The sequence below is a fragment of the Ornithorhynchus anatinus genome, chromosome 16 (genome assembly GCF_004115215.2).
Source record: "Ornithorhynchus anatinus isolate Pmale09 chromosome 16, mOrnAna1.pri.v4, whole genome shotgun sequence".
NCBI classification, from domain to species: Eukaryota; Metazoa; Chordata; class Mammalia; order Monotremata; family Ornithorhynchidae; genus Ornithorhynchus; species Ornithorhynchus anatinus.
In genome coordinates, this window is record NC_041743.1 from 16,652,937 (window position 1) to 16,797,115 (window position 144,179).

Here is a 144,179-nt window from a genome sequence, read left to right on the forward strand (position 1 = left end):
ATTAATGTCTGTACCCCCTTTAGACTGTAAGCTCAGTGTGGACAGGGACTGTGTCTGTTATATTTTAATATCGTGCTCTCCCAAGTGCTTAATATAGCGCTCTGCACACAGTAAGCACCCAACAAATACGACTGACTGACTGAAAGACTGAATACAGGGCAGGTGTGGCTTTCTGAAACCCTGATGATGAAGGTTGATTTTCCTCTAATCATTTGTCTCTTTACTGCCAAGAAAATAAAAAAGAATAAAAAATGGTGGTATTTGTTAAGCACTTACTAGGTGCAAAGCACTGCTCTAAGCGCTGGGGGATACAAGGTGATCAGGTTGTCCCACTTGGGGCTCACAGTTTTAATCCCCATTTTACAGATGAGGGAACTGAGGCACAAAGAAGTGAAGTGACTTGCCCACAGTCATACAGCTGACAAGTGGCAGAGTCAGGATTCAAACTCATGACCTCAAGAACTCATGAACTCAAGAACCCAAGGACCTACATTCAACTCAGAAGTTAATCAGCGGACCCAATAGATGAAGCAGCTGACAACCTCACCTATAATAGTTAACTTCTTTAACCTCACCACGTCCCCTCAAAACCCTTCCCATAATCAACCCTTCTCTGATCCCCTTCCACCCAACTCACTAACCCTTCATGCCATTCCCTTCCTCTAGCCCCACTCCATCCCATCTTTCTTTCTCAGTGCCGCCCCTCATCCTTATCCAACCTCTACCCCAAGGCTCCTCACTCCCCTCAACAGCCTTAGCCAAGTGAGGCCTGTGGAATGCCCATTCCATCATGGGAAAGCTTCTCTTCACCCTTGACCTGTTTCTGACCCAACCACTGTTCTTCCTCAGTGTCACTGAAACCTCTCTCTCCCCAGACAGTGATTTCACTTTCAAAACCTTCTTGAAGGCCCATCTCCTCCAAGAGACCTTCCCTGACTAAGCCCTCCTTTCCCCTTCTCCCACTCTCTTCTGCATCACCCTGACTTGCTCCCTTTATTTAACCCCCCTCCCAGCCCTTCTGCATTTACGTAGGTATCTGCGATTTATTTATTTATATTAATGTCTGCCTCCACCTCTAAACTATAGGCTAGTTGAGAGCAGGGAATGTGTCTGATATATTGTTATATTATACTCTCTCAAGTGCTTAATACAGTGCTCTGCACACAGTAATTGCTCAATAAATAAATTGACCAAATTACTAGATGTCATCCTTAATTCCAATCAGAGAGATGTTGAAAATCAGCCTGTGTTTCTTTGTTGTCATATCAGTCATATTAATTGATTTCCAGATGAAAGTTTTGGAAAAGTTCCCAACCATTATGAGCCATTACACATTCCTCAGATAGGTTTTATTTAAAATAAAATTGTTGCCAATTATATCCTACATATGTACATCAAGCAAGTGGAAAAAAAAGTGTTGTTTCTGATGTCAGGCTGAACTTTGAAAGTGCACAAACAAATTGTTGGAATGATTTCCAGATGACAAAGAGTTGGACGTGGTTCAGAAAGTGTCCACATTTTTAAAAAAGGGTATCTGAACTTCTCATATGTTTGATAACCAGAAGTCCAAGCTTCTCTCCTCCATCTTTAGTCTTAGCTTTGTATAACTGTAGTCCAAAAGTCACCATCCAATCCACCCCTCTTGACACTGCCATGGAAAATCCCATCCTGATGTGGGGGTGAGGGGGTGGGGAGGGGCAATTGAGGGTCCCCCAGTTTGCTTCCTACACCAGAATCAGAAGGTGTTTAAAATAAGTTTTTCCCGGTGTATTTTCCTTTCACCCTTCTAGACTGAAAACACCAGAACCTTGTCAGGATCAATATCACCATCAATATTCCTGTTTCTTATTCCCACTTCCCCAACTCTCCACTTTCCCCACAGTGCTGTAGGCAAAGTAAGTGCTGTTCTATGTCAAAATGAGGCCAGAAGACCATAGGACATAACTTATACCATCTAAAATTAGAAATCCTGCAAAATTTCCCAAATCCAAAAAAACCTTGGAAAATATATCTGAATGTCTTATTTACCTTATTTTATTTAATTTTGCAGCTATACAGTTGGATTTTGTTTAATGTTTTCATTTTAATTGAGTCAGGAAGCAGTATGGCTTAGTCGAAAGAGCCCAGGCCTGGTAGTCAGAGGGTCTGGGTTTTCATTCTGGCTCTGCCAATTGCTAGTTGTGTGACTCTCGTTCACCCCACACATCCTATCCGTTACCAAGAACTGCCGGTTTCACCTACACAATATCGCCAAGATCCGCCCTCTCCTCTCCACCCAAACGGCTACCTTACTGTTACGGGCTCTCGTTATATCCCGGCTAGACTACTGTGTCAGCCTTCTCTCTGACCTCCCTTCCTCCTCTCTCGCCCCGCTCCAGTCTATTCTTCACTCCGCTGCCCCGCTCATCTTCCTGCAGAAACGATCTGGGCATGTCACTCCCCTTCTTAAACAACTCCAGTGGTTGCCTATCAACCTCTGCTCCAAACAAAAACTCCTCACTCTAGGCTTCAAGGCTCTCCATCACCTTGCCCCTTCCTACCTCTCCTCCCTTCTCTCTTTCCACTGGCCACCCCGCACGCTCCGCTCCTCCGCCGCCCCCCTCCTCACTGTCCCTCGGTCTCGCCTATCCCGCCGTCGACCCCTGGGTCACGTCCTCCCGCGGTCCTGGAACGCCCTCCCTCCTCACCTCCGCCAAACTGATTCTCTTTCCCTCTTCAAAACCTTACTTAAAAATCACCTCCTCCAAGAGGCGTTCCCAGACTGAGCTCCCTTCTCCCTCTACTCCCTCTACCACCCCCCTTTCACCTCTCTGCAGCTAAACCCTCTTTTCCCCCTTTCCCTCTGCTCCTCCACCTCTCCCTTCCCATCCCCACAGCACTGTACTCGTCCGCTCAACTGTATATATTTCCATTACCCTATTTATTTTGTTAATGAATTGTACATCGTCTTGATTCTATTTAGTTGCCATTGTTTTCACGAGATGTTCTTCCCCTTGACTCTATTTATTGCCATTGTTCTTGTCTGTCTATCTCTCCCGATTAGACTGTAAGCCCCTCAAACGGCAGGGACTGTCTCTATCTGTTGCCGACTTGTTCATCCCAAGCGCTTAGTACAGTGCTCTGCACATAGTAAGCGCTCAATAAATACTATTGAATGAATGAATGAATGACTTTGAGCAAGTCACTTAAAACTTAACTTCCCTGTGCCTCAGTTTTCTAAACTGTAAAATGGGGATTTAAAACCTGTTTTCCCTTCCACTTAAGACTGTGAGCCACATGAGGGACAGCGAAATTATCTCACCTAATTGACATGTACTTATCTCAGCACTTAGAACAGTGTTTGACACAAAGTAACAGTCTAATAAGTACTATAAAACATTCATCTATTTGCATAATCCTGCCCCATGCTGACAGATTTACCTCCCCTCGACTTCTCTGTGCCTCAAGTTCCTCATCTGCAAAATGGGGATTCAATACTTGTCTTCTCCTACTTAGAATGTAAGTCCTATGTGGTCTCTGATGATCTTGCATATATCCCAGTGCTTACTACAGTGCTCAGCATATAGTAATAAACAAACACCATGGTTATTATTTTTATTATTATTCACTTGGATTTCTAACCTTTAGTCACCCTTCCCTCAGCCCCACGGCACTTATGTATATATCCATAATTTAGAAAAACAGCGTGGCTTAGTAGAAAGAGCCCGGGCTTGGGAGTCAGAGGATATGAGTTCTAATCCTGGCTCCGCCACTTTGCTGTGTGACTTTGGGCAAGCCACTTGAATTCTCTGTGCTTGTAACCTCATCTATAAAATGGGGATTAAGACTGTGAGCCCCACGTGGAACAATCTGATTACCATCTGTCAATCCCAGTGCTTAGAACTGTGCTTGGCACATAGTAAATGCTTAGCAATACCATCATTATTATTATTGTTATTTATATTAATGTCTGTATCCCCCTCTAGACTGTAAGCTCACTGTGGGCAGGGAATGCGTCTGCTGATTCTATGACACTGTACTCACCCGAGCACTTAGTACAGTGCATTGCACACAGTAAGTACTCAATAATACTACTGATTGATTATCATTGAATTAGCATTTCAAATCAATACAAGATTGGAAGACCCCACGGTTTCTTGTGCAAAATTCTCAGCTGCATATTGCAATCTTTATGAAGTTCTGTTGTTACACCTCCACTGTAATACTATTACTCCATTATTCTAGCTGGATAAACAAATATTACTTACTAAAAAATTAACCCGGCTCTTTATACCCTTAAACTACCCATGCTAGTTTATACCCTTTTGAATCTGTTCTCACTCTTTCAGTGTGTTGTTGAACTGCATTTCTCAAAATACAAATGCACCTAGATGGGTCTTTGATCTTTATCTTCATCTTGGGCCACCCTGAAATGATAGAAGCAAAGAGGTATATTCCTGGATTTAGGAAATATATTGAAAGAATACAAATATAGCTGGAGAATGCTGAAATCTACAAGAGAGCCTGGAATATTTTAAAACAGCCTCTTCTTTCTTTCTTTTTGGTTTTTTTTTTGGTTTAAAAAGGGGCTTTGAAGGAATGATCCCTGTGACCCTTAGCTCCTCAACATATAAAAGCTGTGGAAGTAGCTTAGAGTCTGTTGTACTGGCAGTTTTTCTGGAATCTCTTTTCTCTAAGGTATCCCAGACCCAAGCTGAGTAAGGTTATTGCAGAAAGTAAAATATCCAAGATTGGAAAAAATCTCCCCAGATGCTGTATAAAACTGAAATTAGCTATAGAACAGCAAGGACCCAGAAGATGAAAAAGGATCAGTCAGTCATTCAATCGATTTGAGTGCTTACTCTATGCAGAGCACTGTACTAAACACTTGGGAGAGTACAATGTAGCAACACAGCAGACACCTTGTTCACGACAAGCCTACAGTCTAGAAGGTGAGACAGACATTAATATAAATAAATGAAATCACAGATATCTAGACTAAGTACTATGAGACAGGGAGAAATGAATAAAGGGACTAAGTCACGGTGATGCAGAAAGAAGAGGGAGAAGAGGAAATCAACTATCAACTCAAATGATTTTCCAAAATCCCCTTTGAAAGTATCTCCAGAATCCCTTTTATCTTCCACTCTCCTCTTTACCAGATGATTTCTAGACTCTGTTTCTTTTCCCAATTTTATCCTTGAATTTTTTTGTCTTTCTTCCAATTCATTTTTCTCCTTCAACTCTGCCTCTTTGTCCTCCTCCCCCTCCTCTTTCTTTTTTCCTTCCTTCTCCTCTTCCTTCTTTCTCTGGTTCTCAATATAGGATCCCCTGTGTTTTCTGAATATTTTCAAATTAGTGAATTTAATTTGAAAGAAGGGATTAACTGCATATATTTTCTTTAAGAGTTCTGGTACATATGTACCTTTGCACTTCTGAAATTTTGTTGTAGTTAGTTGACATTTTGAGAAGGGTATTAATGTCCAGAGTGAGCTATAAATAACATTTTGGTTGCATTAATGCATATTATTAGACTTTTGCTTGTCAAGCAATCTAGTACTCAGGAAAAAGGGTATTTAATAGTCTTTAGAAAAGACAGGGGACTCCCGTGCCCTTGAATCTCTTTTGCTTACTTGTATACCATTCCCCAGATAGCACTGATGTACATCTCTTTAAATTCTGTTTTTCCTCTACCTGAAAATTAATTTAGCGTCTACCTCCCCTGCTAGGTGGCAAGCTCTTTGAGAGCAAGAATCGACTGCAGGAACTGACTCTATTTTACTCTTCCAAGTATTTACTTCAGTGCTCTGCACACAGTAAGCATTCAATAAATATCCTTGAGAGATTGATTGATTCTAGGCCTGAGGGAGAACCTGAGCAGGGGGTGAGTGGTGGGAGAGATGAGATACGAGAAGCAGCGTGGCCTAGTTGAAAGAGCACAGCCTGGGAGTCAGGGGACTAGGGTTCTAATTCCTGCTCCACCACTTACATTGGGCAAGTCATTCAAATGAACCTTGGCAAGTCAACTAACTTCTCTGTTCTTCAGTTCCCTCACCTTCAAAATGGGTATTCAATATCTGTTCTCCCTCCTACTTCTATTGTGAATCCCATGTGGGACCTGATTAGCTTGTATCTACTCAGCTCTTAGTACAGTGCCTGGTACATAATAAGCATTTAACAAATACCATAAAAAAAATAGAAAATCAAGTAAAGACTTCCATTCTGTGTTGGCAGCCTGATGCTGCTGCTCTAGCTGTTGCTTCTGCTTCTCTCCCTCATGTTGAGGCTTTGTGTTTCAGTGACTCTAGGTTCATCTACATAAATTACTGTGACATAGGTCACTATGGAAATCGTGCTGTTTTGCAAGATAAATCAAATGAAATCCATTCGCAACTGAAAATGTGGTTTTATGACTGCACATCCTTGGGTTATGTCCCTTTCATAATATCTCATCTAGTCCTCCGTGGTGAAAATTTGACACTAAATTAAACGAAAGAATAAAAAATGGTCTTTGTTTAAATCACTTGATGAAATCTATGTTTCAGCATAGGACAGGAAAAAAACTCCAGTATTTTCATTTATTGATTTGTTTGCTTAATTCAGTGGCATGAATGTGGTGGAAGAGAGCGCTAAAGGATGTCGGTCAGTTAACCCACCTCTCTTCAGGAGCTCCGAAGTGCAAACCTATTTGTTAGCGGTTCTTGTCTGTCAAGGTGATGAGAATAAGCATTTCCAGGATCTGAATAATGATAATCAGAGCAAGTTAAGTCAAGAGACTGTTCCCTGCCTTGAAACAGGTTTGAAATATAATGAGCAGATTTATGTCTGCTATATTTAGCCTTTAATGGAGGAGTATCATTCAGGTAGAGGTGCTAGAATATTTGCATATTCAAAAGACATGATGTGACTAGAGAGAGAAAATAGGAAAATAGGAAAGACAAGATAAAAGTGCCTTGATTCAACAACAGTGTTCTGATTATTTTCTTAATTCTACTATTAAGAGAGGGATGAAAATAGAGTCATCATTTCTCATTTTCACAGGCTTTTAGAGGAAGAAAGGGTGCTTAATGATACATACCTGAGTGGTATTAATAGCAGTAATAGCGTTTGGTATGTGATAGATCTGCGTCATATGGTTGGATTGGGTTCATAGTACCATGGTATTTATTGAATGCCCTCTGAGTGTTAATGCACTGTACTAAACACATGAGAAAGTACAGCAGTCAGAATTGACATATTTCCTGTCCCAATGGAGCTTGTATTCTATCAGAAAAGAGAAGCATTAAATATTTACCAATAGAATAATCAAAATTAATAATAAAATGTGCAAGTGAATACACATACGACTGAGGATAGACATAAATGAATACATAAATATTAGTGATGGATGGTTGGTCGAGCAACGTGAGCCATTGGGAGTTAATTGTGAATGCCTTGATGGAAGAGACGGGTTTGAAAGAGTGCCTGGAATTTGGGGATTGCCATGATTGATCAGGTCTGTGGAGGGAGGGTCTTCTAAGCTAGGAGAGGAGCAAGAGTAAGGATAGGAAGATAGGAGAGTGGATATTGAGGTACACTTAGAAGGTTTGCTTAGAAGGAATGAAGAGAGTGATGTGGACAGTAGTAGATAAAGAGAACGGACATGGTACATTTGATATGGAGAGTTGGTGGATAACTTTAAAGTTGATGGTGAGGAATTTTTGTTTGAGGTGTACGGTAATAAGGAGCTAATGGATGATTTTGAGGAATAGAGAGCAGAGACTGAACAATGCTTGAGGAGAACATGAATGCAGCAGTACATAATATAGATAGGAGATGGAAGAGGCAGAAGGCAGGGAGGTTAGTGAGACGGATGAAAATGTAGTCTAGGGTAAAATGGATCGGAACTTGAATCCAAGTGGTAGCTGTTTGGATGGAAAGGAAGGTGAGGATCTGGGAAATATGGTATAGGAAGAACTGGGTTGAAAGTGGAAGTTGATTGACAACAAACAATCAGGGATCCTGACAAGGTTGCCATCTGGGAAAGGGAGGATGGTGGTTGTGCAACTGATGGAGATGGGAAAATTATGAAGAGGAGTGGGTTTAGGAGAGAAGTTAGCTAACAGTTTGATTTCAGAAGTGTTGAGTTTGAGATATTAATGATGATGATGATTATGATTATGGTATTTATTAAGAGTTTATTATGTGCCAGGCACTGTTCTAAGTGCTGGGTTAGATACAAGATAATCAGATTAGATACAGACTTTGAGCCCATCTTCTAGACTGTGAGCCTGTTGTTGGGTAGGGATTGTTTCTATCTGTTGCCAAACTGTACTTTCCAAGTGCTTAGTACAGTGCTCTGCACACAGTAAGCACTCAGTAGATACGATTGAATGAATGAATGTCCGACAAAGGGCTCACAGTCTTAATCCCCATTTCACAGATGAGGGAAGTGAGGCACAGAGAAGTGAAGTGATTTGCCCAAGGTGACACAGCAGACACGTGGCAGAGCCAGGATTAGAACCCATGACATTCTGACTCCGGGGCCCATGCTCTATCCAATTGGCCATACTTCTCAGCATGGCCTATTAGTATTATTAGTAGTATTAGTGGGACATCCATTTTTTATTCTTTATGGTATTTGCTAAGCGCTTCCTATGTGCCAGGCACTCTACTAAACACTGGGGTAGATGCAAGTTAACCAGGTTGGACACAGTCCCAGTCCCACAGGAGGCTCAGTCTTAATCCCCATGTTACAGATGAGGAAACTGAGTTGCAGATAAGTGAATTGACTTGCCCAGAGGTCATGCAGCAGATAGGTGGAGGAGCCAGGATTAGAAACCAGGTCTTTGTGACCCCCCCAGACCCATGCTCTGTACACTAGGACACTGCTTCTCTCCATGTGGAAGTGTCCTGAAAAGAAGAGGAGTTGCAAACTGTAGTTTAGCTGCAAGGTCAGAGATTAGAGAGGGAAATTTGGGAGTCATCTGCAAAGAGAAGATAGATGAAACCATGTGAGAGAATGATCTCCTTGGAGAGTGAGATAGGCAGAGAATAACAGAGGTCTTCCTGCAGTCATGAGAGAGAAAGAAAGAGAATGTGTGGAAGGCTGAGGTGTTTGTAATTAAGGATTGTGGAATACAGGCACCAGAGGAGCTTAGCACTATGACGCTGTTTTCCTAGATGCTGTATTTATCTCTTCAGTATGGCTTAGTAGAAAGAGCATGGGCTCGGGAGTTAGAGGTCGTGGGTCCTAATCCCGACTCCGCCACTTGTCACCTTTGTGACTTTGAGCAAATCACTTAACTTCTCTGGGCCTCAGCCATCTCATTTGTAAAATGGGGATTAAGACTGTGAGCCTCAGGTGGAACAACCTGATTACCTTGTATCTACCCCAGTGCTTAGAACAGTGCTTGACACACATAGTAAGCGCTTAACAAATACCATCATTATTATTATTATCATTATTATTATTATTCATAGTTTACAACTTATCCCTGTTCTACTCTTCATCTCTCTTTCTGACTCAGCTTCTGAAAAGCTTATTGGGTGACTATTTACTCTCACCGATGTAGCAAGCATTTAATAAATATCATAATCGAAAGATGCTGGGCTGCTCGTGATCCAAAAGTAAGTTTCCTTCTTCCCTCCAGCTCCAATGGGAGTTGAAACATTGTCAAAATCAGAATAATGCCATGGTGGAAATGGTTCAATTTAACTGTACCTTAGTGGATTGCTGCAGAGGCTAGAAAATATCATGGTTAGCATTTTTTTATAAGGGTGCCTTCTGATAGGGCCAGGAGTCCACATGATTGAAAGCCAAAGCTTTAGTTCTTGCCAATGTGCCCTCCCCACCAACCTCAGGGCTAGCTGGATAATCCTTCATACTGAATAGGGGGACACCAGAATGGAGAAATGGATGGAGAAGAAGAATAGCCTGTGACAATCAAACATGCCTATTCATCTTACCCCAACAGGTATTTGCTTATCTTCTATCCAATTACAGGAATTAGGAATTATAAAGATGCCCTCAGCCTAACCCTGTGTATGATAATAGCTTGAACACAAGTTTCTTAGAAATTCAATTGGAAACTCTTTGGCAGAAAGACATTTGGCATTCTAAATAGATTAATCTTTTATGATGGACTAATTTAAAGTATGTGGCTACATTATTGAAAATACCCAAATGCATTTGGGGTTTAAAAGGAAGAATTTGACCAATTTGACAGTTGTCATAAATTTTGAATACATTTGCCAGTTATATCAGGTGAAATTTCCTATCCAGAAACATGGACAATTATTATTTCCTGACACGAATAGCTCTTTTGAACAAAATTTTGCTCATTACTAGCAAAACAATATCAATATTAAAAGAAAGTCAAAGACAAGTTACCTTTTTAAAAATTTGAAATTTGTCTTTTGAGATTATGAACTGCAAAACAATAATTTTTTTAGAAACATAATTGAAAACGTTAAAAGAGGTATTACTTTAGATGAGTGAAATGAACTATGTAAAGTAATAACATAATTGTTTGGTTATCACAGTAGTAGATCCTATTAAAAGACTATGATAAAAGGCATATTTTTTGAATGAAGATTTCTTTGATTCTGACATGAGGTAGCACTGACCTTGATTACATTTTTTTTCAAAATATGACTATAGCATTCTGCAAAGTTGAAATAAATTCATAAACAGATGGTCTCAAAAGAGATGTTAATGAAACTTCTAGATGTCATTTGGTGACACTATTGAAGAACTATGTGGCTGGTTGGACCACTATTCCTATCCTTATTTCTGGTATGGGGCTGTGGGGGGAAGGAGAGAGAGAGAGAAAGGGAGAGAGAGAAATAGGGAAAGAGAAAGTGAGAAAAAGATAAAAAGGAAGAAGGAAAGAGAAAGAAAGGTAGGAAGGAAGGTAGCAAGGAAGGAACAAAGAAGGTAGGAAGGAAGAAAGGTAAGAAAGAAGGAAGAAAGGAAGAAAGAAAAAATGCAGGCAGGAAGGAAGAAGGAAAGAAAGGTAGGAAGAAAAGTAGGAAAAAAGGTAGGTAGGAAGGAAGAAAGATAGGAGTGAAGGAGGAAGGAAGAAAAAAGGTAGGAAGAAAGGTAGGAAAGAAGGAAGAAAGAAAAAAAGACGGTAGGTTAGGAAGGAAGAAAGGAAGGAAGAAAGAAAGAAAAAAGCAAGAAAAACTGAAAGAGAAAGAGAAAGTAAGGGAGTATGACACTTCGGTGAGCACTATGCCTCCTCCAAGCTAACTGCACTAGGCAGGGTGGCAGGCGGGCTAAGGATGATGAGGAGCCCTTTGAATTTCTGTGCGCAACATTTATGAGAGTGGCAAAACGGATTGAGTCTTTAATGAAAAACGTGAACAGTTTATTTCTTCCTTGTCCAAGCTCAGTTATACGTGTATCATTACTATACCGGAACCACCAGCAGGCAACCTTGATTTCAAGCTCCAGTTTGCAAGGGCAGAAATGAGCAGTTCCCAGCCCTTTACTTGATATCTCCCTTTCCCCAGAGCAGTTTCCCAATACTCACCAAGTCTGCCCTTCGATGTTCTGGCTCTGGTTTTGATGGTCACAGAATCCCAGCCCACTTCAGGTGCAAAGATTCTTCAGTTTTGGACTGTCTTTAAGACCCTGGTTTAAGCGCTATCAGACAGGTTGGTTCTGCCTTCCTACTGACCTCAGTGATCTGACAAATTCCCCCTTAGGAGGTTGTCACCTAGCCATGAGGCAAAATCTGCCTAGTTTTTTGCAAATCGGGCCTTTTTAGGCTTTGAAGTGGTCAAAAAGGGCTTAGAAGAAGCTTAAGCCAAACTTTGCATCTGGATGTTGGTGACCTTGAACAGGAAGAAACTGAGAAAGGGAGAGGGAGAAGGGGAGAGGAGAGGGACAGAGAGGAAAAAAACAGTGAGAGAGAAAATGAGAGAGAAAGAGAAAGTGAAAGAAGAAAGGGGAAGAAAAATAAGGGAGAGAGTTGGGAAGAGGAAGAAGAGAGGGGAAAAAGAGAGAATGACAATGGGAGATGTGCTGGGTTTAGTTTTCAAAGGTGATATTATTGATCATGAAAGCCTTTATACATTTATACATTCTGTGCATTTAAGTTAATAATTTCCTGTGTTAATTCTTGGGCCACTTGCAGGGCCTCTCCATGTCTTTCAGATTTTTCTCTTGGGTTTCCAATTATCCTCATGCCATAGCCACACAGAATGCACATTCATAAAGATATTCAGGAATGAATGGGTGCATATCATTAAAAGTAATGCTCTCTGACTCTGCTTCTTAATCCATAGATGGTAGGACGTATTATAAAAAAAAAGTGCAGTGATTACATTTTAACTTCTGGGGTTGGTGAAAAAAAAGCTAATTTTAAAATGCCAACACTACAGGAAAGCTAAAGTAAATTGGAAATCACATAATCTGTCAACAGGCTAATTTAGATGCCACCATATCAAACAAATTGTAAGCAATTCGCGCTCTGCATGCTTGAAGTGCTGATGTACCTTACAATTTCCCCAGAACAGAAGATTAGCTATGAAAATTAAGAAATGATAAATCCTGATCGTAGCAGTCCTGATAGGGATGAGAAAAGAATTTGTCAGATTCAGCTCGCTTCTCTATAAAATATTAAAGGATAATCTGTTGCAGAGCCTGTCAGAGGAGAAAGTTAAAATGGCCATAGGCAAAATCTCACTCTACATGAATTGTCCCCTGGCATCTGGCAGGACAAGGACTTCTAAGATTCTGATCGGGTTACTAGACTTCCCAAATGAAGAAGCAGCATGACTTGAGGATAGAACAAGGACCTGAGTCCTAAGGACCTGGGTTCTATTCCTGGCTCTGCCACCTGTCAGCTGGGTGACCTGGAGCGAGTTACTTCACTTCTCTGTGCCTCAGTTACCTCATCTGTAAAATGAGGATTAAGACTGTGAGTCCCATATGGGATAGGGACTGTGTCCAACCTGATTTGCTTTTATCTATCCTAGTACTTAGTAGAGTGCCTGGCACATACTAAGCACTTAACAAATACCACAATTAGTAATTATTATTAGGACTAGACTCAAAGAAACCATCAAGACTCAGAGAAGCCGCCAAACTAATCGTTGGGAGACTATCACTAGATCAATAAATGGTATTCATTTGAGTGCCCACCTTATAGAAGCAGCGTGGCTCAGTGGAGAGAGCGCGGGCTTGGGAGTCAGAGGACACGGGTTCTAATCCCGGCTCTGCCACTTGGCTGCTGTTTGACCTCGGACAGGGAACTTAACTTCTCTGTGTCTCATTTACCTCATCTGTAAAATGGGAATTAAGACTGTGAGCCTCACGTGAGACAATCTGATTACCTTACATCTCCCCCAGAGCTTAGAACAGTGGTTGGCACATAGTACGTGCTTAACGAATACCATTATTATTATTATGCAGAGGACTAGACTAAGTGCTTGGGAGAGTGCAATACAATGGAGTTGTTAGATGCCATCCCTGCTCTCAAAGTGTTTTCAGTCTTTGCCAGTTGGGGCCATAGCTTATTGATGTGCTTCAGTAGCAGCAGGGAGTTTTGCAAGGAGCATCAATAACAATGCCATCCAGAGAAGCAGCATGGCTTAGTAGAGAGAGTTCGAGCCTGGGAGCCAGAGGTTCAGGGGTGTTAATCCCAGTTGCACCACTTGTCTGCTGTGTGACCTAGGGCAAGTCATTTCTCTGAGCTTCAGTTACCTCATCTGTAAAATGGAGATAGAGACCGTGAGCCCCACATGGGACAGGGACTCTGTCCAACTCATTCATTCATCCAATTATATTTATTGAGAGCTTTCTGTGGGCAGAACACTGTACTAAGCACTCAATTTGTCTGTATCCTCACTAGCAATTAGTACAGTGCCTGCCACATAGTACGTGTTTATCAAATATCATCATCATCATTATTATTATTACAGCCCACAGTCTACGTACCTACTCATTCTCTCAGCCCAAAGCTGGCATCTTTACTTTTCCTGGCTGATCCCGGCCATGGAAGTCCAGACGTTACCCATGTCTTGTCAGTTCAACCAGACATCCCTTTAAACAACCTTCCCCTCTCCCACAACACACACAGGGACACAACCATGTGCATATATTTGCGACCTCTGTCCTAAACCCTCGCCCTACCTTCAGCCCAACCTCTCATTGGTTTCCAACAGGCCCAAGCTAGCTGTTGTCTTTGGAGCCAACTCTCCAGAAACCCAAACGTAACTCGCTACTGCTTGCTGCACCCTGTCACAGTTTCTCCCACCTAGATGTCTCCCCAAGATGAAATTAGCTCATGATACTGACCCTTTGGTCTCTGAGCACCTGATCATCTCTTTGCAGGAAATTTCTTATGGACTAGTTTAAAGAACATAGGCCTCGAAGTTAGAGTACCCATTTTTTTGTTCAGTTGTTTTTTTTGGTAATGGTATTTGTTAAGTACTTACTCCGTGTCAAGCTGTGTATTAAGCCCTGCGGGTAAATACAAGATTATTCATTCATTCATTCATTCATTCAAATTTATGGAGCTCCTATTGTGTGCAAAGCACTATACTAAGCACTTGGGAGAGTACAATACAACAGAGGGACACATTTCCAGCCCACAACGAGGATCATGTTGGACACAGTCCTTGTTCCCCATAGGGTTCACAGCCTTAATCATCATTTTACAGCTGAAGTAACTGAAGCACAGAGGAATTAAGTTACCTACCCAAAGTCACACAGCAGACAATGGTGGAGTAGAGATTAGAACCCAGGTCCTCTGACTTCCAGGCCTGTGCTCTTCCCACTAGATCACACTGCTTTTCATCCCAATTTTTCATCCCGGCTCCACCATTTGACTGCTGTGTGATCTCGGGCAAGTGACTTCTCTGTGCCTCAGTTTCTTCAACTGCAAAATAGGGATTCAATATATATTCTCCCTCTAACTTCAGCTGCGCTACGCATGAGGGACAGGGACTGGGTTCAACCTGTTTAACTTTTATCTTCCTTAGTGCTTAGAACATTGCTTGACACATAGTAAGTGTTTAACAAATACTATTAAAAAAAACAGACCATGAGGACAGTCCAGAGAAGAGTAGCAGATCCATTGTAAGAAATTTCCAAGAAACTTTTACTCCTGCAAATGTCTTGGGCCACTTCTTGCTCCTCATTTTCATTCCTGGCACACGTCCTTTCCACACACTCTTTTATATCAGGATGCTTTCAACACATACACCTACACACAGTTTTAAATTGACACCCACTTTAAAGGTGAAGATCAAAGTTGAAAGTAAAATACTCAGCATGTCTGTTCTTTTTTTTCAGCAGAAAGGTTAAAATATTCTGTCTATTTTTATTTCCCTTTATGTAGCAAGTCTGTTTCACTGCTACCGTGTTTCTTATACAAAGCAAAAAAGGGCAAACTTCATCAGTGATTCACTATCTTCCAATTTCAGAAAGAAGCTTGGCAATTACAAAGGGATTGATCCTTTAATAACTATGGACCCCAGTATGAACATATTTGCTCTCCTTTTGTGACCACAAAAGGATAGTTCTTCATCCCAGAGGTGATTCTGATGGGAGTCTCTTCTTGTTCAATCATTTCACCCATGTGGTGCTGAGGAATTACCAAGAGTGTGACAATATGCCTGAATATGGCATCCTTCTCATCTTCCAGGAGAAAGCCAAGATGAATGGCAGGCTCAACTCAATCAGTGAATCAATCATATTTATTGAGTTCTCAGTGTGTGCAGAGCACTGTACTTAGCAACTAGACGAATACTATATAAGAGTGTTGGTAGACACATCCCTTGCCCACAGTGAGTTTACAGGGGAATGTGTTTTGTTGCTGGTCTCCTGGTCAGGGAATCAATTCATCCAGCAGTCAATTTTTTTTATGGTATTGGTTAAGTACCACTATGTGCCAGGCACTGAACTAAGTGCTAGGATGGATAGAAGCTAATCAGACTGGACACAGTCCGTGTCCCGCACGGAACTCACAGTATTGATCTCAATTTACAGACGAGGTAAGTGATTCTCAATTTACAGATGAGGCCCAGAGAAGTTGAGTGACTTTCCCAAAGTCACACAGATCACCTCTTGCAGAGCCGGTATTAGAAACCAGGTCTTTCTGACTCCAAGGTCCGTTCTCTATCCACTATCCCTAAGTGTTTACCCTGTGTAGAGAACTGTACTAAACTCTTAGGAAAGTATAATATGATAGAGGTGGAAAGCACCATCCCTACCCGCAAGGAGCTTACAATCTAGAAGTCCTGTAGTCTGTAACCTCTTTTGGGGCAGGGACTTTCGAATCACAGACTGCAGTCGTAATGACTGCATGCTCCTAATAGACGTAAGAAACCGCAGGTTCTCTTCCTTGCCCTCAAGGAGGAAGAAAAGATTTCCTGTTAGGCTCAAGAAAGACTACCCCACCCATAACTAAACTCTCTTTTCCCTCCTTTCCCTTTGGTCCTCTCCCTCTCCCCCTCCTCTCAGCACTGTGCTAGTCTGCTCAATTGTATATATTTTTATTACCCTATTCATTTTGTTAATGAGATGTACATCACCTTGATTCTATTTATTGCTATTGTTTTAATGAGATGTATATCCCCTTGATTCCATTTATTGCTATTGTTTTTGTCTGTCTGCTCCGATTAGACTGTAAGCCCATCAATAGGCAGGGACTGTCTCTATCTGTTGCTGATTTGTACATTCCAAACGCTTAGTACAGTGCTCTGCACATGTAAGCGCTCAATAAATACTATTGAATGAATGAATTTATTTATTTATTTTGGATATTGTGTTGGGAATCTCTTAGAAGGGATCCACAGTCTATTCCATTATTTAAGCCCTAGAAAAGGTATTTACTGAGAGCCTTTTGAGTGTGATGCACTGTCCTAAGTGCTTGGGAAGTTACAGTTTCAAAAAGCACTGAATCTCCTAAAACCTTATTTGTCCCCAAAAGAATAGTTGATCATGCTTATGATTGTGAATCCCTGAAATTACTCTTCCTGATGCTATGAAGGTTAAAAAACAGTAGCAGGTCTATGCATTGTGAACAGGTTTATTTTTGTTTATATCTATCTAGCTGCCTTTTGCTACCTCTCAGGGTCGCACCTGAAGAGTTTTCAGTACTCTACCAGTCTTCACTATGGGAGGGAGAGTCAGGCAGAAGCACAGCCATTCCATTCCTAGTTTGGGAAATGGCTAGCGATTGGAAGGCAATCTGCTATGGGTCAAAACTCCCCCGTGCTGGGCAACAGTGGCACCGGAGAGAGTCGAGGGCAGAGACTCAGATTTACTGTGTGAAGGAGGCAGTAGTAAACAATTTCCATCTTTTTACCAAGAAAACTCAATGGATGCACTGCCAGAACAATTGAAGATGCAGATGGGTGTTCTGGGAGAGATCTCTATGGGTCGGACACGACTCAACAGCCTGAGACAACAAACACTGCCTTTTGAGCTTGGGGATGAGACTTCTGTCAGTAAAACTTCATCAGTGTGTCCAGAATAGCCTGATACTAGCAATGTGAGAATAACAAGTCTGTCCACAATATTCCCGGGAAAGAGCTCTCTCCTCCAAGAAATCTTCCCTTACTAGTTTCTCATTTCCCCATCCAATTGATCCTCCCTTCTATGTCACCTTTGCCCTTTGGTGTGTATCCCCTCAACACTTTGATTCTCACCCCACCCCAGCCCCACAGCACTTCTCTGGGACTCATTCTCCTCATCTGTAAAATGGAGATTAAATCCTACTCCGTCATACTTAGACTATGACCATGATAAGGAATGACGAGCCTGATCTTCTTGTATCTACCCCAGTGCTCGGGATGGTGCTTGGGATGGTGCTTGGGATGTAGTAAGTGCTTAACAATTATTATTATTATATGGAGACTGCAAGCCCCATGTGGAAAAGGGATTGTGTCCAACCCGACTTTGCTTTTATCTATTCTAGTGCTTAGAATAGGGCCTGGCACATGGTAAAGGTTAAAAAATACAATACCAACAATATTGATAATAATAATCAATAGCAGTAATATATCCATGTATGTTGCTGCTTCCCCTAGCTATAGTTAATTTTAATGGCTGTCTCCCCTACTAGTTATTCCTTCGAGGTGAGGGATGGTGTCTAGCCATTCCACTGTCGTGCCATTCCCAAGCCGTTAGTAGAGAAAGTTGCACACAGTAAGTGCTCAATAAATTGTATTTACTCTTTCATTGATTAACCTTGCTACGCTTCAGCGTTTGTTACCTGCCATGTTCGGCCCTGTTACTGTTTCTCCTTCTTGGTGTCACCATCTTTCCAAAGCTTCTACTCCAGGACAGTTACCCCATTTCTTCTTCTTCTTATTATTAATAATACTGTACTAAGCTCTGGGGTGGATAGCAGCAAATCGGGTTAGACACAGTCCCTATACCACATGGGGCTCACAGTCTCAATCCCCATTTTACAGATGAGGTAATTTAGACCCAAAGAAGTGAAATGACTTGCCCAAGGTCACATAGCAGATAAGTGGCAGAGCTGGAATTAGACCCAGATCGCCTATGCATTCCTGAAGAATATATATTAACCCACTCACAATGCCAGTGAACCATCCGGGAGCCTCATCACAAAGAAGGAATCTTAAAGAGGTGAAAAAAACACTTAACCAATCTGATTTACTCCATTTTGACTGCTGAAGATAGTGCATTACAAAGAATAGCTAACATGTCACATGTATGTTCCAGCAAATAATGAAATCTCCACTGGAATCAGAGCCATGAAGAATGGCAAAGCTCCCAGATCTAATGATATTTTTAAGTAGGAAGGCGATGCCAAGATATTTTTTAAGCAGGGAGGCTTAGTTGCATGCACGGTCTCTTCCTCAACATATGGAACAAGAAATGTCACCAGATTTCTAAGATACCACCATTATCAACCATCTTCAAGAAGAAAGGAGAGAAAGTTGACTGACTCCCCAAATCACAGTTCAGACAATTCCCAAATCAAAATCACAGTGTGCAGGAGAAATGCACATCAATCTTTAGTTTTGTCTGCATGTTGCCAGTGTTTTATTTCAACCGTCTTTATGGCTCAGTCACCGATACCCTTTCCCCATTTTTATTTTTAGATCCTGAGTCCCCCTAGAAACAGGGACCATGTCTAATTCCCACCTGGGTATTCTTTCACAGCATTTAGTACAGTGCTCTGAACAGAGTAAAGTGCTTAATAGATGTGATTATTACTGTTACTAAGGGGCCCAGAAGTGAGCTCCGAGAGATTCCCACTTTTAGAGGGTGGGAGACAGAGGAGGAGCCTGAAAACAGAGCCTAAGAAAGAGCAATCAGAAAGATAGGAGGAGAACTGGAAGTTAAGGTGGGATGTTTTGGGAAGGAGGTGGACCCCTGGGCCCATGTCAGCTGAGAGATCTATTGGGCTTAGGATGGAATAGAGGATAAGGGTGGTTGTATGGAGAAGCAGAGTATATTGAATGGCACCCAGGATTGCTACTTTAATCTCCTTAGTGACTCTCTGATTCCCTCTAGGCTCTGGGTTAATTAATCTATCTGAGATTATTTCAATGTTGATTGTCTCATATTGCAAACCCAGTGACTCATCTTTGCTTTCTTACCAGTTCTTACAGCACTACCATCACGGAGTAGCGACTTCTCAAAGCTAGAAATTGCACAATTCATCTTTTATCATGCCTTCAGCATGGTAAACAATGAAAGGTAAATGAATGAAAATAAATGGAATATTTTCTATATAGCACTTCTAATCAACAACTTAGAGATAACACTGCAAGTCAATTTTCAGGTGGATAACTTGAATTAACATTTCAGATATAACAAGTCTAGAGCTAATAGAAACTCACTTTACTCTTGGAATTAAAAATAGTTCTCAAGTGAGTATTGCAAATTAACAAGATTAAAAAAATCATTAGTGTCTGATATTGAAATTTCCTGCACTCTGTGGGTCTGTTTTCTAGAAGAATCTTTATATGCAACTTGAAAACTTAATCAACCGTAAATGCCTGTAGGATAATTTTAAGAGGATAAAGTAATTCCAAAAACTTATACACAAAATGGGAGCATAGATTCAGTCCACACAAATTTTAAGGCATTCCATAGGAATTGGGAAGATTGGTTAGGAAGAAAATGAAGTAAATTATTTCCTAAAACTTGTAATGCTATTTGGTTGACAAACCAACTGTATCATTCTTTTTTCAGACTGCTGAGTTTCTCTTGGCTTAAACTAAGGATCGTGATACAAGGCATTCATTTGTTCTTCTAGATTTCAATTTCCATTGTCTTTTCTTCGGGTGTTGCGTGAGCTTCGTTAGGCATTACTTGGGGACTGAGGCAAAGAAAGAACTGGGATTCTAGGGAATGGATCTGGAATACAGAGGCAGTGTGGCTCAGTGGAAAGAGCCCGGGCTTGGGAGTCAGAGGTCATGGGTTCGAATTCCGGCTCTGCCACTTGTCAGCTGGGTGACTGTGGGCAAGTCACTTCACTTCTTTGTGCCTCACTTCCCTCATCTGTAAAATGGGGATGAAGACTGTGAGCCTCACATGGGACAACCTCATTGCCCTGTATCTACCCCAGCGCTTAGAACAGTGCTCTGCATGTAGTAAGCGCTTAAAAAATACCATCATTATTATTATTACAGTGGTTATGGGTCATGGAATAGAACCATTGAAAAGTATTTCTGTTTAGGTGTCCAAAAAGTGCACAGGACTGGTGTTTCATGTGCATCAATCCCAGCCATATAATAATGATAATGGTATTTCTTAACGCTTACTATGTGTCAGGCACTCTTCTAAGTGCTGGGGAGGATACAAGCAAATTGAGTTGGACGCAGTCCTACTCACATGTGGGGCTCACAGTCTCAATCCCCATTTTACAGATGAGCACAGAGAAGTGAAGTGATTTGTCCAAGGTCACACAGCAGACAAGTGGCAGAGCCAGGTTTAGAACTCATGATCTTCTGACTCCCAGGCTTGTGCTCTATCCCCTACATCATGCTGGGCTTCAGTCAATCAATCCATCGATGGTATTTGATTGCCTACTTTGTGCAGAGCACTGCACTAAATGCTTGAGAAAATACGATGGAGTTGGTAGACACGATTCCTGCCCTCAAGGAACTTACAGTATGGCAAGGCAGGCAGACATTAAAACATTACAAATATGGGAGGCAATTGAGAAGATGTGCAAAAGTGCTGGGGTGGGGGTGGGGGGTGAGGCGAATACTTAAGTTCTTAGGGCAAAGGACTAAGTACATGGGTGAGGCAGTAGGGAGTGAAAATAGGGAAAAAATAGTTTAGTAGGATTTTTGAAGGTGGAAAGAGTGTTTGTCTGTCAAATATGTAAGGAGAAGAGAGTTCCAGGCAGGAGAGAGGGTGTGAACAAAGGGTCGAAGGCTGGTGAGGTGGGAATGAGGGTCTGTGAGTAGGTAAGCAGAAAGTGAAAAATGCAGGTTGGGCTGTAATAATAATGATAATATTAATAATAATACTATTTGTTTAACACTTACTATGTGCCAGGCACTGTTCTAAGCACTGGGGTGGATACAAATCGAGTTGGACACACAGTACCTGTCCTACATGGGGCTCACAGTCTCAATCCCCATTTCACAGATGAGGGAACTAAGGCCCAGAGAAGGGAAGTGACTTGGCCAAGGTCACACAACAGACAAGTGGTAGATCCGGAATTAGAACCCATGACCATCTGACTCCCAGGCCCATGTTCTATCCTTTAAACCATGCTGATTCCCACTATGCCCTACCGCTTCCCGTGTATAATCCTGTACATGGAGCGCTATAATTGGGGAGGAGCAAAGATAGAGTGCAACCTCAAACCCCTAGAGAAGTTTCTCTCTTAAAGCTGGATGATTCCAACTGTTCTAATAGTTTTGATATTAGTTTCAGGAAGGAAGGTGAATGATGACTGTAAGATGTGGTTTGTTCGTTTTAAGGATCCATTTTACTGTGCGTGAATGGAGCTGGTGATACATTGAAAAATTCTATTTTATTTTAAAAACATCCAAGATCAAGTGTACCACGAGTGGAGATGCATTTTAATTCTTCTGCCAGCAAACAGCTATGTAGGCATCTGCCATATGGATAAAGTGTGATCAGCATCGGGTATATCTATAATTGTTTCCTAGTCTGTAGAGAAGAAGATGTGTTGATTGCACAAAACAGACTTGCCTTCGTTATTTATTATTGAAAAGATAGGGTGGAATGAATACAGGTCCTTGCCTATAAGCCTAAACAACCTCATGCTTCTTGAATGAAATATGGTGTATTGAGAAGAAATGACATCATCCAGAAATCAACAGGTATTTTTCTAAAATGCAAAACTTGAATAGGAAATAGACACAGATTTTTTTCCCCCAGCTGTAGCCATGTCATTCAAACTACTGGTGAGATCGTCAACGTAGTGTAGGATAGAGCCCAGGCCTGGGAATCCGAAGGACCTGGGTTCTAATCCCCATTTGGCTAAATGTCTGCTGCGTGACCTTGGGCAGGTCACTTAACTTCTCTGGGCCTCACTTACCTCATCTGTAAAAGGGGGATTAAGCGGGACTGTGTCTACTGTGATCAAGTTGTATCTACCCCAGTGGTAAGCACAGTAAGGCTTAACGAGTACTATCATCATCATCATCATCATCATCATTATAATAATAATAAGTTTGTATTTGTTAAGCGCTTACTATGTGCAGAGCACTGTTCTAAGCGCTGAGGGAAATACAGGGTGATCAGTTTGTCCCACGTGGGGCTCACAGTTTTAATCCCCATTTTACAGATGAGGTAACTGAGGCACAGGGAAGTTAAGTGACTTGCCCACAGTCACACAACTGACAAGTGGCATAGCCGGGATTCAAACCCATGACCTCTGGCTCCCAAGCCCGTGCTCTTTCCACTGAGCCACATTGCTTCTCTAGAGACATTATAGATATTAGAAATATTATTCTAGATATTATAATATTATAATTATAGATATTATAGAGACAGAGAGAGAGAGGGAGCAAGATGAAATAACATTATCAATTTTCTTGAATCAGGCAAACAGTAAGTGCTTAAGAAGTACTATTATTATCATCATCATCATCATCATCATCACTGTAGAGACATATTAGAGACAGAGCAAGATGAATAATATTATAATAATGGATAATAATATAATATAATAATAATAATATTATCCACTTTCTTGAGTCAGGCAATTGGGGGTATATCTATCTCTGGACTTCCCCCTCCTGCTACCCACATACACCCAGCCCTACACACAAACACGTTCTTTTGTTGTAGGGCTGGAAATAACCTGGAGAGTCCATGCAAACAGGTCTTCCCCTGCCTTCAGGCAACTCCATTCTTAAACACTAGATTATCAACGATTTTATCTGAGAAAGGCCTGAGGAGGCCAATGGTGGATGCGTTTGTACTGGTGAAAAGTGTATGGGCTGTGGGGAAGTCACTTACCCATCAAGGAGAGACTGCTGCCAGTGCTGAATTTTTGGCACTTTCCCTATTTCATGTTCCAATAGATTCATATGCAAGGATTTTTGCCTGCTGTGTGACCATGGGCTAGTCACTTCACTTCTCTGGGCCTCAGTTACTTCTTCTGTAAAATCGAGATTGAGATTGCAAGCCCTACATGGGGAAGGGACTGTGGCCAACACAATTTGCTTGTATCCATCCCAGCGCTTAGTACGGAGCCTGGCTCTTCAGTAAGCACTTAAAAAATACCATTATTATTATTATTATCATCTGGGTTCTAGTCCTGACTCTGCCCCTTATCTGCTGTATGATCTTGGGCAAGTCATTTCACTGCTCGGTGCCTCAGTTCCCTCATCTGCAAAATGGGAATTAAGAGCGTGAGCCCCATGTGGGACAGGGACCGTCTCCAACCTGATTAGCTTGTATCTGTTCCAGAGCTTAGAACAGTGTTTGGCACATAGTCGGCGCTTAACAAATGCCACAATCATTATTATTATTATACACTTTCAAATTAGAAGTTACTCCAGATGACAGATGGTGAAATTCAACTATGAGTGAAGCAGCATGGCTCAGTGGCAAGAGCCTGGGCTTGGGAGTCAGAGGTCATGGGTTCTAATCTTGGCTCCACCGCTTGCCAGATGTGTGACTTTGGGCAAGTCACTTCACTTCTCAGTGCCTCAGTTCCCTCATCTGTCAAATGGGGATGAAAACTGTGAATCCCACGGGGGGACAACCTGATCTCCTGGTATCCCTCCAGCACTTAGAACAGTGCTTGGCACATAGTTAGCGCTTAACAAATACAATCATTATAAAAAGCCAGTACAGTACCCACAGTCCTGGCGACACTGGGCACACACAAAGGTTATCCCTTGTTGTTTTGCCATATTTGAAATTTGCAGAACCTGGAGATATTTGCTCTTTTACTTCCTTCTGTCTTGTCCTTATGAAGCTTTTGGAGTCAAAGAGAGGTTTTCCTTTGTTGAGAGCTATCCACCGTTCTGGTCTATCCCTGTCATCTCACACCCAGCTTTTAGCTGGGATGGAGCATTGAAGAGACTTTGTTGGCATGTTTAAAACATTTCCTTCCTCTTCCTGGCTGAGGTTTCCCAATTGCTTACAGTAGATATTTGGGTATTCTGCTGTTGTCTACATTCCTCACATGTTCCCCTAGAATGTTGCTGAGGTGGGCCTAGCTTTGTTTAGAATACAGTAATTTCATTTCAGAGTTTTATTGGCCCTGTGTGGGATAGGATTCTTCTCTGATCTGATTATTATGTAGACACTTGAGCACTTCAACAGTGCCCATAATAAACACTTAACAAATATTATTGTTATTACAATTCCCAAATCAGAGCTCCCATTATCAAAGGATAATCCAGTGCTTCTGCTTGTGCTCCTCCTCTGTCCACACCAGTGACTGTTACCGATCCCGGGAACCCTCAGCTTTATTCCATATGTCCTGCTCAGCCTACTCTCGGGGAAACTCCCTAGCCCCCAGGAAGAAACTAGAAATTGGCTGAACTTCAGAAAAGAGAGTTCCATTAAATACAACGGAAAACTTACTGTCTGAACCAAAGACAGGTACCTGACAGCTACTTGCATTTCAAATGAAATGACTCTCTTTGAAATGAAAGAGTTGCTTCGAAAACCTAAATGCATTTTTCAACAAGCCAAATTGTGTGTTTTTTTTGGGAGGGGGGCTTGGGGGGGCTTCCCCCTTCTACCCCAGGGCTGAAGTCAATCTCAAATCCCACCCTGAACCTCACCTGCTGAAGAACTCGTCAAGAAATGGACAAATCCTCTTTATATGATAAATTGTAGATGCATTTTCAGTGTTAGAATACATACATCCACTTCTAATATTTGATTTTAGTACGATTATGAAATTCATTTTTCATTTGAATAGGTATAGTTAATAAACCACACCTACAACATTTGCTGAAATTTTAAGGATATTGAAGGCAGGCTTATTTGAGGACACCTGAGAAATTCATGATGCAATAACCTATTCTTTTAGTAGAAATTGTATAACGACAGATTCTCCTTAAAGAAAATACCATATTTTTTTCCTTAATTTTTATTATTTATTCTTCTCTCATTATGGCATTTCCTTTTCTTTGTTGACATTTTGCAAAGAGTTTCTAAGCATCCCTGTATGGCTGATAAATCCACAGTTTCCAGTCTAATTAAAACTAAAACCTGTTTAAGCAATCTGTAGTATACAATGAACATTATATTTGCTCCAGTTACCATTAAAGGTTTCTCAGAGTTTCTCGTGCCCTTGTCATTAAACATGTGGATGACATCAAACATGACAAGAGAAACCCCTGTTAAAGTGGTAATCGCTTAGATAAAATGACTGGGAGAAGGTTTGTCATGAGCTAATTAGTCTTTTTCACAGATTAATTAAACAAAAGGCAGCCCCCCAACCCCCACCTGTGACATCCAGAAGACCGGGGTCACATCCCAGCAGTGTGGCTCAGTAGAAAGAGCCCGGGCTTGGAAGTCAGAGGTCATGGGTTCGAATCCAGACTCTGCCACTTGTCAACTCTGTGACAGTGGGCAAGTCACTTAACTTCTATGTGCCTCAGTTACCTCATCTGTAAAATGGGGATTAAGATTGTGAGCCTCACGTGGGACAACCTGATGACCCTATATCTATCCCAGTGCTTAGAACAGTGCTCTGCACTTAGTAAGCGCTTAACAAATACCAACATTATTATTATTATTATTATTACATCATAAATAGGATAAATACTGGAACAAACTACCACCAAAAAAGGATAAAAAAGGATAGAGTTGGTTTCTAGAAAGGCCATACATTTTTCACTATCGCAAGTTATTCAGGCAAAACCTTTCAAGATGATATATCAGGCAGTTTATTCAAACATATTTGGGGCAATCTCCCTCAGTTTGAATTAGTAGGTCACCAGATCTGGCAGACGGGAGGAGGAGGAGGGGAAGAGGCAGCCGAGAGAGTCTGTGAAGCTAAGGAGGAAAGAACCCAGGAAGACTGAGAGTTTTCCTCCGAGACTGAAAAAGAGATGTTGCTCTTGTCCCCATCGCCACTGCCGGTCTCGAGGCTGGGGGAAGGGAGGGAGAGGAGTCAGAGATTACTGCTGCCCTAAATGAAAAATAAATCCCCTGGCACTGGGGCTCCCCCATCTCTGGATATAACTGGCGAGGGGAGGTAGCAGCAGGCATTCTATTTATTTATAAATAAATTTAAAATAAATCTCCCAACACTGGCGAACCTGGGTCCACTGATTCACGGCTCTGTCGCCGAGGAGCCAGAGTGACTGAAGGTGGTCCCAGCTCCGGTGGGAGATTGGGTGTGCTCAGGTTTAACCCCTCCCAGCAGTCCCCTTTGTTCCCCTCCATGGGTCTGTCCCTCATGGAACCGGGGTGGCCACAAGCATGCTTACGCCTTCCCCTGACTTTCCCATCCCTGTAGGCGGCACCGCCCATTTTTCGTGTCTCTCAAGCCTCACCTTCCTACTTTACTACCACAGTCCAACCCTCACACTTCACTCCACCAATGTTAACTTTCTCGATGTGCCTCAATCTCACGTATCTAGCCACTGCTCCCTCGCCCACATCCCGCCTCTGGCCCAGAAGGCCCTCCCTCCTCAAATCCAACAGACAACTACTCACCTCCCCTTCAAAGTCTTATTGAAGGCACATCTCTTCCAAGAGTCCTTCCCTGACTAAAGCCCCTTTCCTCTTCTCCAGCTTCCTTCTGCATTGCCCTGACTTGCTCCCTTCATTCATCACGCCCCTCCCAGCCCTACAGTACTTATGTACTTATCTGTAATTTATTCATTTATATTAATAACAGCCATATACTGTAAGCTCACTGTGAACACAGAATGTATCTGTTTATTCTTGTATTGAACTTTCCTAAGCATTTAGTACAGAGCTCTGCACACAGCACTCGATAAATACAACTGAATGGATGAATCTATTGACTAAGCACAATACCCTTTTGATTCTCGCCTCAGGCACAATACCAGCTGAGACCAGGCCTAGGGCGAGTGGGGGAATGTAGTGGTTCAGGAGCAAGGCAGGTTCCCGCCTCAAAGGAATACTTTAAGTTGAGGGGTCCATATAGACCTCCACAAGACATCGCTAGGCTACAGATGCACTCGGTGTAAGATGACATCACAAAAGACTCCACATTTACCTCCAGATTAATATAATGGCACCTTCAATAACAGTAGAGGGTGACAAATCTCAGAACAAAGGATGAATGTTTGAGCCCAGCCTGTTTGTGGGTGACAAATTCAACAGCACTGCACCGGGTAATGGGAAGCAGCATGGTTTAGCAGATAGAGCCCGGGCCTCGGAGTCAAAAGGACCTGGGTTCTATTCCCAGCTCTGCCACTTGTCTACTATGTGACCTTGAGTAGGTCACTTAACTTCTCTGGGCCTCGATTACCTCATCTGGAAAATGGGGATTAAGATTGTTAGCCCCAAGTGGGACAGGGACTATGTTCAACCTGATTAGCTTCTATCTACCCCAGTGCTTAGAACAGTGCTTGATAGATAGCAAGCACTTAACAAAGACCATCATCATTATTATTATTAGCAGAATGTGAAACACTAATTCCACTGAATGCTTTCTATGATCCAGCATTCAATGCTGTCATTACTAAGAAAATCTCTGTTTGGACAGGGATCGAACAGGTGCTTTCTGGTCAGTCGCCTTGGCCTGTCCCGATAAGAATTACCACACGTACAGAGGGACGACTCGCCTGTCATCTGAGATGTGCCTAACCATGAATTCGCAAAAGAGATTTGATGCAGTCTTTTCTCCCTCCTGACCCTCTTTCTGCACCCCCAACACTGAATTATTATATTCTTCCTCTCCATCCATAAATGGCACTTCATTGAACAATTGGGATTAAAACACTGGAGCGGCAAACCAATCCGTTCTGGTTTATCTGCTGCTCACGGATGATACGGATTGTACTGTCCATTAGAAAATATAGAGAAGCAAATATCTTCTACTAACAGTTAATTATATCAAGATAAAATCAGAGGAGTGAGTGACCCTTCACTACTTTAGTCCTCATTATTGGACTATGTCAAATTGATGATCCATGATGAGATCTGATCCACACTTATTAAAGTGCTAATCAGACAACAATCCCATGGCATTCCTGGGCTATTAGTGTCACAAGAAGAAGTTGGAATAGGAAGTCATTATCAGAGTTCTGATCCATGGCTACTGCAGTGTCTAAGAACTCGAAATAAGTTTATCCTATAAGAAGCAGCGTGACCTAGTAGAGCACAGGACTGGGAATCAAGAGACCTGGGTTCTAATCCCAGACCCATCACTCACCTGCTGTGTGACCTTGGGCAAGACCATTATTTTTATGGTGCCTCAGTTTCTTCATCTTTAAAATGGGGGATTAATCCCTGTTCTCCACCCACATTTAGACTTTGTGACCCCCATGTGGGACCAGGACCGTGTCCGATCTGCTTATATTGTACCTACCCCAGTGCTTGTCACATAGTAAGCGCTGAACAAATCATACAGTGATTACTGAACCAGGTTTTGATCGCTTTTTTTTAACTCTATTTGGCTAAAATAGATTTACGATTAAGCACGTGAAGATTACAAATACCCATTTCCACATGCGCGTGAGTACGTGCTTAATGCAAAGACATGGAACATGAATTTGGAAAATGGATTCATGGGAGTATTAGATTGACACTGCTCTCTGATAGATGATAGTTGCTGTTTCCATAGTGATTCCACATTCTGCCAAGTTCCTCCTTCAACCTGGAGCAATTGAATGACATTCTCAGATATCATTACTCCCTCACACCTGCCCTTATTAAGCCATTCATTTTCTCCACCAGCATGCTCGAGTGCAGAGCAATGAGAAACTAGAATAGAGAGTAGACAGTCCTCCACCAAGGATAGAATTGTAAACAAGGGAGTTGCCCTCAACCCAAACTGATGTTATTTTTTTCTACAGTTGAACTGAATAAGAATTAATGTTATGTTATTATTGTACCCATACCAGTCCAGAATGAATATATTTTATAATATATATACATATATGAATATTTTATATATAAATATATATAAATAGTATAAAAATATTCATATTTGTATATATATTATATATGTGTGTGTATATATATATGTATATATATATTATATACTGATTCAAATCCAGTTTGCTTACTTAACAATAGGTTTTGCCCAAGAAAAAGCTTTAAACATATTTATACCGTGGGAAATTTAATCAATGAAAGCATAATACATAATTTAGTGAATATTTTTTAATAAGAATGTATTACAATTAATGACCACACCCATTCTGTATCCCAGATCTATGCTGTGGAAATACTGTGCTTTTTGTTCCCATTTCTTTTTCGGTCAATCAATAAATTAGTGGTATTTATTGAGTGCTCACAGAGCACTGTACTAACCACTTGAGAGACCACAGAACAACAGTTGATACCCACGATCAACCTAGGCAGCAGAGTTAAATATGGACTGGAGTTGGGAGAGGTAGGAGTCAGGGATATCAGTGAGGAGGTTGATGCAGTAGTCAAAGTGGGAATGATAAGTACTTGGATCAGAGCTTGACACATAATAAGAGCTTAACAAATGGCATCATTATTATCATTATTAGTATTATTATCATCATAGTTGCAGTTCGGATTTTGTGAAGATAAAACCAACAGGACTTGGTGACAGAGTGAGTAATAATAATAATAATGTTGGTATTTGTTAAGTGCTTACTATGTGCCAAGCACTTTTTTAAGCACTGGGGTAGATTCAGGGTAATCAGATTGTCCCACATGGGGCTCACAGCCTTAATCCCCATTTTACAGATGGGGTAATTGAGGCACAGAGAAGTGACCTGCCCAAGGTCACATAGCTGGCAAGTGGCTTAATAATAATATTGGTATTTGTTGAGCGCTTACTATGTGCAGAGCACTGTTCTAAGCACTGGCGTAGATACAGGGTAATCAGGTTGTCTCATGTGAGGCTCACAATCTTCATCCTCATTTTACAGATGAGGTAACTGAGGGACAGAGAAGTGAAGTGACTTGCCCACTGTCACACAGCTGACAAGTGCCAGAACTGGGATTCGAACCCATGACCTCTGACTCCCGAGCCCATGCTCTTTCCACTGAGCCACACTGCTTCCCATAATGAAAGAGATGAGTTGAGAACCATGTCAAGGTTATGGGCTTGTCTGACAGGAAGGATGGAGATGCTGTCTACAGTTACGGAAAAGGCTGTGAAGTGAATTGTATTTGGGTGGGAAGATGAGGAGTTCTTTTGGACATGTTAAATTTAAGGTGTCAGTGGGACATTCAAGTAGAGATGTTCTGAAGGCAGGAGAAAATGTCAGGCTGAAAGGAAGCAGAGAGATTAGTACTCGATTAGACTGTAAGCCCATCAATGGGCAGGGACTGTCTCTATCTGTTGCTGATTTGTACATCCCAAGCGCTTAGTGCAGTGCTCTGCACATAGTAAGCGCTCAATAAATACTAATGAATGAATGAATGAATGGAGTGATAAATTTGGGAATCATCCATTTAGAGATGGTAGTTGAAAGGAGTGAATAAGTTCTCTAAGGGAGTGGGTACAGATGGAAAATAAAAAGGGACCCAAAACAGAGACTTGAATGAGTCCCACTGTTAGAAGGTGAGAAGCAGAGGAGGATGCTGCAAAAGAGATAGAGAAGGAAAGCCAGGAGGAGATAGAGGAGTGGCCAGTGTCAGAGAAGTCATGGTCAGATAATGTTACAAGGGGAAGGGGGTGGTCCATAGTGTGGAAGGCAGCTGAGCGGTCAAGGGTGATTATGATGGAATAGAGGCCTCGGCTTTAATGAGTAGCAAGTCTTTGGCGATCTGAGAGGACAGTTTCCCATTAAAAGGGCTTATTGTGTAACTGCTTTGAGCAGAGAAAAGTACAGCAGAGACCATCAACTCTCTGCCAAACATTGTTCTGAAAGCCTACTGGTTACAGAGCACTGCTTGGGAACACTGGAACAAAGTAAAAGACTAGAGAGATTTCCATCTAACGGAAAGTAAGAAGAGGCATAAATTGTTAGATATCTAAAGATCAAAATTTTTAGCAATGAAACAAATGATAAAATAAGAGAAGTGATAGTTCAGAAACTGTTTCGTGGGCACCGTCCCCTAGGGGAAGGCAGAGAGTTCAACTCCTCGACTGTTTAGATGTAGTACTGACCCTGATTGTGAGTCATCATTGCAGTGGATTCGCCTGAGGAGAAGATCTGCTTTAGCCCATGAGAGCTGTAGAGTTTTCCACTGACTTCACCCTCTGCACACGGCTCAGGACACGACTTTCAGCATTTGAGATTTATAATGTAGGCAGCTGACCCGAGGAGCAAGCATTACAGACACAAGATACTAAAGTACTAAGAATCTATTCAATAATAATGATAACAATGATGAGCTCCTTAAGAAAATGATTATTAAATGGTAAAAGAAAGGGACCCAGAAGAGAACCTTGAGGAACATCGACCGTTATGAATTGGGAGGCAGAGAAAAAGCTGGACAAAGAGAATGAGAAGGGTAAACCTGAGAGATAACAGGAGAACTGAGAGACAAATAGAAGAGAGCAGCCTCAGTGGAGTAAAGCTGTCTAAAACCAGACTGTAATGGGTCAAGAAAGGAATTGGAGAGGAGGAAATAGAGTCAGTGGGTGTATTCAAACCATTCTAGAAGTTTGGACAGGAATGAGACAGGGGAAATGGTGCCATTGATAAATGGTGCAGTGGGGATAATAATAATAATAACAATAATAACAAGAATTGTGGTATTTGTTAAGTACTTACTATGTGCCAAACACTGTTCTAGAGCTGGGGCAGATAAAAGGTAGTAAAGTGCCAAACAGTCCCTGTCCCACATGGGCTTCACAGTCGTAATCCCTATAGATGAGGCAAGTGAGGCACAGAGAAGTTAAGAGACTTGCCCAAAGTCACACAGCAGACATGTTGTGAAACCAGGATTAGAACCCATTTCCTTCTGACTCCCAGGCCTGAGCTCTATCCAGACCTGCCTAGTCCTCTTCTATAATAATAACAATAATGCTTATAATTATGGTATTTGTTAAGCACTTACTATGTGCCAGGCACTGTACTAAGCACTGGGGTGGTTATAAGTAAATCGTGTTAGACACAACATGGGGGTCGCAGTCTCAATCCCCATTTTACAGATGAGGGAACTGAGGCAGAGAGAAATGAAGTGATTTGCCCGAGGTCACACAGCAGGCAAGTGGTAGAGCCGAGCTTAGAACCTCTTTTGCTGTCATCCCAGCTTCTCCATTTCCAGAGTTATATGTTGAGCTGGGTGCTGTGTCTGGGTGAAGTCATCTTTGGTGAGTGGAGCTCTCGGTGGTGCCATGGACAACTTGTGTTCTTAATGGGTTTATGCAAGTTCTCGTAACTATCCCCTAGCACGCGTGTACTGGCTCCAGTAAGAATAATGGCATTTGTTCAGTGCTTAACTATGTGCCAAGCACTGGATTAAGCCCTGATATAAATAGAAGATAACCAGGTCAGACACAGTCCCGGTACCACAGTCAAAGTTGGAAACAGAACAGATATTGAATCCTCATTTTGCAGGAGAGGATATTGAGGTACAGAGAAGTTAATTGACTTGCCCGAGGTCACACAGCCGGAAAGTGGCAGGGCTGGGATTAGACAAGCAGTGTGGACTAATGGAAAGAACACGGGCCACGGAGTCAAAAGGCCCTGGTTCTAATCCCGATTCTGCCACCTGTCTACTGGCAGACTTTGGACAAGTCACTTATCTTTTCTGCCCCTCACTCACCTCATCTGTAAAATGGGGATTAATACCATGAGCCCCACATGGGACATGGACTGGGTTCAATCTGATTCGCGAGCATTTACCCCAGTGCTTGGTATGGTGCCTGGCACATGGTAAGTGCTTAGCAAATACCATTAAAAATAAAAACAAAAAAACCCTACAAAACAAGAAAAACCCTTCAGATCCTCTGACTCCCTGGCCTGGGTTTTGGTTTTTTCACTAGACCACAGTGCATCTGTGTTCTACTTAATCACATAGCCTTACCTCTACTTCTGTGATTTTATCATTTATTCAATCACATTTACTGAGCACTTGTACTAAGTGCTTATACTATGAGCTAAACACTTCACTTCCCTTCCTATCTAATCTTATTTTGCCATAGCTGTTTTCATCAACCATCACCTTCCCTTCCCCACAGTCTCCGCTGCTTTCACCTCACTACAGCAAACAATGAAATAGACTAATGATGAATGAGCAACTATATCCTTATCAATTAAAAAATAAATCCTTTCCACCAAGTGCAGAAATCATGATGAACACTGAGTTTCCTGCTGGTTCCCTGCATCTGACATTTTGCTCCCTCTGATGTTTTCTGAAAGAGAAAATAATATATAAGGAGCGAGCATTAAACGGGAGAACAAAAGGAATCAGTGATGTGAGCCTAAATCAGCATTAACATCAATGAATGACTGCTTTGATAACATGTTATACGTGTGCTTTATTTTGGAATAAAATGCATTTTGATGAGCTAGCAAGACATTCATTTTGCCTGCTCATTGGTGCCTTCTTTCATGCGACTTTTGAAATTTAAAGCTATGCATAATTTCTTCACCATGAAAGTATGGATCGTTAATCAAAATTGAGTGTATCTTTAATACATCTGCACAACTCTGTGCGTATAATACATACGTATATGGATGCTGTTCACTTTAGAAAACCTCCTATCTATATTTTGGGAAAAAAAATGAAAGTGGACAATATTTCTGAATGACCACATCCAGTCATTTGAATTTTCATATTTAGTAGATCATACATGTTATAAAGCAAAAAACAAGAAAAAAATAAGCTTTGCGTGCATTTCCCACTGTGTGGCACCTTTACCTGTCTACTTGCTCTTCTTGCTCACCGTAGTCCTTGCTCCAGCAAGGGCGAGACCAAGCAGGGAAGAGAGAGGGCAAATCTTCCTGTTTCAAGCCACTACCACTATAATCGAATCCTCTGTGCATCCTCTTGGTCTTGAAATCTCCACGCTGAGCCTCAGATGTGTGTTTCAGTGGGAAATGTATTTTAGGTTAACATATCTTCCCATTGGATTGGAACATTCTTTCATTCATCAGTATTCACTGCATGTCGAATGTCTTCAGTGTATTACACTAAGCATTTACCATGTACAGAGGACTGCATGGGATGCTTCAGGCTGGGAGCAGAACACTAATCAGGGCTTTTATGAAGGGAGATTGGACCACTGGTGCCGGGCACTGAACTAGGTGTTGAAGCAAAAACTATAAAAGAAAGTGAAACAGTTCCTGACCTTTCATTCATTCAATAGTATTTATTGAGTGCTTACTATGTGCAGAGCACTGTACTAAGCGCTTGGAATGTACAAATGGGCAACAGATAGAGACAGTCCCTGCCCTATGACGGGCTTACAGTCTAATCAGTGGAGACAGGCAGATGAGAACAATGGCAATAAATAGAGTCAAGGGGAAGAACATATCATTAAAACAACAGCAAATAAATAGAATCAGGGTGATGTACATCTTATTAAACAAAATAAATAGGGTGATGAAGCTATATAAAGTTGAGCGGATGAGTACAGTGCTGAGGGGATGGGACGGGAGAGGGGGAGGAGCAGAGGGAAAGGGGGAAGAAGAGGGTTTAGCTGCGGAGAGGTGAAGGGGGGGTAGAGGGAGCAGAGGGAAAAACGGGGAGAGCTCAGTCTGGGAAGGCCTCTTGGAGGAGGTGAGCTTTAAGGAGCTTACAATGTAATAGGGGAACCAAGAAGAAATAAACTCTCTCCCTCTCTCTCTTTCTCTCTCCCTCTCTTTCTTTATCTATACATAGATAAAGCGAGAGAGAGAGAGAGAAAGGGAGATCATTTATTTCTTCCTGGTTTATCTCTATATAGAGAGAAAGGGAGAGAATGTATATATGTACAAAAGCAGATAACAGAGAAGACAATCTTCAGAATCAAGAAGGGTGAGAAAATGGATGTGGAGTGAGAAACCATTGGGGAGATGAGTTAGAACAGTGCTTGGCACATAGTAAGCACTTCAATGCCATTATTATTATTATTATTATTGTTAGAATTATGAGTGGGAGACTTTGGGGATGATATACTTGAGAGTTTTAATTCTGTCAATAAAGTAGTTGGTAGAACATGAGAGCTCATAGAGATGGGGCAAGGTGACAGAGGAAGGTTTAGGAGGGAGTCCTAGACCTGGGGATGATGATCTTGGGAGTCAGGAAGGGAGAAGACCCCCCTCAGGGTCACACCTGGAGTGTTTCCAGTACCCTACAGTCTCGGCTGTGGGAGGGAGAGTAAAATGGCATCAAAATCACTCAATAAATTGAAAGTGGGAATAGGCAGGACCATCGATAACTGTAACTAGCAATTGTAGTGGGCAGTAGAGGTGGGCGCCGTGGGTTTCAAAAGAGAAAAAGGTGAGGGATGCAGGGAACACCCCAGTGTTACAGGCTGAGGGGAGAAAGCGGAACCAGAAAAGTCAAAAGAAAAAGTATGGCCTGATAGGTAGGAAGAGAACTAGAAGACTTTCCAAACTAGGTAATGCACCTCAGAGGAAATAACAAGGGCACTGAAATAATGCACCATTAAGAGACTCTATTATATTTTTCAGAATGCAGAAGTGACTATATTGATTTTAATATATTTTTTAATTTTTCGGGAAGGTACAGTTAACAGTTAACCAATTAATGTGAGGCTTGTGCATCTAGATTCATTCTTCATGGCCATGTGCAATTCTTGGATTCAATTCTTATGTCTTTTATTCTGGGCAAATTCAATGAAAAATGTCACCAGTTATCTTCATGTTATTAATAATAAAATAATGATATTATTACTAATGATAACAACTATAATATGCATTGGATTAAAGTTTATCTTGGTACTTAAAAAAAGATGATCTAGGGAAAATGACTTTTAATGAAGATATTATGGAATATAGGTACATCCCACAATTCTTGGAATTATCCTGCACTGTTGTGGCTATACCCAGCATCAACTGCTCCATCTCTGACACTATATCTTGTCACCCAGGTAAGTCACCTTGAAAGTGAACCTTAGCGGTCATAAACGAGACCCTACCACCAAGACCTTTCCCATCTTCCCCGCCCCGCTTCAGATTCATCGGCTTGCAGCAGTATTCCTCAGTCCGGTCAAAGCCGTGGGGTGGGGAATAGTACCAGGTCAGGACAGGGTGAGAGAGAAAGAGGATTAGTGGCATCTGGAGGAGGGAATGGTTGTCTCTCCATCTATCCCAGCTGCTGTGTGTCACTGTCCCTGTGGCTTTGCTGGCGTTGGAGGTAAAGGTGAAGGATGGAACCAGGATACTGATTCTGTGGGTCAAATGCAGTTTAGGGAAGAGGGGTGGTGAGTGGTGTGAAGAAGAGTTTCTGGGAAGAGGAGAGGATTGAGAGGCAGAGGGATGGTGGTGAGTTTAGCGTATAAGGAGAGGGACAGAAGAGCTGCTGGAAACAGGGGAGGGGAGGAGAAGGAAGGGAGGAAACTTACACTCAAGGAACAGCTTCCTCCTTCAATATGATTTGGTCCATTTTGGTCCCTGACATATAGATAAGGGATTGAGGGAATGAAGGTGAGAGATTTCAGAGACACGGGCTGCAGCTGCAAATCATCCCAGGGAACTGGGCAAAATCTGTAAAATAATCTAAATCACCTTACAGTTGCAAATTTACCAATGCAACTCCTTGATAGTGCATTCATGTCCAACATCCTAATTTGAGGATATTGTTACTGCATCCTGCTTTACAGCAATCCATTAAACTTGGTGTGAATACTCAACATAAATCAAGAGCAAACAAAGACCTGCTTGATTTACTGAACTGGTAGCTTCTTCACATATCTCTTCCTTTACTGCCTGAACAGGTTCAGCCAGAAATTGATTACTTGCTATTTGAACTCTAGGAACTCACAGGTTCTTGAGGTTCCTTTTTATGGCCAAATGGAAATTTCAAAATCTAGGCAGAACATCGTTCCTAATTCGTTCCTGGTGGGTGGGGATTATTTTAGAGTCCTAGCCGGGTGGACTGGTATCTGTAAGGTTCCTAGTCAGTATGACAGGGATAATTGGGCACCTTCTCATGGACGGAAGGAAGAAGAGAAAAAGCATCTCGCAGACAAGGGTTGAATTAGTAATTTACCTCTGAGCCTGTTCATTAAGGTTGACAGCTGAAAAACACCCAAATGGTCTTAACACTCTCCCCTCATTCTGCCTCCACCTTAGGATGATTCAAAAGGATTTGGAAAGGAGAAAAGAGATGAGAAGGAAAGGTGAGATGATTCAAAATGATGAAAGGGAAGAAGGGCAAGATTGGAGCTAACAAAATCAGGAGGGATACATATGAGTTAAACACAGATTTGTTCTTCACCAGATCCCACACCTAAGAAAAAGGGGGCCCAAAACAGTCATTCTATGACATTTATTCAGTGCTTAGTTTGTGCAGACCACCTTACTATGTGCTTGAGAGAGTACAAAACATTAGAATTGGTAGACACGTTCCCTGCCCATGGGGAGACTACGGTCTAGAGGGGAAGACAGTCATTAAAATCAAATATAAATATGGATGCAAGTGCTGTGGGGCTGAATATCACGTGCTTAAAGTGCACAAATCCTAATGCAAAAACAATGCAGCGGGGAGAGGAGGTAGGGGAAATGAGGTATTAGCTGGGGAAGGTGGTAGAAAGGCAGTAAGATTCAAATGAACAAAGAAACCCACTTCATGCAGCAGGTGGAAGTTCTATGCAATTCACAAACACGGGGAAATGAGCAGGTCAAAGACATCAATAGATCCAGTAAGGCTTGGAATACAATACGAGGAAGCCACCGTCCTCTAGACTGCTAGCTCTTTGTGGGCAGGGATCATGTCGACCAAATCTACTATATTGTACTGTCCCAAGTACGTAGTCCAAAAAGCACATAGTAAGGACTCAATACATACCATTAATTAACTAAAGCAGAGAAGCAGTGTGGCTCAGTGGAAAGAGCACGGGCTCGGGAGACAGAGGACATGGGTTCTAGTTTGGCTTGGCCACTTGTCTGCTGTGTGACCTTGGGCAAGCCACTTAACCTCTCTATACCTCAGCTACCTCATCTGTAAAATGGGGATTGAGACTGTGAACCTCACATGGGACAACCTGATTAACTTGTATCTACTCCAGGGCTTAGAACAGTGCTTGGCACATAGTCAGTGCTTCACAAATACCGTAATAATAATAATTATTTTATTCCCCATTTTACAGATGAGGTAACGGAGACACAGAGAAGTTAAGTGGTTGGCCCAAAGTCACACAGCAGACAAGTGGCAGAGCCAGGATTAGAACCACTGACCTTCTGACTACCAGGCCAGTGCTCTATCCACTAGACCTCGCTGCCATCCCCACATGCATGAAGCTTACACTTTAGCATCATCTTCCACTATACTCCAGGACATACTCTTCATTCCTTTTAAACCAAAGTATTCACTATCCATTGTTCTCATCTGTTTCCCAAACTCCTTAGTCATGTCCTTCCTTCTGCCTAGAATGCCCTCTCAGTTCACATATTCCAGACACTGCTCTTCTCATCTATCTTCAAAGCCCTTTTGAAAACACATCTTCTCCAGGAGTTCTTCTCTGATAAATCTCTCATTTTCCCACTCCTTTTCCCTCTCAACTGCCACTTCAGCAGTCCCAAGTCACCTAAACACCAGGGTACTGACCCTCCACCACCCCCTTTTATGTATGGATCTTTAAACTCTTATTGTTTCCGTGTACTTTCAATTCATATACTTGTATGTGTCTCCCCAGCTACACTGCAAACTGCCTAGGGGCAAAGATCATAGATACCAACTGTTCCATACTCTCCCAAGTGCTTAGTTGAATTTACTCATTCATTCATGCATTCAATTGTTTTTATTGAGCGCTTACTGTGTGCAGAACACTGTACTAAGCACTTGGAAAGTACAATTTGGCAACAGGTAGAGACAATCCCTACCCAGCAACAGGCTCACAGTCTAGAAGGGAGAGACAGATAACAAAACAAGTAGATAGACATTAATAGCATCAAAATAGATAAATAATAATAATAATGTTGGTATTTGTTAAGCGCTTACTATATGCAGAGCACTGTTCTAAGCCCTGGGGTAGATACAGCGTAATCAGGTTGTCCCAAATGAGGCTCACAGTCTTAATCTCCATTTTACAGATGAGGTAACTGAGGCACAGAGAAGTTAAGTAACATGCCCCAAATCACACAGCTGACAAGTGACAGAGCTGGGATGTGAACCCATGACAATAGAATCATAGATATATACACATCATTAATAAAATGAATAGAATAATAAATATGTACAAATATATACCAGTGCTGTGGGGCGGAGAAGGGGATAGAGTAGAGGGAGGGAGTAGGGGCGATGGGGAAGGGAGGCGGAGCAGAGGTAAAGGGGAGCACAGTCTGGGAAGACCTCCTGGAGGAGGTGAGGTCTCAGTAGGGCTTTGAAGAGGGGAAGAGAGCTAGTTTGGCAGTTGTGAGGAGGGAGGGCATTACAGGCCAGAGGTAGGATGGGGGCCAGGTGTCGACAGCAGGACAGGCCAGAATAAGGCAGAGTGAGGAGGTAAGTGGCAGAGGAGCGGAGTGTGCGGGCTGGGCTGGCCGAGAGAAGGGAGGTGAGGTAGGAGGGGGCAAGGTGATGGACAGCTTTGAAGCCAATAGTGAGGAGTTTCTGCTTCATATGAAGGTTGGTAGGTGACCACTGGAGATTTTTGAGGAGGGGGTGACAATGCCCAGAGCCTTTCTATAGAGTAGGCACTGAGCACTGGACTATGTGCTAAATGGTGGGCCAGATACAAACAAACAGCAAGGGATAGTTAAAGAGAGACCATCCAACACTTTCTAGCTCTACTCTCTCCATCCCCTGTTTTCCTTTTTATCAATCCATCAATAATAATAATTACGGCATTTGTTAAGAGCTTACTATATGTGCCGAGCACACATCAGACAAGTGGTGGAGCCGTGATTTGAACCTGTGTCCTTTGACTCCCAAGCCCGTGCTCTTTCCACTAAGTCATGCTCCTTCTCTACTAAGCCATGCTGCAAAGCCATGAGTCCCACGTGGGACAGGGACAGGGATGGGGACCTGGACAACCTGATAAGCTTCTATCTACACCAGCACTTAATAAACTTGACACACAGTAAAAACTTAACAAATACCATAAAAATAACACCCACTCTATTTTATTGCACTCTCTCAAGCACTTAGTACAGCACCCTGCTCTGCTCAACTGATACAACTGATCAATACAACTGATCTATTGATTGACTGCTTTGCACACAGTGAGCACTCAGTAAAGGTCAGGATAGTGGCATCTATGATGGACAAGAAGCATAGGATAATGATTTCAATTGCCAGCTAAAAATTAGCAATGCTAATAATGATGATGGTGTTTGTTAAGCGCTTACTGTGTGCCAAGCACTGTTCTAAGCACTGGGATAGATACAATAATAATAACAATAATAATAAAGTTGGTATTTGTTAAGCGCTTACTATGTGCCAAGCACTGTTTTAAGCGCTGGTGTTGATACTAGGTTGTCCCACGTGGGGCTCACAGTCTTAATCCCGTTCTGCATATGAGGTAACTGAGGCACAGAGAAGTTAAGTGGCCTGCCCAAGGTCACAGAGCAGATAAGTGGCAGAGTGGGGATTAGAACCCACATCCCCTGACTCCCAATCCTGGGCTCTTTCCACTAAGCCACACTGCTTCTATATTAGTGTACCATATCTAATCTTGGCTACAAATAGGCTTTAAAATAGTTAACTTTTAAATAAACCTAAATATTATGTTGGAAACTGGATAAAAATATTAATAAAACCTGTCTTATGTTCATACACTTCTCATCTCTTGAAAAATAGAAGAAGGTTGTATCATTAAAGTAATGCTGAAAATATATTGAATTGTTACAATCGAGCAAGCCATGAATTCTGGCTGCTCAAGCATTTCACTGCTGGAAAGTTACACTTAGTGCATTCTCATATCTATCTTAGTGTTCTGGTCCAAGTAAGCAAACAAGATGATTCTGTAAATGCCTCTGGGTAAAATGAATAGCTTAAAAGGAAACAAATTAAATTCCGGAAATGAAAACAAAACATAAAACATAACAGAATCCATTATTCATTAGTCAAAGAGGCAGTGACATTTAAAAGCAAGGTAAGGAATAGCAGCGTAATGTATTTGCATTTGAATAGTTAAAAAATCTGATTAATATGGAGGATATATCTGGTTAGACAGGTCCAGAATGACCCAACAAAAATTTCTTAGTGTCTCCATTTCACATGGGCGTGGCCACGGTTGGGCTGTCTGGTTCCATTCAATTGTCAACGTTTGTGCTGAGATAGAAAACAAAAGGCGATTGTGATTTTACACTCAGAAGACTGAAGCACAAAATCCCCTAGTGAACATAGCTCAATATCAGGAATTCAGCTGCTGGAAAAGCTATTTGCTGCAGTCAGGAGATATCTCTTCCAGAAAGCTGCCATTCATTGATGCAGAAATCCTCAAATGTGTCACCGCTGATTTTGGGTGCCTGAAGAAACCCAAGCAACCCATATACAAGCAACCCATGGTTCGGAAACCAGGATGCTGCATCTAAAACTAAACATGGCTTATACGTCGTGATGCACCCTGACTTCACTGGAAATTCGGGAAAAATGCCCCATAAAGCTTCCTGCTAAAGCTCATGTGGCAAACTGATTGTTGTACTACAAGGGCTCAAAGCAATCAACACCAAACACCACCTGAGTTGGTAGATATGCTTCTAATCTCGGCTCCATCATCGGTCTGCTGTGTGACCTTGGGCGGGTCACTTCCCTTTTCTGGGCCTCAATTAGCTCATCTGTAAAATGAGGATTGAGGCTGTGAGCCCCACATGGGACAGGGACTGTATCCAACTGATTTGCTTGCATTCACTGGGCCTGGCACATAGTAAGTGCTTAACAAATATCATAATTAATATTATTTAATTATTATTATTATTATCCCTGACCACAAGCAGCTTTTAGTCTGTCTTCCACTAGATGGCAAACTCCTTGAAGACAGGGACAAGGATTACTAATAATAATTACGGTATTTTAATTATAATAATAGCTCATAATATATAATACATAATACAATTATTATTATTATTGTGGTATGGTACTAAATCTGTTCTACCCTTCCATGGGCTCAGTAAAGTACCTTGTAAACAGTATGCATCAGGTGAATACTCTAGATTGGTTAATTGATTTACTCATACCAGGACTCCCCAGTAAAGGTTCTTAATTGGTTCCATGACACAGTCTTAAGTGAAAGAGTATTTAAGGAAAGTAGAGTTTTCCAAAAGGTATAAGATGGAATGCTTTAATATATTCCCAAGATCCAAGGAATTGACCAAGACGATGTAAATGTATTTTAAAATCTGATGAGATCAGTATAACTTTAAAATTAGAGACCAATATAAATGCATACTGTCAATACAGTATTATATATTTTTACTTGTATATATGGAAATACTTCATTTCAAAGGGTCAATCGATCATATTTATTGAATATTACTGTGTGCAGAGAAACGTATTAAGCCTTGGGAGAGTACAGTATAAAAATGCAACAGAGTTGGTAGACACCACTTCTAAGACACCAAAAGCTGTTGAATGGGCTTTAACCTCCCTAAATATATGTCGTGACATCAGATTACTCTAATAAATACCAGCATACAAATTCAACAAGGCTAATGCAAAAGAGAACTAAATGAAGAGTGTTATAACAGGGGTCTCTGTACACTTTTCGTTTGATGAATAATATAATGTCTTCTGAAAGATTACTCAATCACATCTATTATTGAACACCATTTTGCAGTTTTTAATATGAAAAGACAAAATCTGTCCAAAATAAATTCAAGCAATAGTTTAAATATTGGTTATACAATTAATGGTGATTGGAGGAATGTTTGATTTCCTTAAACCATAAAAAAACTTTTTAGTTCATATAAAAAGACTATCAGGCTTTTTTCTTCTGATGTCTTTTGCTGATATTACAAATGAAATATATTTCATTTCACAGATTGACCATCAGTCATTTCCCTAAGCCCAGTAAGATAACTGATGGTTTTGTGCATTTGTAGGAAGATGTGGCTGAACTACTTAGACAACTTTTTCCTTATATGAATAGTAGTAATTTATTATTCAGTTAACTGAGTCATAGCTTTTCTTTGTACACTTAGATAATTATTTAGCATGCTCTGCAAATCAGATACAGTAAATGTGAAGGGAAAACAAAGCATATTTTAACATAGCGTGAGGAATTATAGTATTTCAAAGAATCATTTTAATAGAGGGTGGTCTGGATAGTACTGTGAGTGTGGTAATTCCACTAAAGAAGTAACAAGGGGAATTGATAAATATAGTGGTGGTTTTGTAAAGTAGTCACTCTAGGACAAGAACTGAACCAACCATTGAGGGAAATACAAGTTTAATCAGGTTCCACATGAGGTTCGAAGTCCAAGTAGGAGCGGAAACAAGTATTGAGGCCCTATTGTATAGGTGAGGGAACTGAGGCACCAAGAAGTTAAGTACCTTGCCCAAGGACACATGGCAGGCAAGTGTAGGGGTTGTGATTAAAACCCAGGTCCTCTGATTCCCAAGTTTGTTCACTTTCCATTGGGTTTCGCTGCTTCTCTATCTACAGATACTCAATGAATCCAAATCAATCATCTCCTACATGAAATGACACTGTAAGCTTGTTGTGGGCAGGGAATGTGTCTACCAACTCTGTTATGTTGTACTCTCCCAAATGTTTAGTACGTACTCTTTACTCAGGAAGTGCTCAATAAATATGACTGATTGAATGATACTTGTTGCATAAGAAAATCATATGCCTTGCTTTTGTGATGACAAAAGCTTGGATGTGAAAAGTGTTATTTAGGCTTTTTAATACTGTCAATGCATATTTTTATTATGTTGCCTTGTCTTTGTAATTGCCTTAGGAAATGGTGTATATAAGATAATCTTTCAATGTCCCTATGAAAAAACCCCCTCATTTTTTAAGGTATTTCTACTAAAGTTCACTATTATAATCTGGGGAAATATATGAATTTCTGATGAGAATAACTGCAGATTGATTTGCGTTCAGGTTTATGGGTTTAATGGCTTTATTACTCCCTTGCTGCTTAGCCATATTCTATTATTGCAAGTGATTCCAATAAGTAATTAGATTAGCAAAATTGAACAGCTTATTCCTAGATAGCTATAGTTTTACACATATTTACTTCACTCCACTGTCTTCATTTATTTCGATTATTAAAATTATTTGATACCCTGTTTCTACCCCAGCACTTAGAAAAGTGCTCTGCACATAGTAAGCGCTTAACAAATACCAACATTATTATTATTATTTGATGATCTTTCTGCTTATGAAAAGATATCCGCAGTAATGACATTAACTTTGCTAATAATAGTAATAGATTGTTAGCTGCTCATTCTAGACTGTAAGCTCCTTGAAGGCAGAATCTCACACATCAATTTTGTTGTACTGTAGTCTCCCAAGTGCGTAGTGCAGTGTTCTGCACCCAGTAAACACTCAATACATACCACTGATTTACCGACTGATTAAGAATGTCGGCATTCTTGGGATGCATGACCTAAGGTAAAATGAAAGTGAAAATAATATGACATCATCATCAGTATTAAGAAGCTTAATAGTTCGGATCGTAATTTGAACCTACCATTTTTCCTTTTGTTAATGATAAATTGTGATGTGCATTAAATCTGTCATATTAATAGCACTATACATTACAATTTCAATTTGTGAAGCAATGGAGCAAGAGGTCTACTGTTCAGCATTTCTAACTCTGAAATGACAAAGGTAAAAAAAAATTAAGGTAAAGAGAATTTATGTTAATAGATTGTGAGCCCTTGAAGGACAGGGCACGTGACTAATTCCCACCTGTGTAATCTTTCCGAAAGTTTAATACAGTGTTCTGCACATGGTAAGTGCTTACTAAATTCTATTATTACTATTACTACTTCTATTACTATTACTATGCTTTCATTCTGATTTACTGTTTCTCTTTTGAATTAAGATGTCTCTATGAGGATGAATTCCTAAAGAAACAGACTCCTAGATAAAAGCTACTCACCAACACAAAAACTCTGTGATCTAGCAGATATACATCATGCGATTAATAATAATGTTGGTATTTGTTAAGCACTTACTATGTGCAGAGCACTGTTCTAAGCACTGGGGTAGATACAGGGTAATCAGGTTGTCCCACGTGAGGCTCATAGTTAATCCCCATTTTACAGATAAGGTAACTGAGGCACAGTGAAGTTAAGTGACTTGCCCACAGTCACACAGCTGACAAGTGGCAGAGCCGGGAGTCGAACCCATGACCTCTGACTCCCAAGCCCGGGCTCTATCCACTGAGCCACGCTGAAGAGAGAATATATCAGAGGAATAAAGGTTTAAACTGCTTTGAAAAGGAAATTTTTGAGCTTTAGATATCTAATAGATAACTAATCAGAATTGGGTTAGCCTAGAAAAAAGCAACTTGGTAATTGGTTGGAAAGATTTCCATTTGTCAAATTTTTACCAACTGTAGTGGCTTAAGCTAGAAGGGAAGCAGCATGCTCTAGTGGAAAGAGTACACACCAGGAGTCAAGAGAACTGGGTTCTAATCCAGGCTCAAGTCACTTAACTTCTCTGTGCCTCAGCTTCCTCCTCTGTCAAATGAGGATTGAATACCTGTTCTCCCTTCTACTCTGATTGTGAGTCTCCTGTGGGACAGGGACTGGACCCGATCTGATTATCTTCTGTCTACCCCATCTTTTAGTACAGAGCATGTCACAAAATACATGCTTAACAAATGCCACTACTATGAATTGTGAGTGCCTGAAAGGACAAATTCATACGGTCAACAATATTTACTATGCAAATTTATGAAGCTACATTTTAGGAAACATTCATCTCAAGCCTTCAAGTGTTTGTTTTGTCCTGAACTATTAAAGCATGGGCAAAGTCTTTTGCTGTCAGTATTTTTGTTTTTATGTGGTAGCTTAGGAAAAAACACAGAGTAAAATTGTAATGTAATCCAGTTACAGTTCACCTACATTACCCTGTACAGATGTTTGGTTTTTTGCAGGATTCACATTGTAATTGTTTTCTTGTTGCCCCAGAACTACTACAGTAATAAAAATAATGGAATGTGTTAAGCGCTTCCTATGTGCCAGGCACTGTTCTAAGCGCTGGGGTGGATACAAGCAAATCAGGTTGGGAACAGTCTCTGTCCCACGTGGGACTCTCAGTCTTCATTCCCATTTTGCAGACGAGGTAACCGAGGCACGGGGAAGCAAAGTGATTTGCCCAAGGTCACACAGCAGACAAGTGGATGATCTGGGATTAGAATGCAGGTTTTTCTGACTCCTAGGCACATGCTCTATCCACTAAACCATGATTCTTCTCAAATAATAGTGATGACATTTGTTAAGTGCTTACTATGTGTCAAGCACTGTTGTAGATACAAGCTATTCAGGTTGGACACAATCCTAGTCCCACATGGGGACCCACATCTTAGAGATGAGATAACTGAGGCACAGAGAAGTGAAGAGAGTTGCCCAAGGTCATGCAGCAGACAAATGGCGGGGCCAGGATTCCAGAATGCAGGAAGTAGAGTACAGATCTCTCTGCTGCTCCTCAGGATATGTTGGTGCCCTTTCAGGACCTCCATAACAAAAAAAATGAAGCTAATCTTGAACAAAATCACATATGGTGATAGAATAACATCAGGGAGCTACCAAGGTCTTTAGACCCCACTCCTGCTGACCTGGAGATATCAATTTCTGTAAGGTCAGTATAAAAATAGTGATGATATTGGTTAAGCACTTACTATGTGCCCAGAACTCTTCTAAGCACAGGATAGACACAAGGGAATCAAATCGTCCCACATTGAGCTCACAGTGTTAATCCCCATTTTACAGTTGACGTGAGGCACAGAGAAGTTAAGTGACTTGCCCAAAGTCACACAGCTGACAAGTGGCGGAGCTGAGGTGAGAACCAACGACCTCTGACTCTCAAGTCCGTGCTCTCTCCACTAAGCCACACTGCTTAACCTTGGGCTAAGGTTATAGTAGCTAGCCAGGAGTTTATTGCCATTGTTCTTGTCCGTCTTCTCCGATTAGACTGTAAGCCCGTCAAAGGGCAGGGACTGTCTCTATCTGTTACTGATTTGTACCTTCCAAGCGCTTAGTACAGTGCTCTGCACATAGTAAGCACTCAATAAATGCCATTGAATGAATGAAACCAACCTAATGCTTCTCTGAGCCTCCTGTCTGCCACTAGATGAGACAAAATGTGGCTCCGGATCGATCAGTCAGTCAATTCAATGAATATATTGAGAGTTTATGGAGTGTTGAGCACTCTATTAAGTATGGTAGAGATAGTAATGCACAAGACCAAGCCGTCACATTTAGTGAGCACTTATGGTGTGCAGAGCACTGTACTAAGATCTTGGGAGAGTACAATATAACAGAGTTGGTGGACACGTTCCCTGCCCACAGTGAGATTACAGTCTCACCACATAGTTTGGGGTTTTTTTTTTTGACTTGGGCTCAACTTTTGCCTTCCACTAGAAAGGTGATTTCTTTAGAATTCATCCCCAAGGAGTTTACAAGCCTAGTGAGGAGATTCCAGCCTAAGGATAGATCACTAACACCACCTCAAATGAGCCAGTCTAATGCTAGCAGCAGCTCTCAGCCTAAACTCCCAGCTGAAATATCCTCTGCTGTAACTCTGCTGTGAGAAATTACTACTACTACTACTACTACTACTACTACTACTACTAATCATGGTGTTTGTTAAGAGCTTACTATGTGCCAAGCACTGTTCTAAGCGCTGGGGTAGATACAAGGTATTCAGGTTGCCCCACCTGGGGTTCCCAGTCTTAATCCCCATTTTACAAATGAGGGAACTGAGGCACAGAGAAGTTAAATGACTTGCCCAAGGTCACATGGCAGACAAGTGACGGAGCCGGTTTTAGAACCCATGAACCCCGACTCCTAAGCCCGTGCTCTTTCCACTAAGCCATGCTGCTTCCCTTTCCACTACTGCAAGCAACCACCAGATCTTAGATCTCAATAAAGTTTAGTGGGGTTTTTTATATTTGTTAAGCGCTTATTATGTGACAAGCAGGGTTTAAATGCTGTGAGCCAGACGACCTGGGTTCTAGTCCTGGCTCCACCACTTGACTGCTCTGTGGCCTTGGGCACGTCACTTCATTTCTCTGTGCCTCCATTTCCTCAACTGCAAAATGGGGATTCAATATCTGTTCTCCCTCCTATTTAGACTGTTAGCCCCATGTGGAACAGGTACTATGTCTGACCTGATTAATTTCTATCTACCCCACACTCAGAATAGTGCTGGGCACTGAGTAGGTGCATAACAAATACCATAAAATATCATTAGCAATAAAAATCATTCTGGTTTAAATTCCCTTTTCCTAGATCTCTTATTTCTCTCCCCAACAGTCTCCTCTGAACTTCCTTATATGGATCCTGGGGCTGATGTTCGTTTGGTCCTTTCCCCTCTTTTCTTGAGGTATCCCTAGTCCCTGTCTACTCTTTTTAAGCCTTTGAGATATACCAGCATCTCTGAGTGTTTTTCCCTCCATCTCAGAGGCAGGAGCCTCACTCCTCCAGATCTGTAGATCCTTACTCTCCATGGTATCGTAATGTTAATCCAGGATCATCTCCAATCCCTCCCTGTGCCCATCCAGAATCACAGTAATGAGCTTTACCTGAATCCTGCTCTCCCCAAGTACTTGACTCCTAACCTATCACCTCTAGATGGTAGCAGGTTTTCCTGTCTAACTATTGGCCTTCCTACTTCCTCCCTTGGCCGGGGTGGGGTTCTAAATCCTGCCCTATATAGCATTAATTACATTCCCCTCAGGGAAGAATGCCACAAAATTACTCTCCAGTCGTCTTCCTCTCCTTCCCGACTGGCCTTCATACACAGTGAGTGTTCTTCTGTTATGGAAGTTCTCTTCAGAAAGACATCAGGTGCTTCAGCCCCTGACTGATAATTCTCTGCATTTTTTACACAGAAATCTATCTCTTTTGTGATGGACCAGATTGGAATCCCAGTGTCTGCATCTGCAAACCGTGAGGAATTGTTTCACCTGGAAAAAAGAGTTGGAACTTAATTGTGTCTTGCTGTTCTCGGGGATAAAAATGTTGTTTTATGTGTAACTGTAACAGGTCTCCACTACAGAACACATACAGGGGTTTATATCAGCATCAAAACAAAAAAAGAAATAGGATCTCAAAAATCAATATGAGGCTCTACGTGTGTTTTCAGTTGTAAAATGCCACAGAAACCTTTCAAACAGCACCTATTTGCTCTTAGCGGTGGTTACAAATGGGAAAGTTTTATTACCACGGAGTGGTGAAAAACAAGATAATGCATGTTCTACTATTCCTTGTCCACTGGGCATCTGGAAAGATTGTCTTATCCTTAGCTGCACTGTGGCTATTGCAATTGGCCATTCTCCCTGTGCTTTCTACGCTTCCTCTTAGTGTTGCAATCATTCTCAAGCTGAAGAGAAGCAGAGTGGCCTAGAAAAGGGGCATGGCTTAGAGGAAAGAGCTCGGGCCCGGGAGTCAAAGGAACTAGCTTCTAACCCTGGGTCAGCCACGTATCTGCTGTGTGACCTTGGGTGAGTCACTTCACTTTTCCGGGCCTCAGTTCCCTCATCTGTAAAATGGGGATTCAACATTTTTATAATGGTTCTTATGAAGTCATGGTCGTGGTCATGGGTTCGAATCCCCACTCTGCCACTTGTCAGCTGTGTGACTGTGGGTGAGTCACTTCACTTCTTGGTGCCTCAGTTACCTAATCTGTAAAATGGGGATGAAGACTGTGAGTCTCATGTGGGACAACCTGATTACCCTGTGTCTACCCCAGTGCTTAGAACAGTGCTCTGCACATAGTAAGCGCTTAAAAAATACCAACATTATTATTATGAAGTGCTTATTATGTACTAAGCACTGGGGTAGGTACAAGTTAAACAGATTTGACACAGTCCTTTCTCCACGAAAGCCTCACTACCTTAATCCCCATTTTATAGGTGAGATAACTGAGGCACAGAGAAGTTAAGTGATTTGCTCCAGGTCCTGCAACCCATAAGTGGCAGAGCCATGATGAAAACCCAGGTCGACTGACTCCCAGGCCAGTGTTTTTTCCGCTGGGCAATTCTGCTTCTCCCTCCTATTTAGATTATCAGAATTTATGGTCTTTAATCTGTCCAGTGCTTAGTATAATGTTTGGCACATAGTAAATACTTCCCAAATATCACAGTTATTACTATCATCCTCTGCTCAATGAGGAAAATCTCTTTTCTCATTTGTATTAGCAGTCTGGTTTGTCCGCTATTTCTCTCTCCCAAAAGTCCACTTCGATGTTGAATCACATTATGTGTGTTTCCCAGGTCTTTGAAAGATGTATTCTGCCCTCTCTTCTTGTGAGGTTCCCATTTAAGATGCCCATAAGAGATAGGCAGGCAGATGGTAGCCCTGGTTGAGAAGTGATTGATTTCAATGCCCAGATCCACAACTTAGTGAATATTAATTTGAAAGAGACTTTGCCATATGGCTGAATCTGGGCACTGAAATCATTCGTCTTCACATGTCAGTTGGAAATATTTCAGTTTAATATGTTTAATTTCCAAATGGCAAGAGTTCACTACTGGTCAAAGGTGATGCCAATGGAACTGTTTGAGAACCTGTAGATGACACCTATTCTGTGTTCGAGTCTCATAACCACAAAAAATATGAAAACATTTACTGCTCTGTAAATTTCAGTTTAGTGTGAATTGAGGATGACATTCTTTCTCTCTCAGTCTCCCAGAAAACACTATGACTTTGATTTCTATTTATTTATCTATTAATGGATCACTGGACAGTATCCGCATAAGTTAAAGAAATTCAGTAACAGCCTTGAGCTTTTGTGGTCCCGATTAAAACTGTTAGTCGTTTGCAAATTCCCTGTAGATTGCTAAATGCCTTTAATCTTTGTGTAAAGGCAAGAGTAATTTGAGAAATAAAAACTGTAACTCATTTTAATAAACCACAGAGCAGCCCAGATTCATATTTGTTATTTGGGCAATGCACTGTTCCTAAAATGACAGTTTAATTTACATGGAAGCCTGTCTGGCAATAGCAGAAGTAGTTTGAGCAGGCAGAAGGCAAAAGTTCCCACATTTCTCAATAGAAGGTGAAGAGGACCCACAATATTCAGCTGGTTTACAACCACCAACACTGAGGATGGAATGAGAAAAAGAGAGAAGGAGAGTGGAGGGAGAGTGAGAGTGAATATTTTAGGGATGAAGCTCTAGCAGTGTCGGACTTTATGGGCACAAACCCTGGCCCTTCTTTTTTGTTCGGTTAGTAAAAGAAAGTAGAAGAGAAGGCCCCAAGACTCTTCCAGTCAGAGTCCGGTGGCCATTTTTTTGGTTTGTTTGTTTTTTAATGATATTTGTTAAGCGCTTACTACATGTCAGACACTATACGAAGTGCCGGAGTAGATACAAGCTAATCAGGTGCACCCAATCCAAGTCCCACATGGGACTCACAGTCTTAATCCCCATTTTACAGATGACAGAACTGAGGCACAGAGAAGTTAGGTGATTTGTCCAAGGTCACACAGCTGACAAGTGGTAGAGTAGGGATTAGAACCCACAACCTTCTGACTCCATATCCATGCTCTATCCTCTAGGCCACGCTGCTTCCAAAGCCACGCTGTTGCAGAGGGGGGTGGGCCACACTGCTCCTGGATGAGATTTGATCTAAATAGAGTTTTGAAAATGGAGAGAGTGGTGATCTGGGAAGATCAGAATTCTGGAGAGACATTAAAAATGTCGATTAAAATGAAAAGTAAAAGTCTCACATTTGTTAAAGGTGCAAGACTTTTCTAACAATAAACGACCTGACACAATAGAGTCAATATAATCACCTTTCCGACATGATGGTCTTGTGGAATAACAGAATCCCAGAGAGCAGTCTTCTATTCTGTGTCTCTAAGAATTAGGGCAAGGTTTATGTATCCTAAACATGACTCCACAGAACAGAAAGGGATTCTTAAACCCTCAATCCTGTATCTTGCCAAAGTGTTCGTTTTAATTAAAGGGGATATACTCCTCCAAAGAAGTAGCATTGCCTAATACAGCTGTCATGGAATGACATTTATACAGCTGCTAATGTTCATGCCATCACAGTACAATTCAGGCAGTCAAACTGTTGAAGCGTACCCACTACAGAAATTCAATTTCCTTTCCCCCAACATTGGAAACAATACCGTGCTTGTAAGTACTTGTTGAAATTTGACCTTCACATCAGATGCCATCAAACTGTATAAGGCGATGGCTAGGGCTAAGCAAATAACTGATTAAAGTAGAAAGTTGCCCCTAACTCCAAGTTCTGAAAACCAAGATGAACCTGAAATTCCCAAAGTCACAACTTCTATCTTGCAAATAACTAATCACAATTGTAAAGTCAAAACCATAGACAAAGACTGCAAAAAATGTTGTCCTTGTTGATATCTACTCGGGATTTTATTATGATTATAAAAAAACTTTAAATGGGTGAACAAAAGCCAGTGGATCACAAACCATCATTTGTAGTTCATGTCCATGTTCTCTCTACACTGTAAGCTCCTTGAGGGCAGGGGACATATCTGTCAATTCTGTTGTGTTGCGCTCTCCGAAGCGTTTGGTATGATACTCCAACCACAGTAAGCACTCAATAAATGTTACTGATTGACTGACTGATGTTGCAAAATGTGTTGTAACCACCTATCTCCCCTCCAAAGTGCCTGAGTCCAAGAAGACTTTATGAAAGCAGAAGACATTCTATAACCACAGACTCTTTTTTTTATGTTTTAGTCCAAATGGATTGGTTTTAGAGATAGTTTATGGATGTGTATTTTAATATTCAAAGGGAAAGTTAGAATACAAATATCAATAGTGGCTAAATAGGGTTCTTACGGTTATATTTTCAATTCAATCAATGCTGGTGAAAGATTAAGAAGCAGAATCTAGTTATTAAGATGAGATATCATAAATGGTAATGGCAAATAATGAAAGAAAGCAAAATAATACATAGCAAAGATATTTGAATAAAATGTTTAAAACCCATGGAAGAAAGCAGTAATTGAAACAAACCCATTTCCAATTTATACATTTGAATAGCTGAATAAGATTATGTTAATCTAACATATCTGCCTTATTGTGCTTTTCAGTTCATTAAGCTGCATGCATAAATATGAGATGGTTATTATCCCTTTGATAATAGTCTTTATCTGCTCCAAATTGGTGTGCTCTTTCTAAGCACTGCCTAAGCAGCCTTCAGAAGGATTGTGCTTCCAAATGAGGCTTCTTGGCTTGTTATATTGTATTTTCATTTAGTTTTGTTTACATCATGTAAACCGTATTACAAATTATATTTACTAAATTTTACCATGGGACATGTGACATCTCTCTGGCTCTGTTTGTATCTACTTAATAAGAGCCATTCCACTCTAGAATAGATCGAAGGACTCTTGCATTCTGTCTTGATAGTTACTGGTTCCAGAGCCTTCGGAGAAGATGTCAGCTGATCCTCAGCTGTGATGATAACACTTAATCAGCTGAATGGTATTGACTGCTAAATCTAACAGTCTCATCAACTGAGCCTCCTCGACCTCTCCGCTGCCTTTTACAATCTGGGCCACCCCCTTGTCTGGGAAATGGTTTTACCAATGCCCTTTTTCTCCAAGTTTTCTAACTCTCTTAGACATCATGAGTAATCAACTAATACCCCTCATCTTCCTTCCAAAATTTACTCCTCCATCTAATTGCCCATTATAGTTAACATCACCATTCTTTCTGCCCCCAAATCCACAATTTCACTCCTTGATTCCTCTCTCACTGTTAACACATATGTTCAGCTCATTACAAATCTTATCAATTTTTCCCCCATAACATGTCTGTCTCTGTTACATTTTACTTTCCCAACCACTTAGAAAAGTGTCTGCACAAAGGAAGTGCATAATAAATACGATAAAATGTTCCTACCCTCTCCCGGTATATCAGCCTCTTCACTGGATTTGATACTTCCTGCCTCTCTTCTCTTCAGTCCATACTTCATTCTGCTGTTCACAACATTTTTTCAAACGTGTCGTTCTACCCATATTCAATAGTATTTATTGAGCGCTTACTAAGTGCAGAGCACTGTACTAAGTGCTTGGAATGTACAATTTGGCAACCGAGACAATCCCTGCCCATTGACCCATATCCCCCCTCCCCCCAAAACTCGAACTGTCACTCATTACTTTCTGCCTCAAGTGGAACCTCCAGACCATTAGCTCTATGACATGCTCATCAGCTTTATATCAATCAGTGATATTTGTTGAGCACATACTGTATGTAGAGCAAGTGTGTGGGAGAGTAAAACAGAGTAACCAAAACATGAACCTGCCCTTAAAGAAGCAAACAATTTAATGCTTTAAAATAAATTGCAAGAAGGAAAGCAACCAAGAATATACATACATAAGTGCTGTGGAAGTGGTAGTGGGGTGAATAGCTAAATTTTCTTCTTCTTAACTGCTTTCTTCTTCACTTACATCTTGGCTAACACTCTCTGTTTCTCCAAAATTCACTTCCTCATTGCATTTTGGCTCGACTCTCCCATCTCCCAAACCACACTCTTGCACTGCTTCCTGCCCAAAGGTCCCCCCCCATTTGAATCTTCCAGACCCTATCTTCAGTGCTCTTTGGAAAGTACTCCATTTCAGGGGGATTTCCTTAATGAATATCCTCACCAAGTCATATCCACCTAAGTACCACTTCAGCACTTGTATACCACCTCATCACTTAGGGAGTTTGGTCTAGTGGAAAGTGCACAGATCTGGAAGTCACTAGCCTGCTGTGTAACCTTGGACAAGTCACTTAACTTCTTTGTGCCTCAGTTTCCTCACCTGTAAAATGAGGAAATTTTAAAAAAGCATATTTTTTTCATTAGGACATACTGCTTCTCAATATCCTACAAACCAGCAGTTTCAAATGGAAGTTTCATAAGACATATGTGAAATCAATCAATGAGTGATATTTATTAAGCACATTCTGTGTAGAACACTGTATCAAACACACGGGAGAACACAAGAGAATAAGTGAACTGTCTTACAACCTAGGGAGAGAGATAGATATTAAAATAATTTACAAGTAGGGGAAACAACTAAGAATGAAGATACCAATCGATCCATCAATGATATTTGTTTAGCATTTACTTTGTTCAGAGCATTTTTCTTGGAGCTTGAGAAGCAGCAGGGTGTAGTGGATAGAGTACAGGCCTGGGAGTCAGGAGGTCATGGGTTCTAATTCTGGCTCCTTCACTTGTCTGCAGCATCACCTTGAGCAAGTCACTTCACTTCTCTGTGCCTCAGTTCCCTCATCTGGAAAATGGGGATTGAGACTGTGAGCCCCATGTGGGACAGGGACAGTGTTCAACCTGATTAGCTTGTATCTATCCTAGTGCTTAGAACAGTGCTTGGCACATAGTAAGCATTTAAGTATTATCATCATCATCATCATTATTACTATTACAGTACAACAGAATTGGCAGATACATTCCCTGCCCATAACAAACTTAGAGTACAGAGTGGGAGGCAGATATTAATATGAATAAATAAGTACTTTATAATATAAAATTTGAAGATATATAGATGAATAGATATGTATCTATCTATAAGGGCTCTGGGCATGGGGAAGATGACCTCGAGGGCATGGGGATGATGAAATAGGGAGGGAAAATAGGGTGGACATATGAGAGATTAGTCAGAAAAGGCTTCCTGGAGGAGATGTGATTATAGTAGGGCTTTGAAAATTGGAAGAGTAGCGGTCTGCCAGAAATGAAGGAGGATGGAGTTCCAGGCAAGAAGGAAGGGCGTGAGTCAGAGGTCACTGGCGAGAGAGATGAGAGCGAGGCACAGTCAGTAGGTTGGTGGTAGAAAAGTCAGGTGTGCTGGGTAGGTTGTAGAGGAGAAGGATGAGGATGAGTAGTGAGGAGAGAGCTAATTAAGAGCTTAAATCCTTGATTCCCCCATATATTTTTAATTCCAAAACCCAAGACACAGTCATTCTGTGCTCAAATTTGAAGTCATGAGGACTGCACATAATTCATAAGACAATTATGAAGAGAAAATGCCTCAACTAAAGACTAAGAACATATTGCATTTCCCTGGGCTGGCCTTTTTTGGCACCGCTAACAAGAAGTTATAGCTTGGGAAAGACTACAGCAAAAGGAATAAAAAGAGTGCTCTGGATTAACTATTATGAAAATATCTAGAATTCATATAAAAATATTTCTCTGAAGTTACCAAGTATAACATATGTATGTCATAAAGAAATCAAATTACACATCGTAGTTTCCTTTTAGAAAATAACTGCACTATTCATACCATCCACAGAAGCACTTCATCTTGTCATTTTTATATTTGAGTGATTGTGCTCTTTACCTAGTAAGTGCGCAATAAATACCACTGATTAATTCACTTTTTAGCTGCTTTTGAAATCACTGCCCACTCCATTCCCCTTGGAAATCTATCGATATTTATTTTGCCTACTCAATAGTAATAGTAAGAGTAAAAACGGTATTTATTAAGCACTTACTATGTGCTAGGCACTGTACCAAGTGCAGGGGTGGATATAAGCAAATCGAGCAGGACACAGTTCCCGTCCCATGCGGGGCTCACAGTCTCTATCCCCATTTTCCCGATGAGGTAGCTGAGGCACAGAGAAGTGAGGTGACTTGTCCAAGGTCACACTGCAGACCAGTGGCAGAGCCAGGATTAGAATCCATAACCTTCTAACTCCCAGGCCTGTGCTCTATCCTCTAGGCCATACTGCTTCTCATTGGTTCTCCTCCTCCCTTTTCTACTTTTCCTCAGGTTCAACTTCTGACTCCTCTTCCACTCTGCAAAACATAAAGTCCCACCAAGGCTCCTTTCAGGATCTCCTGCTCATCTATAGCTCTATTCTTAGTCCTCCACTGAGTTCATCTGCCATCACCCCTGAGGCGATTCCTAAATCTACCACTCTAGGACAGATCTCTCTTCTGTGAACTATCTCCCCTTTCCTCCTGCCTCAAGTACACTGCCTCTTCAGTGGCACCTCAAACTCTACATATCCCAGATTAACATCTTCCCAACCTAATTACCTTGTATCTACCCCAGCTCTTAGAACAGTGCTTGGCACATAGTAAGCGCTTAACAAATACCACTTTTATTACTATCAGCTTCCCCTCTAAATCCTCCTCGTGGTAAATAGGCTAGTAAATCCCAGTGATTCTTCCTCCAAACTTTTTTCTGGCTTTACCCCTTTGATTTTTCCCAAACAGACATGATTACAGTTCAAGCTCTCTACGTATCAGTCACTCGATCAATGGTATCTACTAAGCGCTTACTGTGTGCGGGGCACTGTACTGAGTGCTTGGGAGAGTACAATATAAAAGAGCTGGTAGACATATTCCTCTGCCACTTGTCAGCTGTGTGACTGTGAGCAAGTCACTTCACTTCTCGGTGCCTCAGTGACCTCAGCTGTAAAATGGGGATGAAGACTGTGAGCCCCACGTGGGACAACCTGATTCTCCTGTATCTCCCCCACTGCTTAGAACAGTGCTCTGCACATAGTAAGCACTTAACAAATACCAATAGTATTGTATATCATTGCTAACAGTTCCCCAGGCAGATATTTTCTGACAGTGTGGCAGCCAGCTGAATGCTGAGGATGGTAGGGGCCATTCATTTGAGCTGTAGTGGTCCTTCTGCCAGGTGGAGCTCAGGATCGCAGCTGGAAACATTTCCACTATGGCTGGGAGAGAGTGAGGAAAAAACGGGAAGCTCCACCTTCTTGGGATACGGGGAGAGAGGGAAGAGGACTTAGTTCCTGCCAGATCTGGGATGCAGATGAGCAGGGTTGGTGGCCGGGGATGGGGAGTATGCCCTTTGCTCTGGGACTCAGGTTGGAAAGGTGGTAGGCACATTCACCACACGGACAGCTCGGGCTGCTGATGTCGCGGGGCTGCTATCTTCTGGCCCCTCTCCTCAGGGATCCAGGTCCCTTCCCCTGCCTCCTCCCCTACCTCACATGTTCTACAGTAGAACGGGGGATGGAGCCTGGGCCAACCCTCTGGGGTTGCCTCCTTCTCCTCCTACTCCCCAGCACTCACCACCACAGCGCCAGTGACCTCCTGTGCTCTGGAGGTTAGTGGAGGTTAGAACCTGGTGCCTCGCTTCTGCCCAGCACTCAAGCCTGGGCACGTGATGACAGCAAACCTCAGATAATGGGTCCCCACAAGAGCAGATTCCAAAGGCAGGGACCACTGACTGTATGTGGGAACAGATTGATGACCCAGACACTGAGGGTAGTAATGATAATTACAGTATTTGTTAAGCACTTACTTTGTGCCAGGCCCCATACTAAGAGCTGGTGTGGATACAAGCAAATCTTCACGTCTGTTTTCCACACTCAGATCAGTGTCTCTGCTCCTGCAATGCTTACCTTCTTCCCACAATTCAAAGGAGAAATCAAATTTCTCCTTTGAGAAGCGAAGAGAGAGAAGCAGCGTGGCTCAGTGGAAAGCGCACAGGCTTGGGAGTCAGAGGTCATGGGTTCGAATTCCCACTCTGCCACTCGTCAGCTGTGTGACTGTGGGCAAGTCACTTCACTTCTCTGTGCCTCAGTTGCCTCATCTGTAAAATGGGGATTAAGACTGTGAGCCTCATGTGGGACAACCTGATGACCCTTTATCTACCCCAGCACTTAGAACAGTGCTCTGCACATAGTAAGCGCTTAACTAATATCAACATTGAGAAGCAGATTGGCTCAGTGGAAGGAGCATGGGCTTGGGAGTCATTCATTCATTCATTCATTCATTCACTCAATCAATAGTATTTATTGAGAGCTTACTATGTGCAGAGCACTGAACTAAGCACTTGGAATGTACAAATCAGTAACAGATAGAGACAGTCCCTGCCCTTTGACGGGCTTACAGTCTAATCAGGGGAGACAGACAAGAACAATGGCAATAAATAGAATCAAGGGGAAGAACATTTCATTAAAACAATAGCAAATAAATGGAATCAGGGTGATGTGCATCTCATTAACAAAATAAATAGGGTAATGAAGATATATACATGGGTTTGAATCCTAGATCTGCCACTTGTCAGCTGTGTGACTGTGGGCAGGTCACTTAACTTCTCAGGTCACTTACCTTCTCACCTGCCTCATCTCTCACACTCCCTCCCCCTGCAGATCTTCGCTACTGCCCCACAGAGACCTCCGCTCTCTCGATCCCATCCGTCTTTCCAATAGCATCTCGCCTCACCTTGCCGCCCTGTCCTCTCTTCCCACTCTCGATGATCGGGTCTCCGCTCTCAACTCCACCCTCACTACTCATCTCGACTCTCTCGCCCCCCTTTCCCTCCGCCGCTCTCGCGCCACTAACCCACAGCCCTGGATCACCTCCTCCGTCCGCCTCCTACGCTCCTATGCTCGAGCTGCTGAGCGCCGCTGGCGAAAGTCCAAGCACCAAGCCGACCTCACACACTTCAAATTTATCCTTTCCTGCCTTAACTCTGCCCTCTCCTCCGCCAGGCAAAGCTTCTTCTCCTCCCTCATCGACACCCATGCCCGTCACCCCCGCCGATTGTTCCGAACCTTTAACTCTCTCCTTAGGCCCCCTGTTCCTCCCCCTCCCCCATCTCTCACCCCTAATGATCTGGCCACCTATTTCCTCACGAAAATCAACACGATCAGGTCTGAGCTCCCCAAAGTCACCCCTCCGCCTCTCCCCTCCCCCCCAACAACCCCCTCCCCTACTTTCCCATCCTTCCCTGCAGTATCCTCAGAGGAGATCTCCTCCCTCCTCGCAAGTGCCACCCCCTCCACCTGCGCCTCGGACCCCATTCCCTCTCACCTTCTTAAAACGAGTCATCCTTGACTCGTCCCTCTCGTTCACCCCACACATCCTATCCGTTACCAAGACCTGCCGGTTTCACCTCTACAATATCGCCAAGATCCCCCCTTTCCTCTCCACCCAAACGGCTACCTTACTATTACGGGCTCTCGTTATATCCCGGCTAGACTACTGTGTCAGCCTTCTCTCTGACCTCCCTTCCTCCTCTCTCGCCCCGCTCCGGTCTATTCTTCACTCCGCTGCCCGGCTCATCTTCCTGCAGAAACGATCTGGCCATGTCACTCCCCTTCTTAAACAACTCCAGTGGTTGCCTATCGACCTCCGCTCCAAACAAAAACTCCTCACTCTAGGCTTCAAGGCTCTCCATCACCTTGCCCCTTCCTACCTCTCCTCCCTTCTCTCTTTCTACTGCCCACCCCGCACGCTCCGCTCCTCTGCCGCCCACCTCCTCGCCGTCCCTCGGTCTCGCCTATCCCGCCGTCGACCCCTGGGTCACGTCCTCCCGCGGTCCTGGAACGCCCTCCCTCCTCACCTCCGCCAAACTGATTCTCTTTCCCTCTTCAAAACCTTACTTAAAAATCACCTCCTCCAAGAGGCCTTCCCAGACTGAGCTCCTCTTCCCCCTCTACTCCCTCTGCCATCCCCCCTTTACCTCTCCGCAGCTAAAGCCTCATTTTCCCCTTTTCCCTCTGCTCCTCCACCTCTCCCTTCCCATCCCCACAGCACTGTACCCGTCCGCTCAACTGTATATATTTTCGTTACCCTATTTATTTTGTTAATGAATTGTACATCGCCTTGATTCTATTTAGTTGCCATTGTTTTTACGAGATGTTCTTCCCCTTGACGCTGTTTAGTGCCATTGTTCTTGTCTGTCCGTCTCCCCCGATTAGACTGTAAGCCCGTCAAACGGCAGGGACTGTCTCTATCTGTTGCCGACTTGTTCATCCCAAGCGCTTAGTACAGTGCTCTGCACATAGTAAGCGCTCAATAAATACTATTGAATGAATGAATGAATGGGCCTCAGTTCCCTCATCTATAAAATGGGGATTAAGACTGTGTGCCTTATGTGGGACAACCTGATTATCCTGTATCTACCCCAGTGCTTAGAACAGTGCTCTGCGCATAGTAAGCGCTTAACAAATATCAACATTATTATTATTATTAAATTGAGGGTGAAATCAAATTTGAGGTGCCTTTCCACATCATCCCCTCTGTGTCCTCACTCTGTTGTGCCACAGCGATGTCAGTCAGCCAGTCAGTTGTATTTATTGAGAGCTTACTGTCTGCAGAGCACTGTACTGAGTGCTTGGGAGAGTACACTATAACAGTATAATAGGCACATTCCCTGCCCACAGTGAGCTAAACAATCTAGAGGATGTAGTCTGTTGATCAGGGGAAATGGGGGCTGCTGCTGCCGAGATCATCTTCCTGAAGTGAGCTCGGCAAACGTCTCTCAACTTTCTCCACTTCCTGCCCATCTCCTTCAGCATCACAATCCTTCTCACTTTCCCCATCCCTAAATTGATGACTAGGGACCTCAATATCCATGTGGATATTCCTGATGACCTTTCCACTGGCTCCTTCCTCTCACTCCTCAATCCACTGACCTCTTGCTTCACCCCACCTCACCCATGCACTAACTTGGACGTACACTTGATCTCATCCTCTCTAATCACTGCACAATCTCTACCCTCACCAACTCTGAAATCTCTTTATCTGACTATAACTTTCTCACCCGCCATAACTCTCCCCTGCACACCCTCCCTTTAAATCTGTCCTGTTACTCCAAAGAGAACTCAAATCTTTTGATAACATCCAATTTTCTCAAGTCATCATTCCCCATTTATTCTCCATACCCAAACTGCTTTCCCTCGAAGACCAAATTGACGTCCTTAATACCACCCTCTCTACTGAACTCAACTCATTCACTTTAGAAGCAGAGTGGCCTAGTGATTGAGCTCGGTCTGGGAGTCAGAGGGACCTGGGTTTTAATCCCGGCTCTGCCACTTGTCTGCTATGTGACCTTGGGCAAATCACTTCACCTCTCTATGGCACAGTTCCCTCATCTGTAAAATGGGTCTTAAGACTGTGAACCTATGTGGGACATGGACTTTGTCCAAACCTAATTAGCTCTTATCTACTCCCATGCTTAGAACAATGACTGGTACATAGTAAGTGCTTAACAAATACCAATAAAAGGAAAAAACAATTCACTACCTTATCCCTTCACGGATCTGGTCCACTAAACTATAACCCTGGATCATCTCCACACTCTGCTTCTCTTGCTCCGGTGCACGAACCACAGAAATCCAACTAGGCTGACCTTATCCGTGTCAAGTTTATTCAATCGTACTTCTTGAACTCTTACTGTGTGCAGAGCACTGTATTAAGTGCTGGGGAGAGTACAATACAACAATAAACAGATACATTTCCTTCCTACAACAAACTTAAAGTCTAGAGGGGGAGACAGACATCAGTGCAAATAAACTGCAGATATGTGTATTTTCAGTTCATCCTTACCTACTTCTATTCTTCCCTCTCTTTCACCAAGCAGCATTATTTCTCCATCCTCACTGGCTCCCATGCCCATTGCCCTCCCCAGTTCTTTCAGATATTTAACTGCCTCCCAGATGTTTAACTTCCCCTGTACCCCATCTCTTGCCACTAATGACTTGGACATGTACTCTAATGAGAAAAATTGTAATCATCAGGCATGATCTCCCTACTGTCTCACCTGCTTCTCTCCAGTCCTTTCCTCCCTCCCTCCTCCTGCCGTTTCTTCCACTCCCATTTTTTTCCAGCAGTAGATCTCCCACCTTCTCTCAAAATCCACCCCCTCCACCTGTGCTTCCAATTCTATTGCTTCACACTTTATCAAAATGTTTGCCCCTCCCTTCTTCCTCCCATAATGGCCATCTTCAACTGTTCACTATCCATTGGCTTCTTCCCCATTGCTTTCAAGCATGCTCATGTTTCCCCTATCCTATGAAAAACTTCTCTTGGTGCTATGGCTCCCTCCAGTTATCACTCTGTCCCCTTCCTGTCATTCCTCTACAAACTCCTTGTGTTTGAGCTGTCTAAACCAGCTGCCCCTACTTCCTCAACATCAATTCTGTCCTCGAAGCTATCAGATCTGGTTTCTGTCCCTTTCACTCGACCAAAACAGTCCTCTCAAAATTCACCAATGATGTTCTTCTTGCCAAATCCAATAGCTCTACTTCATCCTAATTTTCCTTGACCTCTTAGCTGTCTTTGACACTATCAACCACCCACTACTCCTGGAAACATTATCCAACCTAACATTAGAACCCAGATCCTCCTGCCTCCCAGACTAGTGCTCTACCCATTAGGCCACACTGCTTCTCACTCATGTGTACATTCTATTGCATATTCAATTGTCAATTTGATTCTGAAATTTCATCCTGGTCATTCTGTGCAGGCTCCTATGGGATCCTTGTTCTTCTTATTTCACCCATTCTTCTTAAATAATCCTGTGCATCTGTTCCCCTTTTAGATTATAAACTTCCCTGAAGCCAGTGACATGCTTTTAGCTTTAGTTGTATTTTCCCTAGCACTTAGATCAGTGCCTTTCTCTCAAGAGAGTTTCAATAAATTCCATCGATTGGTGGGGCCATAAGAATGTGTAAAGGGGCCTATATTCATGGGCCGCTGTGGAATTTGAGTGCTCGGTCTGAAGCATGCACCACAAATAGAGAGCACAGTGAGTTTTCCAAGCATAAAATAGAAGTGGTATTGCTAATTTCCCATGGTACATTCATGACTCACGTGTTTTATAAAATTCCAGTTTGAGAAACAGAGGAGAGAGAGAGAGCACATGTGGGATATGGGATATGTTTTATTAAAGGTTCACGGATATTACTCCAGATATTATGACCAACCTGGTTTTTACTACAGAGAGCACGGCATTTGACAGTAGTTAGCTTCCAGATGTTCTTGTTCATTTAGAACAAAAATCCAACTGCTTTTGTTTAGCAAGGATCATTAGTTTTCTGTTTTAAGAAGCAGACTTCACAGTAAACTGATGGAGCTTCTCATACTGTTTGTTTCTTTCTAATTGCAAATAGCTTCCCACATTTCCTGTGCGAAAAATAAAGCCTAGAGCAATATGCTGAAGCCATTGTCACTAGATAGAAAAATGTTATATTAACTTTAAATTGAATATCTTTTAAATGCTATATTCAAGATGATATAGAAGCTTCAGCCCAAATTGAGAATGTTTCTTTCATTAAAGAAATGTATGTCCTTGGTCATGACTGATGAACAGAGCATTCACCCAATAAAAACAAATTTTATTTTATATTTTCTACATTTCCTCTAAATTAAAATACTGAAGTGAATCAGCTCCGAGTTCCCTCTTTATCCAAACAGATGTTTATTAGTTGAACTTATTTTTTCTCTTTATCCTTCAATGATTTCTTTCTGTTACTAATATTTTGCGTATGGAAAAAGCTTCCCCTAATTAATATTTCCATTCCCTTGGGTATTTCCCCAAATAGCCTTTCTCATGATTTATTTTTGGCCCATGGGAACCTTGCAGCTTGAATTATAGGAGAATCCACAACTTTGGAAGCTTTGTAAGTGAGTTTTATCTGGCTGGGGATCTCTTAGAACAGAAGTTTCAGGCACATCTTGATTGCTTGATGGCAAGGTTACACAAGAAGTGATGCAGGAAATTTGTGAAGGAGAAAACAAATTATCAAACTCATAGGACAATGGGGGCTGATTTCACCTATGCTTCTCGAAGCTATGGAGACATTCTGGGTGGAGTTTAAGTTATCTGTCAATAGCAGGACAGCTCTACCCCACTGCAATTGGGTGGATTCTCCTCAGGGAGAACTTGGAGAAGAAGTTCAATTCCTTGGCTTGACTGTGCTATGGTGTGGGATCCAGCCTGGTGAAGTGACATGTATCAGTGTACAACTGGGATAAAAATCAAAAAAGAGGGTGATGTAATTTGAGGTTATTGAGGTCCAAATTCAATCAATCATTCATATTTACTGAGCTCTTACTGTGTGCTCCTAAAAGCTCTTGGAAAAGCACAATATAACAGTTGGTAGACATATTTCCTTCCCCCAGTGAGCTGACAGTCTAGTTCTTTTCCAGTACTTACCCCAAGCACAGTCCTAGCGGAAGGAACAGAGAACCTGGAGTCAGGAGATCTGAGTTCTACCCCTACTTCTATCACTCGGTTGCTAAGGAACCAAAGGTGAGTCGATTCATCTCTCTAGATCAGCCACATCCCTGCTGTATGACCTTGAGCAAGTCACTTAACTTATCTGGGCCTCGGTTACCTGATCTGTAAAATGGGGACTAAGAGGGTGAACTCCATGTGAGACAGGACTGTGTCCAACCTGATTAACTTGTATCTACCCCAGCACCTGGGTTAGACAGTGAACAGGGCTTGGCTAATAATAAGCACTTAAGTACCATAATCATTATTATTATTTGTGATTCCCATGTGGGACTGGGCCTTTGTCTCATCTGATTGCACTGCATCTATCCCAGTGCTTAAGAGAGTGTTTGGCACATAGAAGGTGCCTTACAATTATTATTATTATCATTATTATTAGACCCTATTTCAAATTGAAGTTCTACAAGGTCATTGTAGTATCCACCTTTTTGTCTGCTGTGAACCCTGAACCTACTGCATAATGCATATTGAGACCCTATCAGTCATACTCAAAGAGAAGCAGTGTGGCTCAGGGGAAAGAGCACGGGCTTAGGAGTCAGGGGTCATGGGTTCTAATCCCGGATCCACCACCTCTCAGCTCTGTGACTTTGGGAAAGTCACTTCTTGGTGCCTCAGTTAGATAAAATGGGGATTAAGACTGTCAGTCTCATGTGGGACAATCTGATTACCCTGTATCTACCCCAGCACTTAGAACAGTGCTTGGCACATAGTAAGTACTTAACAAATACCGACATTATTATTATTATTAAAATGCAGTGACAGTATAGGGTTACCAAGAATGAGGTCCTGGAATACAATCAATTTCCCAGCACTGAAGTGTTGTCCCGAGCTAACCACTTCTGTTTGGCAGGCTACCAAACAGAGGCTGCATGGGAATTGGAAAAGGCTTTATGCAAGTAGAGAAGGCAAAATCTTTAATTTGCATCCATAGGGAGGTGATCAGGAAAATCAAAATGTAATCCAAATGGGACCAGGAAAACATTTAAACTGAAAGATTAACTATTGGTTAAATGCTTAAGGTTTTTTAAAAAACGTGCTTTTGGAATTGTTGAAAAGCATTTCTATTTTTTTTTTTTTGATGCGGTAAAATAAAATAGAACAAATGACGGTTCGGGATGACTTATTCTGTTGTTTCTCACACATTTCTGACAAAGTGATTGTGCACAAATATTTAGAGTAATGGAGAAACATTGTGATGGAAACTATGTGCCCATTTCATATTAGAAATATTCAAAGAAAATAATGAACAGAAACATAACACTGTGACTGCAGTTATCTTCTTATCTAGTTTGCTTATTTTGCTTTAAATATTTGAAGCCGGCTCTACGTATAATTTTTTGCATGCCTTACCTTTGTTCTTGAGTGTAACTTCCAAATTTATGTGCATGATAATGCTGCTTTAAGGTATGCATGCCAGATTAAGAAACTGAGCAGTACTTTATTTTAAGTACTCTTTCATTAGGAATTGACAGTGTTCTCCTATAATGGCACTTATAATGATGAGTTCATTGAATATTTACCTGGCTGTCACCACACATTGCTATGAATTTCAATAGAAGTCAACTTTAGTCAACCAACAATTGAAGTTGTGCATAATAAGAAAATTTGAAGGTAATACTAGCAAAATGAATCATCTGTAGACATTACACATTCTAAATGTTCCATTTTCAAAAATGTAATTGAAGCTGTTTAATTTTGATGGATTTGAGAGCGAACATAAAATCTTAAATTCATAAAACTGAAAGCGGCATTTAGGCAAAAAATTCTATGTTTACATTTGCAATTTTATGACCAGAAAAAAAATACTTAATACCCATTCTACATGGCTATCATTATTCTTCTCCTTGTTGTGTGTAACAATTGCAAAAACTGAAAAATGAAAGAATTCCTTAAGCATGGGGAAGATGCCACATTCATACATTCTTTCAGTCAATCATATTTATTGAGCGTTTACTGTGAGCAGAGCACTGTACTAAGCTCTTGGAAAGTACAATTCGGCAACAGATAGAGATAATCCCTGCCCAACAAAAGACCCACAGTCTAGAAGGGGGAGACAGACAACAAAACAGAACAAGTAGACAGGCATCACTACATGTCACTTAGGCAGAGAAAGTTTTGGACAGTCAATCCCAAATGAAGAAAGGGCTGGAAAAGGAGTCCCTGAAAATCTCCTTTCTCATCCCAGTCCAAACCACATTCATCAGAGGAAAGTGACTTGTGAGCATCACCTGGCTGAGGTTTATGGCATAAATGTGGCCTGCTTTGAGGCAGAGAGCCACAGCAGATGGATGAACTCAGAGAACAGGAATTGGGAATGTTGGATCTTACTGCGAAATCTTAAAGGAACATCATGATACCACAGTCACGTCTGATTAAATCTCTTCATAAATTATGCCGTATACCACACCAAAGACTTATACAATTTACATATACAATTTATATAGTGAGAAAACTTAGAATAACCAACAAAATGGAGGGAGGATTGCCTAAAGGAAAGAGCTTAGACCTGAGGGTGAGAGGACCTGGACTCTAATCCTGACTCTGTGACTTGCTGTGTGACCTTGGGCAAGTCACTTAATTTCTCTGCTAAATTTGCTTCTCTGTATAATGGGGATTCAATGCCTATTCTCCCTCCTACTCTGACTCTGAGCCTGATGTGGGACAGGGACTGACAGGGACAGGGACTGATTAACTTCTATCTACCCCAGCTTTTAGAACACAGCTTGACAAATAACATAATGGTAATAATAACAATGATAATAATAATAGTACAAAATGAAATATGAAAACAAATAAGCATATTTAATCGACAACATTTTAAAATCATAAAATAACCTAGGTTAACATTCAAACGGTAGAGGAATAGGGAATGTGAAGCACAGGCAGAAAAGATGATATGAGTATGATGCTTGCTTTCTTTTCAGTGTGAATTGTTCATTCCTGGGGTGTTTTTTTCCTATGGATGTCTTCTGAGGCTAAGTGTTTAATATTCAATCAATTTTAAGAGCTTCTGAAGAAGTTTACAAGCTTAGTTCTGAAAAGAAAAGAGGTATTCTTCATAACTGTCATCCAGAAGCATTTGCTTTGTACTTTATGGGCCCTGTGCCAAGAAGGCTACAGAGATCCAGACTCTGACCCCTAAGAGATCCCAATTAACAGCATGCAAATATGCTTTCTTCAAAGTGGTTGCACACACAAAGAAATAACTCCAGCTTCCTCCCTGATTCAAAGGATTTTGTTGTTGATGAAATCCATTTTCTAGAAGGGGGGCTTAACCAGTCTCTAGGCTAATGATAGCATCAATATCTGAGCCATTTTGGAGTTGTGATTTTGCTTACCTTACAACTGTGTTCTCCTCAAGAATAGGATGTGAATTTTGTTAGTTAGGGCCTGAGGAAATTGGGAGAGTTGGCCAGGTCGAAGGTGAAAGTCAGCTCTGGTATATGATGATTAACAAACCTACTTGGAAAGCAAGAATTATTCCATTTTACCTCTTTGGGTCCCAAAGGTTAAAAGATCAGGGAACCTTGCAAAAGGATAGATCTGTGGGCAGAGATCCTGTCTACCAACTCAGTTGCACTGTACTTTCCAATCTCTGAGAAATAGTGTTCTGCATATAGTAAGTGCCCAATAAATGCCACTTATTGATTGATTGATGGATATAGTAGAAGTATGCAACGTGGCTTAGTGGAAAGAGCACGGGCTTGGGATCAGAAGTCATGGGTTCTTATCCCTGTTTGTCTGATGTGTGACTTCGGGCAAGTCACTTAACTTCTCTGTGCCTCAGTTACCTCATCTGTAAAATGGGGATTAAGACTGTGAGCCCCACATGGGATGACCTGATTACCTTGTATCTCCCCCAGTGCTTAGGACAGTGCTTGGCACATAGTAAGCGCTTTACAAATGCCATTATTATTATCATTACTAATATTCATTGAGTTCCTGCTAGGTATAATTCATTACGCTGTGCAAAGCTAAGGCCTGAGATTTTTTGTTGAAAAGGAGAGAATCATGGCAGAATAATTTGGCCCAAACTACTGCTGTTTATATAAAAATATGATAATTAAAATGTTTAATGCCTTATTCATATTAGGCTGGGCTAGTGAAATGAGCATGGGTCTAGGAGTCAGAGGACCTGGGTCCCAAAATCAGCTCTGCCAATTACTAGGTGTGCCTCAGTTTCCTTAACAGTAAAATGGAGATTTAATACCTGTTCTCCCTCTAACTTAAGACTGGGAGCCCCACGTGGGACGGGGACTGTGTCCAACCTAATTAACTTGTACCTATCCCAGGGTTTAGAACAGTGTTTGGCACATAGTAAGATCTTAACAAGTACCATCAAACAAACAAACATACCACCAATGAAAAGTGATGAAATAATAAGAGAATCTAGAATCATTTTAATCATGGGGAGAGTGTGGAGTTGTAAATTGGTCTGATAAGCCTGAACAAAATGAAGAACATCTGGCTCCCAAACTGACTGGCTTTCATTTTTCTGGAAGCTCAGTGGGAAATAAATGAGAACCAGCATGACCTAATGGAAAGAGCACAGGTCTGGGAGTCAGAGGATCTGGGTTCTAATCTGAACCCTGTCAAATGCTTGCTGTGTGACCTTGGGCAAATTGCTTAACTTCTCTGGGCCTCAATTCTCCTGTTCTCCTTCCTACACAGATTGTGAGCTACTGTGAACCCCATGTGGGGCAAAGACTGTGTCTAACCTAATTAACGTATATTTACCCCAGTACTTGGAACAGTGTTTGACATATAGTAAGCACTTAACAACTACCCTAAAAATAAATGAATAAATCACATAATATCCAGGCCACACATTATGCATGAAAGCAACAGAGACAACATTTGCTTTATGGGATTGTCACTCTGAACGTGAAAGCTCTTGGATTTGGTGGTAGGGAAGGCGAAAGTTGGGCTAACCACTTGGAGAAAGGAAGTTTCAGAGGCAGAAAGGCTGAACTTCACCATGGTCTGTCCCGCTTTCTGTACCCCGCCAACTGACATTGTACCTCGACCCAGGCTGTTTCCTCTGAGGTTCAGGTCATCCGTTAAGCTGCAATCTCCCTGAGGGCAGTTACTGGGGCTACTAATGCCCTCGTATTCTCCCAACAGCTTAATACAGTATATGCACAGGATAAGCATTCAGTGAATACCCCTGGACATGTCTACTAACTATACTGAATATCCAAACTCTCCCAAGCCCTCTGCACCCAGTGAACATTCAGTAAATATGAGTGATGATGATTAATTAGAGAAGCAGTGTGGTCTTGTGGAAAGAGCCAAGGCATGGGAGTCTTCTAGGCTCTAATCCCAGCTGTGCCACTTGCCTGCTGTGTGACCTTTGGGCAAGTCACTTCATTTTTTTGGCCCTCAGTTACCTCATTCAATCATTCACTCAACAGTATTTATTGAGTGCATACTGTATGCAAAACACTGTACTAAGCATTTGGGAAAGTAATATACAGCAATTACTGGAAACATTCCCTGCCCGCAACAAGCTTACAGTCTCATCTGTACAATGGGGATTAAACTGTGAGCCTTATGTGGGACAGGGATTGAATCCAATCCAAGTTTCTTGTATCTGCCCTAGTGCTCAGTACAGGGCCTTGCACGTAGTAAGTTATTAAAAGAAATACTCCATAAAACAAACCAAAGTGAACAGGATTGAGCAATTCCTCCTCAAGGGACCTCAGGTCCAGGTTAGAGTCTCCTTTTTCCCCTGCTCTCAGTGAAGACCCTGGAGGCATTTCTCGCTGGTAGAACAGATCCATTCTGAGTTGCAAAAATAGCCACAGCCCTTGCGCTTGGATTTCGAGGCTGTGGCATCATCAGACAACAACATGAGAGCCCTCTTTTCTTCCATCTCTCTCCCCTTCATTTCCTTTTTTTACCCTTTCTCCTTTCTTTCCCCCATTCAATCACCCTATTAATCATTTTAGCCCCCAGGGATACATCGGTCTACTCAGGCCATCATTTCAATGCCTCCAGTGACTGGCATTTGTATCAAGGCCCTTCCTCATTTGCCCATTGTATAGCTGACACTTAGTGTCCACATGTCTCCCTCATTAAACTGGAATTCCTTCAAGGGCAGGAGCTGTATCTTGGTCTTCTTTTGTAAGTTGCCAAGCAGACTGATCTGTCTTCGGAAGCTGTCCTCCAGTTGTCAACGGCTATGCCACACAACTTAAAATAAGTCCCTAAACCTTTCCCCTCTTCTGTGTTTTTTTTTTCAAATGTAGAACAATTGCTGGACAATATAACGTCTTTCATCTCCGCACTGAAAGCTAATGCTGTACGGGTTGTGTGTTCTCCTTGTGTTGCTGAAAAGACAGATGAAGAACAGAGCCTAAAACTCTCTTTGATTCTGTTCCTTAGACTCACCATTTGCCTTTATTCCTCAGGAAGCCCCTTCAATTCGAATCAGCACCTGAAAGATTGAGCCATCGGCCACTTGTTTCAGGGGAGCCCCTAGTTAGTATGCATTGTTTAAAAGGGTGCATTAATGTTTCTTTTAAGCATTTCCTCATCCCATTATTATCTGTGGCTCAATTCATCAGTGATTGGATTACACTTAGTTCTCCATTCTATGCCTATGTCATGGGACTTAAACCAGCCTGCTTTAAAAGGGGAAATGATTCTTAAATGTTTACCACAATGCTCCCAAGTGCTTAATACAATGCTCCATACATAGTAAGCACTCAAAAAATATGACTGATTGATCGATTGATTAAGGTAAGAGGGAGAGGTCTACTGTACTGAGTTACGTCTGTTTCCCTCCTTCATTTATTTAATCATATATTGGTCATTCATATTTACTGATCACATCCTGTGCGCAGAGCACTGTACTAAGCGCTTGGGAGAGTACAATGTAACAATAAGCAGACACATTCCCTGCCCACAATGAGCTTACAGTCTAGAGACTATAAATGATCTGGATGAAGTAATATCTGCTTGTTTCCGGATGGATGTTTCAGCAAGCTGATCTGCAAATTTTCCAACTCCTCACTTTCACCCACAGGCAGAGACTGACTCCTGACATTTTTCTTTTCAATTTCTAATTTCCTCAACTCACCACTACTATCTTTCAGGGCACTACATTTCTGAGGCTATGTAACTATATAGCTATAGATATATATAGAGAGAAAGAGAGATGTAGTACACTGAAAGACAGTAGTGGTAAACTGAGAAAATTCATATATATATATATATATATATATATATTTAAGTGCTTATTATATGCCAAACACTGCATTAGGCACCGGTAAAGATAATCAGATGGGATACAGTGCCTGTCCCACAGGAGGTTCCCAGTCTAAGAACCCCACTGAAGTAGGTGGGATTAGAATTCAAGTCCCCTGACTACCAGGTCCATGCTTTAATAATAAAAATGCTGGTATTTGTTAAGCACTTACTATGTGCCAAGCACTGTTCTAAGTCTTGTCTGTCCGTCTCCCCCAATTAGACTGTAAGCCCGTCAAACGGGAGGGACTGTCTCTATCTGTTGCCGACTTGTTCATTCCAAGCGCTTAGTACAGTGCTCTGCACATAGTAAGCGCTCAATAAATACTATTGAATGAATGAATGAATGAAAAGTCCTGGGGGAGATAAAAGGTTATTAGGTTGTCCCCCGTGGGGCTCACAGTCTTAATCCCCAATTTACAGATGAGGTAACTGAGGCACAGAGAAGTGAAGTGACTTGCCCAAAGTCACACAGTTGATAAGTACCAGAACAGGGATTAGAACTCATGACCTTTGGCTCCCAAGCCCGCCTCTTTCCACTAAGCCATGCTGCTTTATCCACTAGACTGCTTTTCTTCATTGTTGTCCTTCATATTTTCAGAAAACACCACTGACGGTAAAGTTCACCTACGAGTAGATGTGAGGCTGGAAAGGCCAGTGCTGGCTCCAGAGTCAATCAATCAGTCAGTGGTATTTTTTAAGCACTGACCGGGTGCAGGGCACTTTTTTAAACATTTGGGAGAGTAAAATATAACAGTCGTTAGATACACTGCCTGACCGCAATGAACTTACAGTCTAGAGGGAGAGAGATATTGATAGAAATAAATAAATTACAGAAACGTACATAAGCGTGGTGGGGCTGAGGGAGGGGTGAATTTGGTACAAACCTAAGGGCAATGGTTATACAGATGAGAAGCAGTGTGGCTTCGTGTCCCGGCTCTGCCACCTGTCAGCTGGGTGACCGTGGGCAAGTCACTTTACTTCTTTATGCCTCAGTTCCCTCACCTGTAAAATGGGGATGAAGACTATGAGCCTCAAGTGGGACAACCTGATTACCCTGTATCTACCCCAGTGCTTAGAACAGTGCTCTGCACATAGTAAGCACTTAACAAATACCAACATTATCATTATTATTATTCGTGGAAAGAGCAGGGGCTTGTCAGTCATTGGGTTCTAATACGGGCTCCGCCACTTGTCTGCTGAGTGACCTTAGGCAATCCACTTAATTTATCTGTGCCTCAGTCACCTCATCTGTAAAATGGGGATTAAGATTGTGAGCCCCACGGGGGATAACCTGATTAACTTGCATCTACCCCAGTGCTTAGAACAGTGCTTGGCACATAGTAAGCACTTAACCGATGCCATCATTATTATTATCATTATTATTAGATGAATAGCAGGGCTCCAAAATTCCTCTATACTCCCCCTTCCACCCAGATCCCCTCTTCACCACATGCTCCTGCCCTGTTCATTATTTCCCGGCTCCAGCTGCAGATGAAGTTGGCCCTTGGATGGACAAGCAGTATGGTCTAGTGGATAGAGCACGGGCCCGGGAGTCAGAAGGACCTCGGCTAATCCCAGCTCCACCACCCGACCATTGCGCCACCTTGGGTAAGTCAGTTCCCATCTCTGGGCCTCAGTTCCTTCATCTGTAAAATGGGAATTAAGACTGTAAGCCCCATGTGGGACCCAAACTGTGCCCAACCTGATTAGCTTGTATCTACCCCGGCACTTAGTACAGCACTTGGCCCACAGTAAATGCTTAGAAAAATACCATAATCCACAAAGAACGGAGTGGGAAAAAAGGAAATGAGAGCTTAGTCAGGGAAGGTTTTCTGGAGGAGGTGATATTTCATTAAGACTTTGAAGGTGGGAAGAGGATGGTCTGTCAGATATGAAGGGGGAGGGAGAACGAGGTTAGAACCAGGTTTGGTCAAACCCTCAAGGAGCTTACAATTTAGTAGAGACACAGACAATCCTGGCCATAATGTGAGATGTGCAGACATATTCAAATAATACAATAGCTCAGTACACGCAATGTAGAGGATTTGATGTGCGTTAAGGCAGAACTGATTGCCAAATTCAACAACTAGGTGAAGACGACTCACCTATTTCTGTTGTTGTGGTAAACGTGCAGAGACAATCTACTCCACAGCTATTTTTCATTGCACGCCAGTGCAATGGGGGAGGGAGGAGGGAATCTGAATACCTAAATGTCACAGATCATTACTCACTAAATGGTGTAAAAACCGAATGAAGAGTCCTAGGCAGAAAAGAAGTCAGTGCATCGGTCACTATGTTCCTCAGTAGGCTACCCGAAAGCACTATCTGTGTCTGTCTCCCCCTCTAGAATGTAAGCTCCTTGTGGGTAGGAAACGTGTCTGCCAACTCTGTTGTACTCTACTCTCCCCAGTGCTTAGTACAATCCTCTGCACATGGCAAGTGTTTAATGAATACCACTGATCACTGATTAAGAATGCATGGCTCATTCTGAATAGGGAAGGGGATTTGCAAGGTGCACATATATTGCCTGTGTCATTTAATCAATCGGTAGTATTTACTGAGCTCCTTCAGGATACAAAGCACTATCCTAAGTGCTTGGAGAATACAGGTAGTGCTAGGAGACATGATCCCTAACTAAATCCTAACTAACGGGGAAGCAGCGTGGCTCAGTGGAAAGAGCTTGGGCTTCGGAGTCAGAGGTAACGGGTTCGACTCCCTGCTCTGCCACTTGTCAGCTGTGTGAATGTGGGCAAGTCACTTAACTTCTCTGTGCCTCAGTTCCCTCATCTGTAAAATGGGGATTAACTGTGAGCCTCACCTGGGACGACCTGATTACCCTGTATCTCTCCCAGCGCCTAGAACAGTGCTCTGCACATAGTAAGCGCTTAATAAATACCAACATTATTATTATTAAATCCCTAACTAAAGCTGTTACTCAACCCCTTCTATCTCACTGTCCATCTCTTGTCCACATCCTGCCCTCCGTCTGGAATGCCCTTCCTCTTCATAGCTGACAGATAATCACTCTCCTCATTTGCAAAGCCATCAAAGGCACATCTTCTTTGCTAAGCCATCATTTCCTCTTCTCCCACCCCTTCTCCCACATGAGGTTCCCAGTAAAACTCAAACTACTATCACCGGATATCTACTACATGCAAAGTGCTGTACTTCGTGCTATAAAAAAAAGGGTTTACAATCTTAGAAGGTAAAGGAAAGACAGTATCATTTGTGTGATCGAATAACAAGACACTACATGATGAATGGCAGTGATCCAACAAGGTTGCATTTAAATGAGCCACATACAGAATCAACATTGATAGCACTGAGTGAAACAGGATTGTCCCGATAAGGGGCAGGACATGAAAAATAGATTCTGGCTATTCCTTTTCCTGGATAGGTTTTCCCATTTTTGAATGAAGCCTTGCAGATTCAGATCAATCGGACATTTGTTTGTCCTATAGTTTCTGAATTTGGCCGAAGGCATTAGTTACCATCCATTGCAAGCCCTGATAAAGGAGCACTTTGCCATCTCCTGACTACTTATGTCTTGTAATTTTTATTATTATTCTTGTTAAGCATTTACTCTGTGCCAAGCACTGTATTAAGTGCAGGGGTAGATGCCAGTTAACCAGGTTTGACACATTCTCTGTACCACATAGGGCTCACAGGCTGAGTGGGTGGGGAGAAGGATTTAATAGCCATATGCCAGATGAAGTAAATGAGGCACAGAGAAGTTAAGTGACTTGCCTAAGGTCACACAGCCGATATGCGGGACAGCCTTACACCTCTGAGGAGAAAGATTCTAGAAGTATCTGGGTGATCATCATAGTGGTACAAATGTTTGCTAAACTCTCCCTCATGAAAAAGAGGACAGGGATCCTGAATCAGGGAGCTAATCCTTCTCAGTGCATTTATCATATGTGGGTTTTTTTTTTCTTTTAAGGCTGAATAGGAGTGATTACCTAAACAGAGCAGTGCTACCTTACCGATTACATGATTCTCTAATATATCTAATGATATTTGGACACCAATCACTAGTGATCATCAATAAAAATAATCCATCTGGTATTGGTTAAGTTCTTACTAGGCATCACACAGTGTACTAAGCAACAGGGTAGACAGGAGATCAATAGGTCAGATACAGTCCCTGCTCCACATGGGGCTCAGATTCTGAGCAGGAGAGAGGACAGGCATTTGGTTCCCCTTTTACAGAGGAGGAAACTGAGTCAGGAAGTACAAGCCAGGTCATCAGAAAGACCTGGCTTCTAATTCCAGCTCGGCCACTCGTCTGACCTCGGACAAGTCACTTAAATTTTCCATTCCTCAGTTACCTCATCTGTAAAATGGGGAATATGACTATGAGCCTCATGTGGGACATAATAATAATAATAATGATGATGATGGTATTTGTTAAGTGCTTACTATGTGCCAAGGACTGTTCTAAGCCCTGGGGTAGATACAGGGTGATCAGGTGGGTCCATGTGGGGCTCACAGTCTCAATTCCCATTTTACAGATGAGGTAACTGAGGTCCAGATTAGTTAAGTGACTTATCCAAGGTCATACAGTTGACAAGGGGTGGAGCGGGGATTAGAACCCATAACCTCTGACTCCCAAGCCCATGCTCTTGCCACTAGGCTGATGGACTAGTGTCCAACCAGATGATCTGGTAGCTACCCCAGTGCTGAGTACAGTAGCTGGCATAGAGAAAGCACTTAACAAATACCATGAAAAAGTCATCACCTACTACATTCCAGACTTTTACTAACAATAATGTCAAAGTGCCCTAGAGGGGCAAAATACTGACAAAGCTGAATGTCAACTCATAGAGAAGAAAGAAACATGGGGGGAAGTAGCTCTTTTAGAATAGCAAATCCCACCAATGGGACAATGCTCTGCGCATAGTCAGTGCTCAATAAATACCACTGATTGATTGATTGATTGATTGATTGATTGACCAAGGATGAGGTAGCTCTCCACGGGATCCTTCCTCTCAGGCAATCTTCCTGACGAGAGTAACAGGGCTGATATCTTCAAATGGATTCAAAGATCCAGAAACTACTTGCCACAAACAAGCAATATATCAATACCTAAAGAACCTCACAACCCTAACCGAAAAGATGCTTATTAAAGCTTATGTTTTGTCATATCGATCAAGCTCAAAGAGTAAATGGTCACTGGGATTGTGGAGACAGAATATTCATTCATTCAGTCTAATTTATTGAGCACTTACTGTGTGCAGAGCACTATACCAAGCACTCGGAAGAGTACAATGCGACAATAAACAGACGGATTGGATCGAGCATTGGTTTGACCCAGAAAACATTTCCTATGATCAAATGGTCATATAAAAATTCACAATCATCAGAGATTTACAATCTCCAACATCAGAAACTTGTCGTATTAGAGAAGAAAGTTTATTCATTTTCATTTTACCCATAGATTAGAGAATAATAGAACAGCTTTCTCTCCAACTCCTTACCCTGAGGAATCCAAAGTGAAAAGACTGTTAGAGAAAAATTCATTGTTACTTAAAGAAATGACATTGGGTCTCCTAGGATTCCACTGTTAAATTTGACATGGTAACTGAGTGACTAATGGGCCCCTCTTAAATCCAATCATATTTATCAAACTGTCAGTCCAACACTAATTGTAAGACTACAGACATTAAAAAAAAAATCAGGTAAATGTTTCGCATCTTGAAACATTTCCTTGTCCCAGAGCTGTTACTTTGACAGTGAACCAGTTTTCCTGAAGCCTTCGTTGACAGTGTCATTTAACTGAAGGTACAGACCATGACGGTACCGATAGCAGGTTTTCTACATTTTGACTTTCATGACAATCTCACACACTATGCCAATTCATTTTATTGGTGATGATTAACTCTGAGAGATTTTAATACTTTTCTAAAAAAAAAAAAACTAGAGAATTTTCTAGTAAGAATTGGACTTCATCATCGATTAAGGTTATATCACTGAATGCAAAAGTCATCCTAGGTAAAATATGTACTTCAAAATAAATGAAAGTTTATGATTGCGGTAATGACTATGCCCTTACTATGTGCCAAGCACTTTACTACGTTCTGGGGTAGATACAAGATAAGCACATCAGGCACAGTCCTTGTCTCACATGGGGCTCACATTCTAAGGGGGAGAGAGTACAGAAATTAAATCTTCATTTTACAGATGAGGAAACTGAAGACTGGAGATGTGACTTGTCCAAGGTCACACTACAAGTAGATGGACAAGCCAGGGTTAGAACCCAGATCCTCTGATGTCCTGAGCTCTTTCCACCGGACCACACCATGTTTCCAGGACACTCTACCTTCCTAGTTTACCCATCGGCTATTATAATAATTAGTATTTGAGAAAATCACTCCATAACTACTTGACACTAAATAATTTGTTTCTGGTGGCTGTTGTGTGAACTCCCACATCTCCTCTTGCCTCCAGGAGAGGATGCGCTTTTAATTAGGCTTTGAAGGTGGGGAGAGTGATCATCTGTCAGATACTAAGAGGGAGAGTATTCCAGGCCAGAGGCAGGAAGCAGGTGAGGGGTCAGTGGTGGGATAGATGAGATTGAGGCATAGTGAGAAGGTTGACATTAGAGGACCGAAGTGTGCAGGCTGGGTTATAGTAGGAGAGTAGCCAGGTGAGGGAGGAGGGGGCAAGGTGATTGAGGGCTTTAAAGCCTATGGGGAGAAGTTTCTCTTTGATGCAGTGGTGGATGGGCAATCACTGAAGCTCCTTGAGGAGTGGGGAAACATGGATTGAACATTTATTTGAAATAATGATCCAGGCAGCAGAGTGAAGTTTGGGATGAAATAGGGAGAGGCAGGAGGCAGGGAGGTCAGTAAGGAGGCCGACACAGTAATTGAAATGGGATAGGACTAACCTTGGTATTATTAAAATAATGCTTGGATTAACCTGGTAGCGAGTTGGATGGAAAAGAAAGGGTGGATTGTAGTGATTCTGTGGATGTTAAAGCAGCGGGTGACAGATTGAATATGTAGGTTGAATGAGAGAGATGAGTTGAGGATAAAATCAAACATATGGGCTTGGGAGACAGGGAGGATGGTGGTGCTGTCAATCATAACAGAAAAGTCATGGGGAAGGCAGGATTTGGGTGGGTAGATGTGGACTTACGTTTTGGACGTGTTAAGTTTGAGCTGTTGGTGGTACATCCAGGGAGAGATGTCCTGAAGGCAAGAGGAAATGCAAAACTGCAGAGAAAGGGAGAGATATAGATTTGAGAATCATCCACCTAGAGATGGCCGCTGAGGCCGTGGGAGTCAATGGGTTCTCCAAAACAGTATGTGTAGACGGAGAATAGAAGGGGACCCAGAACTGAGCCTTGAGGGACCCCCACGTCAGGGAGTGTGAGGAAATGAATAAATCCTATTGCAGAAGAGAAGTCTGCAAAAGAGACTGAGAATGAGTGCTAGAAAATCAATCAATTATACTTTTGAGCTCGTAGTGGGCAGGGAATACATCTGTTATATTATTGGGTTGTATTCTCCTGAGCACTTAACGCAGTGCCGTGCACACAGTAAGTGCTCAGTAAATATAAATGACTGATTAACATCTACTGTTTGCTGTACACTATACTAAGCATTTTGGAGAGTACAGCAGAAATGAAAGATAAAATCCCTGCCTTCAGTGAGTTTACAGTCCTTTGGGAGATTATAAATTCCTTGAGGGCAAAGATCATCTATATCTAGTCTTCTGAATCGTACTCTCCCAAGACCTTAGTACAGTACTGTGGCTTAATAGAAAAAGCCCGGGCTTGGGAGTCAGAGGTCATGGGTTCTAATCCCGGTTCCTCCACTTGTCAGCTGTGTGACCTTGGGCAAGTCACTTAACTTCTCTGTTCCTCAGTTATCTCACCTGTAAAAGGAGGATGAAGACTCTGAGCCCCACATGGGACAACCTGATTACCTTGTTTTTCCCGCAGACCTTAGAACAGTGCTTGGCACATAGTAAGCGCTAAACAAATACCAACATTATTATTATCATTATTGTAAGCGCTCAATAAATACGATGGATTGATTGCTCTGCAGAGAGTAAGAGTTCTCAATGAATGTCACTGATCGACCGGTTGACTGACTGATTTGGGAAATAACAGAGCATCAGATGCATTACCAAAATGAAAGTCTTCAAAAGCATGACGGAATCCAACTTTCCAGATGGCTATGAAACTTCGATCGGCCATATAAGGCACATCTTGCTTTTCACCAGTATCCCCTGCCAGCAGCAGAGAAGAGGACAGAACTACCAACAATGAATTCCTGGAAGACAGCCAGCTCCGACTGTGAAGCAAAGGGTCATAGAAGTGGAGAATGTCTGGGTAAGGCAGGAGATGGTTGGAGATTCAGAGGACACTCAAGAAGCCTCTGAATGGTAAATGAAAATGAAGGATATGCAAGCAGGGAGGGAAGGACAAATACATTAGATTTTGTTTTGCTGTCTCCCCCTTTTAGACTGTGAGCCCAGTGTTGGGCAGGGATTGTCGCCTTCTGTTGCCGAATTGTACATTCCAAGAGCTTAGTACAGTGCTCTGCACACAGTAAGTGCTCAATACAACCTGATTATCCTGTATCTACCCCAGCACTTAGAACAGAGCTCTGCATATAGTAAGAGCTTAACAACTACCAACATTATTATTATTATTATTATTATTATTAAATATGATTAAATGAATGAGATAATGACGCTATTTGCTAAGTGCTCCCTATGTGTCAAGCACTGCTCAGAGCCTTAGTCTCCATTTTACAGCTGAGGTAACTGAGGCACAGAGGAACAGAGAGATCATGTGACTTGCCCAAGGTCATAAAGCAGAGAAATGGCAGAGCCCGGTTTGGACGCCAGGTCCTTCTGACTCCCAGGCCCACTTCTCTAGGCTCAGCACTGGTGTTTGCGTATGTGTATGTGTTTCCATGGTGGGCATTTAGAGCTGGATTTTGTTTTCAAAGATGATGTCATTGGCTGCACAATCTATCCGTGTGTGCTAGCGTGGCTGAGAAGTCTGATGCACAACTAACACACCTGGCCACGCTGCCTGCACTCACAAATAGATCCTTTCTCTCTTAGTGGCTCATCTTATACAGGGCTGTCTCTAGGTCTCAAGCCTGGCTCTCTGGATCCCATTCCTCCTGAAGCCAAGGATGTCGACCGCTCTCGTGTTGCTTCCAACCAGGTTGGGCTGCCCGCCCTGTTGATCTTCTAACAGTCCACTGTCTGTTATGTCGGAAGCAGCATGGCCTAGTGGAGAGACCACAGGCCTGGGAATCAGAAGGAACTGGGTTCTAATCCTGATCCTCCTACTGTCTGTTGTGTGACCTTGGGCTATTAATGTATTGCTCTGTGCCCCAGTTACCTTCTCTGTGATAGGGGGATAATAATAATTATGATGGTATTTGTTAAGCATTTACTATGTGCCAAGTACTATTCTCAGAACTGGGGTAGATACAAGGTAATCAGGTTGTCCAACGTGCGGGTCAGAGCCTTAATCCCCATATTACCGATGAGGTAACTGAGGCCAGGAGAAGTGAAGTGACTTGCCCAAAGTCACATAGCTGACATGTGGCAGAGGCGAGATTAGAACCTACGACCTCTGATTCCCAAGCCCGTGCTCTTTCCACTAAGCCACGCTGCTTCTCAGAGTGTGAGCCCCATGTGGGACAGGGACGAGACCCAACCTAAATAGCTTGTATATATTTAGCGCTTAGAACAGTACGCGACACATAGCAAGCGCTTAACAAATACTATCATTATTATTATTGTTGGAGACTCTTTTTCACTGTCTTTCCAACTTTTACTCCGTCCAGCTGATTTGCTTGGTTTCTATCCTACAAAAGCTGCTTAGGTATCCTATGGTCTGTTCATATATCCTGAACATGGGAATGGAATTGCTTTCAGCATTACTTGAGTACTAGTGACATTACAACGTTTTGAGGAGAGAGAATCATGTCTTCAAACTATCGTGCTCCCCAAAGTGGCTAGTACAGTAGATCACACAGAATAGGTACTTAATAAGCACAATGAATGGATTTTTTTAAGGTATTTGTTAAGTTCTTCCTATTTGTCAAGCACTGTTCTAAGTGCTGGGGGATATACAAGTTTCTCAGGTTGGGTTGGACACAGTCCCTGTCCCACATTGGGCTCACGCTCTTAATCCTCATATTTTACAGATGAGGTAAGTGAGGCACCCAGAAGTTAAGTGACCAGTCCAAGGTCACACATCTGATGAGTGGTGGAGCCAGGATTAGAACTCATGACCTTCAGACGTCGAGGCGCGCACTCTATCCACTACACCATGCTGCTTCTCAGTAAAGAAGCCAGCGGATTCCTCACAGTGTCTCCATTAAGGTCATCCAGATTCCAAAGGTTAATAAGCATCATACACATTTGTCAAGAGAAGCTATGACTAAAGCTGCTACTATTTACTACTCAATCAATATTTACTGGGTCGCGGGCTCAGCATTTGGGAGAGTACTCGTAGACACAATCCCCCTCCTCAAAGAGAGCACTGTCTAGTACTTCTACTCCCAGGACTGTGTGGATACGGATCCACCGGAATATTCACTTCCAATATTCGATTGGGATATTAACCATCGGCTGCATCATTTCTTATGGATTACCAATTTAAGAATGCCTTGGTATGGATCCTTGATTTCCCTGAGTCAGTACTGTCTGGTTCCCCAGGCAATTGACTGCACAAAGATGTTCTTTCTCCTGATTGAAAGACTCATCCGAAATCATTAAAGCTTTTGGTTCAATTTAAACTGACAAGACTTTTTTCTAGGTGGATTAGCATAATTAGCACCTTCCTGAGACACAGCAGCCTGCTAGTCTATTCCCTTATGTGTAAGATGCTAACTAAGTTGCCCTCCTCTCCATTCTGTGGAGAACACCATCTTTCTTTGAAAGATTCATTTCATGTCTCCTACTGTCAATTTATTAGAGTTTGCATGTCACTGTTTTGTCACAAGTGCCACTGCAAAGCAATATAAAGTGCAGGTTGATGAAATGTTCTCTGAGTTTTGTTTTAATCTAGGAGGAAATCCTACAGCCTAAGTGACAGATGAAAAAGGAAAACTAGGAGACCTTGGACGGGTATACAGTAGACAGGAGGAATGGGAATCAAGGGAAATGATGCAGTGATGTTAGGAGGAAAAATTCAGCTTGACAGAAGGATTGCAAATGATGTGTGTGGCTGTTTCAAACCAATGCCCATTGCTTAGAATCATAATAATAATTATAATGGTATTTTTTAAGTGCTTACTATGTGCCAAGCACTGTTCTAAGCACTGAAGAACCATGCATTCATTAAATAGTATTTATTGAGCGCTTACTATGTGCAGAGCACTGTACTAAGTGCTTGGAATGTACAAATTGGTAACAAATAAAGACAGTCCCTGCCCTTTGACGGGCTTACAGTCTAATCGGGGGAGACGGACAGAGAAGAACAATAGCAATAAATAGAATCATGCCCCACCACCCCAACAAGAAAAAAATGGTCCCAATGAAAGTCAGTCCTCAGTTCAATGAGAACGTTGTTTTATGGCATTTGCTAAATTTTTACTCTGTGCTAGACACTCCCCTAGGCACTGAGGTAGATACAAGATAATAGGTTCTGTCCCACATAGGGTTCACAATCTTGAGAAACAGCGGGGCTGAATGGAGAGAGCATAGGCTTCAGAGTCAGAGGACGTGGGTTCTAATCCCAGCTCCAGCATTTATCTGCTTTGTGACCTTGGGCAAGTCACTTAACTTCTCCGTGCCTCAGTTGTAAAATGGGGATTAAGACTGCGAGCCCCACATGGGACAACCTGATTACCTTGTATCTAAACCCAGCGCTTAGAACAGTGCTTGGCACATAGTAAGCACTTAACAAATACCATTATCATCATCATTCATTAATTCCCATTTGACAGATGAGGTAACTGAGGCAAAGAGAAGTAAACGTACTTGCTCTACCTCAAACAGCAGACAAGTGCTCGAGCCAGAATTAGACATATGACATTCTGACTCCCAGGCCCGTGCTCTACCCACTAGTCCAAGCTGCTTTCTGACTCAATATCCCCCGACTCAAAATTTATAGCCTCATAGAATCTTGCGGGACCATCTTATTGTTTCCTAAATCAATCAAGCAAATCAATGGCGTTTATTGAGCAAATTGATTATGTGCAGAACACTTTACTAACAGGCTGGGAGAGTACAATACAACAAAGTTGGTAGACAAATTCCCTGACTACAACAAATTTTCAGAACAATGATAGATTCTTCTGGAATCAAAGCTTGTAAATGATTGTAAAGTTGGTTTTCTCTTCTGGTTTCTATTGCCATCTGGAGGGCGAGTAACAGACTTGATTCAATCAATCAAATTTCGTGAGCTCTTCCTGGGTGCGGAACAATGTACTAAGCGCTTCAGAGGGTACAATATAACAGAGGCGGTAGATACATTCCCAACTCACAAAAGACCTACGGCATAGCGGAAGCTTACAATCTAGAGGGAATTTAGTGTTTAAAAAGACATTCTCAGAATGGAGTCTAGAGGGAAATAAATTCCATGCTAAAAATGTCTTTCTAGATTGTTAAGTTCCTTTAGGACAGGGATTTTGTCTACCAACTGTATTGTACTCTCCCCTCAAAATTGGTACAGTGCTCTGGACCCTGTAAGTGCTCAATAAATACCTTTAATTGTTTGATTAATAGATCTCTGCTCACACAGAAGACCACTTCAACTGAATATTTTACTCTAATTAAACATATTACTCTACTATGTAATATAGTTGCCTCTTCACTTCAAGTTTAAGTACCCTGATTTTATTGTTTCTCAGTTCAGATTGTGTTTCTTTAAACCTTATGAGGAGTTAAACTATGTACAGTGAATCTCTCCAAACTATTCACTGCTCAGAAATAGAAAATTACCTTCCCTTTTATTCCATTTGTTCTTTCTCTGGGTATTTGGTATTGATTGAAGGGATTTACATAACATATTCAACATCTTTGAAAGTTTAAATATGTAGTGGTGTTACAATCGCTTTTATTCAGAAGGAGAGGATTCTTTCGGAAGCATAGCACCAGAATTTTAGTGGTCTAAACTGCCTCCGCTCTTTGGAAAAACATACATAATTTATGGGCAAAGACTTGCGAATGTCCACTCTTATACTGGGATAAATTATTAATCCGGTGGCATTTATTAAACATTTTACTCTCTGGCAAGCTCAGGAGAAGATACAAGATTATCAAGTCAGACCTAATCCCACATGAGGCTCTCGATCTAAGTAGGAGGGAGAACAGATATGGAATCCCCATTTTACAGATGAGAGCAGTGAGGAACATTGTGAATTCTAATTAATTATGTGACTCACCCAAGGTTACACAGCAAACAGGAAGAAGAGCTTGGATTATCTTCTGACTCCCAGGCACAGACTCTTTCCACCAGGACATGCTGCTTCAGACATTTCATCTATTTCACTATATGCAAAACACTATATTAAGCATCTGGGAGAGTAGAAAACAATAGAGTTGGGAGACTTACTCCCTACCCTCAAAAATCTTGCAATCTAGTAACGGAGGTCAACACTAAAGTGAATTAGAAGTAGGGGCAAGCAACGTTTTAAAGAGATGTGCATACATATGTGCGACAGGGACTGTGTTTAACCTTATTAACTTGTATCTACCCCAGTGCTTGAAATGGTGCTTGACATATAGTAAGAGCTTAACAAATACCATAAAAAAATAGAGTGACAACAAGTCTTTATTGGGTCATAACCCTGGTGCATAGATGATGCAAAACTGCCATCCAGGACTCAGGAAACTCATTTTCTTATTTGCTCAGAAATAATTATATGAGAGAAAAGGAATGTTTTTTCACCTCCATCTAGAAGGATTTGTTTCTAAGTGTCATTCAGAATGCCTAGGAGAGAGACATGGCCATTATGTTCCCTAAAATCCATTCATTCATGCATTCAATCATATTTATTGACCATTTATTATGTGCAGAGCACTGTACTGAGGGGCTTGCTAGAGTAAATTATAAGAATAAGCAGACACATTTCCTGCTCACAATGAGCATACAGTCTAGAGGATACAATGGCTACTTTCTCTGATTTCCCAGGCCTTGGCTTTTGTGATTGGCAGAGCACTTTCTCTTCTCTCAGCTTTCTGTACTCAAAATTGTACTAGTCCCTTTAGGGGGTAGAGGAAGAAGGACAAAGTGTATGGCTGGGGAAGAATACCACAAGTCTCCAACCTCCAAGGGCAAGTATAAACTTGTTGTGTGGGAGAAGCTCTCTCCTGCACTGTGAATCCCATCAAGCCTTCAGAAACTTATATATGAGTTAGGATCAGTAAAGTGGATGGAGTGTGGATTCGGGAAGAGCATGTCCTACTGGCAAGAGCAGAGGCTGTGTGTCAGTGGACCTCAGTTTGAATCCTGGCTCTGCTACTTGCCTTCTGTGTGTCCTTGGGAAGTGTCATAATTTCTCCTCAGAGTCTCAGATTCCTCATCTGTAAAATATGTGTTAAATCCTACTGCCTCCCTCATAGGCTGTGAGCTCCGTGTGGAGCAGGAACGGTGTCTAACCTGATCAATTTGTAACCACCCTGTACTTAGAGAGAGCTTAACAAATACCATTATTATGATTATTATTATTACCACTATTATTGAGCTCCAGATATGTTCATGGGAAATTTCTTTTTGATCCTCCTTGCCAACCTGTGCTGAAATCAGTCAAGATTTGGGTTCTTTATAAGGGGCTCATGCAGATATGCAGCCAATCTAGTTGTCCCCAGTAATGCTGGCTCTCCAAAGAGAGTTGGACTGAGGGGTGGGAAGAGCCAAGACTGTCTGGAGGGTGGTTGGGGGGCTATCACAGGAAAAGGGAAAAAAAGGACAGGAAAGAAAAGAAAAAATAAATAAAAAGGAAGAAGGGAAAAGAAAATGAAAGAGAAAAGAAAAGAAAAGAAAGGAAAAGAAGAGAACCACTGCACTTATAAGTTGTCCCAATCCCTATCCCTCCCAGAATGGAAATGGAGCACAAAACAACAATTTTCTTGGACTCACAGTGTCTATTATTATAGGGGACCACTCCGGGGGGGGGGTCTAGTAAAACCCTCGAGTTTCTCATCAGGCTTGAAAAGAACCAAATTGGAAGCTTTCTGCAGTTTGGTCTCTCCCTCACTCCTTTTTTGCCCCCTGTATTCACTGGCATTAGGTTCTGATTAAGGCAACTAACATTCCTCTTCCCTGTTTTCTCTCTATGCTCCTCATGAAGGTTAAAAGCAGGTTTGAAGAGACAGATTTAAGGAGACTCTCCATTATAATTCCAGTTCTTAAGGGCAAGAAAACACCACTAATTGAAATTGATAGTGCCAAATAAAGTGGCTGCACTGAGGGGATGTTTAACAGAAGCTGATAACAATACTGAACAGGAGGAATCAGATCATTTGATTGAAAGGTGATGCACATTACATAGGTTAATAATACATCATGATCCAGGTTTTGTATCATCTACATTTGTTGTCATTCAGTTGTATTTATCGAGTACTTACTGTGTGCGGAACACTGTACTAAGTGTTCAGGAGAGTACAACACAACATTATTATTATATTATTATTATTTTAAACAGACATATTTCCTCCCGCAATGAGCTCATGGTCTAGATGGTGGGGAGACAGACATCAGTGTAAATAAATAAAATTATAGATAAGTACATAAGTGCTGTAGAGCACAATGCAACATACAATAGAGCTTATATTGATTGATTAGGATATCAGGATTTATTCTTATTGTTAATAATGATTATCAATTATGAGTGGAATTTGTTAAGCACTTATCATGTGCAAAGTACTGTGTTGAGAGCTGGGGTACACAGAAGATAATCAGGTCTGATATAGTCCCCATCACAACTGGGGCTCAAACTCTTAGGGGAAAGGAGAACAGGTAATGAATCCCCATTTTATGGATGAGAAAAATGAAGCACGGAGACATTAAGTGACTTACCAAAAGTCACACAGCAGGCAAATGGCAGAACCACACTACCCAGAAATCTCTTCTAGTTTGTAATTTCTGAAATTTAGATTTTTGATTAATCCTAGAAAGTACTAACATAAGGTTTCACATCTGCTACAGGTTTGTTGTTTTTTATTCATCGTATTTTAAGAATGTCTTTGAGATGGTAAGCCCAGAGTTGGACAGGGAATGTCTCATATGATTGTCTTGTGTTTACCTTAACACTTATTATATAGTAAGCATCTGTATACTAAGCCCTAAGTACATAGGTATTCTCTCTAAGCCCCACTACACTTAAATAGATATCCTTTCACGTGGTTGCACAACCTGAACACAACCTCCTCACTTACTTTCTCTCCCACATCACCCCTCACTGCAAATCTGTCCTAATAATAATAATGTTGGCATTTGTTAAGCGCTTACTATGTGCAGAGCACTTTTCTAAGCGCTGGGGTAGACACAGGGGAATCAGGTTGTCCCACGTGGGGCTCACAGTCTTAATCCCCATTTTACAGATGAGGTAACTGAGGCACAGAGAAGTTAAGTGACTTGCCCACAGTCACCCAGCTGACAAGTGGCAGAGCTGGGATTCGAACTCATGACCTCTGACTTCAAAGCCCGTGCTCTTTCCACTGAGCCACGCTGCTTCTCTGACCTCCAATCTTTACACCAGCACCAATATTCTCAGGTCATTATGCCCCATTTACTTTCCATGTAAAATCTACCTTCCCCCAATGAACACATGGTTTCCCTTAACACCACTCTCTCCACTGAACTCAACTCATTCTCTCCCCTTTCCCTTCGCTAATTTTGTAGCAATAGCCCACCGCTCTGGATCTCCTTCACAGTCCACTTCCTTCGCTCCCGAGCACAAACTATGGAGTGCTGCTGATGGAAATCCGAAGATCAAGCTGACCTTGCCTGTATCAAATGTATCCTTGTATGCTTTAACTCTGTCTTCTCTGCCTGGCAACATTATTTCTCCTCCCTTATAGATTCCCATGCCTCACCAGTAGTTTTAGACATTTAACTCCCTCCTCAAACCCTCCCCTCTCCCCTCCGCTTCACTTTCCCTTCTCTTCTCCCTCACAAACAGGATGTGAACTTTACAGAGAAAATTGAAACCCTCCAGCATGCCCTCCCTAAAGTCTCTCCCGCTCCTCTCTAGTCCCTCCTACTCCTGCCCCTTTGACTCGCCCATCTTTCCCAGCAGTATCTCATGGAATCTCCTACCTCCTCTCAAATCTACCCCCTCCACCAGCAGCTCAGACCCCATCCCTTCACCCCTTATTAAAACACTCTCTCCTTCCTTCTTCCCTCCCTGACTGGCCATAATCAACTGTTCACTCTTCATGACTTTTTCCCCTCTGCTGTCAAACATGCTCAAGCATCTCATACTCCAAAAGAAACACTTTCTTGACCCCTCAACTCCCTCCAGTTATCACTTTATCTCCCTCCTACCATTTCATTCATTCATTCAATCATATTAATTGAACACTTACTATGAGCAAACCACTGTACTAACCACTTGGTAGAGTACAACAACAAACACATTCCCTGACCACAACGAGTTCATAATCTAGAGGGAGAAACAGACATTAATATGCATGAATAAATGAATAAATATTTCTCTCCCAATTCTTTGAGTGAGTTGCCTACCCTCCAATCTGGCTTCCCATCTTCCAATCTGGCTTCCACCCTTGGATAACCATCTTCTCCTGGAAACATTATCCAAAGTCTCATCTGTCTCACCACTGACTTCTTGCCCCCATCCTGCCTCTGGCCTGGGACTCCTTCCCCTTTCATATCCAACAGACACTTACTCTCGCAACCTTCAAAACCTTTTTAAAAGCACATCCCGTGCAAGAGGCCTTTCCCAACTAAATCCTCATTTCGTCTTCTCCCGCTCCCTTCTGTGTCACCCTTGCAATTTGAATTGTACCCTTAATTCCCCCCACCCTCAACCCCACCGCACTTACAGACATATCCATGATTCATTTATTTATAATAATGGCTTTCTCCCCCTTTAGACTACAAGCTCCTTGTAGGCTGGGAACGAGTCTACCAACTCTGTTATAATGGACCCTCCCAAGTGCTTACAAAAGTGCGTGGCACACATTAATTGCTCAATAAATATCATTGATTGATTCATTCATTGGTTAATAGATCCTACCTCTAATGTGTTTTAATACCTGTCTCCCCAAGTAGATTGTAAGCTCCTTCAGGACCGGTATCTTAGCTACTTATGTTATTGTATTCTCCTAAGTGCTTAATACATGCTCGTCCCACAGTAAATAATAAATACTACTGACTGATTGATAGCTTGCTTAAAAATACAATAATTATTATTTATCCAAAAGACGTGTACCTTTACTGCCCTTGCAATTCTGGTTTAAAAACCTGACCTTTTTATATTCAGATAAAAAACATGGCCAATAGTAAAACAAAGACCAATGAGGTTCTGTATGTTCAGTTACACTGGCATTGTTTAGAGGATTAGCACAAGCTTAATTCCTCTGCACTGTATGTAATCCAAGACAATAGACAGTAGTTACATTCTTTGTGATTTAAATTGGTGAAAAACTATTTTTGACAGTAAGGGTATTTTCCTGTTTCCACGAGGCAAGCTGAGAAAGATTCCGCTGGTGACCTTCTGCTCTGAAAATAGTATTGTGTCATAAGCTAATAATATCCTTCAGAAAATCTCGTCATCTTGAGGCAGGGAAATTTGATTTTGTTCCAAGTAAAATATCACATTAGAGGTAAAACAGCTGCTATTCATTGTCATTCTACTTCCAACACTTCAACTTGCAGAGAAGTAAATTGTAAAGCTTGACAAATTCTAGAATTATGAAATGGGCCTTTATTTACTCTGAAATAGGATGCATTTGAAACTCCACTATTTTGGGAAACAGACATTTAGACTTTAAAATGTTCAACTTAGAACTTGTTTGGTGCAATAAAAAAGACACACTTTATTGTAGAATTACTGTAGAATTCTTCTCCTTCATATTGTAAATCAGCTGCTGCCAAGACATTGGGAATACCCCAACAAAGACACTATGATTAATTAGAAGCAAATGACTTAGGAGTAACAGGGGAAGCAGCGTGGCTCAGTGGAAAGAGCCTGGGCTTCGGAGTCAGAGGTCATGGGTTTGACTCCCAGCTCTGCCCCTTGTCAACTGTGTGACTGTGGACAAGTCATTTCAATCTCTATGCCTCAGTTACCTCATTTGTAAAATGGGGATTAACTGTGAGCCTCACATGGGACGACCTGATTACCCTATAAAAAATGATGGAATTTGTTAAGCGCTTACTATGTGCAAAGCACTGTTCTAAGCGCTGGGGGATACAAGGTGATCAGGTTGGCCTACGTGGGGCTCACAGTTCAGCGTGGCTTGGTGGAAAGAGCCCGGGCTTGGGAGTCAGAGGTCATGGGTTCGAATCCTGACTCCGCCACTTGCCAGCTCTGTGACTTTGGGCAAGTCACTTAACTTCTCTGGGCCTCAGTTACTTCATCTGTAAAATGGGGATTGATTGTGAGCCCCACGTGGGACAACCTGATCACCTTATATTCCCCCAGCGCTTAGAACGGTGCTCTGCACATAGTAAGCGCTTAACAAATACCAAGAATATTAACAGTCTGCTTGTTGGAATATGCCTATTGCTTCAGAGCAGCTTGTGCTTCCCCTCCCACAGACACAGACAGGATGGAGGCTAACAGGAACCTGAGTTGTGACATAATAATGTGCAGAATTCCCTAAGCGGTCTCTACATACCAAGTGCTGAGGTGGGTACAAGATAATCAGATTGGACAAAAACCTTGTCCCTCATCGGACTCAAGGTTTAACAGGGAGGGAGATCCAGCGTTTAATTCCCATTGTATAGGTGAGGAATTGGAGGCACAGTGAATTTAAGCGACTTGCCCAACAGACAAAGCAGGCAAATGGTGGACCCAGGATTAGATTCTAGGTCCTCTGACACCCAGGCCTGTGACCTTTCCCCAAGAGCATTCTGCTTCTGAAAAAATGACTCAAGATAAGGAATATATGTCTCCCCCTCTAGAATGGAAACACATCTGTGAATTCTGTTATTCTGTACTCTCCCAAGTTCTTAGTACAGTGTTCTGCATGCAATGAGTGCACAACAAATCTGATTGATGGACTGAAGGTCGTGCGGGCAATCGCTGATCAAGTCCTGTGGACTGGAGTAGGTCCAAACTGGAGGGGAGGAGAGAAGGTCTGACCAAATTAGGTGGCATCAGGGAATCCTGCTGGAAAAGCCAGAGAGGTGGAAGAAAACCGCGATACAGTGAGTAGATTGACATTAAAGGAGCAAAGTCTAATGGTTGGGATGTAGTAGGGGTGATATTAATGGGGGTTCTCACCCATTAAAGGCTGTTGTGGGCAGGAAATGTGGCTATTTATTGTTATATTATACTCTCCCAAAGGGTGATGGCAGTGATGGGGGGCAGGGACTTGGGAAGTTCTGATCACGCCCCCAAAACTTGCATAAAAAGAATGTAAAAATTGCCAAACTGGAGAGCTTTGGGACTCAGAGAGAGACCACCAGGGTGCAGACATTCTTAAAGTGACTCGGGGAGGCTCATTTGCTCATTCATTCATTCATTCGTATTTAATGAATGTGTGCAAAATACTGTGCGCAAAGCCTATAAAGTTCATGACTACCACCATGAAAAGGATGATATTTTATTTTACCAAGTTAAATAGCATCATAGTTGGTACAGAAACAGGCTCTAAGCTCCAGTTAAAAACTCCGATATCTCCATCTGCACAAGCCTCAAACATTTGTTTCCTATCAATTTGACTCTGTGTAGTCTATCAAAAAATGCGAATGTTCCAAGGTCCAAAGAGGTGCAAAATGCTTTCCACTCTAAACTTCCTCGCTTAATTGCACTTCAAATAAGCCAAGATTTGACTCTTTAATCACTTTAGTTTTTTTAAAACTTAAATGAAAAGATTAAAGAGAACAAAAAAAAATCATCTCTCTAGTCTAAATATTCAGGAATAACAATATCTAGAGTTTTTATTTGTCAAAGATAATTCTCAGCAAATATTTTACTTGGTAGTTTAGAAAACCGCAAATTATGGATAATATATTTCTTCTTATCAATTCACTGATTAAATCCATTTCATCCACCTGCTTATTTACTGAGGATTGCCAGTACACTAGCTAGGGTCATGTGTGAACGACTCAGATTTTGAATGTACAACATTTTCTTGGGTTATAATGGAATCTGTATTAACAAGTATATTTTTTCCCATAAAATTCCCCTAGCAAAGAGAACATCTTTTTTCATTACTGGAACTCGTGTTTTATGTACTCTTTTTGTTCTTTTGTGTAAAGACTCCCCCAAAAACTGATTTCCATGTTAGATTTTAAATTGGTAACTTCCCCAAAATACATAAGGCCCTGTTTCATTGCTCGTATCTGGGGAGACAGCCGGCAAAACAATCGTTATCCCTCATCTGTCCCTGTACCTCTGGCTTCTCCTGGCACCATCCCTTCATCATAAAATCCCATCTGCTCTTCCCTTCTACAGCGAGTTCTGGATAGAAGGGGCACCAGGGTAGCTGCAACACAGACTCCCCACTCTAGGATGACACCCCAATTTTGTTTTTCATTTTATTTCTAGTCCTCCAGTTTTCCCATGAAACAATTGTTCAAAATTTTCCCTCAAAAAAGATTTTAAATGTTTGGCCTTTTTTGCAAACCCATATCTGAACACAAAATGTGTAAACACTTGCAATTACAGTTCAAGTTTGTCCAAATTACCACCTACCCCATTTCTTTTTGGCATAAAGCCCAAAAAAAGTTTCAATATAGGTCTCTGTACAGTTCTGGTTGGGGTCTGCAGAATCACTGAAAGCCAGGGTCATGGTGGTTACTGCGGAAGTAAAAGGTTCATAAACGGAAGTGCATCTCCCATGGTCTATACTAAGCACCCTTACTATGCACTAGATTATTCTCCTTCGTTCATCTTGCCTCTGCCAAATTCCTTCCATATTTAGAAGCCTTATTGTTTAACCTAGCCTACCTGATTTTGAACAATAACTATTCTGAGAAATTAGGATTATCCCATGATTAAAGGCCATTGAAAAGTGGACACTAATATTGGACAGTGGCTTCCTGAAGTACCCTGAAAAGAAAATCAAGCAAATTTGAAAGCAAATCAAATGTTATATTTGAACACCACTGTCTTCTTTCAGTGACCTACCCCTCGAAAATAAACTCCACCTTACAAAAGTTGTACTGAAGATTTGATCCTGGTGTGACACTTGTCCATTAAATTACCTTCTCTTGTATAATTCCGTTATGCCATTGTTTGTAAAATTGCTTTTTTCGGTTCTCACTGATAACCAAAAGCAGAGTAGGCTTCCTTGTTTTGGCTCTATGGATGTTTATGGTTTGGGATCATATTTACTAATTTTGTTGTATTTTACTCCCCTAAGTGCTTAGTTTGGAGCTCTTCATATAGTAAGCACTCAATAAATACCATTGATTGATTGATTGATTGATTATGATATGCTGTGACTATGTGGCTAGCAGCTTGGTCTAATGGATAGACCATGGCCTGGGAGTCAGAAGGACATGGGTTCTAATCCTGGCTCCACCACTTGTCTGCTTTATGACCTTGGGCAAGTCACTTCCCTTTTTTGTGTCTCAGTTATCTCACCTATAAGATGAGGATTGAGACTGTGAGCCCCTTATAGGACAGGAACTGTGTCCAACCTGATTTGCTTCTACTCCCCAAGTGCTTAGCCTGGCACATAGAAAATGCTTAACAAATACCAGAATTATTATGATTATTATGACAATTAGGGAATTTACTAAACGTTTACCATGTGCTAAGTTGGGGGTAGATGGAATTTTTTCAGATCAGACCCACAGAGCACCATGTCCCGCAATCCATCTTGGCCCCACTTTACCAATTAATTGATCAATCAATGATATTCATTGAGTGCTTACTAGGTCCAGAACACTGTATTATAGTGCTTGGGAGAAACAATATAGTAATTAACCAATCGATCATATTTATTGAGTGCTGTGTGCAGAGCACTGTACTAAGCTCTTGGGAGAGTAAAATATAGCAATATGACAGAGTTGACAGATATGTTCCCTGCCCCCAACAAACTTACAGTCTAGAGGGGAAGACTGAAGTTAAAATCAATTACTGAACGTACATAAGTGCTGTGGGCCTGAAGGAGGGATCCAGCATGACCTCTTGGATTTGCATTCTGTACTCACATCTCCCTCAGCCTCACAGCACTTATGTAAGTATTCACTATTTATTTATTTTTGTATTTACTGATTTATATAATGAACGGTCTCTCCCTCTGCATTATAAACTCACTGTGGGCAGGGAACATGTTCACCAACTCTGTCGTATTTTACTCTTCCACACTCTTAGTGCATATAATAATCACCCCCAAAATACCACTGATTTATTGATTGATGTCCTCATACTCCTCTGCTTTTGGAACTGGATCACACAGAGTAAAAGGAAGAAAATCAGTCTCATGATTGATGTACAGCCTTGGAGAGATGCTGTTAGATCCTCCGTGTGTTCATGCTGGGAGTGTGGAGAGGTGAGGAAAGCTATTCATTCCCCTTTGAAAGTTCTACTAATAATGATGGCTTTTGTTCCACACTTACTATCAGTCAAATTCATCAAATGCTTGCTGTGTGCAGAACACCGTATTAAGTACTTAGGAAAGTACAATGAAACAGACTTGGCATATGTGTTCCTGTCCACAGTGAGATTACAGTCTAGAGGGGGAGACAGAAATTAATCTTAAGAAATATTACTTATTATGTGTCAAACCCTGGGGTAGATACGCAATGATCACATTAGACCCAGTCTCCTTCCCATAGGGACTCATGGCCTAAGGAAATAGAGGGAGCTGGTATTTAATCACCATTTTACAGATGGAAAAACTGAGGCTCAGGGGAATGAACAGACTCGCTCAAAGTAGCAGGCAGGAGGCAGACCCGGGATTAGAACTCAGTGACTCGCTCAAGGTCACAGAGCATGGAGGAGGCCGACTTTGGATCAGAAGCCAAGTTTTCTCACTCCCAGGCCCTGCCGTCTAGTAGCTTGGTGAGGGGTTCAACGGGAGCTTCCTGCCAGTGCAGTTCTAGAAGTGCTGTATCACGCTTAGGAAGAGCAGCTGCAAAACTTCAACAATTTGACCCATGGGGGCCACTAGAGGAGTCTCAATAATAGCATCTATGAAGCACTCCCTCTGGGCACAGAACTGGACTCAGTAACTAGCTTGGCAAGAGCTAGTGCTGCTTTGGAAGGGTGTCGCAGGGAATGTGTCTCTTCATTTTTATATTGTAATAATAATAATAATGGTACTTAAGTGGTTACTTTGTTATAATAATGATAATAATGGTACTTGTTAAGTACTTACTGTGTAATGATAATAATAATAATAGTAATTGTTAAGCAGTTTTTATCTGCCAAGCACTGTTCTATGTGCTGGGGTAGATACAAGTTAATCAGGTTGGAAACAGTCCCTGTCCCACATGCTCACACTCTTGATACTCAGGTGAGGTAAGTGAGGCCTAGAGAAGTTAAGTGACTTGCCCAAGGCCACACAGACATACGGCAAAGCTGGGATTAGAACTCAGGTCCTTCTGACCCCCAGGCCCATGTTCTTTCCACTAAGCCACACTGCCGAGCACTGTTCTAAGAGCTGAGGTAGATACAAGTTAATTAGGTTGGACACAGTCCCTGCCTCACATGGGGCTCACAGTCTTAATCTCCATTTTACAATTGAGGTCATTGAGAGCCAGAGGAGTTGAGTGAATCGCCCAATGTCACACAGCAGCTGGGATTAGAACCTGAGTCTTTCTGACTTCAAGGCCCGTGGTCCTATCCACTAAGCCACCCTGCTTCTCAGTGTGTACTCTCTCAAGTGCTTTGTACAGTTCTCTGCACACGGTAAGTGCGCAGTATATGTGAATGATTGACAGACTGACTGTCGCCTAACCCCGTGGAGAGCAGCCGCAGTGGCTGAACATTCAATTTCCCCTTGAGCCAGATGGGAGAAGTATCCTGTGCTGAAATGTAAGACTGAGAGGTGGTTGGAGGGAAACAAATTCTTCTAACCATTTCTCCTCATGCCCATGGATGAGGGTGGTCATAAGTATCCTCCCAAACTCAAAAGTAAGTAGTTAGCCCCAAATGAGGTATTGCCTACTGGGGAAAGCGGTCAGTCTGAAATTAAAAAAAAAAAATATTATCCATATATTTCCCTCGGTTACTATCAGATGAAGAATCCATTTATTTCATGACATTGAAAATGAGGCTGCTTAGCTGAATAATTCCACACCAAAATTAGCCATGCTGTACTTAGGGTGATCCAAGGAAAATATGGAATTAAGGCATCAGTTAAGACTTCTGTGGAGGACCCAGAATTTATGGCTGAATGTGATTCCCAAACCACATTCAGAATGTGACCAGAGTCAGAATTTAATCAGTGCCACGAACTGGAAAGCATAATCAATAATAATTGTACTACCAATAATAATGGTGATATGTGTTAAGTGCCTACTCTGTGCCAAGCAGGCACTATACTAGATGTTGGGTAGATACAAGGTAATTGGGTTGGACACAGTCCCTATCCCACATTGGGTTCCCAGTCTACATTCTCATTTTACAGATGAGGTAACTGAGGCACAGAGGAGTGAAGTGATTGCCCAAGGTCACCCAGCAGACAAACCCTGTGCACCTGGGTTTGGAATGTATGATCTTTTTGCTCCAATCTTGTTGCCCACCATTTTGAAAGCATTTTAAAGCACACTGCTGAGGATGTGATCATGCTCTCTAACAGTTCTTTTGCTCCTGAAAATGAGAAAGAGGAAAGGATCCTGTTCCTGTGATTCCTGAAAGCTAGACCGTTAGCTATTGTGATTTGAGCTATAAGAGAAGTTATTTGACATTAAGAACTGCAAAGAAAATTTCCCTTCTTCAGAGAATCATCCTGGTATCACAATATCTTCATTACCATTGTCATTATGTACCTATAAATACTGCTTCTACTGAAGGTGATAACCTAAAAAAGAGTAATAAGACAAAATATACTCCGGAAATGAGTGACAGGAAAACCCTCGACTATTAAAGCATTGTGACCTAGTGGAAAGAGCGCCGGGGGGCAATCATAGGACTGGGATTCTAATCCTGCCTCTGATACTTGTCTGCTGTGTGACCTTGGGTAAGTCGCTTAACATATTTGTGCCTCAGTTTCCCTAACTGTAACATAGGGCTAAAGTACCAGTTCTCCTCCCTACTTAGACTGGGGCAGAAACTCCATTTGGACCTTTTTTATCTTGTACCTACCTCAGTGCTAAGAGCAGTGCTTGGCCCAAAGTATTTAATAAATACCACAAAAATTATGATCCTCACTTTACATTTGGAGAAACTGAGGCAGAGAGAAAATAGGCAATTTTCCCAAGAGTACCTGTTTTGCAGAAGTATGGGGGGCAGAATGGAAATATATACAATCCTTTAGAGAGTAAAGTCCCTATAAAATGAAAAGAAAGCTTATTTTAAACCTCATTTCAGATATTCACTGAAAGACAAAATGTGTTATTCAGTAAGGCAGAAGGAGAATTAGAGGTGACTTTGGATGACTGTCCGGGTTTGAGTTTGAAATCGGAAATGTCAGTTCCATATAAAGGAGCAAATTCTGCTTTGCTTTGAAAGAGAAATGACAGTCAGTATCAAGAACGCCTCAACGACGCTTCTTCCCCTCATGGCATGGTAGAATGCATTTTCCAGCCCGTCATGGCATGGCAGGATGCATTTTCCAGCCCCTTGTCCCTCCCTCCATAATTCCTCTTCTCCCTGGGATGAGGCGAGAATAGTGTCTGATTGAAGCAACCCCCAAGATCCTGGCTGATTAAGTTCAAGTCTCTGGAGCAAAAGCATAATTATCTCCCAAAGAACAGTACTGGCAATCTCAATCTGTTTTACCAATTCAGTGCCAAAAGGGTCCAGATCCAATTCAAATGATAAAAAAAGAGTCACTGAGAGGAGCCTGGGGGATTAATTTGTGAGGAAAATCATGTTTCAACAGTGGAACGGTGTTGGATTGAGAATAAATATCTGAAAATCAGGAAGTTGTAGCCTAGGAGATGAAACGCAGAAAATGATGTGTAACTATTTTAGGAAAATTAGCACTAATATGAAATTGGGAGCAAGATCGTTCAGGCTCTACCAAAAACAAACCAAAACAAACAAACAAACCCCTAAACTTCTAGATATGAGAAAGCAAAATGCAGAGAAAAATGTAGTTTATATTCCCCACTTTTTCTTGAGTGTATGGTAATAAGAGGGTCTTTTATAATATAATTTTAAATATTTATTTATTGATGTCACACAATGTTGTGAAATGATTGAAGTTAGACAATAGCAGTGTGGCAGTAAAGTGCCAGTCAATATGCATTCATTCAGTTATATTTATTGAGCCCTTACTGTTAGCAGAGCACTGTACTAAGTGCTTGGGAGGGTACAAAATAACAATAAACGGACTCGTTCCCGTTCCACAATGAGCTTACCATATATAGGGGAACACAGACATTGATAAAAATAAATACATTATGGATATGTAGAAAAGTGCTATGGGACTGGGATGGGGGGATGAACAAAGGGAGCAAATCAGGGAGATGGAGAAGGGAGTGAGAGAAGAGGAGAGGAGGGCTTAGTCAGGGAAGGCCTCTTGGAGGAGATGTGTCTTCAATAAGGCTTTGAAGGCAGGGAGAGTAATTGTCAGATTTGAGGAGGGAGGATGTTCCGGTTCAGAGGCAGGACGTGGGTGAGGAGTTTGCGGCAAGATAGATGAGATTCAGGTACAGTGAGAAGGTTAGCATTAGAGGAGCGAAGTATGCGGGCTGAGTTGTTGTAGGAGAGTAGTGAGGTGTGGTAGGAGGGGCCAAGGCGATTGAGTGCTTTGAAGCCAACGGTGAGGAGTTCATGTTTGATATGGAGTTAAATGGGTAACCACTGGAGTTTCTTGAAGAGTGGGTAAGCATGTCCAGAACCTTTTTGTAGAAAAGTTTGGGCACATGACTCATTCTGTCCTGCCTGCATGTTGATCTCCCATCCTCAGGTCTCTCCCCACTGCAGTCCCTACCTGACTCTGCTGCCTGGATAATTTTTTCTAAAAAAAAGTTCGAAAATGTTTCCCCACTCCTGTGACCTGTGGACACTTGATATTCTCCTCAGCCCCGCCCCCACAGAACTTATTTGCATATCTTTAAAATTTTTATTATAAATTATTTATTTATATCAGTGTCTGTCTCCCCTTCTAGATTGTAAGCATGATATGGGCAGGGAACATGTCTGCCAATTCTGTTGGACTCTACCTTCCCAAGCGCTCAGTACAGTGCTCTGCACCTAGTAAGCACTTAATTGATTGATTGATAATACATTAGCCACTTAATACAACTGATTGATTGACTGATAATATATTAGGCTTCTCACTGGTCTTTCTTCCCTTCCAGTCCACATTTCACTCTGCTGCCCAGATTATTTTATTATTTAAAGCATCATTCTCCCACATTTCCCCACTCCTTAAACACCTCCACTGGTTACCCATTCCTCTCCACATCAAGCAGAAACCCCTGGAAATTGGCTTTTAGGCACTCCAACATTGGTGAATTGAACTAGAAGAGTGTCAACAGCGGACTATTCTGTTGAAAAAATTCTTGCATTCCCAATTCCAAACTCTCTAAAGGTGTCATTGTATCTTCCATGTCCTTCACATTACGCTAGTTAATGTTACAGACATATTTCTATGCTGCCCAGATATAAAACAACTGTCAACAAGCAATGTTTCTTGATCGTTTCTCCAAGGGAGAATTCGAACCATTATTTCTGGCAGACATGGGTCACTGAAAGGATGTTCTCATAAACAGTTTAAATTGCTCTTCACTACCTCAGCTCCTCATCATCAAGTGGCTACTCGTATTCAGTTCTCTGCTATCTGCTGGATGATTATCTATTGGAAATAATGAAATGATGTATGAAATTAAAATATCTCTGTTGAGCGCACAGAGATAACCTTCGATTCTGTACAGTCACAACTGGTGGCAAATTGCAATCGACCCAAATTATGGCAAATTGTTTCATAGTTCCTTCAAACTTTACAAGCTGGGCATCTGCCCCTTTAACTTTCAGTTCAGAGTTTAATGGGCTAGCTAGCTAGAAACTGCAGAAAAAACTAACCCAATTCTGTCTCTCGGTTAGTATCGTGAATTAGCTCTGTATTGCCTCAAGACAGTCAGCGATATGGATGGGTGCATTTTTTCATACAGCACAAGAAATAGCCTGAGCACCATTACTTCACTGAAACCCAATTACAATAGCATCCGCCTCCTGTCATATCTTAGATTTAGGCACCCAGACAGTGCTCCAGGGATTCTGAATGGAACAAGTGAGCCCTGCTTCCTTCTCAAAGAGAGTTCCCCATCAGTCGTTTATCCTCCCCTTCCAGGGGCTACAGTCTTCTTCCCCAGCATTTGGAGCTCTTAGTGTGAGAGGTGAGCTCCTCCTCCCTAAATTCCAGGATACCAAGCCTGTTCCTGATCCCAGTCACTAGATTAGACCCCTGGTACCCAGTTGAGGCAATGAACTCCATCCTAAATGGATGATATTGGTAGTTATTTGCTTATATTATTTATTATGGTCTTCATTGAGCACTTACTATGCATCAAGCACTGTTCTAAGCACTGGGATAGCAACTCAGGTAGGAAACAGTCTCTCTCGGGGCTTGCAATATAAGTAGGAAGGAGAACAAGTATTGACTATCCATTTTACAGTTGAGGAAACCGAGACACAGAGCAATTAAGTGAATTGCCCAAGGTCACGGAGCAGACAGGCAGAGGCGGGATTAGAACATGGGTCCTCCAACTTTCAGGCCAATGCTTTTTCCTTTAGATCACATTACTTGCCCAATGATAATAACTTGCTTTTCTCTAGGATTCATATTGAGAACTGCTTTCGCTGAACTATATCCCGGTTTGCTCTGTTTGGGTTTCAGCCCCCACCAGAGGGAAATGAGCCACTATCGTAATGGGAGAGTAAGCTGAAATAGGGACAGGACATTAGAACAGGACCACCTCCTGTTTCCTGCTCTCAGCAATTTGAGTTGGGGAGAAAATGTCTCAGAGAGGAAACTAAATCCCTCCTCTATGGATGGTTTCCTTTCCTGGCCCTTAAAACCAAAAAAAAAAAGAGAAAAAAATCCAGGATAAGAGAACTAGCAGAGATAGGGAATAGGGTCCCATTTGTCTAGCAATGATTTCATGTTATTTGGTAGCGATGCTTCCTAGTCACAAACCAGACTGTCTCTGGACAGCAAGGAAACTGCTACAGGAAATGACCAAGAAAGCCAGATGAGAGAAATAGTGCTGTCACAGGTTGGTAATCTGGAGACAGACCCAAGAAAGAAGAATCACTTGTGGGGCTCAGGGAGTCTACGAGCAGTAAATGCTGGGATAAGAATTATAGACTCTGAGTTGACTTGGTCACCCTTGTCAGTCTACAATCAATCCATTAATCAATCAGCTGTAGTCACTAAGCTGTAGTGCCGAACAACATACTAAATTAATTAATTCATTCAAATGTATTTATTGAGCTCTTACTGGGTGCAAAGCTCTGTACTAAGCGTTTGGGAGAGAACAATATAACAATAAACAGACACATTCCCTGCCCAAAATGAGCTTATGGTCTAGAGGTGCTTGGGAGACCATAATAGAATTAGTAAACCCAATTCCTGCCCTCAAGGAACTTAGAGTATAATGAGGGTAAGAGCTCAGTAATTAAGACTTCAATCAATGTCTTTATTGAATGCTTACTGTCTGTAGATCACTGCACCTAGGCTCGATTGCAGTCAATTTCTGCCATTTCTCCCAGAGGAGCTCAGTTGGCTGACCTTTTTCTTCTTTCCCGGCAGCTAGAACAGGAGCCGGGCACAATCCAGTTCAAAGCTCTATTATATCCCCCAGTCGACACAATTAGTGCCTGCCCTCCCCAAATCCCAATCAACGTTCATGCTTTTGGAAATGTGTGTGGGATCTATTACTGCAGTTGTTAGTCCAAATTCCAGGAAACCATCTCTGAGACAGCTCAGGTTTCAGATGAGCAAGTTTTTACTGCCAAATGAAGTCTACTGGTGGGCTACTTGGTCCTCCACTGGGCTCCGAATCTTATTGCCTGCGGTTTGCTTATAACACCTCCAAGAGGGCAGAATGAGAAGTAGTGGATACAGCACAGGCCTGGGAGGCAGGAGGATCTGGGTTCTAATCCCGGCTCTGTCACTAGTCTGCTGTGTGACCTTGGGCAAGTTACTTCACATCTTTGGTCCTCAGGTCCCTCATCTTTAAAATGGGAAAAAAGACTGCGAGCTCTATGTGAGACAGGGACTGCGTCTAATCCAATTACCTCGTATCTACCTTAGTTCTTAGTACGGTGCCTGGCACATAGTAAATGATTAACAAATTCCATAATGATTATTATTATTATATTGTTATGTCACTCACCAGTACTCCTTTCTTGCCCGACAGTCTCCTATGAAGGCTGGGCGAGTACTCATATCATTATCAATGATACGACTGAGTTTTTGGTGTCATGAAATCGTCATCTTTCCGGCCAGCTCGGTTACCATGGTGAGACCACGGGCTCGGTCCGGCTACGCTGAGGGCCATCTGGTCTGGAACTGACCGGTTCCAGGAGGCGGCTGGACCCTTCATGGTCCTCAACTCCGTGAGTTATCACCTTGGCTGTTGGCAGTAGAACAGTTGCTCTGTTCACCTTGAGAAGCTGACCAGATTATTGAGACACTGATTCTATCCTGGCCCCGAAGGCAGGAATCCTGAGGAACAGAATGGACAGCACAGAGGCTTGTATGTCTGGTGACTTCAGCTTTAATCCCAGCTCCACTGTTTATCCTCTCTATAACTATGGGCAATTTCGGTAACTTCTCTGTGCCTCAATTTCCTCTTCTGACTCTCCCTGTAGACTGTAAGCTCACTATGGGCAGGGAACATGTCTACCAACTATTACACTGTACTCTCCCAAGCACTTAGAACATTGCTCTGCCCACAATAAGAGTTCAATAATTTTGAGTGATCGACTGAGCTGTCCAATGGGAATTCAATCCCCATTTCTCTCCCCTTTAGACTGAATGGGACAAAGACTGTCTGACCTGATTATCTTATATGTTCCCCAGCAATTAGTCAAAGTACTTTCTTTCTTCAAAAGCAGCTCCCACTTAATCACTGACCCAGTTCAGGGAACCTGACATCACGACAGTACCCAGACTGACAGCAGGTATTCAAAGCTCTTCCACCTCTTCTTCACTCAGCTTGGGCCACTGAGGTTCTAGATGATCTCCTAAGCCTCTAAAGTCCATGATGACTGGCTGGGTAAACTGTAAGACCAATGGCACCCAGATATCAATATACTGTACTTTCCCAGAACTTAGAACAATGCTCTGCACCCAGTAAGTGTTCAATAAATACCATTGATTTATTCATCATTGGTCAATTATGGGGACCTTTGACCCATATAATATCATATTCATCAACCTGTTGCCTCCTCTTGACAAGCATTCTATGAAGTGCTGGGGTGGATACAAGAGTACAGTGCCTGGCACATAGTAAGCGCTTAACAAATACCATCACTATTATTATCGGGTCAGACACAGTCCCCGTCACACATGGGGCTCACAGTCAAAGGGGAGGGAGATTAGGTATTTTAATCCTCATTTTATAGATGAAGAAAAAGAGGAGAAGAGAAGATCAGTGACTTGTCCAAGGTCACACATCTGTCAAGTGGAAGTGGCGGAGCCAGTATTAGAGCTCAGATCCTCTGACTCCAAGGCGTGTGCTCCTTCCACTAAGCATATTGTTTCTCACTTTTCCACAGTTTTACTTACTTTCTGCTAAGCACTGCATTAAGAATTTGTGAGAATAAAACGGAGTTAGCAGACACAATCCCTGCCCTCGAAGACCTTACAATCCAGCAGGAGAGACAGCCATTAAAATAAATTACAGGAGGGGGAGCAACGGAGTTTGAAGATACACACAGACCTGCATTGGGGGAGAGGACCCAAGTGCTTATTGGTTCAGAATCCAGGTGTGTAGGTGATCCGGAAGTACTGAAGCTGCAGTTCAGGTCACACAAAACACATTTTCTGCTTTGCTCAGGAGGATAGCAGGAGGACAGAGAAGAACTCTTCTGCTTGGGATGGAGAGACATTTTGCTAGAGCCAATCAGAATACAAAGGGAAGAGTCGAGGCTATTATGCACATTAAAATACAATAGTGACATTTGTGGATTTCCTAGGGCTTTGCTGGTTTCCTCTGACATGTTGTGAGCCCATGGTTGGGGGAGACTGTGTCCAAAGTGAATATCTTGTATCTGGTATAGTGCTCAGCACATAGTAAGCCCTTAACAAATACTATTATCATTATTTTACATGCTACATTTCATTCATTCAGTCATGTTTATTGACCATTTACTGTGTGCAGAGCATTGTACTAAGCAGTTGGGAGAGTACAACAATAAACAGACACATTTCCTGCCCACAGCAAGCTTACAGGCTTTGAGAACACTGGACTTTAATGTCATTTCCACGGAAAGATATCCATATATGTAAGAAGAATGAGATCATCAGTCTTATTTAGTGATGCTGTGGGATAAGTGATACACTGGATAACTGTTCAAATTCCTTAGTGAGGATTAAAACTCTCAGTTTGGTGGTGTCTTGGCTTCTTACTACCGTTCACAATTTTCAAACTATCACATCCATCAAACAATGATATTTATGGTGCCTCTACTATAATTGGGATCGGGAAAATATAACAAAGGAGAAAGCCAAGATGCCTATCTTTAAAGCGTTTACAGTTTAACGGGAGGGACACTGATTTGCAAATAGGCGTAGCGGAAGGGAGAACAAGGATGAAGTTGGTAAATTCAAGTAGAGAGTAGGATGAAACTTATGAATAAATACAATGGATTCTTCCTTCGATTATAGTGATTTTTCTTTCAGTCATCTATACAGTGATATGTACATAAATGATGAGATCAGATTATGCAGATGCATAAATGCTAAGGGGGCTGTTGAGATTGACAGGACTTGGACTCGTAGTAATTAATCGGGGAAGATATTCTGGCAGGAGATTTAGAGTTTTCTACCTTCTGATAAGCTCATGAGGACTTGCCAGATGTTGAGTCCTTGATTTTTGCCATGCTGCAAATAGATTTTTTGATCTGTCAGTTTTCTCTTTTCTCAGTGGAGAAAAACCCAGAAAGTTCCCCTGTAAACTCTGTTCTAAAATTGTTTTGAAAATCTATTTTCCTGTTTTCTTTTCATAGAATTATATTCGTAGCCACCTGGTTATCCCGAGTCTCAAATGAAAGCAGATTCCCTTGGATGCTGTCCTTTAAAGAAATCGCTATTCATCTTCTTAACATTCATATCTATCATTGCCACGTTTGAAGGTGACCTCAGTGATCATAGAGTTGTAGCATCATAGAACTGGAAGGGACTCAGAGGCATCGACAGGCAGGAGGATGATTAATGATGAGTGGTTCAAGGATTTTTGTCAAAACCGGTTGTTCCACATGTTGAACTGCCTCCTCATGCCTCCTGTATCTCCTCCTCCTCTATCCCTGGCCCTTAATGACGTGGCCATCTACTTTATTGAGAAAATCAAAACTATCAGGTGTGATCTCCCTAAAATTTCCCCTGCCCCTCCTCAGTCCCTCCTTCCTCCTGCCCCTTCTTCAACTCTCCCATTTTTTCCAGCAGTATCTCCAGAGAACATCTGCCTTCTCTCAAAATCCACCCCCTCTAGCTGTATATCTGACTCCATCTCTTATCTTATCAAAACATTTGCCTCCTTCCATCTTCCATCTCTACCATCTTCAACTGTTTTCCTTCCAATGGCTTCTTTCCCACTACTTTCAAACATGTCCAAGGCTACCTAACCTTAAAAATCCTCCCTTAACCCCACAGCTCCTTCCTGTTATAACCCCATTACTCTCCTAACATTTCTCTCCCAATTCCTTGAGGGAGTTGTCTACACTCACTGTCTCAAGTGCCTCTCCTCCAATTCTCTCCTTGACCCCCTCCAATTTGACTTCTATACCTTTCACTCCACAGAAACCCCACACCTCAAAAAAGGTCACAAATGATCTCCATCTTGCCAAATCCAACAGCCTCTATTCCATCCTAATCCTTCTCAACCTCTCAGTTGCCTTCGACACCGTCATCCATCCACTTCTCCTGGCAACATTATCCAACCTCGGCTACACTGACAATGTCCTCTCCTGGTTCCCCTCCTATCTCTCTGGCAGCTCATTCTCAGTCTCCTTCACAGGCTCCTCCTCTACCTCTCACCTCCTAACTGTGCTCACCTCCTCCAGGAGGCCTTCCAAGACTGAGCCCCCTTTTCCCTCTGCTCCTCCTCCCCATTCCCCCTTTTCCCACACTCTGCTCTTCCCCCTTTCCCTCCCCACAGCGCTGTGCATATTTGCATATATTATTTATTATTCTATTTATTGTGTTAATGATATGTATATATCTATTATTCTATTTATCTTGATGATATTTACGCCAGACTACTTGTTTTATTTTGTTCTGTTTTGTTTTGTTGTCTGTCTCCATTTAAACTGTGAGCCCATTGCTGGGCAGGGATTGTCTCTGTTGCTGAACTGTACATTCCAAGTGCTTAATACAGTGCTCTGCCCATAGTAAGTGCTCAATAAATATGATTGAATGAATGAATGATTGTTGGAGTCCCTCAAGGTTCATTTCTGGGTCCCCTTCTAGTTTCTATCTACACCCATTTCCTCGGAAAGCTCCTTTCTCCATGGCTTCAACTACCACCTCTATGTAGATGATTCCCAAATCTACCTCTTCAACTTTGATCTCTCTCCCTCTCTGCAGTTTTGCATAACCTCCTGCCTTCAAGACATCTCTACTTGGATGTCCTGCCATCACCACAAACATAACATGTCAAAAAGAGAACTACTCATCTTCCCACCCAAAACTGTCCTCTCCTTGATTTTCCCATCGCTGTAGACAGAACCACCATCTTTCTTGTCTCTCAAGACCATAGCTTCTGCACTACTCTTGACTCCTCTCTCTCATTCGACCCACATATTCACTCTATCACTAAATCCTGTCAGATCAACCATTTTTCAGTGCTAAACTCTGCCCTTTCCTCTCCGTCCTAACTGCTATTTTGTTAAGCCAAACATTTATCCTATCCCATCTTTACTACTCTATCAGCCTGCTGGCTGACCTCCCTAAATCCTTTCTCTCCCCACCCCAGTCCACTCTGCTGCCCAGATTGTTTTTCTACAAAAATGTTCCGTCCACATTTCCCCACTCCTAAAGAACCCCCAGTGGTTGCTCATCCACCATCTCATCAAACAGAAATGTGTGTCTTCAACTAATCTTCTTTAAAGCACTCAATCTCCTTGCCCCCTCCTACCTTACCTCGGTAATCTCCTACTAATGTAGGTATTTGTTAAGCACTTACTATGTGCACAGCACTGTTCTAAGCGCTGGGGTAGATACAAGGTAATCAGGTTGTCCCACGTGAGGCTCACACTTAATCCCCATTTTACAGATGAGGTAACTGAGGCACAGAGAAGTTAAGTGACTTGTCCACAGTACTACAACCCAGCCAGCTTCACTTCACTAATGCCAACCTACTCACTGTACCTCAATTTCGTCGATCTCACCACTAACCTCTTGCCCATCTGCCTCTGTCCCGGAACACCCTCCTTTTTCATATCTGACAGGTGATTACTTTCCCCCACTTAAATGCTTTATTGAAGTCACATCTCCTCTAAGGGGCCTTCCCTTACTAAGCCCTCTTTTCTTTCCCTTCCACTCCCTTGTACTTTGCTGTGACTTCTTCTTTTTATTCACCCCTCTTTCAGCCCCATGGCACATGTATATATATCAGTAATTTATTTATTTATTTATATAACTGTCTTACTCTCCCTCTACACTGTAAGCTCGATGGCGCAGGGAACGTGCCTGTTATATTGCTATACTGTACTCTCCAAAGCGCTTAGTGCAGTGCTCTGCACACGATCAGCACTCAATAAATACGATTGATTGACTGCAAAATGCTTTTGTCACATTGCTTATATTATGAACATGAAGGAGTGTAAGATCTGTTGGCTGACATGATAGGGATGGCTGAACCTAATGGAATTTTGGAATGGAAGTTTGACCAATGCTTCAGATTGTATTTCCAACACTCCCAGGTCAGCAAAATCCATAGTGAATTTGGCCAAGCATAACAAGTGTCTCTTCTCCGGGGCCGGCAAGGGAGATTTATGATGGAAACTTTCAGAGATGCTAATTAAGGGCACACAAAAAATACCTCTACACGTTTGTTGGAGAAGAGACCCCTTTAAAAACGTATCAGCGATGATATGATTATTTATGATTCTATTCACCTGTGAAAAGCTTGCAACACCATTAAAATGAGCAATTCACCTTAACAGGATTTACTCCACTGACTTTAGCCGAGCAAAACTCCTAACATTCCTAACAGGAGATGTATACTTTGAAAGATGGTGGGATCAAGTTTAAAGAGGAAGCTGGCTTGTTTAAAGATTAGCTGCTTATTTGTTTCATATTATTCTGGGCCAGGCTGGCCCTTGAGCTTTTAGTCAGATATTGAAAAATAGTAAGCACATGGGAAGAGCCTGGCAGGATCAGATCAACGTAGGGCATTCCTCTCAGTATTTTATTAGAGAGGAAAAGGATATTACTGCTACTACTAATAATAATGATGAAAAGAATAATGATAATGATATTTGTTAAACACAGACTATGTAACAGGAACTATGTACAAGATAATCAGGTCAGACGCAGCTCCCTTCCATATGAGGCTTATCGTCTATAAAGGTGGGAGAACAGGTAGAAAGAAAATAATTATGAGACCTAGAATTCATAAAGAGTGACTTAATTTTCTGACACTTCAGTTTCCTCAACTCATAAAAGGGAACCATATTCTCTGTTCATACCTGCCAACTGTAAGGGTGGTTGGATATTGAATGAAGTAACATCTTCTAAACTCTCTAAAAGTCTTAAAACTATAGAGAAGCAGCATGGCTCAGTGGAAAGAGCACGGGCTTGGGAGTCAGAGGTCATGGGTTCTAATTTGGCCTCTCCCACTTGTCAGCTGTGGGATTTGGGGCAAGTCACTTAGTGCCTCAGTTATCTCATCTGTAAAATGGGGATTAAGACTGTGAGTCCCATTGTGGGGCAATCTAATTACCTTGTATCCCCGCCCCCCCAGTGCATACAACAGTGTTGGGCAAATAGTAAGTGCTTAACAAATGCCATTATTATTATTATTATTATTATTAATGAAGAAAAAGTATTAATATGGAGCAGTAGTGCTATCGCTATTATCAGCCATGTTGATATTTGGTTTTGGGTGGCATAATCACCAAGAAATCTAATGGTGTTTATGAATTCAATACAATGTGTCCTTTTATTAAAAAAAAGAGTTTGTACTGAAATTATGATAATTTTTAAAAAGCGTTTTTTCATTAAAATTATGATAATTGAAGTAAAAAAAAGCCATGCCATTGTAAACACAACCCTTTCTAATATATTTTGTTGTGTTACTCTGTTTGCCCCGAAGGCTTTTTCTTAGACAGATTTTATTACAACATTAATTCACAGTGGTTAAATGTATGCAAGACAAAGAGATATATTACTGAGAATCACAAAAAAAATTCTCTCTTTGCATCAAGCTGAAAGGTGAAACACATGCTAGAACAATAGAGAAGAAATGATCACGGAAGCTGACATAAATCAGACAGGACTGCATTCTTCATAAAAGTCTATGCCCTTTGCCCTTCACTCCTATAAATAAATTAAGCATAAGAAAGGACATATATACCCTAATCATTTGTTTATAATGTGAACAATAATAATAATGTGAATTATGGCATTTGTTAAGCATATACTACGTGCCAGGCATTGTACTTAAGCACTGAGGTGGATACAAGCAAATCTGTTTGGACACAGTCCCTGTTCCACATGAGGCTCACACTTTTAATCTCCATTTTACAAATGAGGTAACTGGCGCACAGAGAAGTCAAGTGACTTGCCCAAGGACACACAGCAGACAAGTGGCAGAGCAGGATTAGAACCCTGGGCCTTTTGACTCCCAGGCCTGTGCTCTAACCACTACACACAATCTGTAGCTATGCAGATATGAAAAAATCTGTTTCCCAATTATAAAGAATAAAATATTAGAATTCTGAACATTGTGTTCTAAGTGTGTGGATGTTTGGGGATTCATCGTGACCTACTGGGAAGACCACAGGCCTGTAAGGCAGAGGACCTGGGTTCTAATCCTGGCTCTGCCACTTACCTGCTGTGTGACCTTGGGTAAGTCACTTCACTTCTCTCTGCCTAAGTTCCTCCATTTACAAAATTGGGATTCAATACCAAGTCTCCTTTCTATTTATAGTTTGATCCAACTGTGGTACCGGATTATTTTATATCTACTCCAGCAACCCATTAGTGCTTGGCCTGTAGCAAGCACTTAAAAAAAACACTATTATTATTCTGTGAGGTAGTCCTATATGACGTGAGTTTGATTCTCAAGTCACCACAGCCCTGGTCTCCTATGCTTCCAAATTCATTAATTCATTCAATCATATTTATTGAGTGCTTACTGTGTGCAGGGCACTGTACTAAGCCCTTGGAAAGTACAATTCGGCAACAAATAGAGACAATCCGTACCCAACAATAGGCTAACAGTTTAGAAGGGGGAGACAGACAACAAAACAAAACAAAACAAGTAGACAGGCATCAATAGAATCAATATAAATAGAATTGTAGATATATGCACATTGTTAATAAAGTAAATAGAATAATAAATATGTACAAATATACACAAGTGCTGTGGGGCGGGGAGTAGGGTAGAGCAGAGGGAAAGAGTCTGGGCAATGGGGAGGGGAGGAGGAGCAGAGGAAAATGGGAGCTCAGTCTGGGAAGGCTTCATGGAAGAGGTGAGCTTTCAGTAAGGCTTGAAGAGGGGCAAGTGTGTGCAAGTTTGGCAGATGTGAGGACGGAGGGCATTCCAGGCCAGCGGTAGGAGATGGGCCAAGGGTCAACTGTGCGACCGGCGAGTCAACCACGGACTTGGCTTCACTGGCTTCTCATGCCCCCTTCTTGGCTTATCTAGAGAAGCAACTTGACCTTGTGGAAAGATTATGGGCTTGGGAGTCCATGAACCTAGGTTCTAATCCCATCTCTGCCACTTAATAATACTACTAATGAGGATGGCATTTGTTAAGCACTTACTATGTACCAAGCACTGTTCTGATTGCTGGGTTGATACAAGGTAATCAGGTTGTCCCACGTGGGGCTCACAGTCTTAATCCCCAATTTACAGATGAGGTAACTGAAGCACAGAGAAGTTAAGCTGCTTGCCGAAAGTCACACAGCAGACAAGTGAAGGATCCGGGGTCACAACCCCCTTACTCTGACTCCCAAGCCCGTGCCCTTGTCACTAAGCCAGGTTGCTTCTCTGTCTTCACATGTCTGCTGTGTGATCTTGGGCAAGTTTACTTTCTTTCTCTGGGCCTCCATTACCTCATCTGTAAAATGGGGATTAAAGCTGTGAGCCCCATGTGGGACATGGGCTGTGTCCAACCTGATGATCTTGTATATACCCCGGTGCCTGGCACACAGTAACTGCTTAATAAAGTCTATATTTAAAAAAAATCTTCCGAATGAGGACTTGAAGAAGTGAGCGGTAACGAAAACACTAACTTGTATAGGCAGTGATCCGGCTCCAAATGAACAAGAAATGTACAGTGCACACATGATCATCCTTAGTTTTTGACATCTGCCTATTCAAGTTCATCTGCCTACTCAAATTTTCATTAGTTTTCACCTGTGATATGACATTACCATCACAATCACGTGGTAATTGATCTACACACCTCCTTCCCTGCTGAGAGCTGGAACCGTGACTGGAATAGTTTTCAAGCTTCTTTCAAAAACACCCAAAAAATTATCAGAGACCTGGCCCTCAAGATTCCTAACACAAACATCAGTATAGGAACCTCATCGCCGATCCCCGAGTCCTTGACTCAGCTGTACTGGGATACTCTTGATTATCCCCAACTTGCAGTCCCAGAGATGTAGTAAGACAATAAAGAGTTTCTAAATCAAGAGACAAGCCAGCCATAATGCAATAGCCTTAGGAACATCAGAGGCTCTAATTCCTAGATGTTTCTCCTTAGGGAGCTGCCCATGCCATCCCAGCTAAACAACCGAGTGTGTTGGCTGACACTGTCCAAAGATTTTCAAAGACAACAGAATTGGCTAGTTTTATCCCTCAGTAACAATCATATGGGGGCTCTAATCGTGGCGCCACCACTTGTCTGCTGTGTGACTTTGGACAAGTCACTTTACTTCTCTGTGCCTCAGTTCACTCGCCTTGAAAATGTGAATTAAGACTGTGAGCCCCAAGTGGGACATGGGGCTGCTTCCTGTCTGATTAGCTTGTATCTATCCCAGGGCTGTACTTAGTTCAACTACCAATATATCATTATACATGTCATCAAAATAAGTGCGGGCATGTAGATCAAAGGAGTGAATTTGAAAACAAAAAGGGTGAGAGGAAATACACCAGCAGGACAAAGGACATTTTTATGTGGATTTTTGTTAAGTCCTTACTACGTGCCAGTCACAGTGGGGTAGATACAAGATAATCATGTTGAGCACAGTACTTGTCCAAAATAGGACTCACAGTCTTCATTCCCTTTTTACAGGTGAGGTAACGGAAGTACAGAGAGGTTAGGTGACTTGCCCAAGGTCAGACAGCAAATACTGGAGCTGGGATTAGAACCCAGATCTTCTGACTCCCAGGACCACGTTCTTTTCAGTAGGCCACCCTGCTTCGCTAAGATCCTTCCGTATTTCTGCTGTGGGATGCAAGTCAGCTACATAGCAGACCACAGACAGAATCAATGTCATAGACCCAAACCTAGTCAGTAAAGGATTCAGAACTCATATAAATACATACATAAATATATACACACATGTATGTATATACACATATGTATTAGTATATGTATACATATTTTTTAAAGTGACAAATAGTGGCACCACTTTAAAGGGGGCTCCACAAATCAACTGAAATGCCAAAATAAAAATTACTCTTTTTTTCACTCCCAGAATCCAAACTTCATAAAATATCCATAAGATTGACTATAGTAAATGTTAGGACTTAAAGTTTAATGGGCCTTCTCAAAACCTATTAAACTTTAAAATTCTATTAACTATTTGCACTGGAAACATCAATATGCCATTCTGTTCACATTCGCTCTTATCTATTTCCATAGGTGTGTATTATGATGCAATAACATCACCCATAAGATGGTTAAAGAGAAGATGCTAGCAACAAATGCTGTTAACTATTTGCTTTACAGGTAAAAATAATTTAGGATTTGGGGTATTTTAACTATACGTAGCCTGTAAGCTTGTTGTAGGAAGGGAACACGTCTGATACAACATTGTACTCTCCTAAGCGTTTAGTACAGTGCCTTGCACACAGTTAGAGCTCGGAAAATATGAATCAATGAATGAATGTGCCCAAGTGATTGCTGCATGAGAAGCAGCGTGGCTCAGTGGAAAGAGCCTGGGCTTGGGAGTCAGAGGTCATGGGTTCGAATCCCACATCTGCTACTTGTCAGCTGGGTGACTGTGGGCAAGTCACTTCACTTCTCTGGGCCTCAGTTCCCTCATCTGTAAAATGGGGATTAACTGTGAGCCTCACGTGGGACAACCTGATTACTCTATATGTACCCCAGCACTTAGATCAGTGCTCTGCACATAGTAAGCACTTAACAAATACCAACATTATCATTATGAGATACTGACCAGTAATATATGCATTCTGCCTATGAAGTGACCAGGTGATTATGTAAAGAAGAGTCTATGAGTCAAGATGGCAGACCAATGCGTTTTCGTTCATAACCGGCCACAGTTTGAGAGTCTAACTAACTACACAATTCACCTAAATCTTATATTTTCAGGCACGGATCTGTGTTTACCTCACTTTAATGGACAATGCCCCTTTGATGTTTCTTTTGTTTTGAAATAGCAAAATTACCCTTCAACAACCTGGAATAGACAGGGTTGGTACTCCAGGCTATTCTGGCTTAAATCTCTCCTGAATGGTTTCTAGGGAAGCAAATGTGACTGCAGAGACAGATATGAAAACAATAACCTAATGAGGAGAAGAGAGGAGAGAATTAACTTGAAAACCAATCCAAAAGGAGAAAATGAAAATTAGTTGCTCACAGAACCATGAAAATCCTGTGTCACTTTGGTTTTGATTGCATTTAAAAGGGTCAGATTCTGCTTCTGTTTGAAGTCTCCTTTGTGAGTGTTGAAGAGAAATTCAGTAGTAATGTGTAGGGGAAGCCAGGTTCGATGGAAATACTGATGCTTAACTAATGTAGATTGATATGGTTACTATGCAGTATCCATTCTGCTCCCTTTGAAAACCCTGTCATTTTTGCTTGACCTAATTCTCAGCTGAGGACACGTGCTTAAAATAAAAGCTCAAAGACTCTGATGGACCATGAAATGTAAAGAAAATCTAATGAATGAAGAAAATATTTTTTCAGCTGGATGAACGTTAGTTACAGTACCAGGCTTAATATCGATTATTCATAACCTATCTGCAAATTCAATTTTGTCCTGGCCTAATATGAGTTCATAAATGTCATAAATTCTGAATGATGAGGGATGAATGACGATACTTAAATTAGCATTAGTGCTTTTCTTATATGATAGTAGGGGACATTTTTGAAAATTTAAGAAGCTATTCATAGAATTATTCTAAAATATCATTTCGTATTTGACATTGATTTGAGCATGTATTTGTGAGAAGCAGGCTCACTCATGGCCATGAACAATTCTTCAACCAAGGAGAAGAATATATCCTTCCATTTGGACTGTTTCCAAGCAGACTAATTTTAGTGTTGATAGATGTAACTAATCAGGTGACCTAAGAGCACTTAGCCAATTAGAAGTTTGCTCAGAACTGGCTTGGCTGGAGATGACTCAAATTAATGGCTTGATTGTTGACAATCATTGGATTAATCTGTCTAATGAGGGCAGCCAAAATAGATAATTCAAGGCTGACCAAATAATTTGGAGGCCTAAATAATCCATCTGGGTTTAACAGGGGTCAGATTTAGCCAGATGACATCTGCTTCTACTCTTTCCTCTTTGAGAATTGGAGGTTGAGAAAATATTCCGGAAAATATTGGTATTTGTTAAACACCGTACCGAGTGCTGGGGTAGACACAAGATAATCGATTTGGACAAAACCCCTGTCTCACTTAGGGCTCAAAGTCTAAGTAGGAAGGAGAATAGGTGTTGAAGACCCATTTTACAATTGGGATAAGGAGGCATGCAGAAGTTAAGTGAGTCTCTCAAGGTCAGAGAGCAGGCAAGTGGTAGAACTGGGTTGAGGACGCTGGTGACCTCTTTCCCCTCCCCATGATCCTTTCAGTAGGTCACTCTGCTCCTTGGGATTCCTCCTGTGCCCAGATGGATTTGTGTCCCAACCCATTACCAACAAAGAGATTTGTTCCTACTTTGATATAGACAGAAGAGACATTTTTTACCTTAAATATTTAGCCTCAAGAACGTTGTCTTATTGACCAGCACTCGAGACAATGTTACAAGTGATTAGTACGTCTGGGCATCTCCTCAGCCGGATGACACTATTTCTTTCCTAGTGCTTAGTACAGTGCTCTGCACACAGTAAGTGCTCAATAAATGCAATTGATTGGCTGGTTGACTGCAAGCACTGTGCTAAACCCCCTCTCAGGATCGGACCTGGAGAGTTTCCAGGACTCTACAGGTCTCGACTCCATAGTAAGCGTTTAATGAGTACTGTTACCTCTCTCAGCCTTTATCCTTCTAGACTCTCTTCTTACAGAAGCTGCTAAATCTTTTGGCTTTTGTGGGTCTATTGTGTTTGCCAAATCTACATCGAGAGCACTGCATCCTTTATTCCAAGACAGAATCATGGTGTATCCTATTCATGTGTGTACCCTCCCTTCCTTTTTGTCCACTCTCCTGGTTGTCATTGAACTTGGGAGAAATTCTGTTTAATGAGCCTAAAGAACGTAGTTGACCCTTTATCAAGGACTATATAGGTGCTTTAGGCAGAGAGATTTGAAAGTATTTTATAGAAATGGTCTTATCCTCCTCCTCCTCCTTTAAAAATGATATTAAGTACATTCTTTAAAGTGACAACATAGTAGTAAAATTCAAAAGAGAGTAATGCAATTGAGGCTGAGATCGGTAATAGAAGATATTTATAGCACTATAGTAATTCTTTTCAGAAGATGCTGAGAATACTTTTTGTTTTATAATGGGCTTATTATAGGTGACAATATTGAAAAATATTTCCTGAATACATTTAAAGGCAAAAGACAAGATTAAGCATGCAGTTTAGGCATATTATGTGTTTTACTGCTGTCCTATTTCTTAAACTACCCTGGAGCAAAACATATAGAAGGTAAAATAGTTCACAACACAGCATGTTTGCGAAATGTGACAACAGCTCCAGGGTTTCCCTGACCTATCGGATACAGAAAAAAAGGTAATCAAGCTCCTACTTTAGAGAGAAATGCCGTGAAGCTTCAGGAAAATAAAAGCCAGCTAATAAAGCCAAGGAACGTCAAGGCCAAGGTTGGTTTCAGACAGTAGGCGAGGTAAGTGATTATCTCAGGGTGATAGGCGGTTGTGGTGCAATATGCCTCCTTTCCCTCCGAAGATGGCCACAACTCGTGACACTCAGGATGGCTCTAGAACCCGAGACCTCTTCAAGAGACTTTTGCAAATGTTTCTACTGCATTAGAGAAGCAGCGTGGCTCAGTGGAAAGAGCATGGGCTTGGGAGTCAGAGGTCATGGGTTCGAATCCTGACCCCGCTGCTTGTCAGCTGTTTGACTTTGGGCAAGTCACTTCACTTTTCTGTGCCTCAGTTACCTCATCTGTAAAATGGGGATTAAGACTGTGAGCCCCACGTGGGACAACCTGATCACCTTGTATCCCACCAGTGCTTAGAACCGCGCTTTGCACATAATAAGCACTTAACAAATGCCATTATAATTATTATTATTACCTGCACAACAGCCATATTTAATTTTTTCTATTACGGGATCCTGTACACTGCCAGCCTCCCCTATCAACCGCCCTCAACTGCCCCTTATTGACCTGCACTCGAGACAATGTTACAAGTGATTAGTACGTCTAAGCATCTTCTTAGCCTGATGACACTATTTCTTTCCTAGTGCTTAGTACAGTGCTCTGCACACAGTATGTGCTCAATAAATGCAATTGATTGGCTGGTTGACTGCAAGCACTGTGAGTTAAAGGAGGCTTATAAAACTGTTTGCCAATTTTGAGGAGTCCTAGAGCAGCAGGGATCTTCTTGATTTGTGATTCTCGACCCATGAGCAATGTTTTCTACAGACCCTGGGGATGGGAGGGAGGTATTGATTTGGCCAGTGGGCTAGGGGTAGCGGGGAAGGATGGAGACACATTGGCTTGGCTCTTCCTGCCCCGAGGAAGCTATGTGGCAAGTGGGCGGTCAGGAAACTCTGAGGTGTGAGTGGGGCAGACGGCAGGATCTCGAGTCTATACTAGCCTCAGGGTGGGGAAGACTACCCTTGATCTTGGCTCCTCCAACAGTGTATCTCCATGGCAGCAAGAACCAGGAACAAGGCAGTTGGGTCCCACTCCTTGAGGAATACAGATTCTGACAGTTCCAAATTACTGTGAAGGGATCCTCTTCTCACCTTTTGCTAGGTTTTCTCCCCTGCCCCCTGAAATGAAAAAATTTCTCCAGGGCTTTTTTTTTTGGCATTTTAAATGTTTTTATTTATTTATTTTAATCGTGTTTGTTAAACACTATGTGCCAGGCACTGTACTAAGTGTTGGGGTAGATACAAGCTAATCAGGTTGGATATGTCCCATGTCCAGTTTTAATCCCCACTTCACAGATGAGGTAACTGAGGCACAGAAAAGTCAAGTCAGGCAGATTTAACTGCATCCACATCATGCAGCAGACGAGGGGCAGAAACGGTATTAGAACCCAGGGATTTCCAACTCCCAAGCCCATGTTTTATCCGTTAGGCAAAGTTGCTTCTCAAAACTAAAAAGTCAGGCAGTGGGACTAGCTCTCCATCCCCACCTTAATCCCGTATTGGCTCTATCGCTCTGGACCTCTAACCCCAGCCACTGATCCAAGACCAGGTCGGTGGTGGGCACGCTTGGCTGCCATCTTGAAAGGGACACGTTTTGTGTCACGCCAGAAAGCATCGACCTTAAACACTGTCGCTTCAGGGAACACAATGTTCCGAATGCAGCCCTTGACAAGGTTTCCTTGTTTTTCCCCACAAACATGATTTTGGTCTTCTTCAGACTGCACAACCTCAGATACTAGCTGGAAAGATGAAGCCAATTTTTATTTTAGAATTTTAGTTTACCCGAAATAGAATCATTTTTGAAGAACAGTCATGTCTCTACTGGTCAAAAAGTGCCAAATTTAGAGTCTGTATTCTCTGAGGTAGATTTGTGACTTCCAATTATCACAGAATCTGTCAGGAAAATAATTTTGACTGGTTGTGGGGACAAGCAGAAAGATCCACATGAACAAAAGGAAGCAAAGCTTAAATGGACCGGTGTGACACAGAGCAGGTTTCAAATTGAAAGAGCTATGACCTACCTATTACTTGGAATAATTCTTTGAGAGCACTAATGGAAAAATATGGTCTACGATATTGAAGGTGCAAGGATTGACTCCATAGTCGTATAGCTGTTCTCCACTAGTGACACCAAATCATTCATATGTATTTTCAAAATTATTAAACTTCAATCAAGCCCTTCTGCACTTCCCCCCCATGACACCAGCGAAGGACTTGAGCAGTGACAGTTTCAGTGAGACCTTCTCAACTTATTTAAAACAGATAAAAGTTTGGGATGATGCTAGTTGAAACCTGGGGCGGGTATCTCCAGGTATCAAGGACCTTTTCCTAGGAGGGGTATAACCTTACCAACCCTAGTCTCTTGCAAGCAAAGAGAAGTAGAAAAGAGGGCAGGAGTGGATCTGGGGAATGAATTAGTGGTACTGTTGAGGTCTTGGGAGATTACAATAGAGTTAGTAGTTATGATCCATGCTCTTGAGGAATTCATAAGTTAGTAGGGGGTCAGATATTAAAATGTTACACATAGGGGAAGCAAGAGAATAAGTATATATCTAAATCCTGTGGGACTGGTGATGGAATTAATATCAAAGTGTTTAGAGGGAAGAGAATTACGCGTACATGTGACACCCAAGGGAAGGAGAATAATAATAATAATGGTATTTGTCAAGTGCTTACTATATGCCAAGCACTGTTCTAAGTGCTGGGGTAGAAATAAGATAATCAGGTTGTCCCACGTGGAGCTCACAGTCTTAATCCCCATTTTACAGATGAGGGAAGGGAAGTGGCTTTCCCAAGATCAGACAGAAGACAAGTGGAGAAGCCAGGATTAGAACCCACATCCACTGACCCCCAAGCCTGTGCTCTTTCCACTGAGCCATGCTGCTTGCCTATAATGGCATTTGTTAAGCACTTACTATGTGCCGAGCACTGTTCTAAGCGCTGGGGGAGAAGCAGCGTGGCTCAGTGGAAAAAGCACGGGCTTTGGAGTCAGAGGTCATGAGTTTGAATGAGTTTGTCGGCTGTGTAACTGTGGGCAAATCACTTAACTTCTCTGTACCTCAGTTACCTCATCTATAAAATGGGGATTAAGACTGTGAGCCCCATGTGGGACATCCTGATTCCCCTGTGTCTACCCCAGCGCTTAGAACAGTGGTCGGCACATAGTAAGCCCTTAACAAATACCAATATTATTATTATTATTATTATTATTACAAGGAAATTAGGTTGTCCCATGTGGGGTTCATATTTTTAATCCCCATTTCACAGATGAGTTAACTGAGGCACAGAGCAATTAAGTGACTTGCTCAAGGTCACACAGCAGACAAGTGATGGAGTTGGGATTATAACCCATGTCTTCTGACTTCCAAACCCGTGTTCTTTCAACTAAGCCACACTGTAGGATGCAGAGATGAGAGATTAGTCAGGGAAGGCTTCCTGGAGCAGATACAAATTTAGCAGAACTTTGAAAATGCAGAAAGTGGCGATTTATTATTATTATGACTAACCCATTTAGTATATATGTCCTATTTGCTAAACTCTGGGGTAAACACAGGGCCTTGAGATCAGAAACAAACCCTTTTCCACATGAGAATTGGTAGACACACTCCCCGTTCACAATTTTTATTATTATTATCAATTTCTGAGGAAGCCACAAACAACCAACCACAGATTAAGAATCGGAACCCAAATCTACCCCACTTTCCCAAAATGTATGAGCAAACACCTGTAGAATCTGAAATCAAGTTCACGCTTTCGCCCCACAAGAAGGCAAAAACATTTCTGAGCCCAGTGAAAGGTGTTTTACCCAGAAGCCTGAGGTACCCATAAAACATGGGAACTCCTGTGCCAGATTATGTGAGGGCCAGATGGGTTCGAGAGACCTTCAGGAAGCCAGCACATTTCTCTGCAGAAATGAAAGGAGCCAAGATACCAGGTGCAACACATTTAGGAAACAGGATTTGATAGAAATCTGAAGGAACTTGGACCAACCTCCAGGATAGCCAACAGAGATAACAAGGAAGCCAACAGAATTGAAAAGGGACCTGAATTCCAGAGTAAAAGAGGAGTTGACCAATGTTTTGACCTGTTCTTTATTCTTGAGGGAGGGACTCACGGTGGGCAGGGAATGTGTCCGTTTATTGCAATCTTGTGATCTCCCAAGTGCTTAGTACAGTCTTCTGCAGACAGTAAGAGCTCAAAGAATAAGATTGAATGAATGAATGATCGAGTGACTTTGAAGGAGCAGAGGAAAGAGAGTGTCAAATTGTCAGTCTTTTAGAATGTCATGCAGGCTGGTCATTATCCACAGACTTGTAAGGAAAGGCAAAGGATTTGCGAGGCCTAGCTGACTTGGGGTAGTGCTAGTATAAGAATCGGGGAGATCTGTGGTTCCACTACAATTATTCCCAAATAATTAGAACTGAAAAATAAGAGGGGATTTCATTCCAAAGTGCACTGTACTTTCCCAAGTGTGTAGTACAACACTCAGCACACAGTAAGTGTTCAACCACTGCCATGAATTGAAAAAGGAAAAGTTCCTGAAAAATCCAGATTTCTTGTTCAAATATCCAAATACTTGAATCACCATCAAGGTAGACACCACCACTCACCTTCCGATTCTGAAGCCTACAACCCTGATATGAACCTTAATTCTTTATTTTCTTTCATCTCTTGCATTGTTTGTTGATGAATACTGGGGTATTTTCTTTCTGGACATATTTCACATCAACTTCTTCCTCTTTATCAATCACTATAGTGATCCAGGTGCTGATCATAGCACCATGGCTAAGGTACTTTATCAGTCTCTTCATTGTTTCCCTCCTCTAATCTCCCTCCTCTCTAGTCTATACGTCACTCCACTGGTTAGGTTCATCTTTCTCCAGTGTTGTTCAGTACATCTTTCCACTTCTCAAAAACCTTAAATGGTTACCCGTTCCTCCAAACATCAAGCAGAAACTCCTGACCATTACTTTCATTCATTCTTTCATCATTCATTTAATAGTATTTATTGAGTGCTTACTATGTGCAGAGCACTGTACTTAGCGCTTGGAATGTAAAATTCTGCAACAGATAGAGACAATCCCTGCCCACTAGTCACTGACTGCATTTTCTCCCTCCTACCTACCCACACTTCTTCTCCCCCCTCTCTTATTTTTCAGCATTTGACCCAAAGCTCAAGTGCTTCCTCTGCTTAGAACCTTCCACCCCAGCCCTTTCAACTCCACCTCCAAATTCACCAGAATAGGCAGCTCTTTCCGTATTCAAAACAGTACATTTTATTTTGATTACTCTTTGCAATACCTTTATGTCTGGCTCTCTCAGCAGGAAATCTCTTTATGGGGAGGGAGTTGGTCATTTGTTTGATTTTTACTTTCTCCTTGTAGACTTCTTGTGAGCAGGGAACATATCTACCAGCTCTTTTAGATCGTATTCTCTTAGTGCTTAGTACAGTGCTCTGCACATAGTAAGTACTCAATTTATATGATTGATTGATTGTACTTCCCAAAGCCTTAGAAAAGTGCATTCTCCCCAGTGGGACATTTCAGAAAAATGATTACTACTATTAATATTACTACTGTTGCTATTCTTACTGCTATTCTATTTCCTGAAAAATTTCCTCTGTACTCACTGTGAAATGGTGTCTAGCAATTTTCCACTGGGAAAATTTTGATTTACAAAATGTTTTCATTTGTTTTCTCATTTTGGGGCCAAGATACAGCAAAATAATGTCATCGTTCTTGCTCTTGAAATAACATTTGTCAGATCACCAAAATGTATTTTAAAATCAAGGTAAAGTGTAGATTTTTCTCAAGAGCTTCTGGCCCTAGGACCTTAGTTACAAAATCAGGACTTTAATAAGGGGATAAGAGAGAGGAACAAGAATGTTTCTTATATAATTTTGTTGTAGGAAAATATATGTGTTTAAAATGAATTGAAGTATAATGTCTATGCCTTTTGCTTATCTTTTTACTTCCTGATTTAAAATCGAGTAAGTAAACCAAGATTTTAGAGCAGATGTAGCTCTCGTTAGGTTCGTAAAATAATTGGAAAATTCACATCCTCTTTCATCTGTATTTCTGGAAAAAGCATAAAGTCAGAGAATCAACCTGACTTCTGAATCTGCTCATCTTCTTTTATCCCTCTCTTTCTCCAGCGCTTAGAAGAGTGCTTGGTGCATAATAAGCACTTAACAAATACCATTATTATTATTATCATTATTTTGCCTTACGCTTCATATAAAGAGCATGGGCTTGGGAGTCAGAGGTCATGGGTTTGAATCCTGGATCTGCCACTTTTCAGCTGTGTGACTGTGGGCAAGTCCCTTAACTTCTCTGTGCCTCAGTTACCTCATCTGTAAAATGGGGATTAAGACTGTGAGCCTCATGTGGGACAACCTGATTACCATGTATATCCCAGCGCTTAGAACAGTGCTCTGTACATAGTAAGCACTTAATAAATACCAACTTTATTATTATCATTATTATTATTCATATGTTCAGAGTGTGCAGCTTCTTTTTTTAATAGTATTTCTTAAGCCCTTATCCTGTGACAGGTCCTCTACTGAGCACTGTTAGATCCAAGATAATTAGGTTGGACACAGTCATTGTCCCACATGGAGCTCACAGCTTAATCCCCATTTTACAGGTGAGCACAGAGAAGGGAAGTGACTTGCCCATGGTCACACAGCAGACATGTGGCGGGGTTGGAGGAAGAACCCAAGTCCTCTGACTCCCAGGCCCATGCTCTTACCACTAAGACATGCTACTTCTTCCTGGGATGGTGGGGGGCCTTCATTCAACAAAAGATAAACATTGTTATCTAGTGGAGAGGGCATGGGCCTGGGAGTCAGAGGACCTGGGTTCTAATCTCTGCTCTACTATATTCTGAGAGCCACCACTGTGTAGGGCATTTTACTAAGTGCTTGGAAGAGTAAAATACAATTGCATTTCTACCGTTAACGCCATGTGGGGCAGAACAAATAGTACATGATTATTAAAGTGCTTGGCTCATAGTAAGTGCTTAACAAGTATCATGAAAAAAAAGTAGACATCAGTATCTTGCAAACCAATGGGTGAGCTAGACGTTAAAATAAATTTCACTTTAGAGGAAATAGAGTAGAAAGATATGTGCATGGGTAATACAGGAGAATGCAAGTACTTGAATGGCATGAAAGTTAGGGATATAATGTAGTGAAGTTAGACATCAGCCAGAGAAGACTTCTTGGAGGAGATGTGATTTCAGGAAGGCTTTGAAGATAAGGAAAGCAGGGTTCTTCGAGGTGTAAATTGGGAGGGAGTTCAGGACAGATCAGTGGACATGAGCAAGATTTCAACAGTGATAGAGGAGATAGAGAGGCACAGTGAATAAGGGAGTTTGAGAGGAATAAAATGTGTGTTCTGGAGGGGCAGGGCACTAATCATCTTGTATTGTAATCTCCCAAGTGCTTAGAACAGGACTCTGCAAATAGTAAGTGCTCAATAAATGCTATTGACTGACTGATAGATTAGTAATATGAATAACTGGATAAATAAGAGAGAGAGTGATGATTAAGTCCTTGAAAGGCTGTGGTCAGGAGTTATTGCATACTGAGGAGAGGGACAAATAACCAGTGGAGGGTTTTGAGGACTGGGGAGATTTGTGCAGAGAGTTTTGAAAAATGATCTGGTCGGAGGAACAAAGAACAGAAAGGAGAAGGGAGAGGCTCAGGTTTGGGAGATTAGTGAAGAAGGTGGTATAGTAGTAGTCAAGCTGGGACATAATAAATACCTGGAACAGTGGGGTGTGGCCAAAGAGAAGTAATAATAATAATAATGAATAATTATGGTATTTGTTAAGCACTTACTATGTGCCAGGCACTGTACTAAGCTCTGGGGTATATATAAGCAAATTGACTTGGACACATTCCCTGTCCCACTTGGGATTCACAGTCTCGATTCCCATTTTACCGAGTAGGTAACTGAGGCACAGAGAAATGAAATGGCTTGTCCAAGGTCACACAGCAGACAGGTGGTGGAGCCAGGATTTAAACCCATCACCTTCTGACTCCCAGGCCCATGATCAGGTCTGAGCTCCCCAAAGTCACCCCTCCGCCTCTCCCCTCCCACCCAACAACCCCCTCCCCTACTTTCCCATCCTTCCCTGCAGTATCCTCAGAGGAGATCTCCTCCCTCCTAAACCCATCACCTTCTGACTCCCAGGCCCATGATCAGGTCTGAGCTCCCCAAAGTCACCCCTCCGCCTCTCCCCTCCCACCCAACAACCCCCTCCCCTACTTTCCCATCCTTCCCTGCAGTATCCTCAGAGGAGATCTCCTCCCTCCTCGCAAGTGCCACCCCCTCCACCTGCGCCTCGGACCCCATTCCCTCTCACCTTATTAAAACCATCGCCCCTGCCCTCCTCCCTTCCTTAACTTCTATTTTTAACCACTCAATCTCCAAGGGCTCCTTCCCCTCTGCCTTCAGACATGCCCACGTCTCCCCCATCCTAAAAAAACCCACTCTTGACCCCACTTCCCCCTCCAGTTATCGTCCTATCTCCCTACTACCCTTCCTTTCCAAAATCCTAGAACGAGTCGTCTACAATCGATGCCTAGAATTCCTTAACTCCCATTCTCTCCTAGACCCCCTCCAATTTGGCTTCCGTCCCCTCCACTCTACCGAGACTGCTCTCTCCAAGGTCACCCATGACCTCCTTCTTGCCAAATCCAATGGCTCCTACTCCATTCTGATCCTCCTTGACCTCTCTGCTGCCTTTGACACTGTCGACCATCCCCTCCTCCTCCATACCTTATCTCACCTTGGCTTCACGGACTCTGTCCTCTCCTGGTTCTCCTCTTACCTCTCTGGCCGATCATTCTCGGTCTCCTACGCTGGAGCCTCCTCCCCCTCCCATCCTTTAACTGTTGGAGTTCCTCAAGGGTCAGTTCTTGGCCCTCTTCTGTTCTCCATTTACACTCACTCCCTCGGTGAACTCATCCGCTCTCACGGCTTTGACTACCATCTCTACGCAGATGACACGCAGATCTACATCTCCGCCCCTGTCCTCTCCCCCTCCCTTCAGGCTCGCATCTCCTCCTGCCTCCGGGACGTCTCCACCTGGATGTCGGCCCGCCACCTAAAACTCAACATGAGCAAGACTGAGCTCCTCATCTTCCCTCCCAAACCCGGTCCGCTCCCAGACTTCTCTATCACCGTGGATGGCACGACCATCCTTCCCGTCCCGCAGGCCCGCAATCTCGGTGTCATCCTTGACTCGTCCCTCTCGTTCACCCCACACATCCTATCCGTTACCAAGACCTGCCGGTTTCACCTCTACAATATCGCCAAGATCCGCCCTTTCCTCTCCACCCAAACGGCTACCTTACTATTACGGGCTCTCGTTATATCCCGGCTAGACTACTGTGTCAGCCTTCTCTCCGACCTCCCTTCCTCCTCTCTTGCCCCGCTCCGGTCTATTCTTCACTCCGCTGCCCGGCTCATCTTCCTGCAGAAACGATCTGGGCATGTCACTCCCCTTCTTAAACAACTCCAGTGGTTGCCTATCGACCACCGCTCCAAACAAAAACTCCTCACTCTAGGCTTCAAGGCTCTCCATCACCTTGCCCCTTCCTACCTCTCCTCCCTTCTCTCTTTCTACCGCCCACCCCGCACGCTCCGCTCCTCTGCCGCCCACCTCCTCGCCGTCCCTCGGTCTCGCCTATCCCGCCGTCGACCCCTGGGTCACGTCCTCCCGCGGTCCCGGAACGCCCTCCCTCCTCACCTCCGCCAAACTGATTCTCTTTCCCTCTTCAAAACCTTACTTAAAAATCACCTCCTCCAAGAGGCGTTCCCAGACTGAGCTCCTCTTCCCCCTCTACTCCCTCTGCCATCCCCCCTTTACCTCTCCGCAGCTAAAGCCTCATTTTCCCCTTTTCCCTCTGCTCCTCCACCTCTCCCTTCCCATCCCCACGGCACTGTACTCGTCCGCTCAACTGTATATATTTTCGTTACCCTATTTATTTTGTTAATGAATTGTACATCGCCTTGATTCTATTTAGTTGCCATTGTTTTTACGAGATGTTCTTCCTCTTGACGCTGTTTAGTGCCATTGTTCTCTCTGTCCGTCTCCCCCGATTAGACTGTAAGCCCTTCAAACGGCAGGGACTGTCTCTGTTGCCGACTTGTTCATCCCAAGCGCTTAGTACAGTGCTCTGCACATAGTAAGCGCTCAATAAATACTATTGAATGAATGAATACTAGGCCATGCTGAAGGACGATGCCTACGTTACGAGACTGAGAGGTAGGAGGATGATGTTGTTTTCAACTGTGATGAGAAAATTCAGGGAGGAGAGTATTTAGGAAGGAAGATGAGGGGTTTGGGGCATGCTGAGTTAGAAGTGCCAGTAAGATATTCATGTAGAAATGCTCCAGAGAAGGGGAGGGTCAGAAAGAAACACAATATTTGCGGAAGTTGTGGGAAAGGATGAGCTCCCCAAGGAAGTGAGTATTAATTGGTAACAGGAGGGAACCCTGAGGAACATCCACTGTTATAAAGTTGGAGGCAGAGAAAAAGGTGAACAGAGATAATGAGAAGGGTCAGCCAGAAAGGTAACCGGAGAACCAGGAGAGAACTAGAAGAGAGCAGTCTCAGTGGAGTAAAGCTGTCTGAAAACAGACTGTAATGGGTCAAGAAGGGAGTTGGAGCGGTAGAAAGGAGGCAATGGATGCATTCAAACCATTCTAGAAGTTGAGGCGGGAGTGAGAGGAGGGAGATGGGGCCTGGATCAATGGTACATTGGGGATAATAATAATAATAATAATGATGGTATTTGTTAAGTGCTTACTATGTGTCAAGCTCTGCTCTAAGTGCTGGAGTAGATACAAACTAATAAGGTTGGACAAAGTCCCTATCCCACATGGAGCTCACAGATTTAATCTCCATTTTACAGAGGAGATAACTGAGGCACAAAGAAGTGAAGTGACTTGCCTAAAGTCATAAAATAGACAAGTGGCAGAGCCGCAATTAGATCCCTGGTCCTTCTGGCTTCCAGGCCAGTATTTTATATACTAGGCCATGCTGCTTCCCCTCAAATAAGTATTTTTGTGTTTTGTGTGTGCTTTTTGGAGTAAGGGAGACACTGATACGTTTGAAGACAGAGACTGAGTGATTGCAGATGGAGGTCAGGGAGAAAGAGTGGGCCCAGTTGTTTTCTAGAAGGTGATGATGATGTTGGTATTTGTTAAGCACTTACTCTGTGCCAAGCACTGTTCTAAGCGCTGGGGGAGATACAGGGTCATGAGGTTGTCCCACGTGAGGCTCACAGTCTTCATCCCCATTTTACAGATGAGGCCCAGAGAAGTCAAGTGACTTGCCCACAGTCACACAGCTGACAAGTGGTAGAGCGGGGATTCAAACCCATGACCTCTGACTCCAAAGTCCGTGCTCTTTCCACTGAGCCACGCTGCTTCTCTAGGTGAAAAGGTGAAAAGAGACACCGTCAAAAGTACAAATGGCATGATTAAATAAAAAAGAGGAAGATTTCCTCTTGATAGCTGTGTCTGCTGTGTGATCTTAGGCAAATCATTTCATTTCTCTCTGCCTCAGTTACCTCATTTGTGAAATGGAGATTGAGACTGTGAACCCATGTGGGACATGGACTGAAAACAATCTGATTATCTTCTATTTACTACAGCACTTAGTACAGTGCCTGGCACAGAGGAAATGCTTAACAAATACCAGTAAAAATAAATAAAAAGGTTTTATGATATTATCATCACCAATGGTATTGATTGAACACTTACTACGTGAAGAACGCCGTACTAAATGCGTGGGAGGATATAATCCAACAAAGTTGGCAGACACATTTCCTGCCAACTGCAAGTTTATAGTCCTAGGGGGGAGACAGACATTAATAAAACTAAATGACCTATAACATAAAATTTATAATATATAATTGTTGTTGTGTGCTTAAGCTGACATGCTCCCAGGGTTGCATAATATCCAAACTAGATCTATCATATGATTTATGGATGACATTAAACTCAACAAATAATCTCCAGCCTTTCGCCCCTCCATATGAGCCCCCTTGGCTTTTGCACTTTAATCTTGTGTCAGAAGGACCTGGGTTCAAATCCCAGCACCTCCACTTGTCGGCTGTGTGCACTTCTCTGTGTCTCAGGTACCTCATCTGTAAAATGGGGATTGAGACTGTGAGCCTCATGTGAGAAAGGGACTGTGTCTAATCTGATTTACTTGTATCCATCCTGGCGCTTAGAACAGTGTCTGGCATATAGTAAGCACTTAACAAAAAAATACCACAATGAGACTATCTCTGAAAGTGTAGGGGAGAACATCAAAACAGAATTTGAGAAGAAAGTCACAAATCAAGAGGAGAAGCCATTGCTTTCACTGATTCAGGTGCAACTACAGTGTGTTGATTCTTTCAAGAATTCTTCAGTTGGAAAATCAATCAGTGGTATTTACTGAGTATTTACTGTGTTCTTAGCACTGTAGTAAGTGTTTGGATAAGTACAATACAACAGAGTTGGTAACCACATTTTTTGTCCATAGGGACTCACATTCTAGAGGAAGAGCTAGGAGGAAGAATGGGGATTTCAAGCTAACTGGGAATCAGACAAACAGGGCTTTCACTCAGTAAAATGAATCCAGAGTTAAATAAGTGTAGGAATATTGCATTGTCTTTGTGCTATTTAAGGGTCTCATTTTTTTTTCCTAATTTTCACCAATTTAAATGTTTATATGGCTCCTAATAACCATCTGGTATTCAGTGAACTCTACCAACAGATTTTTGCAATTATTCCCTCTAGGAGTTATTTTTTTCAATTCAGTAGTTGATTTCCACAGAGATCTTATATCTTTGGATATTATGTTGTGTTCTCTTTTTCCTGTCAGTCTTTCGTTTATGAAAGGAGACTGCTTGGCTATTACAAAATGAAGCTTAATTGTCAAAGTTTTCCAAATCCTTTTATGAGCTTCCTTATGATCACCATTTAGTGCATTTGGGGAGTGGAAAACATAATAATTCCACAACCACCCCAGGCTGACCCAGCATCCAGACCCTGGTCTAAAACATCACGGAGTTTCCATTTATTTTTCTTTTCCGCTTTTCTGTTATCTACACTGCCATTACTAAAACCCTTCTAATGGCCAATGCCTTACACATCATAATGAGCATGGCTAATCATTCATGTATAAACAGGATAAGAGCCACAGGAGAGGAGTAAGCAGGGAAAGGACATATTAATGATAGTAAATAAATATGGTATTTGTTAAGCACTTATTATGTGCCAGGCACTGTATTAAGCACAGGGGTGGATACAAGCTAATTGTGTTGAACACAATCCCTGTCCCACGTGGGGCTCACAGTCTTATTCCTCATTTTACAGATGAGGTTACTGAGGCCCAGAGAAGTGAAGTGACTTGCCTGAGGTCACATAGAGAAGCAGCAGAGCCGGATTTAGAACTCATGACCTACAGGCCCTTGCTCTATCCATTACACCATGCTGCTTCTCCATTCTTGCTTTTGCCTTCTTCCCCTGGCCTACCACAGAAAAAAAGGGGTTTTTTTGGAGAAGCAGGCTTCCCTTAATCCTGGTTTCCTGGCTGATCAAATACAGATTGGGGGATTTTTCTTTTTCAGATTTTTATCTTTTTCCACCCCATCCTTCCACAAAACTATGTTTCAATAGTATTTAATGAGTGCTTACTATGTGCAGAGCACTGTACTTAGTGCTTGGAATGTACAATTCGGCAACAGATGTACAATTCGGCAACAGTTGCACTTTCATGGTGGCCTACTGGAAATCACATTGGCCTGAGAGCGAGGAGACTTGGGTTCCGATCCCAGCTCTGCCACTTGTCTGCTGTGGGAGCTTGATCAAGTCATTTAATTTCTCTGTGGGAAATAAAAAAGCTCTTCTCTCTCTCCCTTAGACTCTGAGACTCATGTGGAACAGAGATGGTATCTGAATGTATTGTACCTATTTCAGTGCTTGCCACCTAATAAATGCTTGATAAATATTAGTAGAAGTTGGAGGAGGAGAAATAGAAGTAACTAGAATAGCCTTCAAAGCCTTATAAAGAGTGTTTGAACTTTGAGGAGACAACTTGTTAAGTAGAATGTCCTTCGGTGTACATCACTTCCTGTTAACAACCAGTCCTAGCAAAAACCACTCTGAGTAACTAGTGACACAGCTACGGGGGTCTCCAGGCAGGACAACCTCTAAGACCAGAATTCAGAGGAACTACGGTTGGTAGATGGGGGTAAGGATATGGAAGAAGGCCGATGTGAAGGGTCAACAAGTATAGTATAAAGACAGGGGAAAACTTGTCGATGCTACTCACTGTTATCCGAGGAGATGGCAGAGACAGCCTGTGCTGGAGGAGACCGTTTAGCCGGGAACGTTCGCGCTGGTCTTAGCCCATGCTCGGACCGGTCATCTCACGGTAGGAGGAATCTCATCACTGCCAGGTTGAGGGCTTAATAGGAAAGTCTCGTTGCCCCTGGATTGAGGTCGTAATCCCTTTGTTCCTGGGTCGAGGGTTTAATGGTGTCCGGAATCACATCGCTTCTGAGGTGGAAGGCTTAATGGAAGTCAGACCCTTTACGATTAACGAGTTTGTGTATGCTAATAAATGTTTTCTTACCATAATACTGACCACGGTGGTTTGTTCCATCAGCAAAGATGGGGCACGAACCGTCTCGTCCCTAATTGGTCTTGGCAGGATGTCACACCTTAAAAGCACATCTCCTCTAAGACGCCTGCTCTCAATTCCTCTTCTCCCATTCCATCCTATGTTGACTTTGCACTTTTATTAATGGTATTTGTTTTTTGTCATTGTTACTGTTTCTTTTTTCATTTCACAGTGATTATATCCTGTACTAAGGGCTAGGGTAGATTCAAGATACTTCGATTGGACCCAGTCCGTGTCCCTAATGGGATTCACATGCTTAATCTCCATTTTACAGATGCAGCAACTGAGGCACAGACAAGGTCACGCAACAGACAAGTGGGGGAGTAGGGATTAAAACCCAGGTTTTTCGGACTCCCAGGCCTGTGCTCTATCTACTAGGCATTCTGTTTCTCATTTTTTCACTCGGCCCATCCCTCCCTCAGCCCCACAGCAATTATGCACCTATCCATTTATTTATTTTTATGTCTGTCTCCTCTTCTAGACTGTAAACTCCTTGTGGGCAGGCAACATGTCTACCAATTCTGTTTTGTTGTACTCTCCCAAGTGCTTAGTACTGTGCAATGCACACGGTAAGCACTCAATATGATTTATTAACTGATTGATTACCTCCTCTTATCAAGACTCTGAGGCACAATGAGAGCAGTCATTAACCAGCAAAGATAAAATAGTTGCTGCAAATGGGCTGTGCTGGTGTAGAGTCAATGGCATGTCCCTGGCTGTGAATGAATGTTCTCATAATAATGATAATGATATTTGTTAAGCACTTACTATTTGCCAAGCACTCTTCTAAGCACTGGGGTAGATATGAGGTAATCAGGTTGTCCCACTTGGGGCTCACAGTCTTAATCCCCATTTTACAGATGAGGTGACTAGGCAATGAGAAGTGAAGCAGCTTGCCCAAAGTCACACAGCAGACAAGTGGCGGAGCCGGGATTAGAACCCACGACCTCTGACTACCAAACCCAAGCTCTTTCCACTAAACCACGCTGGTTTATGGAATTGGGTCCCTGAGATTCCCTGCTGAAGCAAACAGGCTTTCCTCATTGGAATAATGGGTGGGGATGGGGTTGGTGGGGTGGGGAGAATGGTTTCATACTCCGATGATTGCTTCTGTCCAGGGTTGAAGACTAATTAGCAGTGATACTCCAAGGTGTGTGTTTGGGTGTGGGGGGGTGGGGGGGAAGGGTAGGTGGTTGGGTGGGGGATGCAGGGAGTGGTTTGACTGTCAGGCAATTTCTTCTCCCCAGGGGCTGCAGACTAATTGACATTGATGTTCCCATGCCTTTCCAAACAAACACCTATCACTGCAAATGTCCTGGCTCTGATCCATTTAGTTTGGCAGCAAACTGTACCTTTTGTTGTTGTTGTTGTTGTTACTGTTGGTTTTTCTTTTGTTTTTCTTTTCCCATCTTTATCTTTGCACCTCATTTGGGCAGGATATAGAAAACAAAAATGCCCTTAACTTTCCTAACCACTCTGAGTATCAATCAATCAATGTGCAGGGCACTGTGCTATGCACTTGAGAGAATACAGCATAATTAGTTGACATGGTCCCTGCCTATAATAAGCTTACAGTCTAGTCAATCTATTAACCAATCAATGATAATTATAGAGCACTTACTCTATGCAAAGCAAGGCATTAAGCAGTTGGAAGAATATATTAGAGTAAATTGACATGATCCCCATCCTAAAGAAGCTTGCAATCTAGTAGGGGAGAAAGTAAAATAAACTACAGGTGTGGGAAAGAATGTAGTATAAAGATGCTGTTGGAGTGGAGCAGTGAGTGAGGTTAATTCCTAAATATTTAGAGGACAGTGGTATAAGGGGTAATGACAAGAGAATAGATGAAGGAAGAGGGAGGAAAATTAGGTGAGAGGGTGAGAGATCAGTCAGTGAAAGGTTCCTGGAGGGGATATGACTTTAACAGGGCTTTGAAGGCAGGAAGAGTATGCCAGATGTGAAAGGGGAAAGATTTCCAGGAAGGAAAGAGGGCATGAAAGAGGTCAGCAGCAGCAGAGATGAGAGTGAGGCACAGTGAGTAAATTGGTATTAGAGGAGCAAAATGTGAGGCCAGTTTATAGCGGGAGCGGAGTAATAATAAATCTGTGGGAGATAGCTGTTTGAGTGCCTTAAAGACAATGGTCAGGAGTGTTGACTCATAGTGGAGATGGATTAGCAACTATTGGTGGTTTCCTAGGAGAGGGGAGATGTGCATAGAGTATATTTTAGAAAAAAAATGAGGACATTAGAAGCAAATAAGTAATTAGAGCATACAAAGGTCACTTGTCTTTTAAGAAAAAAGGACAATTTGAAATCTCTCAGAATTATTTTAGAAGTCTCTATCTCTACATACAGAAAAATATCAGGATGACATTAATCATATTTCATGTCTTTGCTTTGAAAAATAGGTGAATGAAGAGAACGCTAGCAGGATTCCATTCTCCTCAATCTGAGATGCTAGATAAAATACTTGTCACATCAGAGCCATGAATAAATTGGCCTTACACTGAAAATGTATCACAGATGATAGCTAAGGAAACCTTTTCATTACCATCATTGCATGCCACGTGATCTGGCTTTGAAGCATATCAATAAAACAAAGCTGACAGAAGTGTTGGACGCATACCAAGCTGTCCTCAGATCATTTTCAGGAATCACCTAATTAGCCAACCCATATCCTATCACACATGTGGTCTGAGAGATTCTGTTAGCCTGCAGGGTGAAGCTTTTCGAGCAGCAGGGAAATCCAGAAGAGAATTCCCTCTAAGTCTTCAGGTTTTCTCATAGACTAAGACACTGAATATTTTTCAGTTGTTTTAAGTTACTATTATTATCACCATTATTATTGTTATCATACTTGTTAAGCACTTACTATCTATCAAGTGCTGTTCTACGCACTGGGGTAATCAGGTCGGACACAGTACCTGTCCCACATGGTGCTCACAGGTTAAGTAGGAGAAAGAACAGGTATTTAATCTCCATTTTACAGTTGAGAAAAATGAGGCCCAGAGGTTCAGTGAGTTGCGCAAGGTGGTACAGCAAGCATTTGGCAAAGCAAGGATTAAGAACCCAGTTGGTTGGGAACTGATTCCCAACAGAGGGACCGAACTTCTGCTGTAGGGTGCTCATAATTTAACCTCAAAATGGAACCTTTCATTCATTCATTCAATAGTATTTATTGAGCGCTTACTATGTGCAGAGCACTGTACTAAGCGCTTGGGATGAACAAGTCGGCAACAGATAGAGACAGTCCCTGCCGTTTGACGGGCTTACAGTCTAATCGGGGGAGATGGACAGACAAGAACAATGGCACTAAACAGCGTCAAGGGGAAGAACATCTCGTAAAAACAATGGCAACTAAATAGAATCAAGGCGATGTACAATTCATTAACAAAATAAATAGGGTAACGAAAATATATATAGTTGAGCGGACGAGTACAGTGCTGTGGGGATGGGAAGGGAGAGGTGGAGGAGCAGAGGGAAAAGGGGAAAATGAGGCTTTAGCTGCGGAGAGGTAAAGGGGGGATGGCAGCGGGAGTAGAGGGGGAAGAGGAGCTCAGTCTGGGAAGGCCTCTTGGAGGGGGTGATTTTTAAGTAAGGTTTTGAAGAGGGAAAGAGAATCAGTTTGGCGGAGGTGAGGAGGGAGGGCGTTCCAGGACCGCGGGAGGACGTGACCCAGGGGTCGACGGCGGGATAGGCGAGACCGAGGGACGGCGAGGAGGTGGGCGGCAGAGGAGCGGAGCGTGCGGGGTGGGCGGTAGAAAGAGAGAAGGGAGGAGAGGTAGGAAGGGGCAAGGTGATGGAGAGCCTTGAAGCCTAGAGTGAGTAGTTTTTGTTTGGAGCGGAGGTCGATAGGCAACCACTGGAGTTGTTTAAGAAGGGGAGTGACATGCCCAGATCGTTTCTGCAGGAAGATGAGCCGGGCAGCGGAGTGAAGAATAGACCGGAGCGGGGCGAGAGAGGAGGAAGGGAGGTCAGAGAGAAGGCTGACACAGTAGTCAAGCCGGGATATAACGAGAGCCCGTAATAGTAAGGTAGCCGTTTGGGTGGAGAGGAAAGGACGGATCTTGGTGATATTGTAGAGGTGAAACCGGCAGGTCTTGGTAACGGATAGGATGTGTGGGGTGAACGAGAGGGACGAGTCAAGGATGACACCGAGATTGCGGGCCTGCGGGACGGGAAGGATGGTCGTGCCATCCACGGTGATGGAGAAGTCTGGGAGCGGACCGGGCTTGGGAGGGAAGATGAGGAGCTCAGTCTTGCTCATGTTGAGTTTTAGGTGGCGGGCCGACATCCAGGTGGAGACGTCCCGGAGGCAGGAGGAGATGCGAGCCCGAAGGGAGGGGGAGAGGACAGGGGCGGAGATGTAGATCTGCGTGTCATCTGCGTAGAGATGGTAGTCAAAGCCGTGAGAGCGGATGAGTTCACCGAGGGAGTGAGTGTAAATGGAGAACAGAAGAGGGCCAAGAACTGACCCTTGAGGAACTCCAACAGTTAAAGGATGGGAGGGGGAGGAGGCTCCAGCGTAGGAGACCGAGAATGATCGGCCAGAGAGGTAAGAGGAGAACCAGGAGAGGACAGAGTCCGTGAAGCCAAGGTGAGATAAGGTATGGAGGAGGAGGGGATGGTCGACAGTGTCAAAGGCAGCATAGAGGTCAAGGAGGATCAGAATGGAGTAGGAGCCATTGGATTTGGCAAGAAGGAGGTCATGGGTGACCTTGGAGAGAGCAGTCTCGGTAGAGTGGAGGGGACGGAAGCCAGATCGGAGGGGGTCTAGGAGAGAATGGGAGTTAAGGAATTCTAGGCATCGATTGTAGACGACTCGTTCTAAGATTTTGGAAAGGAAGGGTAGTAGGGAGATAGGACGATAACTGGAGGGGGAAGTGGGGTCAAGAGCGGGTTTTTTTAGGATGGGGGAGACGTGGGCATGTTTGAAGGCAGAGGGGAAGGAGCCCTTGGAGATTGAGTGGTTAAAAATAGAAGTTAAGGAAGGGAGGAGGGCAGGGGCGATGGTTTTAAGAAGGTGAGAGGGAATGGGGTCCGAGGCGCAGGTGGAGGGGGTGGCACTTGCGAGGAGGGAGGAGATCTCCTCTGAGGATACTGCAGGGAAGGATGGGAAAGTAGGGGAGGGGGTTGTTGGGGGGGAGGGGAGAGGCGGAGGGGTGACTTTGGGAAGCTCAGACCTGATCGTGTTGATTTTCGTGAGGAAATAGGTGGCCAGATCATTAGGGGTGAGAGATGGGGGAGGGGGAGGAACAGGGGGCCTAAGGAGAGAGTTAAAGGTCCGGAACAATCGGCGGGGGTGATGGGCATGGGTGTCGATGAGGGAGGAGAAGAAGCTTTGCCTGGCGGAGGAGAGGGCAGAGTTAAGGCAGGAAAGGATAAAATTGAAGTGTGTGAGGTCGGCTTGGTGCTTGGACTTTCGCCAGCAGCGCTCAGCAGCTCGAGCATAGGAGCGTAGGAGGCGGACGGAGGAGGTGATCCAGGGCTGTGGGTTAGTGGAGCGAGAGCGGCGGAGGGAAAGGGGGGCGAGAGAGTCGAGATGAGTAGAGAGGGTGGAGTTGAGAGCGGAGACCTGATCGTCGAGAGTGGGAAGAGAGGACAGGGCGGCAAGGTGAGGAGAGATGCTATTGGAAAGACGGATGGGATCGAGAGAGCGGAGGTCTCTGTGGGGCAGTAGCGAAGATTTGCAGGGGGAGGGAGTGTGAGAGATGAGGCAGGTGAGAAGGTTATGGTCGAGAGAGGGATTTCAGAGTTGGTGAGGGAGGAGATAGTGCAGCGGTAGGAGATGACGAGATCGAGGGTGTGACCGAGTCGGTGAGTGGGCGCGGTATGGTGGAGGAGGAGGTCGGCAGAGTCGAGGAGGGATAGCAGGTGGGCGGCAGAGGAGTCGTCGGGTACATCGTATGGATGTTGAAGTCTCCGAGGATCAGAGTGGGCAGAGAGAAGGAGAGGAGGAAGGTGAGAAAGGGGTCAAGGTGGTTGAAGAAGTCGGAGGTGGGGCCGGGAGGGCGGTAGATGACGGCGACAAGTAACTAGAGTGGGTGGTAGAGGCGAATGATATGGGCTTCGAAGGAGGGGAAGGAGAGGGAGGGGGGAGGAGGGATAGTGTGAAAGGGCTCAGTGACTACACTGTGTTTTCACTAGTGAAGGGTTTACCGAAAATTTCCTGAGACCACCTGCTAGACCTAAGTGGTTCCTAAGAACTTGAGTCATCTTCCCCGCTCCAACCTCGACTCACTATTCTCCCACTACAATTTAGCCTGCACACTTCACTCCTCTAATGCCAACCTATTCACTGTACCTTGATCTTGTCTATCTCACCGCTGACCTCTCATTCAGGTCCTGCCTCTGGCCTGGAATCCCCTCGCTCCTCATATCCGACAGACAGTGACTCTCCGTTCCCCTTCAAAGCCTTATTGAAAATATATCTCCTCCTAGAGGCCCTCCCTGATTAAGCCCTCCATTCCTCTTCTTCCAATCCCTTCTGCATCGCCCTGACCTGCTCCCTTTATTCTTCCCCTCCCAGCCCCTCAGAATTCATGTACCTATCTGTAATTTTATTTATTCATATTAATGTATGTCTCCCTCTCTAGACTGGCATTATAAAGAGCTTGTGAGAAGGAAATGTGTCTGTTTACTGTTATATTGTACTCTTCCAAGCACTTAGTACCGTGATCTGCTTGCGGTAAATGCTCAATAAATATGACTGACTGACCGATTGGCTAACTTGAAAAGAAGCCACATGTTCCTGTCCACCCTGAAACCCTCACGGGATAGTCAATCAATCAAAGGTTTTTATTGAGATTCTATGGGGTTCAGTACTGTAGTAACCAGTTGGGAGAGTAGAACGATAGCAAGATAAATATTTTCTCACCTCCAGGAGCTTACGACAGAATGGGAGGAACAAGCAAAATTATTTACAGAGAGAGGCAGCATGGCTGGAAAGAGCCCGGGCTTGGGTGTCAGAGGTTGTGGGTTCTAATTCTGGCTCCACCACTTATCAGCTGGGTGACTTTGGGCAGGTCACTTAATTTCTCTGTGCCTCAGTTACCTCATCAGTAAAATGGGGATTAAGACTCTGAGCCTCACGTGGGACAAGCTGATTACTTTGTATCTACCCCAGCGCTTAGAACAGTGCTTGGCTTAACAAATACCATTATTATTATTATTATTATTGTGAAACAAGAGGGAGAATACAGATAAGGCAGGAAGGAAAATGAACACAGGATAAATGATTGAACATGTGACAGGCATATTTATTTGAATACATCTAGTATATTTAGATAAGCATATAAATGGATATATGTATCTGGGTTCTATGGATAGGAATAAAGGACTAGACTGTAAGCTTATTGTGGGCAGGGAATGTGACAGCCCATGTACAGCCTTCTGCACACAGTAAGGCTCAGTAAATACATTTGAATGAATAAAAAAATGATGAGGTTGGGGACTGAATTATTTGAGGTTCGGTGAATTAATCAGGCAAGGCTTCAAATACAGGGAGCCATGGTCACCTGGATTTGGGCAGGGAGGGATTTCCAGGAAGACAGTGGCATGTGAGAGTTAATAGTGCGGTACAGTTAGTAGGTGAGCTTGGAAGAAGTGAAGAATCTGAGCTGGAGAATAGCAGGTGAAGAGAGTGATATGTAAATTGGAATGGGCTGGAGGAGAGCCTACAACTCAATTCCCACCACTCCTGCCCTTGCCTGGGTCATTTCATGGTCTGGGTTCCTCCCAGCTCACTGCCCTACCTGGTTCCAGCTCAGCTGTGACCACAGCCCGAGAAAAATTCTCAAATCCATTGTTTCATCCAGCCTTGGTCTCGACCATCAGCTCCCCTTCTGCCCTTCTGGCTCAGCTCTTTCAATTTCCAACACAAATGAATCTGAAGCATCTGGATTCATATTTTCCCAGAGAAGTGTTCATAGAGATGCAGATTCCCTAAAGAGAGGTTTCAACCAGGTGCACTGCAGTGGGGCAGAACTCAATGGAAGCAAGGGAGAAGGTGTTCCTCCAGGCAGATATAAAACACCTCTTGGTTTTAATGTCATCCTAAATCCGATCGTTACCAGACAGACAATATTAAAAAGATGAACTTTACAGGAAGTAGCACACATATTTAGCAAAACATAGGAAAAAGGTGATGAAAGCTTCTTGAAAGCAATGTTTATAATTTCATAAATAGAAGTACTCGTTGACTTTGACAAGGAACTGAGAGAAACAAATCATAACACAAGAGAAAAATTTGTAATTAGTCAAGTCCAGCTGGAAAAGAGATCTGAGAAAAAAGACATTCTTCCTGGAAGTTGCACTGTAGTACCTTTTCACCAGTGGTTTAGTTTTCCTGTTTAGGGTAATTTTGAAATGAGAACAACAAAAAGGTGTTTATATGTCAAGGATGTCCGCCACTAGTCTGATGCAAGAACTTGGGCAAGTCACTTCACTTTTCTGGGCCTCAGTTACCTCATTCAAAAAATGGGGATTGAGACTTTGAGCCCCATATGGGGCAGGGACTGTGTCCAACCCAATTTACTTGTATCCACCCCAGTGCTTAATACAGAGCTTGTCACAGATAAGTGCTTAACAAATACCATTATTACTATTATTTTCTCAACCAAGCTCTTAGTAAAGTTCTCTCCACACAGTAAGTGCTTAATAATTGTCATTGATTGATGGATTGATTAGGTGACCAGATCAAGGTAAACCCACCAACCAGCTATAGCTTGGGAAACCCAGTCTACTTCCAACTCAGGCCCTGATAGTGCTCAATAAATACAGCACTGTTTCCAGGTTGACAAAGAGCCGCTACTATGAGTCAAAATTTGGTTTCAGCTGAGGCCTCAAACGATATGTCCATGAAAGGTCTTCAATATGTGGCACCACATACAAGGAAATAACAGATTGGATTAATTTTCCTTGAGGATGTCACTTCTGAAAAAAAGAATATGGCTAATGCTATTTTTCAATGAAACACTTTTATAAAGTATTTCCATGTGTCCTGACTTTACAGTTCTAGTTTGATTGTAATTTACCAACATTTTTGTTAGGCCAGGAGCAGCACATTACTGAACTCAGATATTGCCTTTAAGCTCCTGTAGGAATGGTCTCAGTCATGGCTCTTGTTTCCTTTAGAGAAGCAGCGTGGCTCAGTGGAAAGAGCATGGGCTTGGGAGTCAGAGGTCATGATTTTGAATCCCGGCTCTGCCACTTGTCAGCTGTGTGACTGTGGGCAAGTCACTTAACTTCTCTGTGCCTCAGTTACCTCATCTGTAAAATGGGGATTAACTGTGAGCCTCACGTTGGACAACCTGATTACCCGGTATCTACTCCAGCGCTTAGAACAGTGCTTGGCACATAGTAAGCGCTTAACAAATACCAACACTATTATTATTATTATTTCCTCCTTATCCAGGACAAACTTGACAGCCTCCATGCACATCAAAAGACAATGATACTTTCTTGTAGTTATAAAAGGCAAAGGATAGAGACACTAGTTCCCTGTTAGGAGATATAGCTTTAAACCGATCAATAAATCAGTGGCACTTATAGGACACTTAATTGTGTGCAGTACATTGCGCTAAACTCTTGGGAGAGTGCAGTACAAACGAGCTGTAAGAAACATTTCGTGCCCTCGAGGGGCTTACAGTCTAGAGTGAACGAAAGACATTTTTATAAATGAATTATGGATATGGACCTAAGTGATGTGGGGCCGAGGGTGGGGTGAATATCCAGTGCTTAAAGAGTCCAGATCCAAGTGCACAAACGATGCAGAAAGGACAGGGAGTCGGGGAAGAGATAGCTTAATTGGAAAATGTGTCTTAAAGATATTATATAAGCTATTCTCATCCCTTATTTCTGGGTACTTTATAGGAACCTTGCTTTTGTCTTCAGAGATCTCTCTTTAGTGGGTAGAAACAAACCTGTCTATAAATGTTGCATTCTAAATGTGGGTAAAGGAACATTAATCAATAGGTATTTCATTAAGCTAAGGATATATCATTTTCTTGAAAATTACTGACAGGGGCATCCGCTGCTGTCTTTAGAGATTTCCAAAGCACTTCATCAATTTTCAGTGACAAGACCACACCTGCCTACCAAAAAAATGTTACCAGGTTTTTGAAAATCTAAATCTTTATCAGTATTAGACCCTTTGTATACGTCTTTTCAACATCCACCACAAATGAGGCTTGTGTGTGTGTGTGTGTGTTTGTGTGTGTGTGTGAATATGTGTGTGGAGGGTATTTCTATAACTAGCTATCTACATCAACTCACTCACACACATACATGTCCAAAGAGAAAGCGAGGTCCATCATTATTACTATTATTGAGAAGCAATAGGCCTAGTGGATAGAGCACAGGCCTGGGAATCAGAAGAACCTGAGTTCTAATCCCAGCTCTGATTTTTCTCTGCTGTGTGACCTAGGGCAATTGACGTAACTTTTCTGTGCTTCAGTTACTTTATATGTAACTCATGTCGACATGAGTCCAATCACGAGTCCCATCTGATTAGCTTGTATCTACCCCAACACTTAATACAGTGCCTGGCACGTAGTAAGCAAATACTATAAAAAAAAATCAAACATAGCACTCCTGATAGGTGTGGCTGGAATAATTATAAACGATTATTTTTTCCACATTGTGTG